Source organism: Pan paniscus, chromosome 21 (assembly GCF_029289425.2).
Source record: "Pan paniscus chromosome 21, NHGRI_mPanPan1-v2.0_pri, whole genome shotgun sequence".
In the NCBI taxonomy this organism is placed as follows: Eukaryota; Metazoa; Chordata; class Mammalia; order Primates; family Hominidae; genus Pan; species Pan paniscus.
In genome coordinates this window covers 57,822,831-57,967,009 of record NC_073270.2, presented here as the reverse complement: position 1 = coordinate 57,967,009, position 144,179 = coordinate 57,822,831, and the positions used below count along the sequence as shown (strand labels likewise).

At 44.0% G+C, this 144,179-nt stretch overlaps 1 protein-coding gene and 1 pseudogene across 10 annotated transcripts; both read left to right on the top strand.

Annotated features, from left to right (window-relative positions):
• Positions 1-25,340: 25,340 nt before the first annotated feature.
• On the top strand, positions 25,341-130,930 carry ZFP64 (ZFP64 zinc finger protein). 10 transcript variants are annotated; one of them, XM_063601233.1, is made up of 9 exons: positions 25,341-26,153; positions 30,677-30,910; positions 51,924-52,085; positions 53,201-53,263; positions 57,613-57,864; positions 116,347-116,496; positions 117,503-117,565; positions 126,290-126,541; positions 129,675-130,930. In XM_063601233.1, exons 1-9 carry the CDS (start codon positions 26,108-26,110, stop codon positions 130,382-130,384), a joined length of 1,932 nt encoding a protein of 643 aa, XP_063457303.1. In that variant the 5' UTR covers positions 25,341-26,107; the 3' UTR covers positions 130,385-130,930. The 10 variants fall into 10 exon arrangements, with proteins under 10 accessions (XP_063457303.1, XP_003815323.1, XP_063457306.1 ...); XM_003815275.4 differs by having other exon boundaries at positions 30,671-30,910; XM_063601236.1 differs by lacking the exon at positions 51,924-52,085 and having other exon boundaries at positions 30,671-30,910.
• LOC134729709 (endoplasmic reticulum resident protein 29-like) lies at positions 105,565-107,693 on the top strand (annotated as a pseudogene).
• Positions 130,931-144,179: the final 13,249 nt, after the last annotated feature.

Genomic DNA, 144,179 nt, shown 5'->3' with positions numbered 1-144,179 from the left:
AATAATTAGTCATGTACAAAGGAGCTTCTATAAGATTATCAATGGATTTCTCAGCAGAAACACTGCAGGCCAAGACAGAGTAGGGTAGTATTTCCAAAGTGCTGAAAGGAAAAAAACTGTCAATCAAGAATACTATATCCAGGGCCAGGAGTGGTGGTTCATGCCTGTAATCCCAGCACTTTGGGAGGCTGAGTTGGGCAGATCACTTGAGGTCAGGAGTTTGAGATCAGCCTGATGGTGAAACCCCATCTCTACCAAAAATACAAAAATTAGCCAGGTGTGGTGGCACACGCCTGTAATCCCAGCTACTCAGGAAGCTGAGGTAGGAGAATCACTTGATCATGCAAGGCGGAGGCTGCCGTGAGCCAAGATCGTGCCAATGCACTCTAGCCTGAGCAAGAGAGCCAGACTCCATCTCAAAAAAAAAAAGAATACTGTATCCAGGTAAACTGTTATTCAAAGGTGAGGGAGAAATTAAGATATTCCCAGATAAATAAAAGCTGACAGAGTTCATCACCAGTAACCTACCTTATAAGAATTGCTAAAGGGAATTTTTCAAGCTGAAATGAAAGAATGGCTAGACAGCAACACAAAAGCACATGAAAATATAAAACTCACTGGTAAAGGTAAATATATAGACAATTACAGAATCATGTAATCCTGTAATGGTGGTATGTGAGTCAGTTTTAATTGTGGTATAGAATTTAGAAGATAAAACCATTAAAAAACTATAACTATAAAACTACGCTAATGGATACAAATTATAAAAAGATTTATTTGTGAAATTGAGAATATAAATTGAGGGGGGCATAAAGTAGAGTTTGTATATGCAATTAAAGTTAAGGCTGGGAGCAGTGGCTCATGCCTGTAATCCCAGCACTTTGGGAGGCCAAGGTGGGTGGATCACTTGAGGTCAGGAGTTCAAGACCAGCCTGACCAACATGGTGAAACCCTGTCTTTACTAAAAATACAAAAATTAGCCAGCTGTGGTTGTGGGTGCCCATAGTCCCAGCTACTTGGGAGGCCGAGGCAGGAGAATGGCTTGAACCCAGGAGGCAGAGGTTGCAGCCAGCTGAGATTGCACCACTGCACTCCAGCCTGGGTGACAGAGCAAGATTCCATCTCGGAAAAAAAAAAAAAAACACTATCACATGGGGGAAAAAAATTTAGTGGATCGACACAACACAAATTTATGATCTTACAGCCCTGGAGGTCAGAGGTCCAAAATCAGTCTCACTGGGCTGGTGTTAGCAGGGCTGGTTCATTCTAGAGGTGTTAGAACCAGTTCAGAGGAGAATCCAGGAACAGACACCTCCACAGATCAGGAATAGCGAAACAAGTGTGTGTGTGTGTGTGTGTGTGTATTTCTAACTGTTGCTGTAACAAATAATCACAAATTTAATAGCTTAAAGCACTAAGTAGCTCGTTACCTTACAGTTCCAGAGGTCAGAAGTCCTAAAACCAAGGTGTTCACTGGGCGGCGTTCCTTCTGGAGGCTCTGGGGGGAATCGTTCTGGAGGCTCTGGGGGGTATCGTTCTGGAGGCTCTGGGGGGAATCGTTCTGGAGGCTCTGGGGGGGAATTGTTCTGGAGGCTCTGGGGGAATCGGTTTCATTGGCTTTTCCAGGTTCTAGGGGCTGCCTGCATTCCTTGGTTCATGGCCCCCTTCCTCAGCAGTGCGGCATCCTCAAGTTTCTCTCTCCCCAGCCCCTCTGCTTCTGCCTTGTCCTCGTATCTCCTTCTTCAATTAGGACACTCCTGCCTCCCTTTTTTATTTATAAGGGCCTTTGTGATTACATTGGACCCATCTAGATGGTCCAGGATACTCTCCCCATTTCAAGAACCTCCTTTTTATCACATCTGCAAAGTTCCTTTTGCCCTGTAAGGTAACATATTCACAGGTTCCCAGAATTAGGAGGTGGACCTCTTGGCCAGAGGGGATTATTCCAACGAAGTGAGATGGGAAATAGGAAACCAAGTCACCTCAACCACAGTGCCAGAGAGGAAGGTGTGTATATATCTCCACTAACATATTTCCTTCCTTCCCTGACCTGCGGATCTCACCTCCTCCATAGAGCTCAGCTATGGGGCGGCGGGGGGAGGGGTTCAATTATACACTTTTCTAAGTTTAAAGCCTTTTAAGGCCAGGCGCAGTGGCTCATACCTGTAATCCCAACACTTTGGGGGGCTGAGGCGGATCACCTGAGGTCAGGAGTTCAAGACCAGCCTAGCCAACATGGTGAAACCCCGTCTCTACGAAAAATACAAAAGTTAACTGGGCATGGTGGTGCATGCCTGTAATCCCAGCTACTCAGGAGGCTGAGGCAGGGGAATCATTCGAACCCTGGAGGTGGAGGTTGCAGTGAGCTAAGATCATGCCACTGCACTCCAGCCTGGGCAACAGAGTGAGACTCAGTCTCATTAAAAAAAAAAAAAAAAGTCTTTTAAAATTGTAGTATCTTTAAATGTTTTTTATTTTATTTTTTAATTTAGAATACAGATAACATGATCTTTAGGTGTAAAGTTCATGCGGAGAAAATCTGCCTAGAACAAAGCCCACAGAAAGGAAAGCAGAGCTGGGAGAAAGCTAGACGCTGAATGCATTGATGATCTGTTCCTTTTTCCCCAATACCACTAAACATCAGAAACAGTCTTTTCTCAAGGTATAAACTCACTAGGTTAAAGGAAATGGGAGAAGAAGCAAAAGCAATGAAATGGTGAAATCTGGCATGGCAACAAATGTATGTTTCAAAGGAAAACTACCCACTGACCATAAGACACCCTCCACACAATCCCATTCTGATTTTATGGGAGCTTTTACAACTCTGTAAGCTGTAGATCTACTAGCAATGCAAAATAATTCTTGTCTGTAGACTTGCAAATGGATTCTGTCCAGTGAAGGGGCAATTCTCCGCCTATCTCCTGCTCCCACATCCATTCATGGAAAAATCAGTTTGCCTTCTATGGTAGATAGAATAATGCTCCCACCCGCTGCACATCATATCCACAGAAACCGTGAGTATGCTACCTAACATGGCAAAAAGGACCTTGCAAATGTAAAGAAGTTAATGATCTTGAGATGGAGAAATCATCCTGGGTTATCTGGGTAGGTCCACTGTAGTCAGAGGAGTCTCTAGAAGGGAGAAGCCGGTGTGTCAGAGTCAGAGTTGATGTGACAATGGAAGCAGTGGTCAGAGAGATTTGCAGATGCTATGCTGTTGGCTTTGAAGATGGAAGGGGCCACAAGCCAGGGAATGCAAGCGGCCTCCAGAAGCTGGAAAAGGCAAGGAAATGGATTCTTCTCTAGAGCCTCCAGAAGGAAAGCAGTCTTTGGTTTTAGGATTTTTTACCACCAGAACTGTAAGCTAATAAGCCATATGAAAGGAAAATAAATCTTGATCTTAGCCAAAAGGCTGAGAAGCAATGGAAAATAAATCTTGGGACTCCAAAATCACTAAGACAAGGGAAAAGTCAAGCTGGGAATTATGTCAGGCAAATCTGCCTCCCATTTTATTCCTAAATAGGATAGTTACAAAGATAAAAAGCTATATACCTCCCTCACAATTTGCCCGCAAGGAAATTCCTTGTGGACAAAGGACAGACAGAACTCAGTCATCCCTCTCAGGCTCACCAGAGACAAATGCATATATGATTGCTTCTTCTGCCTTATGTTTGTGTAAAAATGCAGATTTAATGAGCCAGACTAAATTGTGTATTTAGTGGAAGGCTGATCAAGGACTCAAAAGAATGCAACCTTTTGTCTCTTTCCTACTTATGACCTGGAAGCCCCCACCTCTAGTTGACCCACCTTACCGGACAGAACCAATGTAATCTTTCACATATTAATTGATATTTCATGTCTCGCTAAAATGTACAAAAGCAAGCTGTACCCCAACCCCCTTGGGTGCATGACGTCAGGACCTCCTGAAGCTGTGTCACAGGTGTGTCCTTAACCTTCAAAAAATAAACTTTCTAAATTGACTGAGACTTGTCTCAGATATTTGGGGTTCACAGCCACTTAGTATTTTAAGCCACTAAATTTGAAGCAATTTGTAACAGCAGCAGTAGGAAACTGATACTCCTCTATTTGCAAATTCATTTCAAATTTCTGATCAGTGAATTTGAAATTTCTGATCTGCTCTTTGCGTTCTCCTTTGAGCTGGTTGGAACACCTCACCAGCTTCCTCATTCATGAGTTCAATAAAATCTTTCCTGTGTGTTCATTTTTTTTCCTGAGAGTTACGATTTTACCTTTTTTAAAAAAACTAGCTTTTAACACTGGAAAGTAGATGAACAAGTGATAACTGGATTAGCAGACTCAGGAAAACTGAATCCCAAGCTGTCAGTGGGAAAAAGGCAAAACAAAAACCAAAAAAAAAAGAAAAAGAGAAAGAACCCAAGTGTCCTGCAGGGCCTTGAAACATTCAGGAATTAGTAGCACCAGATACCTCTGCAGGTTGGAGGCATAAGTGGGGCAAAAAATAGAAAGAGTGTTTGAAAATCAAAGAAAGAGTTAGATCCCAGGTTTCCTCTCCCATGACACGGGCATCTGACAGCCTCTGTCCTGTTCAGACGACTGCACTTTATTCTTTTGAGAGGATAAAAGAGAGAGTCTCTGGACAGGGAGCTTCAGGTACAGGGACTAAGCAGGGGGTACAGGGGGAAGCTTATATACGGATTGCTGAGACCTCTGCAACCTTCCTTCCCTAGCATGTCCCAAAAGCACTGACAGGAGGGATTGTATCCTCTAGGCAGGAGAGTGATCCAGTCTGCTCTGAGAAATGCACCCAGTGCAGAAAAAGGAAAACGAAATACACTGATATTTTGGAGCAGGTAGGACACACCCCAGCCAGGTCACCCTGCACTGATACTTAAGCTTGACAAGCCACCCACCCCTACCCTGTGTTCTCAGAATTATCAATCAGCTCTTCAGCACCTCCTTCTAAAATAAGATCAGACTCCTAGCACTTTGGGAGGCCGAGGTAGGCAGACCACCTGAGGTCAGGAGTTCGAGACCAGCCTGGCCAACACAGTGAAACCCGTCTCTACTAAAAATGCAAACATTAGTCAGGCATGGTGGGTGCCTGTAATCCCATCTACTCAGGAGGCTGAGGCAGGAACCTCCCTGAAACCCGGGAGGCAGACGTTGCAGTGAGCTGAGATGGCACCACTGCACTCCAGCCTGGGCAACAGTGAGACTACATCTCAAAAAATAATAACTAAATAAATAAGATAAGACAGCTAAGGAGCACAAGACCTTTGAGCAAACCTGAGAGCCAAAGGCCAAAACAACCAAACAGAAAAAAGACAGGCCACATGGGTGAAACCAAAACTGGGAGAAGGAAAAAGGTTCCTCCCTCAAAACATTAACATCCTCAGAGAGGTAAGAGAAAATACCACACTCACGAAATAAGAATAAGATGCCAATTTGTTTTCATTCAAATAATAGAAAAGGTTCTGAGAAATTAAAAATATGACAGCAGAAATGAAAAATTTAATAGAAAGCTTGAAAAATAAAGTTAAGGAAAGATTCCAGAAAGTTGAGCAGAAAGATCAAGACATGCAAAACGGGGAGAAAAATTTAAAAATGACAGTACTAGTGAAAGAGTTCCTATTCCAAACACCAGGAGTTCCAGACAGAGAACAAAAAAACCAGAAGAGCAGAAAAAATGTTAATAAATTGTCCCAGAACCCGCAGAGAACAGGATTTATTAGATGGTAGGCGTGAGTATCACATGCAATATGTGGAAATAGATCCAACCAATAAATACTATCATCAAGTTTTAGATTACTAAGCAGCAAGGAAAGTAGCTAAAAGCTGGTGAAAAAAATAAAGTTTCCATTGAGAGATGTAACAATCAGAATAGCATCAGAGTTATATCACCAGCAACATGAGAAACTCAAGGACAACAGGGTAATACCTTCGAATTTCTTTTTTTTTTTTTTTTTTTTTTTTGGAGACCAAGTTTCACTCAGTCGTCCAGGCTGGAGTGTAACGGTGCAATCTCGGCTCACTGCCACCTCCTCCTCCCAGGCTCAAGCGATCCACTCACCTCAGCCTCCTGAGTAGCTGGGATTAAAGGTGTGCCCCACCACACCGGCTAATTTTTTAATTTTTTTGTAGAAACGGGTTTCACTATGTTGCCCAAGCTGGTCTTGAATTCCTGGGCTCAAGAGATCCTCCCACCTCGGCCTCCCAAACTGCTGGGATTACAGGTACGAGCCACCGTGCCCGGCCCTACCTTCAAATTTCTAAGGGTCAATTACAGTCAGTTCTCATTACTTGTGAGTTCAATATATGCAAATTTGCTTACCTGAAAGATTCTCCCCCCGGCCTGAAAGCTTAAGGGAATGAATAACTCCTGCCTCCTCAGACCCAGTCCCCCGACGCAAGACGACTTGCGCCAGCACTGTGCGTCATCAAGACAGCAGAAGCGGAAGAGAGCTGGCCGGAAGACGCGTACCCGCTGAAGACCAAGAGAGAGGCCGTCTGGGTAAGCGTAGCAGTTACGTCAGACACGTACTGTTAACAGGAGACTATAAAACCCCTGCCCCGTGCTCGTTTCGGGCTGACGCCATTTTAGGCCTCAGCCTGCCGGCGCTCAGGCGCTTATTAAAACAGCGTGTTGGCCGGGCGCGGTGGCTCACGCCTGTAATCCCAGCACTTTGGGAGGCCGAGGCGGGCGGATCACGAGGTCAGGAGATCGAGACCATCCTGGCTAACACGGTGAAACCCCGTCTCTACTAAAAATACAAAAAATTAGCCGGGCGTGGTAGCGGGCGCCTGTAGTCCCAGCTACTCGGGAGGCTGAGGCAGGAGAATGGCGTGAACCCGGGAGGCGGAGCTTGCAGTGAGCCGAGATCGCGCCACTGCACTCCAGCCTGGGCGACAGAGCGAGACTCCGTCTCAAAAAAAAAAAAAAAAAAAAAAACAGCGTGTTGCGCCACGCCGCCTTGTGTTGTCTGTTGGCGTGCGCTCGGGGTTCGAACCAATACAAGTGCCTTGTATGACCCACTAAAATTAGTTTGCAATCTCAAAATCAATGCTCCCGGTGCTTTCATGGACATGCACAGAGCAACAAAAAATTTGACTTGCCCAATGCACACAGTCCCAGCTGAGGTTGAAGGTCTGCATTCTTGGACCACATCCCGTACTGCAAGCAAGGGTCCTCTTTACAGTCTATTTAATGCTGTGCTGCATCTTCTTTTGCATTTTCGTGCCTTTTGTTGGTGAGTTCACTGTTTGAAACACCCCCCAAGCTTAGAAAGGAAGTGTGGTCTAGTGTTCCTAAGTGCAAGAAGGCTGCAATGTGCCTCAGAGAGTATCAGTGGGTTAGATGAACTTCCTTCAGGCATGCATTACAGTGCTGTTGGCTGTGAGTTTAATGATAATGGATCACACTGTACATTAAATAAGGTGTCTTTAGAAACACACATAAAATAAAGTTATGTATTGATTGGCTGATGCAGATGTTGTACCTGGGGTTCACAAGAACCTAACCTTATACTTCCCCTAGGAGCAATGGTTCAGTATTCACAAATTCAGTGTTCATGATGACTTTATAGAATGTAAGAATCAACTGTACCTTTATAATGCATAATTCTTTGTTTTATTTTTAAACTTATAATGACTTTTCAGTGTACAGTGCTACAATTTTTAACATATATAGATTTGTTTAACTGCTATAAGAGTTATTAAGAAATTATTTTAGGCAGATAGAGAGGAAAAGGGGTCTTTGGGAAGTTTTCGTTTCTTTTAAAGCAGCTCCAAAAACGTTTCTGATAGCAGGAAAGCCCCATCTCTTAGAGCCAGGTTGGCAACCTTTGATATGCAAATGCAGGCCATTAGAAACCGGGTCCGCCCAAACATGGCAATTCCCATAGTTGTCCTCTTGCCCTTGCCCTACATGTGCCTGGCAACTTGGCCACCCCCACATATCCCAACATGTATAGAACATCATGACGACCTTCATTTGCATATTAAAAGACTAGGGTGGGAGGGCCAGTTTTTTCGTGGGCCACATAATGACATGCCTGGTCAAACCAATCCCCTGAGCCCTATGCAAATCAGACTCCATCTCCTCCAGCCTCCTCCTATAACTGGCTGGTATCTGCCACACTTGGTATCTCCTCTCTTGGCTTTGGAGCCCCCCTCCCTCTGTCTCTGTACAGGGGAGCTTCCTCCTTCTTTCTTCTCCCTTCTTTCTTGCCTGTTAAACTCTCCGTTCCTTAAAACCACTTCACGTGTGTCTGTGTCGTTTTATCCAATTCGCGTGAGACAAGAGCCCTGGTGTTCCTGCACTCATCAGAGCTGTATCATAACCACCCCAAGATCAGAATACAGAACATTTCCATCACCCCAAAAAACTCCTGTGGTCCATTTGTAGTGAGACCCTCCCTTCACCCTTAAACCCTGACAACTACTGATCTCTTCTCCATCACCACTGTTTTGTCTTTTAGAGAACCTCATATAAATGGAATCAAACAGTATGTAACCTTTTGAAACTGGCTCTTCTTATCAATGTAATGTCTTCGAGATTCATCCAAGTTTTTACACGTATCAATAGTTTGCTCCTTTTCACCGCTGAGTAATATTCTAACTAGCATAGAATTTTAAAAGCAAATTATCAATAAAGTATGAAAATATACATGTTAAATCTTAAAATGTACCTCACTTGTACATTGTCACAGAAGTCTAATACACCAAAAAAAAGGTAAAAAACTGAAAAAGTGAACACATAAAGTCTATAAAACCAGAGGATCTCTCATTAGGAAGAAATGTAAGAAATTCCAGGATAACCATGAAGAAAATATCCTAAGACAACCACTGCTCAGCTGCCCCAATCCAGATTGAAGAATCCTCTTCAGAAAGACCAAATTGATAGAGATTGTAATGTGTTTGAGTACATTTAGGGGAAATTTACACAACCAGTGGTGAATAATTCAGATGATTTAGTGCATAGAAAAGTAACCAAACAAACAGAAAAGAATTTTTTTTAACTCTAATGAAAACAAAAAGTTGTGCAGAAAAGGAAAAGTAATCAGAATGTACTATGGCTCAGCTGTGACTACTATTTACATAATGTAAACATTGAATATTTGTCTAAACATAATTACACCATAATTCCTTTGAGGCCTGGGAAATAGGGATGAGAAGATCTTTTTCATAACAAGCCTGGTAGAGTATTTAACTCTTTAAACTATGTGCCTTTATAATGTAGATAAAAGTTGAAACTAGGCCGGGCTCAGTGGCTCCCGCCTGTAATCCCAGCACTTTGGGAGGCCGAGGTGGGTGGATCACTCGAGGTCAGGAGTTCGAGACCAGCCTGGCCAACATGGTGAAACCCCGTCCCTATTAAAAATACAAAAATTAGCCAGCTGTGGTGGTGGGCGCTTGTAATCCCAGCTACTCGGGAGGCTAAGACAGGAGAATGGCTTGAACCTGGGAGACAGAGGTTGCAGTGAACCAAGATCGCGCCACTGGACTCCAGCCTGGGTGACAGAGCAAGACTATCTCAAAAAGAAAAAAGTTTTAATTTCACATGATGAAGCAAAAACAATTTTTTTTTCTAAATCATGGCTAAGAAAGAGAGAGAGCCATCCCTGATGATGTATTCCCAGAAGCCATCTCTGAAGCTAAAGTCATGTTCCCTCCTTTGTTTAAAGCCAGTTCAAATTTGGGTTTTTTCTATTAGCAACCAGATGCATCCTGACAAATACAATAGGTATGGACCTTCCATGCCAAAAAGCAGTACCGGTCTTCAATTAGGTCCTCCACTGAACAGTGCTGACAGTGCTTGATGCATGCAGTGTGGTCAAAAGGTGTTCCACCAGCCAGACATCTGCCTTAGTGGCCAGTTGCAAGGCTTGCTGCTGTGTACAGTGCCTAAGGGGCAATGGAACTGCTGGGGGGATTTGTGTTCCAAATGCCAAGGAACATGAGGTCCAAGCTAACACGGCATTGGTTGGAGGTCTGGCCAGAACTCCCGCTGAGTTCATTACCAGGTAGTTGTTCTGATTTCTGTCTTTATATAACCTAGTTACTCCTGTACTTTCTCATCTGTGCCCTTTTAGTGAATCCAAGCTAGCAGCAGGGAATTGATCTAACCAGGCTTGTGTGTTCTGCCAGTGGGCACTTTACACTATTGTGAAATAGATAGTATTCCATCTATAAAAATTTCACTGGACTTGCAAGCCATCTGCATTATCACAAGACATCCCAAATACCAACATTTTTCAAAGAAAGAAAAGAAGATGCTTGCTTGTAAAGCCTTTAAATAAAATGTTAGCATTGGGAGTTTCTGAAAAGATGTTTGAAAAATTAGTTTTGGCGAGGTGCAAAGACTCATGCCTGTAATCCTAGCACTTTGAGAGGCCAAGATGAGAGGATCACTTCAGTCCAGAAGTTTGAGTCCAGCCTGGGCAAGATACTACCTCTATTAAAAAAAAAAATTAAAAATTAGCCAGGCATGGTGGCATACATCTGTAATCCCAGCTACTTAGAAGGCCAAGGTGGGAGGATTGCTTGAGCCCAAGGATTCAAAGCTACAGTAAGCAATGGTGGCACTACTGTACTCTAGCCTGGGTAACACATCAAGAACCTGTCTCGGCCAGGCATGGTGGCTCACACCTGTAATCCTTACACTTTGGGAGGCTGAGACAGGTGGATCATCTGAGGTCAGGAGTTCGAGACCAGCCTGGCCAACATGATGAAACCCCATCTCTACTAAAAATACAAAAAATTAGCCGGATGTGGTGGTGGGTGCCTGTAATCCCAGCTACTCGGGAGGCTGAGGCAGGAGAATTGCTTGAACCCAGGAAGTGGAGGTTGCAGTGAGCCAAGATTGTACCACTGTACTCCAGCCTGGGCAACAAGAGTGAAACTCCATCTCAAAAAAAAAAAAAAAGAACCTGTCTCAAAAAAAAAAAAAAAAAAGTTTTATATTTTTATGTAGCTTCTTTGTACTAATAAAGCTTTTCGTAGATAGTGCCTATCAAATATGTGGCCAGGTCATCATTAAAAAGGCCTGAACAGAAATTGCATGTAGTTGCTTTAAGCATAAAATCTGACACAGGAAAGTTCTATCCATGAAAGCAAATTCAAGTTTCTCATGTAAAATAAATAAAAAAAAAAACAATGTTTTTGTAAAAATGCATTACTTCTTTCTAAAAATTCCTATTTTATTTTTTGTATTTTTTATGTTTTAAGAAAACAACATACAGAAGTATGATTAATTTCTGTGAACAATGTCCATATCAAAGTCCCAAATTTTCTGCCATTTACCCCAGTGTGCTATACAATTGTTATCATTTTAATTATGTGTCCCAGTGGGAATAAGTTTGGGGAGAACTGTCTTAAATTCTAAGGCCATTTATTACAATATTTAATGAAAAATCAGAAGGTAGGTGGTCCTAGAGTGAATTCAGTGGCTCAGCACTGTCAGCAAGAACCCAGTTTCTTTTCATCCTTCTACTCCACCGACCTCAGCATCCCAGCTTCCTCCCAAGTCCTGCAGAGGATGTCTACCACATGGCTGCTGCCGCCTTGTAAACCAGGTCTACCATGGCAATGACCAGACCAGAAAGGATGGAGGTGGGGAGGAGGGCAGGCAAGGGCTTTCTTCTCACATGCCTCTTTCTTTCCAGGAAGGAAAATCATTCTCAAAAGCCATCAGGAGATTTCCTCTATGTCTTATTGAGCAGAACTTGGCCCACTGGGAGCCCAATCACTGGCCAAAGGAAATGAGATTGTCATGTATAGTTTACACTGGGGCTGGGCACAGCCCCAGCCAAAAGCTAGTCCTGACCAATGTAACCAGTCTAAGAGCTCCAATAAACCCAGTCCTCTCCAGCTACTGGAAGGACTGATGGCATATGCATCTTGAGGCATACCCAAGAAAAGCTTCAGGTAAGATGCTTGCTGCCAAAGGTGTCTTAACTGAAACAGACCAACAAATCAACCAATACAATACACTGTGGTAAGTATAGACCAACAAATCAACCAATACGATACACTGTGGTGAGTGCTGGAGTGTAGCCACACTTAGGGATCTAGGGAGGGGATCCCAAATCAGTCTAGGCGATCCTCAAAGAGGTTCCATATAAGGCAGTTCTTCAGCTCAAATGGAAGCAGTAGACATGATCCCAGGAAATCAAATGGGAAACAGAATTTCAGATGAGAAATAGAACAAACTACATGGTACAGAAGCTGGGAGGAGCTTCAAAATAATTCAGTACAATAGGAGATAATGGCTATGTCTGGGTGACATGACCACATTTGTGACCCCTGTGATGGGAGATTGTGATTAATATTATGTGAAATAGTGGGAAACTATTTCCCACAAAGGAAATCATAGAACAAAAATCCTGTTATCAGAAGTAGGAAGGGGATGCCAGACTGACCAAATAAAAAAAACAAAAAAAAAAGTCCACTAGAGGCTGGATGTGGTGGCTCACACCTGTAATCCCAGCACTTTGGGAGGCCAAGGCAGATGGATCACTTGAGCTCAGGAGTTCAAGACCAGCCTGGCCAACATGGTAAAACCCAGTCTGTACTAAAAATACAAAAATTAGCCAGGCATGGTAGCGGATGCCTGTAATTCCAGCTACCTGGGAGGCTGAAGCATGAGAATCACTTGAACTCAGGAGGCAGAGGTTGCAGTGAGCCAAAATCACAACACTGCACTCCAGCCTGGGCAACAGAGCAAGACTCTGTCTCAAAAAAAAAAAAAAAAAAATAGAAAAAAAGAAAGAAAAGAAAAAAAAGTCCACTAGAGTTAGCTAAATAACAATTCTCTGAATTAAAACCTAGCTCCACCCATCTCTATATGTGCAAAAGTAGAAAACCCTTTCTGTGGCAGAGACAATTATCTATCAAAATTTGCCACACCTTTAGCGTAGTTTTGTAGCTGAGAAGCTGCTTCCCCTCCAGAGGCTACATTTCCCAGCCCTGCCCACTTGCTTCCATGATGGACCATGTGACTGGATTCTGCCAATGGCACTTAAGCAGGAAATAGATGTGCGGCAGACAAAGCCTGTAGGAAGTGAGTGGCCTTCTCCAAGCCAAGCCCCAAGGGATGACAGAGCCATAAGACAGAAGGGGTCCGGGCCTTTGATGGAGAACCTCCTACTGACGGTAACATCTCTCTCAGACTGTTGAGAATGAGAAATACGTTTCTATGACTTTGAGCCTTTCTACTTCGGGGACTATTGATTTTTAGTAGCCAGTGTGGCCCTTAGTAAAATCCTTCTTAGGACATCTTAATGAAAAACAAACACAATTGTATCAAATACTTATCTGAAAGTATTTGATATCTGATACTATTTGTATCAGATACGTTGTATCAGAAAGTATCAGATACGGCCAGGGGCAGTGGCTCATGCCTGTAATTCCAACGCTTTGGAAGGCCGAGGTGGGCGGATCAGGAGGTCAGGAGATCAAGACCAGCCTGGCCAACATGGTGAAACCCCATCTCTACTAAAAATACAAAAATTAACCGGGCATGGTGGTGGGCGCCTATAATCCCAGCTACTCGGGAGGCTGAGGCAGGAGAATGGCTTGAACCCATGAGGCAGAGGTTGCAGCGAGCCGAGATCGCACCATTGCACTCCAGCCTGGGCAACAAGAGCAAAAAACTCCATCTCAAAAAAAGAAAGTATCAGATACTTTCTGAATAGGCTAAGCGTTTGCATGAATAATGAGCATTTAAAACTAATCATCATTTCAAGATTTTTTCCAACCCTAAACCCTAAAAGAATCCAATGTTTTCATTGGAGCGTGCTGGGTGAAGGGTATATGAGAAAACTAAACTATATTTGCAACTTCTTGTGAGTCTTAAAACTGTTTCAAAATGAAAAGATATTTTTTAAAAGTACTCAAACATTTTTAAACAAAATTTTAAAAATTTCTATCAATAGCTTTGGACTCCTGTAAGAAGGAAAGGGCCTCTGTTTCCCCTCTGTAAAATGAGAATTAGATTAGTGGTTTTCAAACCACAGTATCAGAAGGTGTTTCAACGGTTCAGCAAAAGTCTGATTTGAATTTCATCTTTAACCTGTAATTAAAACCATTTGAAAGGTCCGGGCCTTTGAAGGAGAACCTCCTACTGACGGTAACACCTAGCTCAGACTGTTGAGAATGAGAAATACATTTCTATGACTTTGAGCCTTTCTATTTAGGGGACTATTGATTTTCGGTAGCCAGTGTGACCCTTACTAAAATCCTTCTTAGGACATTTTAATGTAAATCAAACACAATTGTATCAATACAATTGTAAACTCATACCCACAAGTGTTACATTCTAACTTCTAACACATGGGGGCTCCCAACAAGTTCACTTGAACTTTCAGATGTGCTCTTTGGCATTCAAACTTTGTAACAAAGTGTCCCCTTTGCCATCTCTGCATGGTATTTGCACCTCTTCTGAGTCAATAATTACAAATTGTTAGTAATTTGTTGGAGGTGGGTGTTAAGTATGTGATTTTGTTTATTTAAATTCAGATATGCAAATTAACCCTATGGAAAACCATATTTTACCCATCAGATTGATAAAAAACAAATCAGAGGCTTGATAGCACTTTGTGTGAGTGAGGCTGTAGGAAACAGGTGCTCTCATAAGTTCTTGGTAGGAGTTCTATGCAGTACAACCCCACTGAAAGTGTCAAAATGTTAAATGCACCTTTGACCTAGCAATTCTATTTTAGCAAGTTAGTCTACAGATAGACTCTTTCATGTACAGATACAAATATAGATATTCATTACAGTTGTGTTTATAGTAACAAAAAACTAGAAACAAAGTGTCCACAAATGAGTTGCTTAAATTTTAGTATATGTGTACATGTACTATATATACATATATATGTATATTTTACATGTATAATATACGTATATATGTATACGTATATACGTATATTTTCACATGTACAGTGAAAAACTGAATTTTTCCTAAAGCAATGAGGCAAATCTAGATGCAGTGATAAGCAATATTTTTCAAGATACATTGTTGTGCAAAAAAGCAGGGTATAGAATGCTATTTGCATTAGAGTATAATTTGTTTTTTTTTTTTTAAAAAAGTGCGGGCAATGAATATGTGTATGTCTTTTTGTATATATGTCAGAAAGTTCTGAAGAACAACCAAGAAACTGGTAACAATGTTGCTTTCTGAAAGAAATTAGGGGCCGGGCGCGGTGGCTCACGCCTGTAATCCCAGCACTTTGGGAGGAGGAGGAGGGCAGATCACGAGGTCAGGAGATCAAGACCATCCTGGCTAACACGGTGAAACTCCGTCTCTATTAAAAATACAAAAAAAAATTAGCCGGGCATGGTGGCGAGCGCCTGTAGCCCCAGCTACTTGGGAGGCTGAAGCAGGAGAATGGCGTGAACCCGGGAGGCAGAGCTTGCAGTGAGCTGAGATCACGCCACTGCACTCCAGCCTGGGCGACACAGCGAGACTCCGTCTCAGAAAAAAAAAAGAAAAGAAAAAGAAAGAAATTAGAGGGCTGGGGAAGGTTGAAGAGACATCCACTTTTCACTATATACACTTTCGTGCTGTTTGAGAATTTCTGTGTTGATGCATTAACTATATGAAAGAACAACAAAAAAATCAGGCCTGTGCATGCTTGCTTGTGTGAAATTATCCGAGCAAGTATATTATTAAAACACAGGTGTGCACACTCAGTTATGTGCCAGGCAAGACTCAAAACCAGCTCTCATCAAAATGATTGATTGTGTAACTACCACTTAATGCCCAGCAGGTTTAGTCTGGATCATATCTCATTACAGAGAGTTTAGCACTTAAGTTAAATTTCAAGGGTTTCTTCATTGTCATTTATGTTTACATAAAGGATTGCAGGCAGTTGCTAAATATTGTTAGTGAATCAATTTTTGGAAGAGAAATTTCCCTTAGTCCCCTTCCAATATTTGGGATCAGGATTCAGTGACAGTGACATCAGGAGGAGCTCGCTGGAGTCACCTGAGGCATCTCTCCGTGCTGTGCATGTCTGGACCAGAGGCCCCAAGATTCTGTCCCAGGCCCCCTAGATGGTGCCCAAGCATATGTGTCCTCAACAAGTTCCCTTAAATGTCTGAGGCACACTCCAGGTAAGAATCACCCATGGAGTGTCCAGAAAAGCAAGAATAAAAGTATAATCCTTGCAAACTTTAATACAGCTATGTCAGTCAGGGACCAACCAGAGAAAGAGAAGCAAATCTAACAATTTCAGTAAATGTAACACAGGGAATTTGATATCCAAGTGATGCAAGAGCTGAGAAACCAAATGGGAATGGTTAGGCAACCCAGAGATTAGCAACACCTGGAAGCCACTGCCTTTTCTCTCCAGGGAAGGTGGCAGGGAAAGAGACAAAGGGAGGAGGTGGTGTTTTCAGGGACCACAGTCACCTGGCAGAAGGTGAGGCCACAGTGGGCCCATCCTATAGGATCTAGGGCCATGGAGGAGACACAGCCACTGCCACCAAGATAGAGGGGGAAGAGGAGAAATACTCTGTCTTCTCCCTTCCACCCCTCAGCCAAACCCTATAGGAAGCTAGAAGCCCCCAGAACCCTGGATACAAGAAACAAGGGTCAGCGTCCCTGACAAATAGCGGAATCAAGGAAGAATCACAGAGCAACAGCCTCTGGACCAGCCTACCAGCCTTTGATAAATTTATCATTGAAACCTTAGCCACAATTTTCTGTAGTACTTTCTAAGTGGAGAGGTTGTCGACATAAGTAGTTTTGAAAATGCCAAGCCCCAGGATACCCATTGTTGTTAGCCCTTGTCTAGAAAAATAAAGGAGGTTTAAAAATACCAGTTATCATAAAGTCAAAATGGAATCTATAATTTGCTGTATTCTGTTATTATGTCACATTTTTCTCCGTGTGTTTACTAAAAAGGAAAAAAATGTTTTCCTGTAATAGTTAAATGTTTGCTTTAATAGTTATATTCTGAAGCCATCTTGACAAAAGGCACATTCATTCATTCATCAATATATCCGTCCAACCTTTTCTAAATACCATGCATTGTTATAGGTGCTGGTATACAAAGAAGAAAATAAAATTTCCTGCCTTGAGAACTGACATTTTACTAACTACGAATGATTACTATAGGAAACTATGTATGTTAAAATACTGTTGAAAAAATTTTTGGTCACTTGAAATTAAAAACTACAGACGATTCCTAATGTAAAATAGTACAGTTGATGATTGTTCAACTTTACAATGGGTGTGAAAGTGATACCCATTCAGTAGAAACCCATACTTTCCATTTTGATTTTTTATATTTTCCTGGGATAGCGATATTCAGTGTGATACTCTCTCATGCTGCTGGGCAGCACCAGTGAGCCATTCTGTTTTTCACTTTCAGTACAGTATCAAATAAATTACCTGAGGCATCCAACCCTTTGTTATAAAATAGGCTTTTTTATTTTATGTATGTATGGATGTATGTATGTATTTATTTTTGAGGTGGAGTCTCACTCTGTCGCTCAGGCTGGAGTGCAGTGGCACGATCTCAGCTCACTGCAACCTCTGCCTTCCGGGTTCAAGTGATTCTTGTGCCTCAGCCTCCGGAGTAGCTGGGACTACAGGTGTGTGCCACCACGCTCAGCTAATCTTTCATATTTTTAGTAGAGACGGGGTTTCACCATGCTGGCCAGGATGGTCTCAAACTCCTGACCTCAGGTGATCCACCTGCTTCAGCCTCCCAAAATACTGAGATTGTAGGCATGAGCCACCACGCTTGGCCAAAATAGGCTTTTTTAGATGATTTTGCCCAACCATAGGCGAATGTAAGTGTTCTGGGCATGTTTAATTTGGGCTAGACTAAGATAGGGCATTTGGTAGGTTAGGTCTATTAAATGAATTTTCAACTTACAACATTTCCAGCTTACAATGAGTTTATCAGGATGTAGCAAATCATACATATGCTGAACAGCATCTGTATATTGTTAGGAGAAGGATATATTTGCTTGAAAACTTACAGTAATTAATTCAGTTAATATGTCCTCATTATTCTTGTTATCAACATTACCAGACCCCCCCCTCCAAAAAAACCTGCGTGTTCTCTTAATACTTTAAGAAAGTATCTGAATATCTCTTGCCAGAAATAATTTAAGCAAGTGAATAATTCTAATAGATTGATTTTAAAATACTGTGAAAATCTGTTCTACAGTTTCTGTTACTTGCCATCAGTGATTCTTATTTATTTATTTATTTATTTATTTATTTATTTATTTACTTAAATTTAGAGACAGGGTCTTGCTCTGTCATCCAGGCTGGAGTGCAGTGGTGCCATCACAGCTCACTGCAGCCTCAATCTTCTGGGCTAAAGGAATCCTCCCATCTCAGCCTCTTGTGTAGCAGGGACTACAGGTGCATGCCACCACGCCCAGCTAATTTTGATATTTTTTGTAGAGACAGGGTCTTGCCATGTTGCACAGGCTCGTCTTGAACTCCTCGCCTGCTTCTCGAAGTGCTGGGATTACAGGCATGAACCACCATGCCTGACCAAAGATTCTTAACTAACGTACTTTTATTGGTCTTTTACCTGAAGAAAATTTATTTAGGCTTTATGAGACTCAGTTTCTGCATCTATGAAATAGTGATAATAGTGTCTACCTCTTGACTTGTTCTGACAGTCAAGAATAATAAATTACATCAGGCATCCAACACTTTGTTATAAAATAGGTATCCAACACTTTGTTATAAAATAGGCTTTTTTATTTTTTTATTTTATTTATTTGGACATAGTGGAGGTAATGTAAGTAACTTAGTGAAGTCTTTTAGTTAACAGAAACATTGAAACCATGGAGACGGAGAAGTTCTTTTTTTCTATCAGAAACATGTTACAAATTTTGGTTAAATTCAACATGGCTCACAGAGGCAACGAATGATGGAAACTGATTCTCAGCCTTGTTATCAAGAATAACAGGGAGGAGTGGGGACTGGGGTAAATCAGAGAGGCTGGGCTTCATCCACAGGAGCTTCTCCGGCCCAGCCAAGGGTTACCATTTGACAGGCCAGGCCCAGATTTGCCAGATCCTTCCATTTTTGCAAAAAGCTATAAATCCCAATTCTTATGAGAAATACATCAACTTTTAAGCACTGGTAACAAATTCAAATTTATTTTAGTTGCCAGATTTAGAACATGGAGTAGGATTACCAGTATGTCTGCACCCTGCAAGACATTTGCCATTTCTATATTATATTTTATCTATTAAATGAGAAGTGGTCAAAAACTTGAGAACAGAAGAAATCGTGAGCTTTCTAGTCAAACAAAGGCTGTTAACTTTTCAAGAACTGTGATTCTTACTGAGAAATAGATCTGGATAGAATCCACATTGAAATAAATAATCTGAAAAAAGGAAGAAAAAGCCCTTCCACATGGTGTTGAAACAAGTTATTCTGGCAGCTCTTCAGGATGGCTGGCATAGAGAAATAATGTGTTCGCACGGGCCAATTAAAAAAGCTACTATGGTGTATTACTTATGATATCTAAAAAATCATTAACAGCAGGGCTGTGGCTGACGCCTGTAATCTCAGTACTTTGGGAGGCCGAGGCGGGTAGATCACAAGGTCAGGAGTTCGAGACCAGCCTGGCCAACATGGTGAAACCCCATCTTTGCTAAAAGTATAAAAAATTAGCGGAGCGTGGTGGCACATGCCTGTAGTCCCAGCTACTTGGGAGGCTGAGGCAGGAGAATTGTTTGAACCTGGGAGGCGGAGGTTTCAGTCAGCTAAGATCATGCCGCTGCACTCTAGCCTGGGTGACAGAGTGCAAAAAAAAAAATCATTAACAAACATCCAGTAACATAGCAAATAAATTATGATGCAACCCTATAATGAAATATTATGTGACCATTAAAACTAATGGTAGGGAGCAGAGGTTTGCAAGCACCAAGTGCTGATTGAACAACCCAAAAAGACTGTCAAGCATACAGATACCCAGGCCTCATCCCAATCCTTCTGAAGGAGAGGGGTTAGTATATTTAATAATTTCTCAGGTGATTCTAATGCAACCCACCAAATCAAGATCAAAAGCCAATTGTGGAATAGTTTGCATAGCATTGTGTTAGAATAAGATTTGATTCAAGTGCATGTGAAAGAAACATTCCCCCACCCCAAATAACAATAGCTGAAAAAAGTGCATTTCTCATATATGATGTCTGGAAATAGGCAATCCAGTTGGAAGTTCCACAAAGAAGTTAGGGGCCTGGGCTCCTTCCAGCTCTCTATTCTGCCATACCTAGAGTATCGCCTCATTCTCATAGTCCAAAATGGCAGCTGGAGCTCCAGCCATCATATCCTCATCCCAAGCAAGGAAAAGAGGAAGAGCTAAAGAAGAAGGGACAAACAGCATATGCCAACTGCTATTTTAGGATATTTCCCAGAAGCTGCATCACATTTCATTTACGTTGTCAGAATTTAGTCATATAGCTATGCGTAGCTACAAAGGAAGCTGGGAAAAGTCTCTTTTCAGGAGGCCATGTGCTGAGCTATAAATTAGGAATTGTATTATTAAAAAAATTTGAGGCCAGGCATGGTGGCTCACGCCTGTAATCCCAGCACTTTAGGAGGCCGAGGCAGGCGGATCACGAGGTCAGGTGTTCGAGACCAGCCTGGCCAACATAACAAACCCTGTCTCTAATAGAAATACAAAACTTGGCCGAGCGTGGTGGCTCACGCCTGTAATCTCAGCACTTTGGGAGGCTGAGGCAGGCGGATCACTTGAGGTCAGGAGTTCAAGACCAGCCTAGGCAACATGGTGAAACCCCATCTCTACTAAAAACAAAAAATTAGCCAGGCTGGTGGCAGGCACCTGTAATCCTAGCTACACACAGCCTGGGTGACAGAGTGAGACTCCATCTCAAGAAAAAAAAGAAAGAAGTATAATATTAATGTTATGAGTACATATTGGTTTGAACCATAGAAAATTACCATTTTTAAGTAAAAAATAAATATATCAGCAATTCATATGGTTCATTCTATTACATTTCTACAGAAAAAAGCCTATAAAGGTATAGACATGCAGTACATAAAGATATAAGTATATATCTCTGGTTGGTGAGATCTCAGCCATGTATATTTCATGTGGAAGTGAAAAACATGTAAGCTGTAATTACATTTTTATAAAATATATGAATATGATTTATATGTGTGTGTATGCACACATACAACACACACACAAAAATTCATCAATCGAAATGTTATTTCTGCATAGTGAATTATAAGTGGGTTTTATTTTCTTATGTTTTCCTGTATTTTTTTTCAAATTCTAACCAACAATTTCTAATACTTTTGCAATAAGAAAAACAAGTATAGGGCAAGTGCAGTGGTTCACACCTGTAATTCCAGCACTTTGGGAGGCCAAGGTAGGCAGATCCCTTGAGGCCAGGAGTTTGAGACCAGCCTGGCCAACAGGATGAAACCCCGTCTCTACCAAAAATACAAAGAAATTAGCTGGGCGTGGTGGCACACACCTGTAATCCCAGCTACTCAGGAGGCTGAGGTGGGAGGATCGCTTGAACCTGGGAAGTGGAGGTTGCAGTGAGCCAAGATCGCACCACTGCACTCCAGCCTGGGTGACAGAGCGAGACTCTGTCTCTAAATAAATAAATAAATAAATAAATAAATAAATAGATAAATAAATAAGAGTGTGTTGATCTTGATGGAGCTTATGTTGAAAAATAACATTTTTTAAAAGTATAGAAAGAAAAATAAGAAATGAAAATAGGACATTTTCAGACCAGAAAAAGACTGTTGCAGTGGTCAAGATGTGTAATAGAGAAGGTTGGCTGGACATAGTAGCAAAAGGTTAAAATGGAGCTCTTGGAAACATGCATGAAATCATTTCACAATAAAAAATGAACTGAGGATGCCTGTGTGCCAGGCTCTGTTCTAGGCCCCAGAGGATACAAGGTAAATAAAATAGGCCAGGTCTATGCCCTCCTGGAGCTTACATGGTAGGGAGACAGATAATAACCAAAAATAAATAAAAGATAATAATAGCTAGGATTTATGCCGAGTTATATCAGTCAGGCACTATTCTAAGCACTTTACAGATATTGATTGGTTCCTCCTACAAAACAACTTAATGAACTAGGTGCTACTATTATCTCCAAGCTACAGAAAACGGGGACACAGAGCAGTTGAATTTCCTATTCAAGGTCAAGCAACTAATTCTAGTTCAGCAACTCCAGGATTTGCATGGCAGTGGAATAGCCTAACTCTACGGCCTACACACTTAACCACCAAACCAGTAAGGCCCAGACTTACATCATGATAAGAATTACCCGGGGCACTTTGGAGATATTTGCAGATTACCAGGTCTTACCCCAGAAAATTCTGATGCAGTAAGCATGGCTTGGAACCCAAGAACTCATTCTTTAGTGAGCCTTCCAGATGATGCTTCTCTTCAGGCAAATGTGAGATATATTGCTCTCAACAAAAGGAATCGTGACAATAAAAGTTAGAACGGTGACCTCTGCAAGATTGGATAGTAGGAATAGTATTATTTTATTTTATTTTATTTTATTTTTGAGACAGTCTCGCTCCGTCACCCAGGCTGGAGTGCAGTGTCTCCCTCTCAGCTCATTGCAACCTCCGCCTCCTAGGTTCAAACAATTTTCCTGCTTCAGCCTCTGGAGTATCTGGGATTACAGGTATGCGCCACCAAGCCTGGCTAATTTTTGTACTGAAGAAAATGGGGTTTCACTATATTGGCCAGGCTGGTCTCGAACTCCTGACCTCAGGTGATCTGCCCACCTCGGCCTCCCAAAGTGCTGGGATTACAGACATGAACCACCTTGCCCGGCCAGAATAGTATTATTGGCTGGGAAGCTGCATGAGGGAGCCGACCAGGGCTGGAAATGTGTGTCTTGGAAGGGGACTTCCCAGGTGTGCACATATGTAAACATTCATCAAGCAATAAAAAATAAATATTGCCATAAGCTGCGGTGCTCTGCTGGGTCACGTTAGCTAGACAGGTATCATGAAGGTGATGTCGTAGAGTCGCAGGGAGAGTGAATACTTTAGGTCAGACATAGGAAAGGTCTCTCTGGGAAGGCGACATTTCATTTGATGCTGGATGACCTAAAATAGCCAGTCCTGCAAAGACCAGGAAAGCAATCCAGGCAGAGGGAGGAGCAGATGCAGAGTCCCTGGGTTGGGCTTGTTTGAACAACAGCAAGGATCCTGGTGGAGCTGCCTGGGCAATGCAGGGTGAGAGTGGTGTGATCTGCAGTGGAACTGGCAGGCCACAGCCAGTTACATCTAGCTCATTCCTGCCCCAGGGCTTTTGCTCCCACCAGTTCCTCAGGCTGGAATTGCTCCCCCCTCATCCTCACATGGCTGCATCCTCCCCGGCTCCTTGTTCAGATACTACCTGCTCAGAAAGGCCTGCTATGACCAGTTCTACAGCCACTATTACAGCCCCATTTTATGGTCTTTGGAGCCCTTATCACTAGCAAAATACTGAGAACACATGGACACAGGAGGGGAACATCACACACCGGGGCCTGTCAGGGGGTGGGGGGCAACGGGAGGGAGAGCATTAGGACAAATACCTAATGCATGTGGGGCTTAAAACCTAGGTGATGGGTTGATAGGTGCAGCAAACCACCATGGCACATGTATACTTATGTAACAAACCTGCACGTTCTGCACATGTATCCCAGAACTTAAGGTTAAAAAAAAAAAAAGGAAGTTTTATAGATATATATATATTTATATATAAATATATATTTATATATATATTTTATATATAAATATATATTTATATATATATTTTATATATAAATATATATTTATATATATATTTTATATATAAATATATATTTATATATAAATATATAATTATATATAAAATATATATTTATATATATAATTATATATAAAATATATATATAAATATATATATTTTATATATAAATATATATATAATATATATTTATATATAATATATATTATATTATTTATATATAATATATTATTTATATATAATATATATTTATATATAATTATATATATTTATAAATATACATTTATATATAAATTCATATATTATATATAAATATACATTATATATAAATTTATATTATATATAATATATATTTATATATATTATATATTTATAAATATACATTTATATATAAATTTATATATTATATATAAATATATTTATCTATAATTATATATATTTATATATAAATTTATATATTATATATAAATATATATTTATATATAAATATTAACATTATATATTTAATATATATAAATATATATATATATATATACAGTACTGATTTGATTATTTCATGTTGACGGCCTCCCTGGTCTACCTCCAGTGGCTAGCCCAGTGCCTGGCACATCACAAACACTTGAGAATAAACAGCTGCTGCCCGCAGAAACCAAGCCTTAGAGGCAGCAGCAGGGGAAATCCCATTCGTTATACAAGCCATATTTACTAAGCCTACTATGTGTCAGGCACCAGCCAAGTCACTGGACTACATCAGTGAAGCAAAGAGATTTTTTTAATCCCCATTTTTACAGGGACTTACTGAAAATAAGGGGGAGGAGAACACAGATAATATACAACTAAATTATATCTAAGCAGATATACTCGAGATACATAATATGTTCCATGTAACACCTTTTAAGGACAAAGCAGGCCAGGCATGGTGGCTTACACCTGTAACCCCAGCACTTTGGGAGGCTGATGAAGGAGGATCGCTTGAGGCCAGGAATTCGAGACCAGCCTGGGCAACATCTCTACAAAAATAAAAATTAAAAAGTGAGCCAGGGTGGTGGCCCACGCCGGTAGGGGGGATTGCTTGAGCCCAGGAGTTGGAGGCTGCAATGAGCTAGGATCCGACCACTGTTCCAGCCTGAGAGACAGAGCAAGACCCCCTCTCTAAAAAAAGAAAGGGAGAAAGAAAGAGAGAGAGGCAGAGAGAGAGAGAAAGAAAGAAAAGAAAAGAAAAGAAAAGAAAAAAAGAAAAAAACAGGAAGGAGACAGGGAGTGGTTGGGGGAGGAGGAGGGGGCTGCAATATTAGAATGATTAGATTAGGCCAAGCATGGCCTCCCTGAGTGTGAATTTGAATGCTGACCTTCAGAAGCAGGGCAGACTCTATGTGCAAATCCCTCGAGGCTGGGAGAGGTCTGAGGCTTGGGAGGGTCGGCAGAGAGACAATAGGTCTGACGCAGGAGCCCGGGGGAGACAGTAGTAGTAAGACATGAGGGACAGAGCAGGGACAGAGCAGAGAGGTCACTGTCCTCAGAGTGTGGACGCCGGCCAACACTAGGGGCATCACCTGGGAACTTAGAAATGCTCGTTCTCAGGCCTCGCCCTAGACCTACTGAAGCAGAAACGCTAGCGTGGGCCCAACAGCGTGTGTTCTAACAAGCCTTTCAGGCGACTGCGATGCACGATAAAGTTGGCAGCTCCTGGAGCAGGGGTCCCTTCGCGCTACGACCCCACCTCTTCGCGGTCCTCTCAGCCTCCCTAGCGGGGCAGGGGACCCGCCCAGCGCTTTGCTGATTTGCCCAGCGCTCACGCCCAACCTGGGTTTCTCCGGAGCCCGCCGCGCCCCGCGCACCCACCCCGCAACGGCAGCCGCACGTGGGTCTCCCCGCAAACCACCCAGGCGTCCCGGGAGCAGCGCTGCTGCACCGCCGCGCTGGGGGCCCAACGCCTGGGGCTGCAGGTGCAAAAGGCGCCCCGAGCCGGGGAGGCCAATCGCGTCCGCGGAGAACGCAGAGTGCGGGCAGGGGCGCATCCCTCGCCACCTGCGGTCGCCCAGCACGCCGGGACGCGCGTGGCCATCCAGCTCCCCGGGGGCGTTGGGGGGCTCCGCGGGCCTGGGCCTCGGGATTCGCCCGCCGCTTCCCCGGGGAGCCGCTGCTGCAAAGCCAGGTTGGGGCGCCGGGCCCGGCCAGCGCCCTCTAGGCAGCGGAAGTGCAGCTTGCTTTACATCCGTCCTCCCCGCCTCGCAGAGTTGGGAGAAGGCAGGGTGGGGGGTGTGGAAAAATAAAAGGAAAAGTCCTTGCACCATGTAGATCAGGGTCCCCCACTTTGGCATCCCGGCTGGCCGGGGACCTCCCAGTCTGCGGCGATGAACGCGAGCAGCGAGGGCGAGAGCTTCGCGGGCTCGGTGCAAAGTAAGTGCTTTTCCGGGCGCAGTGCGCGCTCCGGGGCCCAGTGCGCGCTCCGGGGCCCGGGCCCAAGTACGTCTGCGACGCAGCCAGCAGGCCCGGGGCCCCGAAATCGGGGTGACGGCTCGGAGCCGCGTCTCGGGGACCGCGGCGGGCGTGCGGTGCAGGGGGCGCCGGAGTGGGCTTGGGGTGGGGGCGCATCCGACCTGGCGCAAGACCGGGGGCGTTCTCCAGCCTTGCGAGACCCCTTGGAAGGGAAGGGTGGGGGAGGGCACGCCGTTCAGACAATCGCCACCCCCTAAGGGCATTCCCGCCCCATCAGGCGGAGTTTGGGGCGGGCAGGAGAAAGGGAGGAATCTGGGGTAAACGGGGCAACACTGATGGGAAAACTTCTGCCTCAGTGGCTCAAAATTAGAGCCTGGAGATTGGGGGAATCACCAGGTCTCACGAGGTCCTGCCGGCTCATTGCAAAGCCTTTTCCTCATTAAGGGTGGAGATCTGAATGGAAAACGGGGCCGTGGTCGCTTTATTTGGGTTTGGGGTTCAGTTTTTATTTAACCGAGGAGGACATCATCGTTTTTCAAGTCCCTGGTTTGTCCCGGTGCATTGTTTCCCAAAGTGTGGTCCAGAGACTGAGTGCAACCAGCCACCTGGGAGCGAGAGCGTGTATTTTAAAACAGCTTTCTGGGCCCCACCCATTCAATCTCGGGGGTGGGGCTGGGGATCCGCTGTCCTTCGTAGCTGCCTGGGCAACTCTGAAGCACATGAAGTTTGAGAACCCGTCTACCAGGGGTTTGCAGAAAATCTGGCACATAGTAAGCTCCCAGCTTGTTAGCTGCTACTGTTAACAGTTTGGGAGACACTGGGTCCCAAACTTGGCGGGGTATTCCTTGCATTACTGTGAAAAGCACAGATTTTCCTAAACACCATCCTCCCCACCCCACCCTGTTATGACTCAGTATCTCCTAGGTGGGGCTCAGATATGTCCATGTTTAAATAGTGTACCTCAGTAAGAACCCCAGCAGGTAACATGCTGGAGGACTGGCGGGGAGGGGGGACTGTGCTGGTACGAGCACCATCCCATTTAATTCTCATAACAAGCCCGTGTTTTTTCTTGGAGAAATTAAAAACAAACAAAAACCATGGATTAGAAACCTCTCTTCTCCCATTTTTCAGATGAGAAAACCCACGCTTAAAGTCACTGTTGTTAAGCGATAGTGTCAAGATTCTAACGAAGGTCTATGTCGTTACTTTTGCACTTTCCACATACCAGTGACATTATTTGTTATGAAAATCCTTTCATTCTGGGTGTCAGTCCTGTTCCATCAGTAAGGAATCGTCAGCAATGCAAGCTACTTCATGTCTCACTTCCTTGTTTCCTTGTTAGTTCCATGGGTATCTCAGTATCTGCCAGAGAAGAAAAGGTTTCCTTCCTTCCATGCATTGATTGCAAAGTGCTTAAGTGTGTCCCTGCAAGATGGCTTATCACAGTGCTCAGCCCAGTCTCCTTAGCAAGTCAACCAAACTGTATTTCTGAACAGAGATTTCTTGTCTTAGCTAGACCTGGGGGAAATTGGACATAATGTAAATATCTTAGAAATTTTCAGAAAATTATGAGGCATAATTTTATCTAACCATATATGCACAAAGGTAGTCTTGTATCATTTAACTTGGGAAAAATTGGAAATTATGTAAATACCTTGTTGTTGCTGAGAAGATTATGACGCATGGACACCATGGAATAATGTATTGCCATTAAATAATCATATATATATGAAGAGATTTTAATGATATAGCACAATGTTTATGCAATGTTTAGGAAAAAGGGCCAGGCACAGTGGCTCACGCCTGTAATCCTAGCACTTTGGGAGGCTGAGGCGGGCGGATCACATGAGGTCGGGAGTTCAAGACCAGCCCGACCAACATGAAGAAACCCCATTTCTACTAAAAATTCAAAATTAGCCTGGCGTGGTGGTGGCGCTTGTAATCCCAGATACTCTGGAGGCTGAGGCAGGAGAATCGCTTGAACCTAGGAGGCGGAGGTTGCAGTGAGCTGAGATCGTGCCCTTGCACTCCAGCCTGGGCAACAAGAGCAAAACTCCATCTCAAAAAAAAAGAAAAAAAATTAGGAAAAGGATTAGTTTTACAATACTATGATCTGAATATTTATAATATTATGATCTTATGCAACTTTTTTTTTTTTTTGAGATGAAGTCTCGCTCTGTCACCAGGCTGGAAGTTCAGTGGCATTATCTTGGCTCACTGCAACCTCCACGTCCCAGGTTCAAGCAATTCTCCTGCCTCAGCCTTCTGAGTAGCTGGGATTACTGGCACGTGCCACCACACCCAGCTAATTTTTGTATTTTTAGTAGAGACGGGGTTTCACCATGTTCGCCAGGATAGTCTTGATCTCTTGACCTTGTGATCCACCCATCTCGGCTTCCCAAAGTGCTGGGATTACAGGCGTGAGCCATCTTATGCAACTTTTAAGTGTAAAGAAAATGAATGGAAAAAAATATTTTATAATATTCATGGTAGGCAGAGATGGAAATATTGAGTGATTTTCCCCTTCTTTATAAGTTTCTTCTAAATTTTCTTATAAACACGAGTTATCTTTTTTTTTTTTAATGTGAGACGGAGTCTTGCTCTGTCACCCAGGCTGGAGTGCAGTGGCACAATCTCAGCTCACTGCAACCTGCGCCTTCCGGGTTCAAGCAATTCTCTTGCCTCAGCCTCTCTAGTAGCTGGGATTACAGGTGTGTGCCACCACGCCCGGCTAATTTTTTTTGTATATTTTTAGTAGAGATGGGGTTTCACCATGTTAGCCAGGATGGTCTCGCTCTCCTGACCTCATGATCCACCCGCTATGTCTTTATTGAACAAATATTTATATAGTAGCTTCTAATACAGTGCCAAATACTACGCTAAGTGCTTTGCAGGTATTAATATAGTATTAATTCTTGATATGATTAGTATCAAGAGATAATGTCGGCCGGGTGCGGTGGCTCACTCCTGTAATCCCAGCACTTTGGGAGGCTGAGGCGGGCAGATCACGAGGTCAGGAGATCGAGACCATCCTGGCTAACAGGTGAAACCTCATCTCTACTAAAAATACAAAAAATTAGTCGAGCGTAGTGGCGGGTGCCTGTAGTCCCAGCTACTTGGGAGGCTGGGGCAGGAAAATGGCGTGAACCCGGGAGGCAGAGCTTGCAATGAGCCGAGATCGCACCACTGCACTCCAACCTGGGTGACAGAGCAAGACTCTGTCTCAAAAAAAAAAAAAGAAAAGAAAAGAAAAGAAAAAGAAATAATGTCCCTGCCAGTTAGGAATGAATTTTGGCTACAAGTAGCAGAAACCCAAATTATACTGGCCTAATGAAATCTGGAATTGATTGATTGCAGTGTTGAATCAGGGGAATCAGTGAAGTAAAGGGCAGAGCCCATAGGGATCTTGGCATTTTTCTCATAGTTACAAGATGGCTGCAGAAGCCCCACCATCACATTTGCATCCAAAGCCAGAAGAAAAGGGGCACATTGCTAGCCACATCTGCTCCCTTTTCATCACAAATGCCAAACTTTTCCCAGAAACTCCTCCAGCTGTGTGCTGGAGAAGTTCACAAGTATGTAGGGGACCAAGATTATTTAGACTATTGGTTCTCATAGTATGTGTTTTGGGTGAGTATGTTTGGAAATGTGCAGGAGGATCAGTTTTCACAATCACCTTTTAGTTGGGATAGGAGGTGGCTGCTGGTTCTGCAAAGTGCAGGACATCCCTTCTATCTTTGATAAAAGAACTTTCTTGCAAACAATGCCACTAGTGCCCCATGGGTAACAATGCAGCGTGAACCATCACATGGATGGTTGCTATACATTATTTCCAATTTTCCCCAAGTTAAATAATACAAGACTACCTTTGTGCATATATGGTTGGATAAAATTATGCATCATAATTTTCTGAAAAAAAAAAATTTTTTTTTTGAGACAGAGTTTCACTCTTGTCCCCCAGGCTGGAGTGCAATGGTGTGATCTCAGCTCACTGCAACCTCCGCCTGCTGGGTTCAAGTGATTCTCTTGCCTCCTGAGTAGCTAGGATTATAGGCACACACCACCATGCTCAGCTAATTTTTGTATTTTTAGTGGAGATGGGATTTCACCATGTTAGCCAGGCTGGTCTCGAACTCCTGACCTCAGGTGATCTGCCCGCCTCAGCCTCCCAAAGTGCCAGGATTACAGTCATGAACCACCGCGCCTGGCCAATTTTCTGAAGATTTCTAAGATATTTACATTATGTCCAATTTTCCCCAAGTTTAACTAAGGCAAGAAATCTCTGTGTGGAAATATGATACCTCGCTGCTAGGACACAATTAGGATACTGTTTGCAGGAAGAGGAAGGTGGAGTGGATACTGGGCCACTACCCAGCCATGTCTGCCACCATGCCTTTTCTTCCTACCATGAATCTGGTTTGGATTAGAATTCAAAGCTGTTTGGAATTAATCCGTTACTTTCCCTTTGTCCCATGGAGTTCCAGGTGGCACAACGGTGCTGGTGGAGCTGACTCCCGACATCCATATCTGCGGCATCTGCAAGCAGCAGTTTAACAACCTGGATGCCTTTGTAGCTCACAAGCAAAGTGGCTGCCAGCTGACAGGCACGTCCGCAGCAGCCCCCAGCACGGTCCAGTTTGTATCGGAGGAAACAGTGCCTGCCACCCAGACTCAGACCACCACCAGAACCATCACCTCGGAGACCCAGACAATCACAGGTACAGGTGGAGCATGGGGGAGTCGGCCAGAGTTGGCCTGGCTGTGTCTCAAACACGTCCATGGAACTTGTTAAAAATATAGATTCCCAGAGCCCACCCCCTAGGGTTGCTGATTCATTATTTTTAACAAGCTCCACCGGGAAGCCAGCTGCCCAGCCAGGTTTGGAAGCTGCTAGGTTAAAACATTAACTGTTAGCAGTTATAAATGTTGTCACGTTACAAAAAAAACAGACAAAAAAGAGATTTCTGAAACAAAAATCTATATACTATAGGAAAAAAAAAGGCTAGCGGAAAATACGTTGCAATTAAAAAAAAAAAGTGGTTGTTTTGGGTGGTGGAAGTATGGGTACAATCCTTGAGTTTGCATTACTTGTGTAAAGGGCCAAAAAGCATGTTGTTGTTTAAAAAAAAAAAAAATCTATAAACTGGCATTGGTATCTCCTCCCCCTTGTGCTGCTGATCAGGAAAACATCCCTGTTCTCTGTTGTGTACACTCATTCCACCAAAAATAAACTACAGATGGGTCAAAAATTTAAATGTGCATAAGAAAACCATAAAAGTTCTGGAGGAAATGTACCCACAAACACCTACACACACAGTTATACCCCTGTCTTAAGGGGCAGGAAGGTAACTTTAAAATTATGAAGTAGCCCATCTATGGGATAGTACTGGATCCTGTAGGGAAACAGAAAATGTATTCCTTAGCTAAAGGCATTTGATTCTAAAAAATGTATTAATATGCCTACCAAAGGAGGCAGGTTTTGGACCACCCCCTCCAAGAAAAAGAATCATATGTGTGATTGCAAATGAAGTTATACTTTTTCCGAAGTAAAATGCAAAGTCTAAAGACAATCAACTTGGGGAAAAATTTGTGGCATATATGATTAAGGCCTAAATCCCTCTTATACAAAGAACTGCTAAAACCAGTAAAAGGAGATAAAAAGTGCAAAGTGGAGCCTGGACACGGTGGCTCATGCCTCTAATCCCAGCACTTTGGGAGGCTGAGGCGGGTGGATCACCTGAGGTCAGGAGTTCTACACCAGCCTGGTCAACATGGTAAAACCCTGTCTCTACTAAAAATACAAAAATTAGCCGGGCGTGGTGGCAGGCGCCTGTAATCCCAGCTACTCGGGGGGCCAAGGCAGGAGAATCGCTTGAACCCAGGAGGCAGAGGTTGCATTGAGCCGAGATCGTGCCATCGCACTCCAGCCTGGGGGACAAGGGCAAGACTTCGTCTCAAAAAAAAAAAAAAAAAAAAAGTGCAAAGTGGAAAGGTCAGTGGATGATTTACAGGGGACAATTGGACATAAAGGGAGGTTTGGTCACCTTAGTAATTACAAAAATGTAAATCAAAACAAGGCTTGAGGAAGGACACTGATTTCATTTTCTGGGGATATAAATTCTTATAACCAGGACAATTTTGTGATAGTTTTCAAATCTTATATTTAAAATTTCTTAGTTTTAAAATATACATAAAGACATTTATCCAATAAGTCTACAGCTAGGTATTCATTCTATAAAACTTCATGAACAGGCCAGGCACGGTGGCTCACGCCTGTAATCCCAGCACTTTCGGAGGCCGAGGCGGGTGGATCACCTGAGGTGAGGAGTTCATGACCAGCCTTGCCAATATGGCAAAACACCTTCTCTATGAAAAATATGAAAACTAGCCCGGCGTGGTGTCACGTGCCTGTAATCCCAGCTACTCGGAAGGCTAAGGCAGGAGAATTGCTTGGACCTGGGAGGCAGAGGTTGCAGTGAGCTGAGATCGTGCCACTGCACTCCAGCCTGGGCAACAGAGTGAGACTCTGTCTCAAAAAAATAAAAATAAAAAACTTCATAAACAAATGTACAAGGATATTCATTTACAGCATGTACTATAGAGAAAGTGGAGCCTTTGTATGTATACGTCAAGAGAGAGTTAGGCATGGCCAGGTGCAGTGGCTCACACCTGTAATCCCAGCCCTTTGTGAGGGCAAGGCTGGAGGATCACTTGAGGCCAGGAGTTCAAGACCAGCCTCGTCAACATAGCAAGACCCCACCTCTACATTAAATTTTAAAAATTAGCCAGGCATGATAGCACACACTTGTAGTCCTAGCTGCTCAGGAGGCTAAGTCAGGAGGCTCGCCTGAGCCCAGGAGTTTGAGGCTGCAGTGAGCTATGATTGTACCACTGCACTCCAGCCTGGGTGACAAGTGAGACCCTGTTTCTTAAATAAAATAAAAATAAAAATAAAGAGGGATTTAAACAAATAAATATCAAAGATTCCAACAATGGAATATGACTTAGTTTTGGAAAGGAGGAAAGTTGGATCTGTGTGTAGTCACAGAAAGATTCTCAAGGTAAGTATAAAAAAAAATACATATGCCTACATATTATATGGTCTTATATTCCAGGGAAGTTTCTAGAACAGGGATGGGGCAGGTAATGTAAATGAGAGAAGTTGTCTTTGGGGGAGGTGTTAGAGAGTGGTGGGGACTGTGGTGAAGTAGAGAAATCACACATGCCTCATCCAAAAGTGCAGCTGTTCTTTGAATCCAGCCAGTTAGATATTTCAGTTTTTCCGAGAAGCTGAAAATGTGAAATTTTCCAAATATAAAACTTTGTTGCCAAACAATACATCTCTGAGCCTGACTGAGTCCATAAGTTTCTTCTAGCTTATTCTCTGAGAATGTTTACCCAATAGTCTGGAGCTGAAGAGTGAGGAGCATCAGACATCAGGGCCAGGCGCAGTGGCTCACACCTGTAGTCCCAGCACTTTGGGAGACCGAGGTGGATCATTTGAGGTCAGGATTTCAAGACCAGCCTGGCCAACATGGTGAAACTCATCTCTAGAAAAATACAAAAATTGGCCAGGCATGGTGTCACACGCCTATAGTCCATGCTACTTTGGAGGCCAAGGCACGAGAATCTCTTAAACCCAGGAGGCGGAGGCTGCAGTGAGAGTGCCACTGCACTCCCCTACTGGGCAACAGAGTGAGTGAGATTCCATTTCAAAAAAAAAAAAGGAAACCAACTTTCCCCTTATGAGGTATCTACTAGGGTGATGTTTGAATTTTTTTGGCAATAAGCAAAGTTTTGTGGGTTTTTTTCTTAATGCATCCAAAATAATGTTTCTACTGAGTTTTTTAAACAGTAGACATTTTGAAATACAATAACACTGATCCCCTCACAAACCTTAACAAAAGTATGTTGAGATCTTCCCACTGTCTCCTGAGTTTATCTTCATTCCCATCTTAAAGGAAGTCACCAAGAAAAGGTGAAAACCAGAAAACCCTTAAAGGTTGGCCTGGTAGGACCTAATTATTTTGCACCAGGACCAAGCAAAGTTGCCTTTGGGGAAGGGACATGGCCAAGGTCCCATCAGAACTTCAGGACAGTCCTGGGACATGTGTTTTGCCCCTTATCCTAGTTGTCTTCTTCGTGAGGGCGGTGTTTGCTTTCTTGTCCTCAAAAACCAAAATCCCAGTACCTCTCACGGTGGATGGGAGCCATATAAAAAGGGATGCCCTGCGTGTGGGAGGCTTCCAGGCCCTTACTTGGGGCCATTGCTTCTTTCTGGGCTCTGAGCCTTCGCGGATGCTTTTTCCTTTGCCTGAAATACCTTTCCCACCTTGGCCTGGCTGATGCCAACTCAACCTCAAGGCCTTAAGTTTCATGACAATCTTCACAAAAAAGGGTCTGCATTCTTTTTGGGGACACTCCCCTTCTCTCCCCTCTATATTGCAGCAGCCATGATGAACTCCTTTCTGTTTCTGGAAGGAGCCACATTTCCTCCAGGCTCAGACCTTGCCTGCATTGTTCCTTCTGCCTGGAACTGCCTTAATTCTTACGTCAGAGCTGGGCTTAAGGGCATTTTCTCAAAGACCCCTTCCCTGCACCTCTCACTCTTTTCCCAGATCAGGTCATGCCCCATATTTAAATGATTAATAGAGGAATGACTTTAAGGTGTATCTCCATCACTGACCTGTAAGCCCCTCTCCTATTCACCACTGGATCCCAGCACCGAGGCACTTATTATTTCTTGGGTGTGAACAACTGCTCAAATCTCATATACATCAGTAAAGCTGACCTCACAACCAAATAGCAGCTCCCTTTTTTGTCCTCCTAGTTTTTTTGTTTGTTTCTTTGTTTTGTTTTTTGAGACAGAGTCTTGCTCTGTTGCTCAGGCTGGAGTTCAGTAGTGTAGTCATGGCTCACTGCAGCCTTGATCTTCTGTGCTCAAGCAATCCTCCCACCTCAGCCTCCCAAGTAGCTGGGACTACAGGCCTGCGCCACCACATCCAGCCAATTTTTAAATTATTTATAGAGATAGGGTTTTGCTATGTTGCATAGGCTGGTCTTGAACTCCTGGGCTGAAATGATCCTCCCATCTCGGGCTCCCAAAGTGCTGGGATTACAGGCATGAGCCACTGCACCCAGCACTTCTATTTCTTTGTTCAAAGAAGTTCGCCCTCCTCTTAGCATTTACACGGCCCTGCGACCATTGGATCTTGCCATGCCAGAGTTTTGTTGACTGTCCTGAATGCTCAGGCCAGTCCTGGAGTCCTGTTTGTGCCTGGCACACAGAGCCCTCCCCTGCACAGTGCTGAAGGGAGCCACAAGCTCAGAGATAGACTGTTGGACTCGCATCCCAATCCACCACCTAACAGCCCTAGGCTGTGAGCAAATCATTTACTCTCCCTCTCACTTAACAGTCCCCATCTGTAAAAAGAGGTTATAATACCTAATCATCATTGGGTTTCTGTAAAAAGAGGTTATAATACCTAATCATCATTGCGTTATTGTGAGAATTCTGCGATAATCCACATAAAGGGCCTGAGACGGAGAAATTGGGTTCAATGAGTGATCGCTTTTATTAATGTAGAGACTAATAAACAGGTGGCGAAAGGATGGTGAGATCTGCAGCTTGCGTTGTCTCCGTCTGACTCAGCTGCTCCTCCTGATGGTTCCTGCCTGTGTGCCAACTAAACAAGCAGAATTCTGCTTTCTTTTCTTTTTTACACTTATTAGATTGGTTTTCTGGGTGCAATTCCTCCTACTGTGCTTCAGGTTTCCATTGACTGGCAGTTCCCAGACCTGCCTATGGACCAAGATCCCCTGGGAGCTTGTTAAGGATACCGGTGCCCGGGCTCCACCTCCTGAATCTGAATGTCTGGAGCCGAGGCTCAGGTATCTGTATTTTTAACAAGCTCCTGGGGGATTCCGGATCTCAGCCAGGTTGGAGAATTATTCACTGCTCAAGACCACAGTCCAACCCCTCAAATGGTGGATTTCTGCAGATATCCTCATCTGGACATTTTCCAGACTTGTTTGTCCTTGATTAAGCCAAACCGTTTCTCGCTCTTCTCCTGTGTCTCCTCTGCCTGATAATACTTGGGTTTAAAGTAAAATTTATTATCTGCCTGTTAGCTTTGAAAGCTGCCCGTTTTCTGGCATATGACTTAAGGACTTTCATATGGGAGCTGTAAAATTACATGTGGATGCTCGTGGAAATATATCCCATGTGCATTTTCTAAGTTCATGGCTTCAAATCACCGGGCTTTGGAGTCAGGTCCCTGAGTTTGAATCTTGGCTGCATAAGGCCTCAGGAACCCCATGACCATGGCAAATTACATTACATTCATTTCAAAGTGAGGATAAAAATAAACAGAGAGGGGGCTGGGTGTGGTGGCTCGTGCCTGTAATCCCAACACTTTGGGAGGCTGAAGTGGGCGGATCACAAGGTCAGGAGTTCGAGACCAGCCTGGCCAATGTGGTGAAACCCCCATCTCTACTAAAAATACAAAAATTAGCCGATCATGGTGGCAGGTGCCTGTAATCCCAGGTACTCGGGAGGCTGAGGCAGGAGAATCGCTTGAACCTGGGAGGTGGAGGTTGCAGTGAGCGGAGACTGCAGTGAGTGGAGATCGCGCCATTGCATTCCAGCCTGGGCGACAGAGCGAGAGTCCATCTCAAAAATAAATAAAAATAAAAAAATAAACAGGGGACAGGGTTTGGTAATGAAGAGTCTGGGGTCCTGAGACAGACTGCTTGGGTTCATATCCTGGCTGTACCACTTGCTGACCATGTGACCTTGGGCAGGTTACTTACACTGTGTTTCCATTTCCACAATAGTAAAATGAAAGTGATGATAGAACTCATCTCTGATGGTTCCAGCCAGGCTTCAGTGGGCTTCAGTGGGCTCCTACATGGAAGCCATTTTGAGCTGTCACTGTTAGCTCTCATTACATAATCAGGGGGCTTTGAAAGTAAACAAAACAGCCCATGGATTGTTAGCACAGAGCTCATGGCAAGCCCTCAGTCAATATTCATTGAATTGATCACTTGACCAAGATTGATTTTTTTTTTTTTTTTTTTTTGCCATTTCTGGTTAATTCCTACTCTTTAAGTCCCAGGTTAAAAGTCACCTCCACCTAGAAGCCAGCTCTGATTTCCCCTTCTCCCTACTCCCACAATTAGGTTTCTGTTTTCTCCGCTAGCATGTATCACAATTGTAACTAATTAGTCTTTAATTAGAGAAGTGAATTCCAATGCGATTCCAAGGGCAGTGAACTAGAGAAGTGAATTAAATTAAGAAGTCAATTAGAGAAGTGAATTCCAATGCGATTCCAAGGGTGGCGTTTGCAGCAGCACATATTACGATAGAGAGGGAGAGGGCCGGTGGCCAACTAGCAGAGAAAGAGGAAAGCAGCCCCTGACAGCCAGCAGCCATGATTAGCTGGGTCTTGGTGTTGCTAGGAACTGGGCTGGCCCACAGGTAGGCCATGCTGTTCTACTGTTGAACATACACAGTTGTTCACAGTTTCATAAAACACCAACATCAGACAAGGCCACTCTGACCGTGGTGGGCACGACAAAAACAATACCACATCTGTCATCATGTGTGAGCCCAGACAAAATGGGAACACTGTCCAAGCCACAAAATACCAAACATCCTCCTCCCCTCTGTTAATCTGAGTGACATTACTTCTTTGCCTATTAAAGTTTGAGTCTTGCTCTGTCTAGCCTTCTTTCCCTCTTGATAATATTTTTTAAAATAACAAATCATAGAATTAGCCCCACTTGCTGGTGCCTCTGATGGAGGTTTTCTTGAACCTCCTCCAAAAGCATCTAACATGAGCCCAAACCTAAAATAAAATAAGTTCTTTCTAGCACCCTCTGAGGTTTTCCTTATTGCAATGAGTAATAAACTTATTCAGTGACAGGGGTGTCCCTATTGGTCTTTGGCCAGAGGACAATGACATGGGGAAGGCCCTGCCCGCCTGATTGATTTTGAAAGCCTTAAAAAAGAATCTGAAGTTTCAGTTTGGCCTGTGAGCCCCAAATTAGTGGCTCGATTTCTAGTTTACTAGACTGTAAATCTCCCTGCATGCAGAGACCTAATCAGTCTTATTTTCCCACCACCCAACACACCAGGTCTGGCACATCATAGGCACTCAATAAAACAGCTATTGAACGAGGGCAGGAAAGGGTGGCTGTGAGGATTAAATGTGTTTATGTGCCTGAAGCACATGGTGTGTATGGCATGTGCCCCATCATGAGGGCTTAGTGACGGTGGCTGTGTTTGTCCGTTTTCATGCTCCTGATGAAGACATACCAGAGACTGAACAGTTTACAAAAGAAAGAGGTTTATTGGACTCACAGTTCCACATGGCTGGGGAGGCCTCACAGTCATGGCAGAAGGTGAAAGGCACATCTTGAATAGCAGCAGACAAGAGATAAGAGCTTGTGCGGGGACACCCCCCTTTTTAAAACCATCAGCTCTCATAAGACTCATTCTCTATCACAAGGAACAGTGCAGGAAAGACCCACCCCCATAATTCAGTCACCTCCCACCAGGTTCCTCCCATGATACATGGGAATTGTGGGAGTTACAATTCAAGATGAGATTTGGGTGGGGACACAGCCAAACCATATCAGTCACTTTAGGGCTGTTGTGTGGCAAATGATGGAACTCAGATAATGGAGATGCTGGCCCTTGGAGAATTCCAAGCCCCTCGGGGAGGGGAGGAGGATTTAGTTGTAAGACATTCAAGCCCAGCTGTTTGTGACAAGTGTAGTCTTAAAGGTGTGAAGAATTCACAGAGTCTGTTGGTTCCAACTGGGAAAGTCAAGGGGGAGAACTGTGAATGAAAGCAAATGTATAACCGGCTTTGAAAGACCCATTGGCTTTTGGGAGAAAGACGGTGGGAAAGGGGGCATTTCCTAATGGTGGTTTGGAGGGGGTGGGGGAAGCTCAGGGCAAGATTTGAAAACAGTGGCTAGAGATGGCACAGGGGAACATGGTGGGAGTCATGCTTCAGCTCTGTCCTTTATTCTGAAGGAGCTGGGGATGCATTGAAAGTTCTTGAACACATGAGTGATTTAGTAAGACAAACTATGTGGTGATTGCCAGAAGGATCTGGAAACAATAATAGCAAATTCTTATACAGTGCTTATTCTATGCCATGCACTTTTCTAAGTACTCTATATAAAGTAGTTTTTTGTAACCAAAAGTTAGGTAATAATAATTGTTATCCCCATTTGACCAGTAATGAAACACACAGTCAGTACAGTACCTAATAAATATTTGCTGAATAAATTAGTGAATAAAGTCAACAGCAACAGCAGCTTTACATGCCTGGTTTCTGATCCTCACAGCAGCCCTAGGAGATAGGAATGGAAATTGTCCCCATTCTCCAGGTAAAGAAACTGAGGACCAAGGAGGTAAGACACAGCCTAAGCTCTGGAGCAAACCCTTTCTGGTCTATAGCCATCTACTTTGGGATGACTCGTAGGTTACATGGGATTAGCCCTGCCCCAAAATGATCCCTGCACCTGGGTGCCTGAATCCCTTTGCTGTTGGGTTTTTTTTTTTTTTTTTCCTTGAGATGGAGTCTCCCTCTGTCACCCAGACTGGAGTGTAGTGGCATGATCTCAGCTCACTGCAACCTCTGTCTCCTGGGTCCAAGCGATTCTCCTGCCTCAGCCTCCTGAGTAGCTGGGACTACAGGCACAGAGGGGTTAAATAACTTGTCCAGATGACAGAAAGTGGCAGAACTGGGTCTCAAACCCAGGCTGTCTGGTTGCAAAACCTGTGCTCTTAATCAGTACTGCCACTTAGTAAATTCCTCATTGCAATGTTTCTCAAACTTGCTTGTGCATAAGAACCATCTGAAGCTTCCGTGAAAAATGCAGATATCCAGACCCTTCCTGGGGATAATATATTAGGGGGTCTGAGCAAGGTCCGGGGAATCTGAACCAGCCAGGGAGTGGTTGGGTCAGGTCAGATGCTTTCGGTTGCTCTTTTTTTTCTTTTTTCTTTTTTTATTTTTATTTTTTTTGAGACAGAGGCTTGCTCTGGCGCCCAGGCTGGAGTGCAGTGGTGCAATCTCGGCTCACTGCAACCTCTGCCTCCTAGGTTCAAGTGATTCTCCTGCCTCAGCCTCCTCAGTAGCTGGGATTACAGGCACCCACTGCCACACCCAGCTAATTTTTGTATTTTTTAGTAGTGATGGGTTTCACCATGTTGGTCAGGCTGGTCTCCAACTCCTGACCTCGTGATCTGCCTGCCTCAGCCTCCCAAAGTGTTGGGATTACAGGCGTGAGCAACCACGCCCGGCCTCTGTTGCTCTTAACAACAGCAAACTAAAAGTGTGCACAACAGTTAAGACACGTATTATCTCTCATAGCCAGAACAGGCAAGGTCAATTCGGCAGCTCAAAGGTGCGGAGTTCTTTGCGTCTTCCTCCTGTTCTCGGTGGTGGGCTTTTATCCTTTGCCCTCGCGTCCTCTGCATGGCTGCATGGTGGCGGCTAATGCCTTGGGCATCAAATCTCTCAGGCACACCCACAAGCAGGGAAAGGAGCAAATTAAATGTATCAGGGAGGAAATGCTCCTTGATGAACTCCCAAAACTCCAGATCCTGCTGGCCAAAACTGGGACACATGGCTTTGCCCAGTTGCACTGTAGTGGAGGCAGCTAGGCTGCCAAGGGACAAGGAGAAGGGGCCTACCAGTGGAACCCAATCCCAAGTCCCCTCCGCAGGGCCACGTTCCTACCACTGCCCCGTTAAAGGGACTAGAGTGGCAGTTCTCAAATGCTGCTGTGCAAAAAATTACCTGGAAAATGTGTTTAAAATACAGCTATAAAGATATCTAAACTTTACCCCAAATCTCTGCATCAGAATCTGTGATGCATGATCAAGTTTGAGAACCATTCAACCAGAAGGGGTTGAAGGGATGGAAACCCACTGGCACTAGAGTCTAGTTCACAACAGGTGCTCAACAGATCTGAGGAATGAATGAACGGCCCACTGTGGGAGGGAGGGTAGGGTGGGATGTGGGAGGAAGCTCTGTTCCATTCATGGTTTATTTTTCCTGTTTGGTGAAGTCCCAGTATAGGGCAAGTTAATTTTCTGTTATATAGGACTGTTCGTTTGCTTAGAACGGACCCCCTACTTTGGCTATAATTCAAGCCAGAGGGGAGACTTTGTTTAGAAGGATATAGGCATAAGGGAGAATTACAGGCAGGCACGCAGCTGGATCTCAAAAAGAGATTGAACCAGAAGCTAGAAATATTTTAGGGTTTTCCAGACTGTACAGCTCAAAGGGCTTGTTGGAAATGCTGGGAAGGCAGAGTCTCGGCCCCACCCAGAACTGCTGATCAGAATCCACATTTTAGAGAGACTGTGGTTGGATAAGCACTGCTGCCCCGTGACCATTCCCAAAGTTTATGTCTTCTTTGTTCAGAAGGAAAGTCCACACCAAACCTGAGCGTCTTAGTCTCTGTTTGGGTTTTTTTAAGAGATTGGGCGGGTGGGGGGAAGGTCTCACTACGTCGCCCAGGTTGGACTCGGACTCCTGGGCTCCAGAGATGCTCCCACCTCAGTCTGGGTCATAGTTGGGACTTTAACGGCAGCCGCCAATACGCCTGGCTGCAGGATTCAATTTCAGAGCAAGAGAGTCGATTGGCCCAGTTGCTGTCAGGTGTCTTCCACTGCACCAATCAGCGAAGGCAGAGCTGGGGCGTGGTCAGGGCTTCCAACAGGGCAGCGCCACTCACCCCTGGGGAGGGACATTTGGGCCGGTCTAACGCCCACTGTGGACGGTAAAGGCCGTTTGGGAACAGCGTAAGTGAAAGGGGTGGATTTTCTCTTTTCTCTCAGAAAATGAATTATTTTGGGGGCGGGGGCGGCAGCGGGGGGGCGGGGGGAAGGGGACGGAGTCTCACTCTGTCACCCAGGCTGGAGTGTAGTGCGATCTCGGCTCACTGCAACCTCTGCCTCCTGGGTTCAAGTGATTCTCCTGCCTCAGCCTCCCACGTGCCTGGGATTCCAGGCGCCCACCACCACGTCCGGCTAATTTTTGTATTGTAGCAGAGACAGGGTTTCACCATGTTGGCCAGGCTGGTCTCAAACTCCTGGCCTCAAGGGATCCGACCTCCTCGGGCTCCCAAAGTGCTGGGATTACAGGCGTGAGCCGCCATGCCCGGCCTCAGACAGTGAATTCTGAGTTTACAGTTGGGATACTTGCCTGGAGATCAAGAACCCTAAATGAGAATCCTAAGCATGAACGACACTGCAAAAAACAACATACACAAAAAAATCAAGAGACCTGAATATATGATAATATCCTGCTGGGCACGGTGGCGCTTGCCTGGACTCCCAGCACTTTGGGAGGCCGAGGAGGGAGGATCGCTTGAGTCTGGGAGTTCAAGACCAGGCTGGCCAACATGGTGAAACCCCGTCTCTACAAAAAATACAAAAATTAGCTGGGCTTGGTGGCGCATACCTGTTATCCCAGCTACTCAGGAAGCTGAGGCAGGAGAATCACTTGAACCCGGGAGGCAGATATTGCAGTGACCCGAGACGGTGCCACTGCCCTCCAGCTTGGGAGATAGAGCCAGACCCTGTCTCAAAAACAAAACAAAACAAAACAAAACAAAAGACAGTATCCTTAATCTGCAAAAAGCATTTACAAATCAAGAAAAAAAATTAAAATTCCAATAGAGAAAAATGAGCTAATAGAATAAACAGGAAGTTCACCAAATAAGGCATGTCATTGGAAAAATAAATGTTGAAAGGGAGTTTAATCTCACTAATTACATGTAAAGGAAATGCAAATTAAACTCAAGTGATCTCACTTTGTCCTCTCAAGTCGTCTCTGTGACAGCCAAGGTTAAGGGGAAAATGCAAATGATTTCAGTTTTCTGAAAGGATGTTATAATTATATAATCACCAAGTAATAAAACATCCGTACCATTTTAACCCAAGTCTTCAATTTCAAGGAATGTACCCAAAGAAATGAGGGATAAATTTAAACTTCTGGACAGGTTTTACTCATAAAAGTCAATTCCTAGATATCTCCTCCATGTCCAAGAAAGGGAAATGGTTAAACTATTCAGCAACCAAAATGATGAAATATTATGTGGCCATTAGAGGTTGTGTTTTCGATGAATGACAACATGATAAGATGTTTTAACATGGCAAAAGTGTTTCATTAAAAATATATATTAAATGATTTAAGCCATGATCCTAGTTTTATACTTTTAAAATATACTTTTTTTTTTTTTTTTTGAGATGGAGCCTCACTCCGTTGCCCAGGCTGGAGCGCAATGACGCGATCTTGGCCCACTGCAATCTCCGCCTCGCGGGTTCAAGCAATTCTGCCTCAGCCTCCCGAGTAGCTGGGATTACAGGTACCCACCACCACGCCCAGCTAATTTTTGTATTTTTAGTAGGGACAAAGTTTTGCCATGTTGGCCAGGCTGGTCTCGAACTCCCGACCTCAGGTGATCCACCTGCCTCGGCCACCAAAAGTGTTGGGATTACAGGTGTAAGCCACCGCTCCCGGCCCTAAAATATATTTTCTATATATAAAAGAGGTTAGCCCTTTAGCTGATCATTAATTAAACAAATGTTCTTTGAGCTCCTCCCCTTCACCTGGTTCTGTGGTGGGTGCAGGGGGAACAGTAATGGAAAGAAACAAGGGTCTGTCCTCACTTAACTCCTCCAACCAAATAGAAGAGAGAATAGTCATTTAATAATTTCTCAAATAAGTATTTAATCACAGTAGCGATAGGAGCTTTGTATAAAAAGTAAGGATGTAGGCTGGGCACCGGTGGCTCACATCTGTAATCCCAGCACTTTTGGAGATCAAGGCAGGCAGATTACTTGAGGTCGGGAGTTCAAGATGAGCCTGACCAACATGGTGAAACCCCCATCTCTGCTAAAAATACAAAAATTAGCCGGGCGTGGTGGCGCACACCTTTAGTCCCAGCCACTCAGGAGGCTGAGGCAGGAGAATCACTTGAACCTGGGTAGCGGAGGTTGCTGTGAGCCAAGACTGCACCACTGCACTTCAGCCTGGCAACAGAGCCAGACTCCGTCTCAAAAAAAAAGAAAAAAAAAAAGCAAGGATGTATATTGCCATGTTTTGACAGCATTGGGAAGTTTTTTGTTTTGTTTTTCTAGAGACAGTCTTGCTCTGTCACCCAGGCTGAAGTGCAGTGGTGCAATCATAGCGCACTGCAGCCTGGAACTCCTGAGCTTAAGCCATCCTTCCACCTCAGCCCCACAATTAGCTGGGACTACAGGCACACAGCATCACACCCAGCTATTTTTTGTATGTTTTTGTGGAGACGGCGTCTCCCTGTGTTGCTCAGGCTGGTCTCAAACTCCTGGTCTCAAGTGATCATCCTGCCTCAGCCTCCCAAATTGCTGGGATTACAGGCATGAGCCACTACACTTAGCCTAGTTTTTTCTTCTCTCAACTTTTCTGTGTAGAGAAGAAAATCCTAATATTCATGTTAACTTTTATTTTGCAAAAATAAACATTGTCATTTAAAAAGAGAAAAGGATTTGTTAAATGGAATTTTTAAGTTGAAGAAGGGAAGGGGGAAGCAAATTAGATAGGGAGATATCAAAGCTGTCTTGAGATGTCTGAAAGGCAATTTGGTAGAAAAGGAGCTCTGGTTGGTTCATGTGAGCCCTAAGACTCCACAGAGACAAACTTCAGAGAAATAGATGTGGATTATCTATTTCATGAAATTCATATAACAGTCATACATTTTAAACAACATCATGATCAAATAACTGAATATGCCCCTGCTACAAACCAGAACTAAATACAATAAGCAATTCTCAGATGCACACCTGAACACGCAGGAAAGAAGGGAAATCCCCTAGAGCCAGAAAACAAACCTGAAAGCCGCAGCAGGTGTGTGAGGCTGTGAGCTTCTTGGGGTATCGGGGACAGGGTCTGATCTCACTAAACAGGAGGCTTTATTTTAATGGCCACACCAGGGTAGGGGCTGAAGCCCTGAGCTCTTGCAAAAAGTTAGACATAAGACCCCCACATAAAGAGGTGGCCCGTGCTGCATTCTCAGTGAAAAGAGGGACTAGAGAATATTCTTGGGGCGTGGGCAAGTCACGCCTCTACTGGAAGCACTTCCCCCCAAGGTTATGAGTCATCCCGCCTCAGCCGATGTGGGCGTTTCACCTTCTTCTAGGGTGCTCTGAGATTCCCCGAGGCCCATGCCACTCATTATGCCAAACCTGAATACAGATAAATAATAACCTATTATGCATAGTTACCATAATGTCCACTGAGAACTCTCAAGAACTTGCAGTGTGCCCAACTTGCAGTATGCCTTATCCTTCCCTTGAATCTTTACTAGAACAACAAGATCTAAGCTCTGAGATCACTGCAATATCCCCATTTTACCGACAAAAGAACTGAAGAGCAGAGAAGTGACTTGGTCAAGGCCCTATAGCTAGTCAGAGGAGACAGAGGTTGGTCCAGGGTCAATCTGACTGTACACACACACACACACAAACACACACACACACACCCCTGGCAATGAGTGGTGACTGCAGCATCAAATCACATGCACACACCCAAGTTGGTCCAAGGTCCACTACACACACACACATACACTCACCTGGGGATGAGTGGCTACTCTGGCATCAAATTGCATACAAACACCCAGTTGGTCGGGCGCGGTGCTTCACGCCTGTAATCCCAACACTTTGGGGGGCCGAGGCGGGCAGATCACCTGAGGTCAGGAGTGTGAGACCAGCCTGGCCAACATGGTGAAATTCCATCTCTACTAAAAATACAAAAACTAGCTGGGCACTGTGGCAGGCACCTGTAGTCCCAGCTACTCAGGAGGTTGAGGCGGGAGAATCGCTTGAACCCAGGAGGCAGAGATTGCAATGAGCTGAGATCACGCCATTGCACTCCAGCCTGGGTGACAGAGTGAGACTCCATCTCAAAAAAAAAAAAAGAAATTGGGGAGGCTGAGGCAGGCAGATCACCTTAGGTCAGAAGTTTGAGACCAGCCTGGCCAACATGGTGAAACTCTGTCTCTACTAAAAATACAAAAATTAGCCAGGTGTGGTGGTGTGTGCCTGTAATCCCAGCCACTAGGGAGGCTGAAGCAGGAGAATCACTTAAACCCGGGAGGCGGAGGTTGCAGTGAGCCAAGATGGCGCCGTTGCACTCCAGCCTGGGCAACAGAGCAAGACTCCATCTAAAAAAAAAATGAAATAAAACACCCAAATTGGTCCAAGGTCAGTCTGACCATGCATGCTCACACATACGCACACACAGACACATACACATACACATACACATATACATACTCATATGCATACACAGACACAGACACATACACATACGCACACACACCCCCTGGGGATGAGTGGCGACTCCGGCATCAAATCACATGCAAACAACCAAAGGGAATGAGGGAGGCCTCTGGTTGCCAGCAGTCCCTCAGTGATTACCATAAGCCTTTCCCTGGGGTGTCTCTGCAGGTCCTGCTGTTCACAGCAGATTCTAGAAAGGCCACGTGTGTGGGAAGGGATACCCTTGATAAATCCAGCTAGAAGGCACCAGCAAGCCGACCATCTGGATGAGAGTCTTCAGCACCCAATGCCTCTTTGTTGCTATTGAATTCTGGACACCTGCAACAGAATACTATTAATATAATAATTATATGCTTCCATGTTTTATATTCAAATGTTACCTTCTCACTGAGGCCTTCCTGGACCTACTTAAAATTGCATGCCCACCAGCATTTCCTGGTTCCCTTCCCTGCTTTATTTTTCTCTGTAATATTTACACCACTTGATTTGCACACTATATATTTAAATACTTATGGCATGCACCACTCCTAACTAGAGTGTCAGCTCCATGAGGGCAGGGATTTTTGTCTCTGAGTCACTGCTCTGTTTCTAGTGCTTAGAACAGTTCCTGGCACACAGTCAGTACAGTACCTAATAAATATTTGCTGAATAAATTAGTGAATAAAGTCAACAGCAACAGCAGCTTTACATGCCTGGTTTCTGATCCTCACAGCAGCCCTAGGAGATAGGAATGGAAATTGTCCCCATTCTCCAGGTAAAGAAACTGAGGACCAAGGAGGTAAGACACAGCCTAAGCTCTGGAGCAAACCCTTTCTGGTCTATAGCCATCTACTTTGGGATGACTCGTAGGTTACATGGGATTAGCCCTGCCCCAAAATGATCCCTGCACCTGGGTGCCTGAATCCCTTTGCTGTTGGGTTTTTTTTTTTTTTTTTCCTTGAGATGGAGTCTCCCTCTGTCACCCAGACTGGAGTGTAGTGGCATGATCTCAGCTCACTGCAACCTCTGTCTCCTGGGTCCAAGCGATTCTCCTGCCTCAGCCTCCTGAGTAGCTGGGACTACAGGTGCGCACCACCACGCCTGGCTAATTTTTGTGTTTTTAGTAGAGACAGGGTCTCACCATGTTGGCCAGGCTGGTCTCAAACTCTTGACCTCAAATGATCCGCCCGCCTCAGGCTCCCAAAGTGCTGGGATTACAGGCATGAGCCACCACGCCCGGCCCTTTGCTGTGTTTAACCTGCCCACTCATGATGCTTCCTGCTGCCTCTCCAAGACACCAAAGCACAGGCAACAAAAGTGAAAACAGACAAATGGGACTATATTAATTTTTTTTTTTGAGACGGAATTTTGCTCTTGTTGCCCAGGCTGGAGTGCAATGGCATGATCTGGGCTCACCATAACCTCTGCCTCCCAGGTTCAAGCGATTCTCCTGCCTCAGCCTCCCAAGTAGCTGGGATTACAGGCATATGCCACTATGCCCAGCTAATTTTGTATTTTTAGTCGATATGGGGTTTCTTCATGTTAGTCAGGCTGGTCTCGAACTCCCGACCTCGGGTGATCCGCCTGCCTCGGGCTCCCAAAGTGCTGGTGTTACAGGTGTGAGCCACTGCACCCAGCTGGGACTACATTAAATTTTAAAACTTGTGTGCATCAAAGGAAACAGCAGAAATGAAAATACAGCCTATGGAATGAGAAAATATTTGCAAATTATACATCTGAGAAGGGGTTGATATCCAAAATACTCCTGTGTTTCCCTCTGCTGTGACTTACCCAGGCTTACGGTAGAGGACAGTTAAGAGATGGAGCCCAGCCAATCTCTGGAGAGAGCAGAAAGTGGCAGGAGGGTGAAGGGCCTACCACCTACCTTTCAAGAGAGTGCTGAGAAGCCCGCGAGCTGACTTGTAGGGAGGACCTGGCCACCCATACTCACCCCACTGTGAACACCTTCCAGCACAGGGGGTCACTTGTGCAGGAAGTTGTAGAGCAGAAGGTTGGGAGGCCATGGAGTATGACCATGGCCCAGCACCCTGGTTTTAGCACCAAAATTCTTGAGAAACTCCACTACAAGGCAAACAGGGATGGTTGATCATCCTAGCTCATGAGCATTTCAGTTGAGAGTTTGATGCACAAGTGCCAGAGTCTGGTTCTATTGAACTGTAATATATCCCCGTTGACATTTATTGAGATTCAACCATGGCCACATCCTGTGCTACTGAATTCTCTTGTTAAACTTTGCAACACCCTTATGAAGTGGGCATGGTGATTGTCCCCATTTATAGTGAGAAAACAAGTTCAATGAAGTTACATAACTGGCCTGAGGTCACATCCATAGTGAATGATCAAACCTGAACTTATATCAGTCTGAAGACACATTTTAACATATCTGAAACAACGATGCATTTTAGAATCAGTGAGATTTCTGTCAACCAGCAGGCAGTCCAAAAACATTACCTTGCTGTGCATGTGAACAAACTTGATTTCAGTGGGTCACATTTTTCTTACCTCAGCTGCATTGTGTGCAATTTTGGAACTATATGTATTGAGTTTAATTGCTGTTTAAAATGTCTTCCAAGATATTGCATGATGAAGCAAGTTGAAGATGAAAAGTAATTGCTTACCCAGAAATGCCTGAAAACAGTAACGGGGTAAATTTGATATTAATGAAGCAAATCTTCAATGTTGGAGGAGTGACTGCAGTTGCACGTTCTTGCAAAGCAACAACCGAGAGAGGTGGAATTCCTCATATAGACAGAGCTGGGTTAAGTTCTGCGGCCAAGATAGATGGAAAAGGATGGTCTCTGCTAGTGGTTCTTAAACTTGAGCATGTATCAGGATCACCTGGAGGGCTTGTTAGAGCACAGATTGTTGGGTGTACCCCCAGAATGTCTGATTCAGTAGGTCTGAGATGGGGCCCAAAAAATTTGCTTTGGTAACAAGTTCCCAGGCAGCTCCAATGCTGCTGTCTGGGGACCATGCTTTGAGAACCAAGCAGAGCGAGAGAAACCAGGAGAAATAGCCAGATCCCACAGAGCAAATGAAAACATTTCAACAAGAGACAGGTGCAGCTGATTCATGCATCAGAGATACTTGGCATGATAACAGGAAACATCAGTTTGTCTGAATCTTTCAGCTGACTTTAAACCAAAGCCCTTGACTTCCCTACACATATTTCCATTGAGAAAAATGGAAACTGTGGCTTTACTCAAATACCAAATGCTGACAGCACCAAGGTATCATTTGACGTGTATCAGAGTGATATGATCACTACTGAAGGTGCCAAAGAGATGGAGATCAGGAACTTGGGTTTCCTGCCAAATGTCCAAAGAAGTCAGGAAAAGCCCATTCGATAAATATAAAATAAAATACCTAAAAAAAGAAAGAGTTGTCATAATGTGTTTAATTGGCAGCATTTTAATCATATATGAAATTATGATGCATTTTACAATCTAAAACATCTTAGATTCAAAGAAATATAGTGTTTAAGAGAAAACAAACTAGCACCTGGAGCCTGTGGCATGGATATTAGTGCTTTGGACAAAGCTAAAATAAACAGTGATGTTAGGCCTGTGTTGACTTAAATAATCTGTAAATAAAATGTCAAAAATGTCAAAGGTGGTGTCTGAGTGACTGAAGTTTGGGAAACAGAATATTACAGCGGCTCTCAAAATCATCATTAGGGCCTCTTAGCCTGACAGGTTCATCCAATGAACAAGCCTCCATTGGTCATATTTACTTGTTATTTGAAACCCAATCTTCATATGACAAATTACATTCTAAGAAAGAACCAGAAAAAGAAAGAGGAGGAGAGGAAGGAAAGAAGGGAGGGAGGGAAGGGGAAGAGGAGAAGGAGGGAGGGGAAGGGAAGAGGGAGGGAGGGAGGAAGGGAGGGAGAGAAGAAGGGAGGAAGGAAGGAAGGGAGGGAGGAAGGGAGGGAGGAAACATGCCTAAGTCCCAGACTATAAATGTAGTTAACAAAGTAGTCACTTAATTTTTTACAACAAAAAAATTTGAGACTGCCTATCTTATCTTTTACAATTTTATTTATTATTTACTTATTTTTATTTATTTATTTTTTTTTGAGACAGAGTTTTGCTCTTGTCGCCCAGGCTGGAGTATAACAGCAGGATCTCGGCTCACTGCAACCCCCGCCCCCCAGGTTCAAGCAATTCTCTTGCCTCAGCCTCCAGAGTAGCTGAGATTTCAGGTGCCCACCACCATGCCCAGCTAATTTTTGTATTTTTAGTAGAGATGGGGTTTCGCCATGTTGGCCAGGCTAGTCTCGAACTCCTGACCACAGGTGATCCACTTGCCTCAGCCTCCCAAACTGCTAGGATTACAGCTGTGAGCCACAGTGCCCAGCCTACAATTATATTTTATATTTAGTCTGTGTTTTGCTATTTTTTTTTCTTTTTGCTTCAGAACCTCAGTAAGAGTACAAGGAATTTTTTGAGGGGGGAAATACTTATGCTGAGAAGAATGTTAATTAGACTACTTTTGCCCCAAATCCCTTCTATCGTTCCTTTTTGGTGTTTTATTAGGATTTTGTCATATAGCTTATGAAAGCACCTAATGCATTTGGCTGCAGTTAACAGAAATCTTACCTGGCATAAATTATAGGGACATAAATTATAGGGACATTTCTTGTTTATTTAAGAAGTCTAGGGCAGGCACGGTAGTTAACAATGTGGGAGGCAGAGACAGGTAGATCACTTGAGCTCAGGAGTTTGAGACCAGCCCGCGCAGCATGGCGAGACCCCAGTCTTTACAAAAAATACAAAAATTAGCCGGTCATGGTGGTGCATGCCTATAGTCCCAGCTGATTGTGAGGCTAAGGTGGGAGGATTGCTGCAGCCTGGAAGGTCAAGGCTGCAGTGAGCTGTGATCATGCCACTGCACTCCAGCCTGGGTGACAAAATGAAACCCTATCTCAGGAAAAAAAAAAAAAGAAAAAAGTATAGATTTGGGTGGCTTCAGAGCTCTGACTCAGCATCTGATTTTCATGTTTACCCTTATGGTTACAGAATGGCTGCCACAGATCCAGGCATCACATCATCACTCCAGCATATACAAAGACAGGAAGTAGGGCAGCCAGGGCAGCAAGATGAGCTTTTCTCAACTGCTTCTTTTACCATCTGCCCTGCCCACCCTGCCCCCACATGCTATTTTAAATCAGGGAGGAAAGTCTTTTGCAGAAGTCTCCCAGCGGATGCTCTCTAGTGTCTCATTAGCTAGAACTGGGTCACATGATCACTCTGAAGCCGCAAGGGAGGCTGGGAAAGCAAACTAGTACATGCATTCTCTCTACAAAGGAAAGTAGGCAGACACCATAGCTAGAGGGCATTTATATTAAGAAAATTAATAATCACCATATCTTTTAGTTTCAGCTCCAGAATTTGTTTTTGAACATGGCTATCAAACTTACCTGCCCACGGAAAGTAATGAAAACCAGACAGCCACTGTCATCTCTCTCCCTGCCAAGTCACGCACCAAAAAGCCCACAACACCACCTGCTCAGAAAAGGCTTAACTGTTGCTATCCAGGTAAAGGCAGCATTATGTCCTACTTGTGTAGAGGGTGTGATATTTAACCAGGCTCCAGGGCTCCTCCTCATGAGTTCCTGACAACTGCTCATGGATGTGCTCCAAACTACCTGGCATAAAAATCAGAGCCCCCTGGCATTTACATCAGCACATACAACCTATCTCCCACTCTCTGTGGTCATTCTGCATCTGGGTTCTAAGACTTTTCTAGCCATAGGCCTTTGAAGTGGAACTCGTGAAAATTTCAGGTTGCTATAATTTTTTTTCCTATGCTATAGCTTAGGAAGATATCCAGTAAGAATTTTCTTTCCTTACTTTGGTTTTAATTTATTCGGAAATAATTTCAGATGTACAGGAAAGTTGCAAAAATTGTACCAAAAAAATCCCTGTATGCCCTTCATCTAGATTCCCCAAATGTTAACCATTTTATTATATTTGCTTTGTCATTCTTTGTATATATACAAATATATATACAAGTGTAGTTTTCCCCAAACCATTTGAAAGTTGCTGACAATGTGATGCCCCTTTATTCCTAAATACTTCAGTGTGTATTTCCTAAAAACCAGACTATTCTTTTAAATAACCACAGGACAATCATCAAGATCAGAAAATTAACATTTATAGGAACTATTATCTAACCTACTGACCTTAGTCAGATTTCATCATCAAGTGTCCCACTGATGTCCTTTCTACCAATATCAAAAGAAGGACATTTTTCCCCTCTGATCCAGGCTCCAACCAGTGATCACTAATTGCATTTAGATTTTATGTCTTTCATTTCCTCTAATCTAGAACAGTTAAGCATTTCTCTTTCATAAGCTTGACATTTTTGAAAAGTATAGGCCAGTGATTTTTGTCAAAAGGGCCTCAGTTTGGGTTTATTTGATGTTTCCTTATGATCAGATTCAGGTTATGCAGTTTTGGCAGGAACCACAAAATGACGGTGTGTTTTTACCGGTCATCACATATGAAGGCACATGAGATCTCTTTTTCCCATTACCGTGGTGTTAACTCTTGTCACTTGGTTAAGGATGTTTCTGCCAGTTTTCTCCATGCTAAAAGTTACTAAGTTTTCCTTTGTAATTAATCTTTCCTTTTTTTTTTTTTTTTTTTAGGTTGCCAATTCAAGACTGCTTATGGCATGAAGGACATGGAGCGACATTTAAAAATTCACACGGGTAAGTAGCATTTCTTTAGCGCATATGCCCTCAACACCTGCTCTGTGCTAGGAGCTGGGGATCCACATAGGTCAGACGAATGATACCACTCCAAACGTCACTGGCTGTTACGGGAATACAAGTCCAGATTTTAAAAAATAAGGTGCCATTTGTACACATGACTTTGGCAGAAAAATCTTTAACATAATAAAATCCAGCTCTGGAGAGGATGTGAGCAAACCTAGCTAAGTGGGAATGTGAACTGTTACAGCCATTTTGAAAATGATTCTGCCAAAATTAGTTAAAATTTGAACGCACATATTCTCATTTTGAGGAGATGACCCTACGAGTGCATGTGTGTGTGTGTAATGATTAGTAAAGAGAGGAATAAGGGGAGAGAAAAGAAACTGTCTCTTTTTTTGTCTTTTTCTTTTATATTTTGAGACAGGGTCTCACTCTGTCGCCCAGGCTGGAGTGCGGTGGCACTCGACCTGCCCACCTCAGCCTCCGGAATACCTGGGACTACAGGCAGACGCCACCACACCTGGCTAATGTTGTATATTTTTTGTAGAGAGTGGGGTCTCACCATGTTGCCCAGGCTGGTCTCGAATGCCTGGACTCAAGCGATCCACCCACCTTGGCCTCCCAAAGTGCTAGGATTACAGGTGTGAGCCACTGCACCTGGCCAAAACTTTCATTTTATGTATCTTTACGTTATATCACTGAATACAGTGAGTGTGTGTTATTTTTGTAATTTAGAAAGGAGAATTTAATAAATACTTGTTTTAAAAGAAGAGAAAAAGATCAATGCATGGGAAAAGAAAAAAGTGATGATTTCTGGTGATTTTATTTTTCTTTAATATATTATTTTTATGTTTCCTAGATTTTCTGCATGGAAAAGGAATTGCCTTTAGACTTTTTTTTTAACAAAGTGTTATATGCTCGTATTCAAATGGCACAGATTTAAATTTTAAAAGTATAAATGTGTATAAGATGCACATCTTTGGCTTTGGCTTCACTAATTGCCCAAAGCCTGCTATTTAGCCTCAGCCTTTGGAAGATGAGTAACCAACAGTCTTACATTCCTTGGCCATGACCAATAAGTGCCTTATTGCACTGGGGTCACCATCATATCTAATCAGCCTCACAGTGTTATGCTATCTGGATTTGTTCTAATTATCCAAATATTAAGTTTCAAGTATTGATTGGCAAGCGTTCTAGTGTAATAAGCAATTAAACTCTCCATGTGGGTTTCATATTTTGAAGTTTCATCCATCAAGCCATAGCATATTTATTATTGAAAGAATAAAGTACTATAATTTTTGTTTTGTTTTGGTTTTGGTTTTTTTGAGATGGAGTTTCGCTCTTGTTGCCCAGGCTGGAGTGCAATGGTGCAATCTTGGCTCACCGCAACCTCCGCCTCCCAGGTTCAAGCGATTCTCCTGCCTCAGCCTCCTGAGTAGCTGGGATTACAGGCATGCACCAACACACCCGGCTAATTTTTGTATTTTTAGTAGAGATGAGGTTTCTCCATGTTGGTCAGGCTGGTATCGAACTCCTGACATTGGGTGATCCACCCCCCTTGGCCTCCCAAAGTGCTGGGATTACAAGCGTGGGCTACCGCATCCGGCTGAGTACTATAATTATTAATGATGATAGAGAAAGCGTTGTAAAAGTACAAGTGAGGGCCACAGCTTTGTCTATTTCCACAAATCCGCAGAAAATATCTTCTACACAGTTAGCCCACCTTGTGTTTGGAGGATAGTTTCTGTGGTCTCTGTCTACATTTTCAAGTTTAAATGTATCCTCACCTTAGTTACCTTCAGAGAGTGGAGGTATGCTTAATTACCCCTGGAGTTGGGGTTTGGGGGAACAATAGCAACAGGGCTCTTTACCAGCAGAGCTGGCCAAAAACCAGTGAGCTCTGCCAACATCCAGCATTTGCCCAGTGTTGCAAATACACAGTGTAGTGACCGCAGGAACTACTGAGCCACTGACAATGCTGGTAAATTATTGTTCCTGGATTTTTAAATTTGATGACTAAAATTTTTGTTTGTTTGTGTTTTTGTTTTTGTTTTGTTTTTTTGAGACGGAGTCTCGCTCTGTCACCCAGGCTGGAGTACAGTGGCGCGAACTTGGTTCACTGGAAGCTCTGCCTCCCGGTTTCATATCATTCTCCTGCCTCATTCTCCCCAGTAGCTGGGACTACAGGCGCCTGCCACCACGCCCGGCTAGTTTTTCTGTATTTTTGGTAGAGACAGGATTTCACTGTGTTAGCCAGGATGGTCTCGATCTCCTGACCTCGTGATCCGCCCGCCTCGGCCTCCCAAAGTGCTGGGATTACAGACGTGAGCTACTGCGCCCAGCCTACTAAAATGTTTAATAATAAAAATGCTAATTTTTTTTTTTTTTCCTTTTGAGATGGAGTCTCACTCTGTCACCCAGGCTGTAGCGCAGTGGCACAATCTCAGCACACTGCAACCTCCGCCTTCCGAGTTCAAGTGATTCTCCTGCCTCAGCCTCCCGAGTAGCAGGGATTACAGGTGCCCACCACGATGCCCAGCTAATTTTTGTATTTTTAGTTCAGACAGGGTTTCACCATGTTGGCCAGGCTGGTCTCGAACTCCTGACCTCAAGTGATCTGCCTGCCTCGGCCTCCCAAAGTGCTGGAATTACAGGCGACAGCCACTGTGCCCAGCCAAAATGCTGATCTTTAATAAACTTTTAGATGTATTCTTAAATCCCAAATATTTATTTATGATGACAGTGATCGGCTTCGGCTATTTTAGCACTTGGCTAGTTAAGATTTGGTCAAAATACATATTTGATATATAAAGTAAAAAAAAGAAAATCCTGACTCACAGCCACCTCCTTCCATGACCAAAAGTCAGCTCTCCTAATAGACCTCTATGTCTCATTCTGAAATATTTGCATGCCTAGACCAGGTCTAAAAACACACACATTTAATTTTTCCATGTCTTACTAAGTTAATATGATACACGCTATCAGTGCAACTTGCTTCTTTTCATTTACTATTGCACATCATTTCACATCAGTATGTCATATCGACTTAGTCTTTTTCATGGCCAAGTAAGGAATGGGTTCAGTAATTTATGCACATCCATACAGTGAAATATTTCAGCCTTAACAAACGTGTTGTGGGGATGTAATGATATGAAACAGTTGATCGAAATTACTGTAAGTGCAAGAAAGCAGTCAATAGGGAGGCAGTGCAGTATTTGGCAAAAAAAAAAAAAGCAATCACAAGACGGTCCTGGGTTCTAATTCCAGCTGTTGCAAGGATTAACTAAAGTAATTCAAAGGCACAGTGCCGTTCAAAAAGTATTTAAATTGACGTTAGCCAGGAGTTTTTATGTACCAAAAACATACACACACACAGATTGGAAAAATATACATCAAAAAGTTAGCAGTAGTTCACAGATGTCAAGTTGACATATGCATTAGTGAGGTTCAGATTAAGCTGCTGTAAGAATGAAACTGAAACACCAGCTCAAACAAGATAGGGGTTTGTGTCTGTCCCGTGTAACTGTCCAGAGGTGAGCAGGCAGGCTAGGACAGGTGGGTAGCTCTGTCCTAGGGACCATCCAGGCACTTAAGTTCCTCCCACCTCATTCTATTACATGACTCCACCATCTGCAGGTATGCCACCCTCACCTGCTCACTCACCTGCCCTCACCCGCTCACTCACCTGCCCTCACTCGCTCACTCACCTGCCCTCACCCTCTCACTCACCTGCGCTCACCGACTCACTCACCTGCCCTCACCTGCTGCCTTACCCCCATGCCTTGGCTAGAAGCAGGAAAAGAGAAAATGTAAAAGGCAAGCCGTTTCCTCTTGTGAAAGAGATACACTTTACTTTCTCTGCCATCGCTTTGATAGGAACTTAGTCACAGATCACAGCTAGCTGCAGGCGAGGCTGAGAAGTGTAATCTTTCCCTGGTGAGCCATGAACTCTACTGAAACTTAGGTATTCTAAATTTTACGGTGCATCTCTGTTGTGAAAAGGAAAAAGGAGAGAGTGAATACAAGAGAAAATTAACAAAACTGTTACTATTTTACGTACCTATACTTTAAAATTTTAATTGCCTTCTATTTTTAACTTATAAAAAATTTATAAGAAATTCATATTCATCATTTAAAAAATTCAAGTAATACCAATAAGGAACATGGAAGAAACTTCCCCTCTCCCAAGATGTTAGCTCTTTGCCAATCATCCCTCCAGTGTTTTAGGGTTTTCGGAATATTCTTCGGTGGTTGTATATGACTTTTTTTGTAAGGCAGTGGGAAATAAGCCTTTTCCTTTTTTAATCTTGTTTCCTGCTGCCATCTGTGTGTGTATATGTTTGAAGGAGACAAACCCCATAAGTGTGAAGTCTGTGGCAAGTGCTTTAGCCGGAAAGACAAGCTGAAAACTCACATGCGGTGCCACACGGGCGTGAAGCCCTACAAGTGTAAGACATGTGACTACGCCGCTGCCGACAGCAGCAGCCTCAACAAGCACCTGAGGATCCACTCGGACGAGCGGCCCTTCAAATGCCAGATCTGCCCCTACGCCAGCCGCAACTCCAGCCAGCTCACTGTCCACCTGCGATCCCACACGGGTGAGTCCTGCCTGTTATTTGCTCTCTACGCTCCTCACTTTCTATGGCATAAATCATAAGCACCTTAAAGCATTCAGCCACGATGTAAGAAATCGAGTTGGAACCTTTGCTCATCCCGTTGTTTGCAGTTTTGTTTTTTGTTGTTGTTGTTTTGTCTCGCTCTGTTGCCCTGGCTGGAGTGCAGTGGCGCTATCTCAGCTCACTGCAACCTCCACCTCCCAGGCTCAAGCAATTCTTGTGCCTCAGCCTCCCAAGAAGCATGTTGCACCACGTCCAGCTAATTTTTTGTATTTTTAGTAGAGATGGGGTTTTGCCATATTGGTCAGGCTGGTCTTGAACTATTGACCTCAAGTGGTCTGTCCACCTCAGCCTCCCAAAGTGCTGGGATTACAGGTATGTTGTACCACACCCAGCTAACTTTTTCTATTTTTAGTAGAGGTGGGGTTTTGCCATATTGGTCAGGCTGGTCTTGAACTCCTGACCTCAAGTGGTCTGCCCACCTCAGCCTCCCAAACTGCTGGGATTACAGGCATGAGCCACCGTGCCTGGCCCATTTGCAGTTTTGTTTTTCAGCTGCCTTGAAGAGCCTTTCTCAGTAAAATAGGGGAAAATCATGAAGTTTATAACTTTATACATATGTATATCTCTTTCTATAACTTTGTAACTTATTCAGTTGTAAAGTATGTAATTGAGGAGCTGCATGAAATGAAATACACGTATAAGCCATGTATCTTTGATAAATTCTGCATTATGGTTAGGCATTCCAATCATTTTTGAAGCATACTCTAGTTCAGCATGGAACAGCTTGACCAAAAAACATACAGCAAAATTAGCAGAGTAGGTAACTCAACAAATTACATACTTTTTTCTTTCGGTGTATCAGTTAGATAATGATTCAGTCATGCTGCAGTAACAACCATGAAATCTCAGTGTTGTATAATAAACATTTGTTGCTAACATACTTTAGGTCAGCAGGAAGTTGACTGGACAACTCTGTTGATCTTGGCTTGGCTTAACCACATGTGTGGGGAAGGCTGGGTGCCTTTCAGATTTGCCTGGGGATCTGCTGGCCATGGGCTGGCTGGCTGTCCACTGGCCTTGGCTGAGGCAATCTGGTTCTGTTCTGTGCATCTCTCATCTTCCTCCTGGGACCATGGACTAACCCAGGCTTGTCCTTCCCATGAGGATGGCAGAGGTGCAAGCAAGCAAGCCCCAGTGTAAGCCCATTTCAAGTCTTTGCTTCTATAAGTTGTCAAGCATCACATTGGCTAAAGCAAGTCACATGTTTCATCCTGGTGTCAAGGGCGGGACTGAGCTCACCTACAGTGAGAGGTCATCACAGTGTTACATGGCAAAGGTCAGGGATGCAGGGAAGGTGAAGAATTGGGACTTTTTCTTTCTTTCTTTCTTTTTTGAGATGGAGTCTCACTCTGTTGCCCAGGCTGGAGTGCAGTGGCGTGATCTCAGCTCACTGCAACCTCTGCCTCCTGGGTTCAAGTGATTCTCCTGCCTCAGCCTCCTGAGTAGCTTGGATTACAGGCTCACACTGCCATGCCTGGCTAATTTTTTGTATTTTAGTAGAGATGGGATTTCACCATGTTGCCCAGCCTGGTCTCGAACTCCTGAGCTCAGGCAATCCACCTGCCTCAACCTCCCAAAGTGCTAGGATTACAGGTGTTAGCCACTGCGCTGGGCTGAATTGGGACCATTTTTGCAAACAACCACAGTCCGCCTTTATCCCCACCGTCATTCACGTCTCTCTGACAGGCAAAATGCATTAACAAGTCTCATCCAATCATAGGATCAGCCTTAAAGACCACAATTGCGTGATCTCCCTTGGGTCTGGATATGGTTTCTCTTCATTTAGAGACGGTTGAAATAAAAGACAAGTTGTCTGTCATGATACACCCAATATACAGTGTAAAACAAAAAGCCAAAATAATTACCATAATTCTACCATTTGAAAGTAGTGTAAGACACATGCACACATATGTTTATTGCAGCAGTATTCACAATAGCAAAGACTTGGAACCAACCCAAATGCCCATCAATGATAGACTGGATAAAGAAAATGTGGCACATATACACCATGGAATACTATGCAGCCATAAAAAAGGTTGAGTTCATGTCATTGCAGGGACATGGATGAAGCTGGAAACCATCATTCTTAGCAAACTAACACAGGAACAGAAAACCAAACACTACATGTTCTCACTCATAAGTGGGAGTTGAACAATGAGAACACATGGACACAGGGAGGGGAACATCACACACTGGGGCCTGTCAAGGGGTGGGAGGCTAGGGGAGGGATAGCATTAGGAGAAATACCTAATGTAGATGACGGGTTGATGGGTCAGCAAACCACCATGGCACGTGTGTACCTGTGTAACAAACCTGCACGTTCTGCACATGTATCCCAGAACTTAAAGTATAATTTTAAAAAAGAAAGAAAGTAGTATAGAAGAACGGGAGGCATTTGACAGTCCCTGGTCCATAGCATTTCTGAAATTCTTCTGGGCACAGGTTCCCCCTACTCAGGGGTTAGGGAATGTTTCTAGATTAGGCCTTGGCTCAGCTCTTTGGTTTTAACCCTGCCCATTGGAACATCCTTTCCATCACTTTCCTAAGCTACTTCTGAAAAAGAATGCAAAATGTACCTTTGAGAAACTTTCTCAGCTTGCTTCCTGTCTACCAAAAGCTGGAGGTCTTTTACCTTTTGTTTTAGTAAGGCTGGTGACAGTTTTGCTGGTAGAGCTGTCTTTAAAAACTGTGTGAGTTTCCTATGCATCCATATGCCAAAAGCCATACCCACAGTTCTTTTGGAATCTTGCCTCTTTTTCTAAACTCAATTATAGGCACTTTTGGCATTTAACCTTCTGTGGGTTTTAGGAGTCCTTTGTCCAGCTGAGAGAACATACTTGGCACCAACTTAATTCTCACCATTCTTAATTCTCTTTTGGAGATTTTAATAAAGAGTCTTACATTCAGACCCCTTATTTCACATTTGGTCTTCACTCTGCGACTAGTTTCTTAGATATGGTCTTTGTCCCAGGCTTTTGTCTTACTTGGGAAAGCTGGCTGGAGAAGCTGGCTGGAGATGAGAAACTATATCCAGTAATCTTTGACTTTCTATATTCCCTCTAAATTCTGCTTACAAAATGTCCAGTTCTTTTTTTGAGTTTGTCTCTTTCTTGTAGTCTTTTATCATATGCAGCTTATAAAACACTTTCACTGTTCTGCCTAGAATTTATCTCTTTATTCAAGTCCAAAACTCATGATGTACATTTTCTGTCTTCTAAGCTACCACGAGTGACAGTCTTATCAAACGTTTGCCATTAAGTAGTGTGCATTGCCATTTTTCCAGCCTCCACATGCAACCGAATCTCAAAACCAATACTCTGTATTATGGTTTTCTGTTACAGCGTCACCCTTTTTCTAGATACCAATATCTGTATCCATTGTCTGTTGTCACAGTGATGCAGCGTAATAGCCCACGAAACCTCAATAGATGCAATATGCTTTTTCTGGTTCCCATGCGGGGATCAGCTGGGCAAACCAGCTGACCTTGGCTGGGCTCTCTTATTAGTCTGAGGATCTGCTGGTTATGGGCTGGCTGTCCACTGGCCTTGGCTGAGGAAATCAGCTCTGCTCCACATGTCTCTTGGCCTTCTGAAACCAGCAGGTTAGGCCAGGATTGACCGCATGGTCATAACCGAGGTGTAAGCAAGCAAGCAAGCCCCAGTGCACAAGCCCATTTCAAGCCATTCCTTGTTTCAAGTTACTAAACATACCATTGGCCAAACCCAACGACATGGTTGAGGCTTTTGTCATGGATCACGGGAGAACATGCCTAACTACATACATGGCAGAGGCCGTGCTAAAGGAGGGGTGGGAGGTGGGAAGATTTGGGAACATTTTTATAATCTACAGCAAGTTCAGACATTGGCATAATCGACGCCCAACTGATTTGCTTCAGAAATTTCCCCCAGCCTAAGTTAGAGAAGCTGAAAAATTCATTTATGAAAATGGTTCATTTTGATTGATAAGGATGAAGTTACTATTTATAGCAGCATCTTTAAAATTGGTCTAGAAAAGGTGTGTTTTTCAAAAATTTCAGTGTGTGCCATTTATGCATGGTCTTCGTGGAATGTTCATTTTCCCTTTTATAAATCTGTGGCACTGGTAAAACTGTAAATTAATAGGATTTTGTTTTTACCCTTTCGGCGATTGGATAGACTACATCAACACTTGTTTTAGTAGCAACCCAAACTCAAGGAGGACCTGTCAGCTTAAATATATGTCGCTCATTCATCCAACATTCTTTAAACCTCGCTATGTGCCAGACACAGTGGGAATCAGGTAGTAGGCAAGAATGAACATAGTCATTAGCTTTGAAGACCTTAGTGTCCAGTGGGACTATTTGACCAGTATACTTCATTAAAGAAATGTTTATGGTTAAAGTAAAAAAAAAAAAGACAAAGGAATTTAAAACCTTTGCTTTCATGCCAAAAAACGTTGTTAAGCTCTGCAACTTAGCTGCGAGATTTGGTTTTCTGGATTTTCTGGGTCTCACCTCTGCAGATTGCTTTAAAAAAGTGAAAAAAGACTGTCACTATAATTTTGACAGGGATATAACTGGAAAACCTAGTAAAACATTCTGGAGCAAGGATTCTGACTTTGAGTCTACAGACGTCTGCCCCTGAGAAATCCATGAGTAGATTTGGGAGGGAGGTCCTTGAATGGGGGTGGGGAAAACAAAGACGTCTTCATTTTCACTAGCCTGTATTAAAATTTGACATGTCCTTCAATTATGAAAACAGGCAACCAATCTGATAACAGTGCATGTAAAGTTGTCGCCAGCGGAAATCAAAAATCTCTTGATAATGATTGCTGCAGATGGAGCAAATATCTTTTACACTCTTCTTTATTTAGAAATGACTGTAGTTACCAAAGCTGCCGCTAGGTCTGATTCTTGAATGCATTAATGAAACACACGCATTAGCATATCACAATTTTTTCTCTTTAATAACTATTTTAATATAATTAGTTTCTTTTATGTTCCTATTGGTTTTTATTTTAGTTTATTTGGTACATTTAAAACATTATCTAAGAAGGGTTCCATGGACTTCACTAAACTGCCAAAAAGGGGTAATGGCATAAAAAAGGTTAAGAACAACATTCTCAGGCAGCAAACGGCCCTTTTTCTGAAAAGGGCCAGATAGTAAATATTTTAGGTTTTGTGGGCCATGCAGTATCTATCACAAATACTCACCCCTACCATTATGGCAGGCAAGTAACCATATGTAAACAAATATGCATGGTTGTGTTTCAGTAAAACTTTACTTATAGAAACAGGCTGTGGGCAGGATCTAGCCCATAGGCTGTAGCTTACTCTTCCTTGTTCTAGAGTTTAGTATGCATGATCTTGGTGGTATTCAGTCATACAAAGCATTTTTTTCACGTTTAGGTTTAGGCCTCTCAGTGTTCTAGAAGCTTGTTCAATTGCCTCCTGCCATCTTTGTTTGCATTCATTAAGCAGCTCATGGTGAAGTAGCAGATCCTATTTCAAAAAGCTGGAACACCATCCCAGTCTTGTGGGTTTATGACCTAAGAAAGCAAACATCAGTTATATGCACAGATAATTACCAGGCATCTAAAGATACCAGTTGTGGAGTCAGCCTGGATTGGAATCCAAGCCCTTCTTTGTACTACGGGGTGACCAAGAACAAGTTATGTAGTCTGTCTGGGTCTCAGCCTTCTCCTCTGTGTAACTGTGTTAAAAAACAATATTAATAATAGCACCCACCACAGGGCAATCTTCCCAGCATCAAGCGAGACCATGCTTGTGGAGTGCTCAGCATAGCGCCTGCCATCCCGGAAGCCATCGAAGAATATTAGCTGCTATTTTGCTTACTTAAACAATGTTGAGATGAGGGGTCGCCAATTTGCTTGAATTGTCATTGCCTCAGATAATTTGGACTTGGCATTCATTGAGGAAGTAAATTTGGAATATGGTATCCAATCAGATGTTTGCAATTTCACTTGCCTTGCTCATCTTTCAGCGAATATGAATTTTTTTAAAAAAAAAATCAAGCAGCTGGATTTTGTAACTTCACAAGTAAAGAACGCAGCTGGCAATATGGGATAAATAAATTTTGTGCAAGAAACACATCTTTATTAATAAAGATCTGCATGAAATATAAGCTGGGTGTTTCAGTCATTGTAAAACCATACTCCAATGAGTGCAGCACGGAGCTGACCCATTCGAAAATATATTGTTGAATCTGTTACAACATGTAACTCAATCAAAATCAACGGGTTGTGCAAAAGTCTTCAACTGTGAACCATTAACTAGCAGAGTGGGCACATTAACTGTATGAAAGATAGTTTGAGTGTTTTAAAGAATATAACAGGTATACTTGTAAATCTTATTTTATCTGGGACAATTAAATTGCTCTTTTCGATCTCCCATTTTTCTTCTGGGTTTGATACCGGTGGTGGTGGTTTGGGTTCCGGGGAAAGATAAAGACGCCCTGCCCCTCTTCCCCCACTCCCAGGGGCTGCTAGAAGCTGCAGTTAGGAGGTCTGCACCCACCCACCTTGTATAAGCGATTTTCTGGTGTGTGCTTCGGGGGGATCCGCTGTGGTTGTTGCCTGCCTGTTCTTATCGAAACTCACCTTGTGTTGACAGGGGACGCCCCCTTCCAGTGCTGGCTCTGTAGCGCCAAGTTCAAAATCAGCTCGGACTTGAAAAGGCACATGCGGGTGCACTCGGGGGAGAAGCCTTTCAAGTGCGAGTTCTGCAATGTCCGCTGCACCATGAAGGGGAACCTCAAGTCGCACATCCGTATCAAGCACAGCGGGAATAACTTCAAGTGTCCGCATTGCGACTTCCTGGGTGACAGCAAAGCCACCCTCCGGAAGCACAGCCGCGTGCACCAGTCGGAGCATCCTGAGAAGTGCTCGGAATGCAGCTACTCCTGCTCCAGCAAGGCCGCCCTGCGCATCCACGAGCGTATCCACTGCACCGACCGCCCTTTCAAGTGTAACTACTGCAGCTTCGACACCAAGCAGCCCAGCAACCTGAGCAAGCACATGAAGAAGTTCCATGGGGACATGGTTAAGACTGAGGCTCTAGAGAGGAAGGACACCGGCAGGCAGAGCAGCCGGCAGGTGGCCAAGCTGGATGCCAAGAAGACTTTCCACTGCGATATATGCGATGCCTCCTTCATGCGGGAGGACTCGCTCCGCAGCCACAAGAGACAGCACAGTGAGTACAATGAGAGTAAGAACTCGGACGTGACCGTCCTCCAGTTTCAGATCGACCCCAGCAAGCAGCCCGCCACGCCCCTCACTGTGGGACACCTCCAGGTGCCCCTCCAGCCCAGCCAAGTGCCCCAGTTCAGCGAGGGAAGAGTCAAAATCATCGTTGGGCATCAGGTGCCCCAGGCGAACACCATCGTCCAGGCTGCCGCCGCTGCAGTGAACATCGTCCCGCCTGCCTTGGTGGCCCAGAACCCAGAGGAACTCCCAGGGAACAGCCGGCTGCAGATCCTGCGCCAGGTCAGTCTGATCGCCCCCCCTCAGTCCTCGCGGTGTCCGAGCGAGGCGGGCGCAATGACCCAGCCGGCTGTCCTGCTGACCACCCACGACCAGACGGACGGAGCCACTCTGCACCAGACTCTCATCCCCACGGCCCCAGGTGGCCCCCAGGAAGGCTCTGGCAATCAAACTTTCATTACCAGTTCGGGTATTACTTGCACTGACTTTGAAGGCCTAAACGCCTTGATTCAGGAGGGGACAGCAGAAGTGACAGTGGTGAGCGATGGAGGCCAGAACATCGCAGTGGCCACCACAGCGCCACCGGTCTTCTCCTCCTCTTCCCAGCAAGAACTACCCAAGCAGACCTACTCCATCATTCAAGGGGCAGCCCATCCAGCTTTGCTCTGTCCCGCCGACTCCATTCCAGATTAGTGCTTAAAAAACAAAAGGAGTGGGGGAAAGGAATTGAGAAAAAGAAATCTTAAGTAGAATTCTCTAAAAGGTTTGCTCTTAATGTTTTCTTTGTTTGGTTTTGTTTTTGAGACGGAGTCTCGCTCTGTTTCCCAGGCTGGAGTGCAGTGGCGCGATCTTGGCTCACTGCAACGTCCGCCTCCCAGGTTCAAGCGATTCTCGTGCCTCAGCCTCCCGAGTAGCTGGGACCACAGGTGTACGACATCATGACTGGCTAATTTTTGTATATTTAGTAGAGACGGGGTTTCATCATGTTGAACTCCTGACCTCAAGTGATCTGCCCACCTCAGCCTCCCAAAGTGCTGGGATTACAGGTGTGAGCCACCATGCCTGGCCGTGGTTTGCTCTTAATGTTTTTAAGGATGGTTGTGAATCCCCCTGGCCCCATAATAAATTGTAATTTTATACTGCTTACTATAATTTTTTTAACACTGTAACAACTTTGAGACCACCTCTGAATCGTCGCATTATAACTGTTGTAGAATCTTAAATGTTACCAAGATGATTCCAATGAGGGGTTGGAATTAAATCCATTAAGTAGTGAATACATGTGTTTGTTTCCAACTTGATTTTCCAACTCTCATAAAGGTTTCTGTCCATCTTATTACATGTGTGTAGTAAATGGTACTTCCCAGCCTCTCTTTTGCCCCATTCTGGAATACTCCCCAGAGTTTGGGGTTGTTCATGTTTTATACATGTAAGTCTGTTGGCATGAAGGACCATTTTCTACATAATATGACATGGATACTTGACCCAAAAAAAAATGTTTAGTGCTAATGAGCAGAAAATGAATGGTTTCGTAATAAATTGATATCTGATTAAAATATTACTGAATGTTAATGATTCTTTAGAGCCAAGGTGGGATTTGGGAATGATGGGGCGTGAGTCATTAATCAAAAACAAACTGAAGCAGCAAAGGTTTTTAGTCCTTTCATAAATGTCACACAATCATCTTACCTCCTTCACAGTCACATTAAATAGATGTGGTACCTAAAGTGATAAAGTGATCCATCCCACTGTTGTTTTCATTTTGAAACTTCAGACTGACAATCCTGGCATTTCTGTTTAGACACAAAAATGATCAAAGTTCCTACTAACAAGACAGAATTTTCTAGAATACCATTTTTGAGATGTTAATATCTGTGCAGAATCCAGATGAGTGGACTGAGAGAGTACCTAGATTTTTTCCAAAGCATAGGTCGTATTGAGAAGAGGAAAATTCAGATTGTGTTGTTTTACATTGAAATGCTGTTTGATCAGTAGGTGGTGCCAGAGAGCAAGCTAGAATCATCCATATTTGTACCTTAAGCCATTCTGTAAGGTTGTAATAGCACTCATTTCTGCTGTCAGCAAGGATTGGTGAGGAGGGGAGGTTACTCTTGGGACAGAAGCATATTTAGAATATTATGAGAATACTTAGATACATTTCTACCACTTTTATTCTTCTTTCTTTGATCTGTAATAGTTGGACACAATTTTGATGACTTGCTATATTTGCCATAATTTCTTTATTTTCCTATCATCAATGATAATAGTGAGTTATTAACTATGGTTTTTGGTAAGAAACAGAAAAGGCTTGCAGTGTACAATGTTAGTGATTTAAATAATTTTGTCACTTTAAACTTATTGCTTACAGCCCTTTAGAAAAACTGTTCTGCTTTTGAATTTCAGCTGGGAAACTTCCATTGTCATGGTCCTATTTCCTATGTCTTTCTCTTTTCCCACTTTTTTCAACCATAAAGGATTTTTTCCTGATTATAATGTGTATTCAAGATAGAAAATATGAAAAACAGAATATTACTAGGAAAAAAATAGAAGTTACTAATAATCTTACTGTCCAGATATAAACTATACAGATTGTAACCATTTTGATGGACTTCCTATCAGTCTTTTTTTTTTTTTTTTTGAGATGGAGTCTCACTGTGTTGCCCAGGCTGGAGTGCAGTGGCGCAATCTCAGCTCACTACAAGCTCCGCCTCCCGGGTTCACACCATTCTCCTGCCTCAGCCTCCTGAGTAGCTGGGACTCTAGGCACCCGCAACCAAGTCCGGCTAATTTTTTGTATTTTTAGTAGAGACAGGGTTTCACCGTAGCCAGGATGGTCTCGATCTCCTGACCTTGTGATCCACCCACCTCGGTCTCCCAAAGTGCTGCGATTACAGGCGTGAGCCACCGTGCCTGGCCCCTATCAATCTTTTTTTATGCTTACGTATATATGTTTTCTACTCCAGTTATAAAGTTGTAGTTTAATTAAGCATAATATTTTTTATATTCTATATTTCCTTTTGTATCCTTAGATCTCTACCTACCAGCTGCCTTCCATATATATATACATACACATACATACATACATACACATGCATGCATAGAGATGTACACACATGCATATTTGATTTGTTGGTTGTTTTGTCTTTTTACAAACAAAACAGTAAAACTTACTCTTTGGAATAAATTATACACAGAATTGTACAAACACCAAGCCAACAACTTCCAGCCCCTCCGTATTCTCACCCCACCCAAGGTAAGTAATGTTAGGTGCTCTGTGTTCTTACCAATATACGTAGACTCAAAAGATAACATAGAAAAGGTTTTTCCTAGTTCTATAGTAATTGTATCATACTCTGTACATTTCTCTGCAACTTGCTTTGATTATTCCATTTATTGACAGTCCTGTGGGTCAACAAAACTAGACCTAGTTTTTTTAAATAAGTCTTAGAGATATGCCAGGCTTTAGTCCGTCATCTTGCTATTATGATTATTCAGGTTGTTTGGGGAATATTTTTGCCATTACGACTGCCCCAGTAAACTCTCATATTCAGCTCTTTTTTTTTTTTTTTTCTGTAAGTAGATTCAAAAGTGTAAGTTTCACGGAGTTTCCATAGTTTGTACTTGCATAAATACGGATTAATTTTCACAATGATAGTCTCATCCCTGACGTGAGCTCAACTACCTTTGGAAGTTTTATCACTCTGCTGCGTGAAAATGGTTATCTGGCCTTTGTGCACTCCCCTAGCTGGTGCTGTGGTCTGTGTTTTCTGAGACGTCTCTGTATAGGGCTGGTTGACCATGTGTGCTTCTCTCTTCTATGAACTTAGAACTCTTACTCCCTCCTTTTGGTCGTTGGGAAGTTGGGGACATTAACCCGACATCAGTCACACATTGCTGAGTTTCTTCCCCTCCTGTCGTTGTCTTTTGACTTTACCTGTGGGGCTGTCACCATCTTTTGACTTTACCTGTGGGGCTGTCACCATATAAAAATGACTGTCTTTTTCTGTAGTTAGATTCTTCTGTCGCTTCATTTGTGGCACGTGTGTTTTCTAAGAACGTCCATCCTTCCCCTGAGATTAAACTGGTTTTCCCTTTAGTGTTTTTACTGCTTGCTTATTTGTTTTTCAATGGCTCCTTGCTGCAGCCAGAATTCTTTTTTTTTTTTTTTTTTCTTGTTTTGAGACAGAGTCTGGCTGTCGCCCAGCCTGGAGTGCAGTGGCGCGATCTCAGCTCACTACCCGCTCTGCCTCCCAGGCTCAGGTGATTCTCCTGCCTCAGCCTCCCACGTAGCTGGGATCACAGGCGTGTGCCACCACACCTGGCTAATTTTTGTATTTTTAGTAGAGACGAGATTTCGCCATGTTGGCCATGCTCGTCTTGAACTCCTGGCCTCCAGTGATCTGCCCACCTCGGCCTTTCAGAGTGCTGGGATTACAGCTCATGCCAAGAACTCATATTTATATGTTATGATGAACAGGTTTGACTGTCCACTTATGCCAGGACCATTTGTTAAATATTATTTTCCTGAAAACTGAAATCCTAATTTAAGCCATCGTGTAGATAAAGTTCACAAATATACTTCTAGAACTTCTTTATTCTGGAAGATTAGAGATCTGAGATTCCCAAAGAAGATCTGGCTTGCCAACATGACATATTTGATTATACTAGCATTAAGGTAAGCTTAATCTTTTAGACTTACAAAGCTTCCTTCCCCCAGCTATTATTTTCCAAAATGTTCTTAGCAATTCTTAGATATTTATTCTTCCAAAGGAACTGTTATTTTATCCAGTACCTAAACCACCCCCACCAAAAAAGAAAACCTTTTGGAGATTTTTATTGAAATTGCATCAGTATTTTATATGAACTTATCAAAAGCACGACTATGAAAATATTAAGTCTTCCACCCAATTTTGGCTCACTGCAGTCTCCACCTCCTGGGTTCAAGAGATTCTCCCACTTTAGCCTCTTGAGTAGCTGGGATTACAGGTGCCTGCCACCATGCCTGGCTAATTTTTTTGTGTGTATCTTTAGTAGAGATGGGGTTTCGCCATGTGGACCAGGCTGGTCTTGCACTCCTGGCCTCAAGTGATCCGCCTGCCTCGGCCTCCCAAAGTGCTGGGATTACAGGTGTGAGCCACTGTGCCTGGTCCTGTGTTTTCTTATTATTCCATAATTTTATCATAATTGTGAATAGGAATTTTTGCATTTGTTGCAAACATCAAGAAAAGCCAAAATAGGGTATATTTGTCTATATTAAAGAAAAATTCTCAGAAATGAATGGTATTTATTAGAAATTCTTGGTCTCTGATAAATATGATTTATAATTATCTGATATAGTCTTTTATTTTCAGATTGTTTTAGCTCTTCCCTTAGAATATTTTTACTACTTATTTTGTTTTCTTGTCCTGTTGCTTTAGCCAGAACCTCCAAACAATGCTGATACAGCTGGCATCCTTGCTGTGTCCCTAATTCTAACTTTAGAATTTTCCAATGTAATATACACCACTCCTTTGGATAATGGTTTTTATAGTACTTAGGTCATTTTCTTCCACTCCAGTTTTCACTTAGAGTGAAATCGCTTGAATCCCGGAGGTGGAGACTGCAGTGAGCCAAAATTGCGCCACTGCACTCCAGCCTGGGTGACAGAGTGCGACTCCATCTCAAAAAAAAAGAAACACAGACCTTATATAATAAAAATAGAATACATAATTTGACTGAATAATGTTTACAATGGAGTTAAATAAAGGTTTTCGAGTAGAAGACTTAATATTTTCATAGTCATTCTTTTGATAAGTTCATAAAAAATACTGATGCAATTTCACTTATCAGGGTAGATTGCTGAATTTTATCAAATATCTTCTTAAAATTGTTAGCCATAAGTATTTGGGTTTTGCACTTAAATATGTTGACACAGTGAATTTGTGTAGCATATAGCCTGGTATGTTAAGTCACCTTGCATTCCTGGAAGAAATCCTCTTGGTCATGTTGAATTATTCTTCCAAAACACTGCTGGATTTCGTTTTCTAATATCTTACCTGGAAGTTTTGCAACTCTAGTTCGTGTGCTGCATAACGGCATTTTGGTCAACAACAGACTGCATGTTACAATGGTGATCTCATAAGAATAATGGAGCTGAAACATTTCTTTTTTTTATTATACTTTAAGTTTTAGGGTACATGTGCACAATGTGCAGGTTAGTTACATATGTATACATGTGCCATGCTGGTGCGCTGCACCCACTAACTTGTCATCTAGCATTAGGTATATCTCCCGATGCTATCCCTCCCCACTCCCCCCACCCCACAACAGTCCCCAGAGTGTAATATTCCCCTTCCTGTGTCCATGTGATCTCATTGTTCAATTCCCACCTATGAGTGAGAATATGCGGTGTTTGGTTTTTTGTCCTTGCGATAGTTTACTGAGAATGATGATTTCCGATTTCATCCGTGTCCCTACAAAGGACATGAACTCATCATTTTTTATGGCTGCATAGTATTCCATGGTGTATATGTGCCACATTTTCTTAATCCAGTCTGTCATTGTTGGACATTTGGATTGGTTCCAAGTCTTTGCTATTGTGAATAGTGCCGCAATAAACATACATGTGCATGTGTCTTTATAGCAGCATGATTTATAGTCCTTTGGGTATATACCCAGTAATGGGGTGGCTGGGTCAAATGGTATTTCTAGTTCTAGATCCCTGAGGAACTGAAACATTTCTATTGCCTACTGATATCTTGATGATCCTGACCCTGCATAGGCTGAGGCTAATGCGCATGTTTGTGTCTTAGTTTGTTTTTTTTTTTAAGTTGAAAAAGTAAAAGAAAAAAATAAAATAGAAAAGGCTTATAGAATAAGGATATAAAGAAAGAATATTTTTGTACAGTTGTACAATGCTTGTGTTTTAAGCTGAGTGTTATTCCAAAAGATTTTGATAAGTCAAAATCTTTATAATTAATACATGTATAAAGTAAAACAGTTACAATAAGCTATACTTAATTTACTACTGAAGAAAGACTTTTTAAATAAATTTAGAGTAGTCTAAGTGTACAGTGTTTATAAGGTCTGCAGTAGTACACAGTCATGACCTAGGCCTTCACATTCACTCACCACTCACCCACTGACTCACCCAGAGCAACTTCCAGTCCTGCAAGCTCCATTCATGATAAGTGTCCTAAACAGGTGCACCATATTTTTATCTTTTATACCATATTTTTACTGTACTTTTGTTTTGTTTTGTTTTTGAGAAAGGGTATTACTCTGTCACCCAGGCTGGAGTGCAGTGGCACAATCACAGCTCACTGCAGCCTCAACCTCCCCAGGCTCAGGTGATCCTCCCACCTCAACCTCCCAAGTAGCTGGGACCACAGGCATGTACCACCATGTATTTTTTGTAGAGATGGGGTGTTGCCATGCTGCCCAGGCTGGTCTCAAACTCCTGGGCTCAAGTGATCCACCCACCTAAGCCTCCCAAAGTGCTGGGATTACAGGCATGAGCCACCATGCCTGGGCTACAGTACCCTTTCTATGTTTAGTTATATTTAGATAGACAAGTACTTACCATTGTGTTACCATTACCTATAGTACTCAGCACATTCACATGCTGTATGGATTTCTAGCCTAAGAGCCATAGGCTACGCCCTATTTCTCAGAATGGATCCCTGTTGATAAGTGGCAACGACTGTATACACATACATGCAGCTGGTCTCTAGTTTTCTTTTTTAGTGCTATCTCTGATTTTTGCTTGTTTCTTATGCAACTCTAAAAATAAATTGGAGCTTGTGCAACTCTAAAAATAAGCTGGAGCTCTTTTCTTCTTTTTCGGTGACCTGAAATAGTTTGACTATCTCAGAAATTATCTGTTCTGTTATCTTGGCTGATACTCTTTTTCATTGTAACATTCTTAACAAATTTCCCAATTATTTTCTGTAATTACTGATCTGTTCAGGTTGTATACCTTATCTGGATCAATTTTAGTAGTTTATATTTAGCAAAAGAAAAAACATCATTTACTCTGCTCTAAATTTTCAATTATGTGGCCCTATGATTCCATTTAACTTTCTTTTTAAAATATTTTAATATCTTTAGCATTTGGGGGTCCACCACCTTTCTTGTTACTACTGGTTTTGGGGTTTCTTTTTTTATTGTTGTATTTTTAGTCTTCTACTTAGTATGCTAAGGGTTTACTTATTTAGTCATTTGTATTAAAGTAAAAGTAGCACTTTTGCTTTTATTTATTTCTCTACCCCTCCTCCATTTCATTCATTTCAGCTTTCAGCATTTTTTTTTTTTTTTTTTTTTTTTTTGAGACGGAGTCTCGCTCTGTCACCAGGCTGGAGTGCAGTGGCGCGATCTTGGCTCACTGCAACCTCCACCTCTCGAATTCAAGCGATTCTCCTGCCTCAGCCTCCCAAATAACTGGGACTACAGGTGCACGCTACCACACCCAGCTAATTTTTTTGTATATTTTGTAGAGATGGGGTTTCACCATGTTGACCAGGATGGTCTTGATCTCTTGACCTCGTGATCCGCCCGCCTTGGCCTCCCAAAGTGCTGGGATTGTAGGTGTGAGCCACCATGCCTGGCCTCAGCTTTTATTTTAATACTTCTTTCCCCTGCTTTTCTTTCATTTTATTTTGTTATTCTAATTTCATGTATTAAGTTCACTTAGTCTTTAGTAATAAAAATATTTAAAGCTATATATTTTCCATTATGCCTTCACCTGTGTTAAAAGATAATTTTTTAAGTTAAAATCATGACTGTCCTACAAATATAAGATTAACACATGTCAAGTATTTAATTCATTAATTAAAGGGGGAATCAGCAAACTATCACAACAGGCTCAAAGAGGATTAACAAATGCATGATTACATAGGCAATCAGGAATGCTGAAATAAATTCACCAACAGATCCAAAACTGGTCAGTATCTCCAGAGTAGTAATTAGCTGTGTTCCATCAAATGAAATCTGTTTGCAGTCCTGTGGATGAGTTATTTGCAATACTATCTATTTCTGTAACTTGCAAAGTTATAAAATGGCCAGGCATGGTGGTTCACGCCTATAATCTCAGCACTTTGGGAGGCCAAGGCAAAAGGATCACATGAGCCCAAGGATTCCAGACCAGCTTGAGCAGCATAGGGGAGACCCTGTCTCTACAAATACTATTAATAATAAAAAAAAAAATTGGCCGGGTGTGGTGGTGTGCACCTGTAGCCCCAGCTACTCTAGAGGCTGAGATTAGAAGATCACTTGAGCTGGGGAGGTTGAGGCTGCAGTGAGCTGTGATCATGTGCCACCGCACTCTAGCCTTGGTGACAGAGTGAGACTGTGTCTAAAAAAAAAAAACTGAGTTGTAAAATAGCTCAAAAACAACAATAAAGAGCACTAACCTCTATAGAAGCAGATAATCCAGAACTGGGAACTGACAGGATATCCTGTAATCTTTATTGCCTACAAAATCATTCAAAACTTGTCCTTATATCCATCCCTATAAAGTTTTATATGACATGCCCTTCTTTCCATAAACTTCTAGACTTTGTTATTTCAGTTTTAGGGATGGTTAGTTGGTTGCTTTAAAGGGGATAGGGCCAGAATCCAGGGGTTATATAAAGGTATGTTTCCTATTTTTCAAGTACAGGCATGTTTCGGAGATATTGTGAGTTTGGTTCCAGACCACCACAATAAAGCAAATATCACAATAAAGTGAGTCACACGTATTTTTAAATTTCCCAGTGCATATAAAAGTTATGTTTATACCATACTATAGTCTATTAAGGGCACAATAGCATTATGACTTTAAAAAGTACATACTTTAATTTAAAAATACTATGTTGCTAAAAAAATGCTGACAATCATATGAGCCTTCAGCAAGTTGCAGTCATTTTGCTGATAAAGGGTCTTCCTCAATGCTGATGGCTGCTGACTGATCAGGGTTGTGGTTGCTGAAGGTTGGGGTAGCTGTAGTAATTTCTTAAAATAAGACAACAACAAAGTTTGCCACATCAGTGGACTCTTCCTCTTTTTTGCTTTTTTTTTTTTTTTTTTTGAGATGGAGTCTCACTCTGTCGCCCAGGGTGGAGTGCAATGGCGTGATCTCAGCTCACTACAACCTCCGCCTCCTGGGTTCAAGCAATTCTTCTGCCTCAGCCTCCTGAGTAGCTGGGATTACAGGTGCACCTCACCACACCCAGCTAATTTTTATATTTTTAGTAGAGACAGGGTTTCACCATGTTGGTCAGGCTGGTCTCAAACTCCTAACCTTGTGATCAGCCCGCCTCGGCCTCCCAAACTGCTGGGATTACAGGCATGCGCCACCGCACTTGGCCTCTTTTTTGCCTTTTTTGGTATAAATTTAAGGGATACAAGTGCATGCAGTTTTGTTACATGGATATATTGCATAGAGGTGAAATCTGGGCTTTTAATGTAACTATCACCCAAATAATGTACATTTTACCCATTAAGCAATTTGTGTGTGTGTGTGTGTGTGTGTGTGTGTCTGTGTGTGTGTGAAGTCTCACTCTGTCGCCTAGGCTGGAGTGCAGTGGCGTAATCTCGGCTCACTGCAACCTCCGCCGCCCGAGTTCAAGCAATTCTCCTGCTTCAGTCTTCCATGTGGCCGGGATCACAGGCACATGCCACCATGCCCAGCTAATTTTTGTATTTTTAGTAGAGATGGGGGTTTCACCATGTTGGCCAGACTGGTCTCGAACTCCTGACCTCAGGTCATCCGCCCACCTTGGCCTCCCAAAGTGCTGGGATCACAGGTGTGAGCCACTGCGCCAGGCCCATTAAGCAATTTCTTATCCCTTACCTCCCTCCCATCCTTCTGAGTCTGTAATGTCTACTATTCCACACTGTATGCCCATGTATAAATATTATTGAGCTCCCACTTATAAGTGAGACCATGCAGTGTTTGACTCTCTGTTTCTGAGTTATTTCATGTAAAATAATAGCCTCCAGTTTCATCTGTGTTGCTGCAAAAGACATAATTAAATCTTTTCATGAAAGATTTCTCTGCAGCATCCAATGCTGTTGGACATCATTCTACTCACAGTAAGACTGCTTTCAAAATTGGACTCAATCCTCTCAAACCCTGACACTGCCTAATCAACTAAGGCTATGTAATATTTTAAGTTGTTTGTTGTCATTTTCACAATGCTCAGAACATCTTTACCAGGAGTCGATTCTATCTCAAGGAACCACTTCCTTTGCTCAGCCATAAGAAGAAACTCCTCATCTATTCAAGTTCTCTCATAAGATTGCAGCAATTCAGCCACATCTTCAGGTTCCACTTCTAATTCTAGTTCTCTTGCAATCTCTACCATCTCTGCAGTTACTTCCTCCACTGAGGTCTTGAACCCCCTCAAGTTCATTTATGATGGTTGGAATCAACTTCTTACAAACTCCTGCTAAGGTTGATATTTTGACCTCCCCCCAAGAATCATGAATGACCTTCATGGCATTTAGAATGGTGAATCCCTCATCTTGATGTTCTGGTGAAAAAAAATAAATGAATATTGAATCCTTTTTAGAAGGTTTCCAATTTACTTTGCCCAGATGCATCAGAGGAATCACTATCACCGCTATAGTCTTACAAAATGTATTACTTCAATAATAAGACTTCAAGGTCAAAATTACCCCCTCATCCATGGGCTACAGAATGGAGGTTATGTTAGCAGGCATGAAAACAACATTCGTCTCCTTGTACATCTCCATCAGAGCTCTTGGGTGACCAGATGTATTGTCAATAAGCAGTAATATTGTGGAAGGAACCTATTTTCTGAGCAGTAGGTCTCAACATGGGGCTTTAAATATTCAGTAAACCATGCCGTAAACAGAGGTGCTGTCATCCAGCCTTCATGGTTCCATTTCTAGAGCCTAGACAGTAGATTTAGCATCATTCTTAAGGGCCTTAGGATTTTTGGAATGGTAAATGAGCACTGGCTTCAACTTCAAGTTACCAGCTACATTAGCCCCTAACAAGAAAGTCAGCCTATCCTTTGAAGCTTTGAAGCCAGACATTGACTTCTCCCCTCTAGCTATGAACATCCTAGATGGTATCTTCTTCCAGTAGGAGACGGTTTTATCTACTATTTTTATAAACAAAAATCTATTGTTTAGTGTAGCCTCCTTCATCAACGATCTTAGCTGGATCTTCTGGGTAACTTGCTGCAGCTTCTACATCAGCACCTGCTGCTTCACTTTGCACTTTTACGATGTGGAGATGGCTTCTTTCTTTAAACCTCCTGAACCAACTTCTGCTAGCTTCCAATTTTCTTCTGCAGCTTCCTCACTTCTCTCAGTCTCCATAGAATTGAAGGAGTTAGGTCCTTGCTCTGGATTAGGCTTTGGCTGAAGACAATGTCGTGGCTGGTTTGATCTATTCAGACCACTCAAACGTTCTTCACATCAGCAATAAGGCTGTTTCACTTTCTTATCATTCATTTGTTCACTGGAATAGCACTTTTAATTTCTTTGCAGAACTTTTCGTTTGCATTCACAACTTGGCTAACTGGTACAAAAGGCCCAGCTTTCAGCCTGTCTTGGCTTTCAACATGCCTTCCTCACCGAGCTTAACCTTGTCTAGCTTTTGATTTAAAGTGAGAGACGTGGGACTCTTTCTTTCACTTGAACACTTAGAGGCCATTGTAGGGTTATTAATTGGCCTAATTTCAACATTGTTGGGTCTCAGGGAATAGGGAGCCTCAAATAGAGGGAGAGAGATGGGGAACGGCTGTTCTGTGGAGCAGTCAGAACACACACTACATTTATCAGTTAATTTCGTCGTCTTATATGGACATGGTTCATGGCAGCCTGGAGCAATTACAACAGTAATACCAAAGATCACCAATCACAGATCACCGTAACAGATATAATAATAATAAAAAGCTTGAAATGTGAGAATTACCAGAATATGACACAGAGACCCCAAGTGAGCCCCCACTGTTGGAAAAATGGTGCCCGTAAGACTTGTTTGATGCGGGGTTGCCACAAACTTCAATTTGTAAAAAAAAAAAAAAAAAAAAACAACTCAGCGCCCGCAAAGCACAATAAAGCTAAGGACAATCAAACAAGGTGTGCCTGTATTACAATTTGTGAAACTATATTTTGGCTTTTGGTTTCTGATGTTACTGGGTCTTGGTCTGAAAATGTGACCCGTAAAATAAATGTTTTTCTCTCTCATTACGCCATTTTCTTTATTTTGTTTTGTTTTTTCAACTTTTATTTTAGGTTTAGGGGGTACATGTGCAGGTTTTTTACCTGGGTAAATTGCATGTCACTGGGGTTTGGGGTATGAATGGTTTGGTCACCCAGCTAGTGACCATAGTACCCAATAAGTTTTTCAACCCTCACCCTCCTCCCACCCTCCACCTTCAAGTAGAACCCAGTGTCTGTTGTTCCCATCTTTGTGTCCATGGGTACTCAATGTTTAGCTCCCACTTATAAGTGAGAACATGTGGTGTTCGGTTTTCTGTTCCTGCATTAATTCACTTAGGATAATGACCTCCAGCTGCATCTATGTTGCTGCAAAGTCCATGATTTCATGTTGTTATGGTTGTGAAGTATTCCATGCTGTACGTACCACATTTCCTTTATCCAGCCCACCATTGATGGGCATCTAGGTTGATTCCATGTTGCTATTGTGAATAGTGCTGCGATGAACGTATGCGTGCATGTGTCTTTGGTAGAATGATTTGTATTAATGGGATTGCTGAGTCGAGTGGTAGTTCTAAGTTCTTTGAGAAATCTCCAAACTGCTTTCCACAGTGGCCGAACTAAGTTACATTCCCACAAGCAGTGTACAAATGTTTCCTTTTCTCCTCAACCTTGTGAATATCTTTAGTTTTCTGACTTTTTCATGGTAGCCACTCTGACTAGTGTGAGATGCTATCTCACTGTGGTTTTGATTTATATTTCTCTCATGATTAGGATGTTGAGCATTTTTTCATATGCTTGTTGGCTGCTTGTATGTCTTCTTATAATTTAATAGTTTTCTGTATGGCCATTTACATGACCAATTTTTGTACGTATTTGGTGACTATTAGAGAAGAATACACAGTCTCTGTAGAGTTTAAATTTTTATGAATTATTCAATTCTTCTAATCCTTTCTTAGTTTGTATCTATTTGGTAAACTCTGAAAGAAATATTTAAAAAATCTCTCTCGAGGATTGCATTTTTAAAACCAAGCTTTCCTTATATTACCAGGGTGCTTTTTTTAAATTATATTTTGCCATATGTTATTTGATGCATATAAAGTTTGTAGCTGTTCTACGTTCTTTGTCATTTTTTCCTTTTATTCTCATGTACCTGTTCCTTCTATGTAATAATAGCTTTTGGCCTTAAATCATGCTTTATCTCATAATAACATTCTAAGTCTTATTTTATATTTTTTTTCATTTGCCTGGTTCATATCTGCCCATTCTGTTATTCAGTATCTTTCTTTGTCAGCCTCTCCTTGTCTTTGATAGGACAATTCAAATCATTTGTATTTATTACAGTAATATATATGTGCTATTATTCACTTCCATCTTATTTAATATTTGCTATTTATTAAAGTTTGTGGTTTTCTCCTTTTTCCTTTTTAACTTTATTTCCTGTCTCTAGAAAGTTATATATTCATCTCCATCCTGCTGACAGTTACATTCCAATTTTTTGTGTATTGTTTTTTTGAGATAGGGTCTCTGTCTCCCAGGCTAGAGTGCAGTGGAGTGATCTTGGCTCACTGCAGCCTTTACCTCCCCAACCCAAGTGATCCTCCCGCCTCAGCCTCCCAAGTAGTTGGGACTCCAGATGTGTGCCTCCATGCCTGGCTAATTTATTTATTTATTTACTTATTTATTTATTTATTTTTGTAAAGATGGGGTTTTTTCCGTGTTTCCCAGGCTGGTCTCGAACTCCTGGGCTCAAGCAATCTGCTCGCTTTTGCCTCCCAGAGTACTGGGATTAGAGGCATGAGCCAGTGCACCGGGCCTGCTTTCCAATATTTAACAATGATTGTTAAATATATATTTGCCTACTGCTGTGTAAAAAGTAAACATTAACCGCGCCTCAATCTTCCATTAAGAAATTCTTCCCTGATGAGAGGAAGCTTTTGGACTTCATCTTCTACAGCCCCCATCCTCAAATTCTGAGTTTTGCTGAGATGACTTATAAGTTTATTTCTAGGCCTTTGTTAAGTTTTGCCCTGTGGTATGTCTCTTACATTCAAATTCCCAATTGACCATCTCCATTGAGATTTAACCAAAAATTACTGCATTCATTGTTCACCATAGTTTCTTACACCCTTCAGCTTCCCTATGTTGCGCCTTTACTCTGATTTCATTTTCATTTGGTTGGAGTACTTCCTGGAGCATATTCCTCAGAAGGGCACATAGGTGGGACTTCTTTTGTCCTGGCAGACGAATTGTACCCTTGGACATAAGATCTTTTTTTCTTCAGTAGTCGTTAAACTCTGTTCTGGTGGAGATGAAAAGTTGGATCCCAATCTGATCCACTTCTTAGATGCCCTAGGTCCTGTAGCCCAGCAAAGTTGAGACAAAATGATGGTGTTACCAGGAAAAAAAGCAAGGCAGTGGCTCATTCTAGCCAGTCAGGTGGAGAGAACCCATCTCTGAAACTTCTCAGATAGAGAGCAGGGCTTCAAAATAGGAAATATTATTAATCTTAAAAATTATTATTTATTTCATCATACTTCTCAGCAACAAAATTATGGCTATATAAATTGAAATTCACATCTTTTATTTTCTATGATCACAGGGCTCCAAGCTTTAGACATTTCTTCAATATCAAATTACCATTAGGGCCAGGCACGGTGGCTCACACCTGTAATCCCAGCATTTTGGGAGGCCAAGGTGGGTGGATCACCTGAGGTCAGGAGTTTGAGACCAGCCTGGCCAACATGGCAAAACCCCATCTCTGCTAAAAATACAAAAATTAGCTGGGTGTGGTGGTGGATGCCTGTAGTCCCGGCTATTCAGGAGGCTGAGGCAGGAGAATCACTTGCCTGGGAGGCAGAGGTTGCAGTGAGCCGAGATCACGCCACTATACTCCAGCCTGGGAGACAGAGTGAGACTCCATCTCAAAAAAACAAGATAATTAGGAACTTTTGACCAAAGCAACATATATATGTTATATAATTTGAAAAACAGTTATTAAATATAAGCAATGTACTGGTGTTTTTCTATTTTAATGAGGTAGATAGGCCTGGTTTTTAGTTAGCTTATATATTCTTTATGAATATGAATTTTTAAAAAACCGTTTTTCAGCAGTTGCTAGAATGAGATACAGTTTATTTTCAGTTATGTGTCACATTCTTTTTTATTTATGTAAACTCTGAGTTTTATTCACATAAATAAGAATATAGAAATACAAGTTGAATTGTTATAGCAGTATTTCTCAGTTATTTTAATTTTTTCTGAATTCTATGCCAGAAAATCACATATTGATCAGTTGTCATTAATTGGGTCAATTTTATTAAAAACAAAGAACTGAAAACAACCTGGGGTTTCTTTCCCAATTATGGAATCACTTGCCTTCTCAACATTGATGCTGTGATATCTCAGATTTTATGGCTCCATGCATTGGTTCAGTATGGTTTATTAATAATGGGTCACTTTCTCTGTGCGTTCTTAGGTGATCAGTTTTAGGAAAAGGTATGCCTAGAAGTTAAGGATCTGAGAATTGATATCCTTAATCATGCCTGTTTTTTTGTTGTTGTTGTTGTTGTTGTTTGCTTTTTCGGTTTTTTCTTTTTTTTTTTTTTTGAGAGAGTCTCCCTCCATCGCCCAGGCTGGCGTGCAGTGGTGTGATTTCGGCTCACTGCAACCTCCACCTCCCTGATTCAAGCAATTCTCCTGCCTCAGTCTCCTGAGTAGCTGGGACTACAGGTACACACCACTATGCCCAGCTAATTTTTGTATTTTTAGTCAAGGCAGGGTTTCACCATGTTGGCCAGGCTGGTCCCGAACTCCTGACCTCAAATGACCCACCCACCTCGGCCTCCCAAAGTGCTGGCATTACAGGCGTGAGCCACCGAACCCAGTCAATCATGCCTGTATATACTGAAAATCTTGGCAGGGCGCAGTGGCTCATGCCTGTAATTCCAGCACTCTGGGAGGCTGAGGCAGGAGGATCACTTAAGCCCAGGAGTTTGAGACCAGCCTGGGCAACATGTCAAAACCCTGCCTCTACAAAAAATACCAAAAAATTAGCTGGGCTTGATGACACATGCCTGTAGTACTGGCTTCTTGGGAGGCTGAGGTGGGAGGATCACTTGAGCCCAGGACATCAATGCTGCAATGAGCCGTAAGCCATGATCACACCACTGCACTCCAGACTGAGCAACAGAGCGAGACCCTGTCTCAAAGAAAAGAAAAGCATCTTTGTGTATTTCCATAGTACAAAACTCCCAATTTGAAGACCTTTTGCCATAGAGCAGGAATCAGCAGTGTTTTTTCTGTAAAGCTCCAGATAGTAAATGTTTTCAGCTTTGTGGGCCATATCTTCTCTGTTCCAACTATTCAGCCCCACTGGGGTAACAGGGAAATAGCCACAGTCAATATTCAGGGCAGTGGGCGTGGCTGTGCTTCGATAAAATTCCATTCATAGGCATTGAGATTTCAGTTTCATAAAATTTTCACCTCACAAAATTTAATTTTCTTTTGATTTTTGTTAACCAGTTAAAAATGTGAAAACCAGACCAGTCACAGTGGCTCACACCTGTAATCCCAGCACTATGGGAGGCCGAAGCAGACAGATCACTTGAGGTCAGCAGTTCGAGACCAGCCTGGGCAACATGGTGAAACCCTGTCTCTAGCAAACATACAAAAAAGTAGCCAGGTGCGGTGGCGTGCACCTTTGCTCCCAGTTACTTGGGAGGCTGAGGTGGGAGGATCGCTTGAGCCCAGGAGGCAGAGGTTGCAGTGAGCTGAGATTGTGCCACTGCCCTCCAACCTGGGCGACAGAGTGAGACCCCATTTCAAAAAAATATAAAAATAACAATAAAAATGTGAAAACCATTCCTAGCTCACAGACCATACAAAAAAAAGTGGTCCATAAGTTCAAATTAGATTGAATTTCTGTTTTATGACTTCTTTTTATGTTGGAATGGAGAATTCTGTTTAAAAATTAGACCATCTGTAGGATTTTTTACTGTTGTTATTGTTGTTGTTGTTATCGGCATGTGATTAAACAAACATATGAAACCCCTTCCTGGAATGTTCCAAGTCACTGTGTTTCCTATGGTGGGAATGGCCTATAAACTCTTGAAAAGCCATAAGGCAGTTTGTGAACCTTGATGCCACCCTTCCTGAAAGCATCGCAAAGAAGCAGCTTTGGGCTGAAAAGTTGTCAATCCCCCAGCAGCTCTGGCTTAAGTCACAATGACACTTGATTAAATAAACAGGGTGCTTGCCACCAAACTGAGATATCTTAATAACCCCCTGCTTATATAAATCAGTGACTCTGCTGTAAAACACCTGCAAATTTGAGTTCATGTTTTCAGTGGCTTACTGTGGAAGGCTTGGCTTCCAGAAACAGAACAGGCAAGCTTCTCTCCTGAGTAGATGAGAAATTTAGCGGAGAGGCAGCCTGGATAAAATCTGACTTTAAATCAGGAGTAGATCTAGCTTTTATGGGGCCTGAAGTGTATTTTTTTAAAAAAATGTAAAATTACAAATACAGGGACTTAAAAAGGGCCTTGGGGAGCGGAGGGATCCTCAATTTCAGCATTCTCACAGTAAATCTGCCTTAGCATTTAGTTCTCAGTGGGGTGAGTGTGTGATTTCCTGCAATAGGGAAAAGTCCTCCTTCTTTTTTTTTTTTTTTTTTTTTTTTTTGAGACAGGATCTCGCTCTGTTGCCCAGGCTGGAATGCAATGGCATGATCATGGCTCACTGCAACCTCCACCTCCCGGGCTCAGGTGATCCTCCCACCTCAGCCTCCTGAGTAGCTGGGTTCACAGGCATGCACCACCATGCCCAGCTAATTTTTGTATTTTTTGTAGAGACAGGGTCTTACAATGTTGCCCAGGCTGGTCTCAAACTCCTAGACTCAAGTGATCTACCCACCTCGGCCTGCCAGAGTGCTGGAATTACAGGCATGAGTCACCAGCCCAGACAAAAAGCCCTTCTTGAAGAAGGCAGAAACCACTACCCAAGGCACAGTGGACCAAAGGGGAATCCCTGAAGTGGGCCCATCAGGAAGCCAGGTCGTATGTTCTTTGGTTAATTCCTAGGTATTTAATTTTGTGTGTGGCTATTGTAAATGATATTACTTTTTAAATTTTCTTTTTCAGATTGTTCACTGTTGGCGTATAGAAATGCTACTGATTTTTGTATGTTGATTTTGTATCCTACAACTTTACTGAAATTGTTTATCAGTTCTAATAGTATTTTTCTCTGTGGAGTCCTTAGGTTTTTCCAAATATAAGATCATATCATCTGCAAACAAGGATAATTTGACTTCTTCCTTTCCAATTTGGATGCCCTTTATATCTTTCTCTTGTCCAATTGCTCTAGCTAGGACTTCCAGTGCTATGTTGAATAACAGTGGTGAAAGTGGGCATCTTTGTCATGTTCCAGGTCTTAGAGGAAAATCTTTCAGTTTTTCCCTATTAATTATGATACTAGCTGTGGGTCTGTCGTATATGGCTATTATTATGTTGAGGTATGTTCCTTTGACACCCAGTTTTTTGAGGGTTTTTATCATGAAGGGATGCTGAATTTTATCAAATGCTCTTTCAGCATCATTTCAAATGATCAAATGATTTTTATCCTTCATTCTGTTTATATGATGTATTACATTGAGTGATTTGTATATATTGAGTCATCCTTGCATTCCAGAGATAAATCCCACTTGGTCATGATGATCTTTCTAATGTATTGTTGAATTTGGTTTGCTAGTATTTTGTTGAGGATTTTTGCATCAATATTCTTCAGAGATATTGACATGTAGTTTTCTTTTTTTGATGTGTTTTTGTCTGGTTTTGGTATCAGGGTAACACTGCCCTTGTAGAATGAGTCTGGAAATATTCCCTCCTGCTCTCTTTTTTGGAAAAGTTTAAGTAGGATTGGTATTAGTTCTTCTTTCAATGTTTAGCAGAATTCAGCAGTGAAGCCATCGAGTCCCAGGCGTTTCTTTACTGGGAAACGTTTTATTGTGGTTTTGATCTCGTTACTTGTTAATGATCTGTTCAGGTTTTGGATTTCTTCATGATTCAATCTTGGTAGGCTGTTTGTGTCTAGGAATTTGTCCATTTCATCTAGATTTTCCAATTTATTGGCATGCAGTTGCTCATAGTAGCCACTAATGATCCTTTGAATTTCTGCAGAATCAGCTGTAATACCTCCTTTTTTCATTTCCGATTTTATTTATTTGTATCTTCTCTTTTTTTTCTTAGTCTGGGTAAAGGTTTGTAAATTTTGTTTAACTTTTAAAAAAACAGCTTTTTTTCATTGACCTTTTGTATTATGTTTTCATTTCAATTTCATCTATTTCTGCTCTGATCTTTCTTATTTCTTCTACTAATTTTGGGTTTGGTTTGTTTTTGCTTATTAGATTGTTTATTTGAAGTTTTTTCTCCTTTTTATGTAAACTCTTATAAACTTTCCTTTTAATGCTGCTTTTGCTGTATTCCACAGATTTGGGTATGTTGTATTTCCATTATCATTTGTCTCAGAAATTTTAAATTTTCTTCTTAATTTCTTCATTGACCCTTTGGTCATTCAGGAGCATGTTGTTTAATTTCCAGGTATTTGTATAGTTTCCAAAATTCCTCTTGTTATTAATTTCTAGTTTTCTCCCATTGTGGTCAGAGAAGATGATTGATATTACATCAGTTTTTTTTCAACATTTTAAGACTTGTTTTGTGACCTAACATATGGTCTATACTTGAGAATGATCCATGTGCTGAGGAAAAGAATGTGTATTCTGCAGCCACTGGATGAAATGTTCTGTAAATATCTACTAGATCCATTTAGTCTATAGTGCAGATTAAGGCCGATGTTTCTTTGTTGATTTTCTGTCGGGAAGATCTGGCAAATGCTGAAAGTGGGGTGTTGAAGTCTCCAGCTATTATTGTATTGGGGCCTAACTCTCTCTTTAGCTGTAATAATGTTTCTTTTATATATCTGGGTGCTCCAGAGTTGGATGCATATATATTTAAAACTGCGATATCTTTTTGCTGAATTGACCCCTTTATAAACATTATATATAGTGACCTGCTTTGACTCTTCTTATAGTTTTTGTCTTGAAATGTATTTTGTCTGATTTAAGTATAGCTACCCCTGATCTTTTTTGGTTTCCATTGGCATAGAATATCTTTCTCATCCCTTTATTTTTAGCCTATGTGTGTTTAGGTGAAGTGTGTTTCTTGTAGGCAGCAGATCAGTGGGTCTTGTTTTTTAATCTATTCAACCACTCCATGTCTTTTGATTGGAGACTTTAGTTCATTTACATTCAATGTTATATTATTGTTAAGTAAGGACTTGCTCCTGCCATTTTATTTGTTTTCTGCTTGTTTTGTGGCCTGCTTTTCTTTCTTCCTTCTTTTCTTGCTTTCTTTCTTTTCTTTCTTCTCTCTCTTTTCCTTTTTCTTTTTCTTCCTTCCTCTCGTCCTTCCTTCTTTTCCTTTCTTCTTTTTCTTCTTTCCTTTCCTTCCCTCCTCCCTTTCTTTTCTTTCCTTCCCTCCTTTCCTTCCTTCCTGTTTTCCTTTCTTCCTGTCTTCCTCCCTTCCTTTAATGAAGATGAGAATCTGTATTTTATTTTATTATTATTATTATTATTTTTGAGACAGAGTCTTGCTCTGTCGCCCAGGCTGGAGTGCAGTGGCCCAATCTTGGCTCACTGCAAGCTCTGCCTCCTGGGTTCACGCCATACTCCTGCTTCAGCCTCCCGAGTAGCTGGGACTACAGGCTCCCGCCACAATGCCTGGCTAATTTTTTGTATTTTTAGTAGAGATGGTGTTTCACCAGGATGGTCTCAATCTCCTGAGCTCGTGATCTACCTGCCTCAGCCTCCCAAAGTGCTGAGATTACAGGCATGAGCCACCACACTGGGCCGAGAATCTGTATTTTAAATTTGGCACCCTGGAGAGTGTTCTGATCTGAGTAATGTGGAAAATACTAAGATAAACAACTAGAGGCTAGAGACTGCAAGAGCCTGCCTGGTGTCACATGGCCATCAGCCCTAAGAAGTTTGATAAATGTTTCCTGAACACCTACTATAGGCTAGATGTTGTTCTGGAAACATGTGAAGTTTCCATGAGCAAAAAGGAAATGATCATGCCCTTATGGAATTGCCTTCTCATAAGAGAAAACAGATAATTAATAAGCAGAATGGATGGGGTGCAGTGGCTCATACCTGTAATCCCAGCACTTTGGGAGGCCGAGGCAGGAGCATCGCTTGAGGCTAGGAGTTCAAGACCAGAGTGGACAACATAAGGAGACCCCCCTCTCTACAAAAAATAAAAAGATTAGTCGGGTATGGTGGAACATTCCTGTAGTCTCAGCTACTTTGGAGGCTGAGGTGGGAGGATCACTTGAGCCTGGGCACTTGAGGCTGCAGTGAGCCGTGATTGTGCCACTGCACTCCAGCCTAGGTGATAGAGCAAGATCCTGCCAAAAACAAACAAACAAACAAAACACAATTGTAGGCACCATATACAGTGTCTTAGAAGCTGGTAAGTGCCATGGCAGGGTGGAGGGACTGAGTATGATGAGGGAGAGGAGCCTGCGGGTCAGAGTAGTTCTCCCTAAGAAGTTGAGATTGGAACAAAGACTGGAATGAGGGAGTGAGGGAGCCATGTGGATCTCGAGAGGAACAGAGTTCCAGGCAAAGGGAATGCAAAAACCTTAAAGCAGGAACGTGGCCAGGGAAGAGTGAGCAAGGGAAAGAGGAGCAGGCAGCAGGAGTTTTTTGTGTGTCTGACATGTTTTATAATAATAATAAAGAATAATGACGATTGCACTCATTCAGCAAAGATGAATTGCCCCAGGGCATACCATGGTGGTGACACAGGGCAGGCAGGATCCCTGCCCCCTGGGAGATTACAGTCTAGTTAGGCAGACAGGCGAGTTGTCACAACACATATGTGCTTTAATGGGATACAGAGGCACCATGAGGAACAGAAGCAGGCACCATGAGGAACAGAAGCAGGCACCATGAGGAGCATCTGGGAACAGGCCTTCCCAGATTTAGGTCCAAGAGGCTGGGCCAGGGCCGGGGTGACCAGCACCTGAATTGAGTCAAAATGCTACATAGGAGTTACACAATTGAAGGCAAAGAACGGAGGAGTGAGGGAAATGAGCATTCTAAGATGCACTGGACGTTAGGGCAGTCTGGAAAGAGAGACGGTATTTGTAATTGGAACATTTTTGCTAGAAGGAAAAAGGCAAATAAAAAAGGCTGGAGCGGCTGGGTACGGTGGCTCACACCTGTAATCCTAGCATTTTGGGAGGCCCAGGCGGGCGGATTGCCTGAGCTCAGGAGTTAAGAGACCAGCCTGGGCAACATAGCAAAACCCCATCTCTACTAAAAATACAAAAAAATTCCACCCTGGCTAACACGGTGAAACCCCATCTCTACTAAAAATACAAAAAAAAAAAAAAAAAAAAGAAAAAGAAAGAAAGAAAGAAAGAAAGAAAATTCACCGGGCGTGGTGGTGGGCACCTGTAGTCCCAACTACTTGGCAGGCTGAGGCAGGAGAATGGCGTGAACCCGGGAGGCGGAGCTTGCAGTGAGCCGAGATCGCGCCACTGCACTCCAGCCTGGGCAACAGAGCGAGACTCCATCTCAAGAAAAAAAAAAAGAAAAATTAGCCAGGAGTGGTGGTGCGCGCCTGTAATCCCAACTACTCGGGAGGCTGAGGCAGGAAAATGGCTTGAACCCGGGAGGCGGAGGTAGCAGTGAGCCCAGATCGTGCCACTGCACTCCAGCCTGGGTGACAGAATGAGACTCCGTCTCAGAAAAAAAAAAAGAAAAGTTAAAAAAAGGTCGGAGCTCCTTGTGGAGTGTTAGCTTCTGGAAATTTTGTTCATTTCTGGAAAAGAAATGCCACAGTTATACCATGTATATAAGACGATCGTGTAGTTTATCATCCAAGCTGGGGCACTTTTGAAAGTGGTAAAGACTGTGGGAGACCAGGTGGAAATCAGCCCTTGTTACTGACGGAAGACCAAGCTCAGAAGCTGTAAAATGGTGACTAATGCTGCCCTCCAGTGGTGGAGTGCAGCAACTCAACACAAGGCAGTATAGAATTTCACCTCCCTCGGGTCAGTTTTCCAAGAATAACAAGTAAGGTGCCACAAAGCAGATCAGTTTGCTTTTTCCACCTAGCAGTTTAGGTATACATTTATTAATACTGTAAATGTGTCCATCTTTATCAATCTGTTCTCATCCCAGCTGTATGATTTTATTCCTGTTTTCATGTTAGTCGCTATGGTAGGCTAGATAATGGTCTCAAATTCTGTCCTTTCTCCAGCTACAGAATATTTACCCACCTTGTCCATTGACATTATGGTGGGTGGAGCACCACCACAATGGGGCAAAGCCATTTGACTTGCTTTGGCCAATGGAATATCAGTGGACCTGATGGGAACAGGGGTATTATTATTATTATTTATAGAGAGAGTCTTGCTATGTTGCCCAGGCTGGTCTCAAACTCCTGGCCTCAAACAATCCTCCTGCCATGGCCTCCCAAAGTGCTGTGATTAGAGGCGTGAGCCACCACATCTAGTCCAGGAACAGGGGCTTTCAATGTGGCTGTAGAATTTGACACAACCTCTTGCTCTGGAGTGATCTGCCTTAGAACAGATCCTGTGTAACTGATGGCCTAAACAGAAATGAACAGACACATGGAACACACCTCAATCCAAACCACAGCCCAGAGCCAAGCTCCACAGAGCCACAGTGAACCCACAGACCCGGGAAAAAAATAAATAAACATTTGTGTGGAAAACCACTGAGATTTTGAGGTTGTTGTAGAGCAAAAACTGTCTTACACAGTAGTAGACTACCAGTGAATATCCTCAACTTATTATTTCCTACTGAGTTGCTGTAGACAGTGTTCAATATCTGGATAAGTGAAAATCACGTTTTCACTACAATACTGCTTTAAAGTCACTCTCAACACAAGTATGGTGAGAAAAAGGATTTGTCTTTGTAAAATTTCTTCCCATCCTGTCTTCTTGTCTTGCTTCCTGTATTAATCCATTTTCATACTGCTGTAAAGAATTGTGTGAGACTGAGTAATTTATAATGGAAAAAGGTTTAATCAACTCACAGTTCAGCATGGCTGGGGAGGCCTCAGGAAAGTTACAGTCATGGCAGAAGGCAAAGGGGAAGCAAGGCACCTTCTTCCCAAGGAGGCAGGAAAGAGAAGTGCTGAGTGAAAGGGGAAGAGCCCCTGATAAAACCGTCAGCTCTTGTGAGAACTCACTATCATGAGAACAGCAGCCACCCCCATGATCCAATTACCTTTACGTGGTCTCTCCCTTGACACGTGGGGATTATGGGAATCATAATTCAAGATGAGATTTGGGTGGGAACACAAAGCCTAACCATATCACTTCCTTTAAAAAAAAAAAAAAAGTCTTCCCTTTAAAAGAAAAAATTTCTAACCGTATCACTTCCTTTAAAAAAAAATTCTGGGCCAGGCGCAGTGGCTCACAACTGTAATCCCAGCACTTTGGGAGGCCGAGGCCGGCGGATCATGAGGTCAGGAGATTGAGACCAGCCTGGCCAACATGGTGAAACCCCGTCTCTACTAAAAATACAAAAATTAGCTGGGTGTGGTGGCGCACGCCTGTAGTCCCAGCTACTCAGAAGGCTGAGGCAGGAGAATTGCTTGAACCTGGGAAGTGGAGGTTGCAGTGAGCTGAGATCACACCACTGCACTCCAGCCTAGTGACAGAGCAAGACTGTCTTAAAAAAAAAAAAAATTCTGACAAAGCCTAACCATATCACTTCCTTTAAAAAAAAAAAAAAAATTCTTTCCACTGACGGAAAACCTGCCCATAAGAGTCCCCACCCAATTTGCCCACCACCTGTTTGCCTCCATATGGGTGTCTTTCATTAAAGGCACCATTTTCCCTATTGGCTCTAAGACTCGGCACCTCACAGGAGACGGTGCATAAAAGGCATAAGATGTTGGAGATGCCTAAGCTTTTATGAGACTTTACATAAAATCCTAAAGAGAATTCTATTCATTTTGTGCCAAATCTAAGTTACCATGTATCTCCAGAAGGAGAGTCAGACTTCAGATTAATTTGAAAGATTGATATGTTGAATGCTCAATGAGAATTTAAATTTTTCTCAGTATTAAAATTTCTTGCACCCAACCAACAGTCATCTTTATAGGGCATCTTTCAACCTAGTCTGGTGTAGAAAGCATAGACGCACCCAGATTACCTTTAAGCAGGCAGGTGCTGTCATTCAAAGACCTTTTAAGCCTGAGTTGTAGTTTTAAACAGGCCCATGGAGAACTAGAATGATTGACAGTAGAGGGTAATGGTTAAGCAAAGGGTTCTGAAGTCAGAAAGAACTGGGTTGAAATTCCAGCTCCACATCTTCCCAGGTGTCTGACCCAGATGCGTGAAATAACTTCCTGAATTTCAGTTTCTTCTTCTCTATAATGGGGATAGTAAAAGTACCTACCTTATAATGTTGTAGGGAAGAATTAAATAAAACAATACATGTTGTGGGCCGGGCACGCTGGTTCATGCCTGAAATCCCAGCACTTTGGGAGGCCGAGGCAGGCGCATCACCTGAGGTTAAGAGTTCGAGACCAGCCTGGCCAACATGGTAAAACGCCATCTCTACTAAAAATACAAAAATTAGACAGGTGTGGCAGGTGTCTGTAATCCCAGCTACTCAGGACGCTAACACAGGAGAATCACTTGAACCCAGGGCGCGGAGGTTGCAGTGAGCCAAGATGGCACTACTGCACTCCAGCCTGGGTGACACAGTGAGAATCTGTCTCAAAAAAAACACAAAAAACCATGTTAAGTTGTTAAGTACCTCGCACACAGTAGGCAGTCAATTAGTGTAGCCATATTCAGTGGCAGCTCTAATAATTTGCTTTCCCAATGTATCTTGTGTTAAGCCATCAGTGGCTGATAGTTATCATTAGGGCTGCTCAGGTCCAACCTCTCCCTGTGCAGAGCCACCAGTTATTATGTTCATCTCAGTGGAAGATAGTGACCCACCGCACATGGTACAAGCTGGCAGGCACCAGCTACTCCTCCCATGCCCTAGCAGCTGGACAACCACGTAACGTAGGCTTGGCCAGGCAGCTGCTGCCACCCAAGACCAAGGAAGCACACAAAACTATGGGAAGAGATTAATATTTGTTCACAGTAGCAGCATTTCAGCAGAGCTTTAACTAGTGTATGATGGCTGCTGCAGGGTTTCTGGGCAGTGGGGTGCAGCTTAGGGTTTCCCAGTGCATCAGTTCCAGTATGCCACCTGCAGCATCATAGGCAGTCTTGGAAGAGTGCCTTGGTCATGGTTATGGCTGTCAGGCCTGCCTCACGTTCTGCCCATCACCTGAGCCTGGCTCTCCACTCCTCCCATCAATGATCTCAGCTCCTTCACATGCTGCTATAAATTCCCACCCTGGTTTCATTGATCAGTGTCAGTTTCTGGTGTGTGTAATCAACAAACTGTAGTTAGTACATTCCCAGAGAGAGAAGCTCTGGTTGCATCTGTTGTCACCAAAAGTGAGGAGTCCAGTTGGGCAGAATTTGTGGCCATACCAACGTAGAATTCATTGCTGTGAGCTCAGCCCTTGCCCTTGTAAAGGACACCAGCTTAGATGGTTTCACATGAGCAATGCAAACAAAGCTTGGTGCTTTTATGCTGAAAGATGCCCCAGCACACCACAAATGCCTTCGTTCCCTCTGACGGCTGCATGTGCTTCAGGACTGGCCTTTGATTTCATCATAGTGGTGGGACTTTGTTAAGCAAAAATGTTTAGGCCGGGCGTGGTGGCTCATACCTGTAATCCCAGCACTTTGGGAGGCAAAGGCAGGAGGATCGCCTGAGCCCAGAAGTTCAAGACCAGCCTGGGCAACATGGAAAAACCCTGTCTCTAAAAAAAAAAAAAAAAAAAAAAAAAAATACAAAAATTAGCCAGATGTACCTGTAGTTCCAGCTACTTGGGAGGCTGAGGCAGGAGCAACCGAGCCTGGGAGGTCAAGGCTGCAGTGAGCAGTGATTGCACCACTGTACTCCAGCCTGGGTGATGGAGCAAGACCCTGTTTCAAAAAAAAACAATAATAAAGCAAAAAATGTTTACTTTTTTACAATATTTTTGTAAAAAGTGTCAAACATACAGCAAAGCTGAATTTTTTAGTGAACACTCAATACCACAAAATTTTATCATTCACATGTTACTATTTTTCTTTATCATATGTCTGTCTATTACAGTAAATTTTTCATTGAAAAGTAATACATGCACAGGGTAAAAAAAAATTCAAAGATTTCAATGTGATATGCAGTGAAAAATTATTCTCCTTTTCGCACTTAATTTCCAACTTCGCTCCCCAGAAGCAATCACTTGTAGTGGTTTCTTTTGTGTGTTTTCAGAAAACTTCCATCCAGACACATGCTTATTTTTTTGTTTCAGTTTTTTTCTCCATCCTTTTTAATGGGCTCTTACTCTACATAGTGGCCAATAGTCTGACTTTTTTTTTTTTTTTTTTTTTTTTTTTACATTTAACAATGTATCTTTCAATCAGAATTCATTTAAGAAAAGTTTACTAGCCCAGCACTTTGGGAGGCCAGGCGGGCGGATCGCAAGGTCAGGAGATCCAGACCATCCTGGCTAACACAGTGAAACCCCATCTCTACTAAAAATACAAAAAAATTAGTCAGGCGTTGTGGCGGGTGCCTGTAGTCCCAGCTACTCGGGAGGCTGAGGCAGGAGAATGGCATGAACCCAGGAGGTGGAGCTTGCAGTGAGCTGAGATAAGGCCACTGCACTTGAGCCTGGGTGACAGAGCGAGACTCTGCCCCCTCCCCCCCCAAAAAAGAAAAGTTTACTAAGCACTTCTTACTTCTACTTCTCTGTAACAGACATGCCACCCTCTAGGGGCTGGAGATTCAGAAGTCACTCATGTCAACTCATGGGAAACCCATTCATTCTTAAAGCGACTTTGAAACCAGGACTCCAATGTTTATGAGGCCCAGGTAGTAACAAAACAGTATGAAGGTATCTGTGATCAAATAATATATGCTATATTTACACTATACTGGAGTCTATTAAGTGAGTAATAGCATTATGTCTTAAAAAACAGTGTACATGCCTTAATTTTAAAATATTTTATTGCTAAAGAATGCTAGTGATCATCTTAGCCTTCAGTGGGTCATAATCCTTTTGCTGGTGGAGGGTCTTGCCTGGAGGTCGATGGCTGCTGACTGATCAGAGTGGTTGCTGAATGTTGGGGTGGCTGTGCCAATTTCTTAAAATAAGACAACAATGAAGTTTTTCTGCATCAATGAACACTTCCTGTCACAAAAGATTTCTCCGTAGCATGCAATGCTGTTTGATAGCATTTTAACTGCAATAGAACTTCTTTCAAAATTGGAGTCAGTCTGCTGGGCGCAGTAGCTCATGCCTGTAATCCAGCAGTTTGGGAGGCTGAGGTGGATCACCTGAGGTCAGGAGTTCAAGACTGGGTAACATGGCGAACATGTTCGCCTGGCTAACATGGCGAAACCCCATCCCTACTACAATTACAAAAATTAGTCGGGCATGGTGGCGCATGCCTGTAATCCTAGCTACTCGGGAGGCTGAGGCAGGAGAATCACCTGAACCCAGGAGGTGGAGGTTGCAGTGAGCCAAGATCGCACCACCACTGCACTCCAACCTGGGTGACAGAGTGAGACTCTGTCTGAAAAAAAAAAGAGTCAATCCCCTCAAACCCTGCTGCTACTTTATCAACTAAGTTTACGCAATATTCTAAACCCTTTGTCGTCATTTCAACAACATTCACAGCATCTTCACCATGAGTAGATTTCATCTCAAGAAGCCACTTTTTTTACTCAGCTGTAAGTAGCAACTCCTCATCTGTTCAGGTTTTGTCATGAGATTGCAGCAGTTCAGGCTCCACTTCTGATTCCAGTTCTCTTGCTATCTCTACCACATCTGCAGCTACTTCTGACATTTAAATCTTGAACCCCTCAAAGTCATCGATGACATTTGGAATCAAGTTCTTACAAACTCCTGTTCATGTTGATGGTCTCCTCCCATGAATCATGAATGTTCTTTATGGCATCTGGAATGGTGAATCCTCTCCAGAAGGTTTTTAATATACTTTGCCCAAATTCATCAAAGGAATCACTGTCTATGGCAGCTACAGTCTTATAAAATGTATTTCTTTGTTTGTTTTTTTTTGAGACGGAGTCTCACTGTCTCCCAGGCTGGAGTGCAGTGGCGCCATCTCGGCTCACTGCAAGCTCCACCTCCCGGGTTCACGCCATTCTCCTGCCTCAGCCTCCAGAGTAGCTGGGACTACAGGCGCCGGCCACCACACCCGGCTAATTTTTTGTATTTTTAGTAGAGACGGGGTTTCACTGTGTTAGCCAGAATGGTCTCGATCTCCTGACCTCGTGATCCAACCGCCTCGGCCTCCCAAAGTGCTAGGATTACAGGCGTGAGTAAAATGTATTTCTTAAATAATAAGACTTGAAAATTAAAATTACTCCTTGGTCCATGTACTGTAGAATGGAGGTTGTGTCAGCAGGCATGAAAACAACATTCATCTCCTTGTACATCTACATCAGAGCTCTTGGGTGACTAGGTGCATTGTCAATGAGCAGTAATCTTTTGAAAGAAATTTTGTTTTCTGAGCAGTAGGTTTCAACAGTGGGCTTTAAATATTCAGTAAACCATGCTGTAAACAGAGGTGCTGTCATCCAGCCTTCATGGTTCCATTTCTAGAGCACAGGTGGAGTAGATGTAGCATCATTCTTAAGGGCCTTAGGATTTTTGGAATGGTAAATGAGCACTGGCTTCAACTTCAAGTCACCAGCTACATTAGCCCCTAACAAGAAAATCAGCCTGTCCTTTGAAACTTTGAAGCCAGACATTGACTTCTCCTCTCTAGCTATGAATGTCCTAAATGGCATCTTCCTCCAGTAGGGGCTGTTTCATCTGCATTGGAAATCTGTTGCTCAGTGTAGCCTCCTTCATCAGTGATCTTAGCTGCATCTTCTGGAGAACTTGCTGCAGCTTCTCCATCAGCACCTGCTGCTTCACCTTGCACTTTTATGTTATGAAGACAGTGTCTTTCCTTAAACCTCAAGAGCCAACCTCTTACCTTCCAACTTTTCTCTTTTCCTCTGCAGCTTCCTCACCTCTCTCAGCCTTCATAGACTTAAGTAGAGGTAGGGCCCTGCTCTGAATTAGGCTTTGGCATAGAAGCATGTTGTAGCTGGTTTGACCCTCCGTCCAGATGACTAAAAGTTTCACCATATCAAAAATCAGGCTGGTTCACTTTTTTATCACTCATGTGTTCACTGGAGTAGCACTTTTAACTTCCCCCAAGAACTTTTCCTTTGCATCCTTGACTTGGCTGTTGGACTCAAAAGGCCCAGCTTTCAGCCTGCCTTGGCTTTTGACATGCCTTTCTCACTAAGCTTAATCATTGCCAGCTTGTGGTTTAAAGTGAGAGATGCACCACCCTCCCTTTCACATGAACACTTATAGGTCACTGTGGGGTTATTAATTGGCCTAATTTCAATGTTGTGTCTCAGGGAATAGAAAGGCTCGAAGAAAGGGAGAGAGAAGGGACTGGCTGGTCAGTGGAGCAGTCAGAACACACACAACACTTGTCAATTAAGTTCCCGTCTTACATGGGCACAGTTCATGGCACCCTAAAACAGTTACGAGGGTAGCATCAAATATCACTGATCATGGACTGGGTGAGGTGGCTAATGCCTGCAATCCCAGCACTTTAGGAGGCCAAGGCGGGCAGATCACCTGATGTCAGGAGTTTGAGGCCAGCCTGGCCAACATGGCGAAACCCCATCTGTACTAAAAATACAAGAATTATCTGGGCATGGTGGCACATGCCTGTAATCCCAGCTACTAGGGAGGCTGAGGCTGGAGAATCTCTTGAACCTGGAAGATGGAGGTTGCAGTGAGCCGAGATCACGCCACTGCACTCCAGCCTGGGTGACAGAGCAAGACTCCGTCTCAAAAAAAAAAAAAAAAAAAAAGATCACTGATCACATTAACAGATATAATAAATGATAAAGTTTGAAATATTGCAAGAATTATCTCAACATGACACAGAAACACAAAGTGAACACATGCCATTGGAAAAATGAAGCTGATACACTTGCTGGATGCAGGGTTGACACAAACCTTCAACTTGTAAAAAAAAGAAAAAAACACACAGTGTCTGTGACATGCGATAAAGTGGCGTATACGCACATGGTGAGCCATCTATCGGTGCCCTCTTTCCATCCTCATAGTCATTACCACGACGAGGATCATCATTCTCCTTCATTGGCTCTCAGGCACCTTCCCAAACCAGGCCTGAGATTTGCCTCTGGATGTGCCTGAGGTTTAACAGGGGAAAGAGGGTGTCCCAGACACCCTCTAACTGCTATAACAAAGTGCCGTAGACTGGGTAGCTTACACACAACAAAAATTTATTTCTTGCAGTTCTAGAGGCTGGAAAGTCCAAGATCAAGGCACTGACAGATTCGGTGTCTGGCAAGGACCCCACTTTCTCATAAATGGCACCTTCTAGCTGTGTCCACACATGGTGGAAGGGGAAGGCAGCTCTCTGATGCCTCTTTTATAAGGGCACTAATTCCTTCCAGGAGAGTTCCAGCTCCGTGACCCAAACACCTGCCCAAAGCCGTGTTCTTAATACCATCATGTGGGGGTTAGGATTTCAACATATGAATTGTGGGGAGGCACAAACATTCACAGGGGAAAGGAAAAATAGGAAATTATTTAATCATATTCTTTTTGCCATATGAAACCCTTCACACCTGCTCCCCACCCAACTCCTTCACCTTATCTCCTGTACTCCCTGCACCTCTAGTCAGACTAAGGTTTCTCAAAAGTGCCGTCTCTTTGCCTCCTGGTCTTTGTAGTGAGTGGGGAGGGGTTGTTTTTTGTTTGGTTGATTTTTTTGTTTGTTTTGAGACAAAGTCTTTCTCTGTCACTGCAACCTCCGCCCCCCAGGTTCAAGCAAGTCTCCGCTTCAGCCTCCAGAGTAGCTGGGACTACAGGTGCACGCCACCATGCCCGACTAATTTTTGTGTGTGTATATGTGTGTGTTTGTGTGTGTATGTATGTGTGTGTGTGTTGTGTGTGTGTGTGTATATATATATATATATATATTTTTTTTTTTTAGATGAAGTCTCACTCTGTTTCCCAGGCTAGAGTGAAGTGACAGTCTTGGCTGACTGCAACCTCCGCCTCCTGGGTTCAAGCGATTCTCCTGCCTCAGCCTGCTGAGTAGTTGAGTAGCTGGGATTACAGCTGTGCACCACCATGCCTGGCTAATTTTTGTATTTTTAGTAGAGTTGGGGTTTCAACATGTTGGCCTGCTGATCTTGAACTCCTGACCTCAGGTGATCCACCCACCTCAGCCTCCCAAAGTGCTGGGATTACAGGCGTGAACCACCGAACCCAGCTTCCCTCCTGGTCTTTGTACAAGCTGTCCCCCTACCTGAAACCCACTTCAACTCACTTCTTTTTTACTTTTATTTATTTTACTTTATTTTTGAGACAGGGTCTTGCTCTGTCACCCAGGCTGGAATGCAATGGCATGATCATAGTTCATTGCAGCCTCGAGCTCCCAGGCTCAAGCAATCCTCCTGCCCTCGACCTTTTTTGATAGCTGCCACCACAGGCACACACCACCACACCCAGCTAATTACTGTATTTTTTGTAGAGACGGGGTTTCACTATGTTGCCCCAGCCAGCCTCTAACTCCTGGCCGGAAGCAGTCCATTCACTTTGGCCTCCCAATGTGTTGGCATTACAGGCGCGAGCCACTGCACCCAACCTACTTCACTTCTTTACCTGCCCAAGATCTCATCCTACATAGCCAGGGCTACAAATCCACCTGTCTGAGGAAGCTTTACCTGCCCACTCTGTGAGAACCTTTATCACATATTTATCATACTGTACTATAGCTGTTTACTTATTTATCCTCCTGATTGCTCTGCAACTTCTTTAAAGACTTGCTTTCATATTCCCAAAGGTTAGCAAAGCCTTGCCCCCAGTGGCAACCCAATTAATGTTTGTTAAACAAATGAATAGCTTCAGGACATGCCCTAGTAGAAAATGTCAGGCAGGCCGACTGTGGCATAAGATAAGGAGACACTAGTGGAACCTGAAAACAGCAATTGGTGTGATTTCACTCCTGCCACAAAGGATGGGGAATTCATTCTTCTCAGGAGTAGGCAAGACACTGACCACTCCAGGCCTGCCACACCCTGCCCTGGAGTCTGGAAGCTTAGAATTCTTATTCTTGAAGAACATCTGCTACAGCTCAGGAGCTTTCAAACCAGTAGGGGCCAGCAGGTGAATTAGAGGCTGTTTGTTTTCTTTATAAATAAAGACTTGGATCCATGTTGTTGCCCAAACAGAATCCTCCTCCACCAACATTTCATTTCCAGTTTTAAGCCGTGAAGGGGTGGGTGGGGTGTGGGAGCAGAGGGGAAAGAGGAGGAAGAAGCTAAGATTTGTAGAGGGGTTATTTCCCTTTTCAACTGAGTTTGTGCACTAGTAACTTAACTAGTTTCTTTTTCATTTAAAAAATAATATAGTCCAGGCATGGTGCCTCACGCCTGTAATCCCAGCATTTTGGGAGGTCTGGGCAGGAGGATTGCTTGAGCCCTGGAGTTCAAGACCAGCCTGGGCAATGTAGTGAGACCTTGTCTCTCCCAAACAAACAAAAAAAAAAATGCTGGGTGCTGTGGTGTGCACTTGTAGTTCCAGCTACGCAGGAAGCTGAGGCAGGAGGATGGCTTAAGGCTGGGGGGTTGAGACTGCAGTGAGCTGTGATCGCACCACTGTACTCCAGCCTGAGTGACAGAGCAAGCAGAGGGAGACTCCATCTCAAAAAGAATAATAATCATAAAATGTAATTTATGATGATGGTATAGCTTGGCATTTCTAGGCAAGTTGAATGCAAACCTATTCTATGGCCCAGCTGGTCCACACCCGTGCTGCACTTCTCAAACTTACTGTTCATAGAAGAAGTCACATGGGAATCTTCTTTTTTGTGTTTTGTTTTGTTTTGTTTTGAGACAGAGTTTCGCTCTGTCGCCCAGGCTAGAGTGCAATGGCGCGATCTCAGCTCACCACAACCTCCACCTCCTGGGTTCAAGTGATTCTCCTGCCTCAGCCTCCCGAGTAGCTGGGATTACAGGTGCCCACCACCATGCCTAGCTGATTTTTTAGTTTTTAGTAGAGAGGAGGTTTCACCATGTTGGGCAGGCAGATCGCAAAGTCCTGACCTCAGGTGATCTTCCTGCCTTGGCCTCCCAAAGTGCTGGGACTACAGGTGTGAGCCACCATGCCCAGCTCACCTGGGGATCTTTTCAAAATGCAGATTCTGATGCCAGTGTGTCTCAAAGGTAACATGCATATGGATCACCTGGGGACCTTATTAAAAGCCCATTCTGATTTCAGCAGATCATTTTAAACTATAGAAGAATCACCTGAGGATCTTGTTAAATACAGGTTCTAGACATACAGAAACTTTCACATGTGAATCAGGAAAGCAGTGCAAGCAAGAATGCTAACAGCTACAACATTCATAATTTGTGTGTGTGTGTGTGTGTGTGCGTGTGTGTGTGAGACGGAGTCTTGCTCTGTCACCAGGCTGGAGTGCAATGGCACGATCTCGGCTCACTGCAACCTCTCGGCCTCCCAGGTTCAAGAGATTCTTCTGCCTCAGCCTCCTGAGTAGCTGGGACTACCGGCCTGCACCACCATGCCCAGCTAATTTTTGTATCTTTAGTAGAGGCAGGGTTTCACCATGTTGGCCAGGAAGGTCTCGATCTCTTGACCTCAGGTGATCTGCCCGCCTCAGCCTCCCAAAGTGCTGGGATTACAGGCGTGAGCCACTGCACCCAGCCTCGTGTTAAAATGTATATAGAGATGATGTTATACAAATTATGTTGTACATATTATGTATAATGCAAATTATGCTATTGGGCATATGTGTATATATGTGTATGTATACATATGCCTAACAGCATAATTTGTACACTTTGTCTTTTGGATGTTTCACTTAATATATCATAAAAAATATTCCATATGAATGCACATAGAAATGCATTATTTTTTATAGTTTAATAGAATTCTATTGTATGAAAGTATGATATCATTATTTATTTTAGTTAATTCTTAACTATAAAGTAGTATATGACTACATTCCTTATTTTCTTTAAAAAAAAAAAAAAAAGAAAGAAATATGGCCAGGCGCGGTGGCTCATGCCTGTAATCCCAACACTTTGGGAGGCCGAGGCATGCGGATCACCTGAGGTCAGGAGTTCGAGACCAGCCTGGCCAACATGGGGAAACCCTGTCTCTATTAAAAATACAAAAATAAGCCGTGCATGGTGATGCATGCCTGTAATCCCAGCTACTCGGGAGGCTGAGGCAGGAGAATCGCTGGAACCTGGGAGGCGGAAGTTACAGTAAGCCAAGATCGCACCACTGCACTCCAGCCTGGGTGACAGAGCGAGACTCCATCTCAAAAAAAAAAAAGAAATATTGACGTGGTGCTGTGGCTCATGCCTATAATCCCAGCACTTTGGGAGGATGAGGCGGGCAGATCACCTGAGGTCGGGAGTTCGAGACCAGACTGACCAACATGGAGAAACCCTGTCTCTACTAAAAGTACAATATTAGCCAGGCATGGTGGCGCATGCCTGTAATCCCAGCTACCTGGGAGGCTGAAGCAGGAGAATCGCTTAAATCCGGGAGATGGAGGCTGCCGTGAGCCAAGATCGCACCAATGCATTCCAGCCTGGGCAGCAAGAGCAAAACTCCATCTAAAAAAGAGAAAGAAAGAAATATTACTATGCATAATGTTCACACACACACAGAGAGAGAGAGAGAAATTTAGGTTCTCCAATCTTCCTTCCTCCAAACTTCTACCCTTTTCTTGCTTAAGATGTAGCCAGTACAGGCTGGGTGCCGTGTCTCACACCTGTAATCCCAGCACTTTGGGAGGCCAAGGTCAGCGCATCACTTGAGCCCAGAAATTCAAGACCGGCCTGGCCAACATGGTGAAACCCCGTCTCTACTAAAAATACAAAAATTACCCAGGTGTGATAGCATGTGCCTGTAGTCCCAGCTACTCGGGAGGCTGAAGCTTGAGGATCACTGGAGCCTGGGAAGTCAAGGTTTCAGTGGGCCATGATCATGCCACGGCACTCCAGCCTGGGTGACAGAGTGAGACCCTGTCTCCAAAAAAAAAAAAAAAAAAAAAAAAGCTGTAGCGAGCATGTATTCTTCCAGTACTTTTTTCACTGGATTTATGTGAATATATATTTCACCATTGAAAATATGTATATATTTGAATATGTGTTTAGATCTATATATCTATGTGGTCCTTGCTTTTTTTTCTTTAATGCAATATATCTTAGAGCTCTAAGCATGCTAGTATTCATAAATCCAGCCTGGTATTTCTTTTTTTTTTTTTTTTTTTTTTGAGACTCACTCTGTTACCCAGGCTGGAGTGCAGTGGCGTGATCTTGGCTCACTGCAAGCTCTGCCTCCCGGGTTCATGCCATTCTCCTGCCTCAGCCTCCCAGTAGCTGGGACTACAGGCGCCCACCACCATACCCGGCTAATTTTTTTTTTTTTTTTTGTATTTTTAGTAGAGACAGTGTTTCACAGTGTTAGCCAGGATGGTCTTGATCTCCTGACCTCATGATCCGCCTGCCTCGGCCTCCCAAAGTGCTGGGATTACAGGCATGAGCCACCGTGCCCGGCCTGGCCTGGTATTTCATGATCTGGCTAAACCTCAGTTTAATGTAGCCACTTGCCTATTGTTGGACATTGAGGATGTTTCTTCATTTTTTTTTGCTACAACAATGACTTGCAACAAACATTCTTGGACATTCTCCCTTGTGCGCCTGTGCAAATGTTTCTCTGGAGGAGAAAAGATGGAAAGCAGAATTGATAGATTGGCAGGACATATTTAAAAACGTATTGCCAAATTGCCCTCAAAAGTGGCTATAAACATTCATGCTCTCACTAGCAATGCATTAGAAAACCAATTTCCCTGTACTCTTCCTAACAGTAGATGTTCTGAGTGTTTTAAATTTTTATTGATCTGATAGGTGAAAAGAACAGTGGGAACGGGCTTTACTAGCCATTCCCTTATAATTAGTAAGATGGAACATCCCTTCCATGTTTGTTGCCCTGAATCTGCATTTAACAAGGTCCCCGGGTGATTCCTCTGTACATCAAAGTTTGAGAAGCACTGAAATCAGAATCTGACTTTTAACAAGGTCCCCAGGTGATCTGTATACATGTTACATTTTGAGACACACTGGCATCAGAATCTGCATTTTAACAAGATCCCCAGGTGACTTCTCTGCACAGTGAGTTTCACAAATACAGCATAGGCATGGAATAGCTGGCTCACGCTCAGCATGTGTGTGTGTTTAATCTTTTCTATGGGGACAGGTGAAAATCAGTGTTTCCATTTACTTGAACTAACATTTCTGTAATCATAAGTGACCTTGAACATTTTTTTTCAAATTTTTACATATCATGTTTTTCTTATCTGGGAGCTACCTAGTCCCTGAATCTCCTTAGTTTGCTTCAAACATACCAAAGTTGGTCGCTTAAAAGAGTCTTTGCTGTTGCTCCTCCCTCCCCCGGGAACGCTGTCTCCCTGGTTCTTTCCATGGCTGGCTATTACATTTGTGTTTTAGCTCAAAGGTCACTTCTAGCCAAAATCAGGTACCCACCACTACCACCCAGTCACTCCCGATCACGCTACCACAGTATGTTCATCACAGCACCTATTGCCCTCTAAAGTGACCTTGTACATTCTCTGGTTACTTCTCTGAATCCCTTCTGGATCTTGCCTGTCTTTATCACTCTATCTCCAGCCTAGAACAGAGCCAGGCAATAAAGTGGGCTCAAAGAATTGTTATCAGATGAACTAATGGTGGCTCATGCCTATAATCCCAGCACTTTGGGAGGCCGAGGGAGGTGGATCACCTGAGTTCAGGAGTTCGAGACCAGCCTGGCCAACATGGTAAAACCCTGTCTCTCCTAAAAATGAAAGAAAAAAAAAAAAAAGCCAGGTATGGTGGCGGGTGCCTTGTAATCTCAGCTACTTGGGAGGCTGGGGCAGGAAAATCGATTGAACGCAGGAGACAAAGGATGCAGTGAGCCGAGATCGTGCCACTGCACCCTAGCCAGGGCACCAGAGCGAGACTTGGTCTCAAAAAAAAAAAAAAAAAAAAAGAATTCCTGGCAAGGGTACAAGGGTAATGATCAATAAATAAGATTTGTTCCTGTCTAGTTTTCTTTCTTTTTTTTTTTTTGAGGCGGAGTCTTGCTCTGTCACCCAGGCTGGAGGGCAGTGGCGCATTCGCGGCTCACTGCAAGCTCCGCCTCCCGGGTTCACGTCATTCTCCTGCCTCAGCCTCCCGAGTAGCTGGGACTACAGGCGCCCGCCACCACGCCTGGCTAATTTTTTGTATTTTTAGTAGAGATGGGGTTTCACCGTGTTAACCAGGATGGTCTGGATCTCTTGACCTCGTGATCTGCCTGCCTCAGCCTCCCAAAGTGCTGGGATTACAGGCGTGAGCCACCGCGCCCTGCCTCCTGTCTAGTTTTATACCTCTTTGGGGAATCATTTGTGCCTGGATAAACATTTATTTGTTCATTCTGGTATTCATAGTAGAGAATGGTAGTATTAATGATACAAGTTTAATGAGGATGCTTAGGAAGGAGAACCCAGCCAGGCACGGTGGCTCATGCCTGTAATCCCAGTACTTTGGGAGGCCGAGGTGGGAGGATCACTTGAGCCCAGGAGTTCAAGACCAGCCTGGGCAACATGGTGAAACACATTCTCTATAAAAAAATACAAAAATTAGCCTGGGTATGGTGGCATGTGCCTGTAGTCCCAGCCACTCGGGAGGCTAAGATGGGAGGATCGCTTGAGACCTGAAAGTTGAGACTGCGTGAGCCAAGATCACGCCACTGCACTCCAGCCTGGGTAACAGAGAAAGACTCTGTCCCAACAAAGAAAAAAAAAAAAAAAAAGGGAAGGAGAACACAACCAGGGTGCCCACATCCCCAGAGGCCCAGGACAATCAGAAACAACATTGTGTTGATACTTTGTTTTTGTCTCTTTCTCTTTAAAAAGAAGAGTAAGCTTTCCCCATTTAATATATGGATTGAAACTATGAAAGCATGGGAATTCTGCAACTCAGAAGAGTTGAGTAAGGTCACACATGCTTGTTTGCTTCAAATATATTTCCATGTAAAACAGTAACTCTGCCTAGTTAAGTGGAATAACCAATTACAGATGAGTGCTACTTTCGTAGATAACTATAACTCTTACTCCATTATCATAAATAACTGTTAATATTTAGAGTAGTATCTATGTACTAGATGTTGTTCTGTACCTGTTTACATATATAAATTCACTAATCCTCAAGCCACCCTTGGCATTGCCATTTTATTAATGAGAAAAATGGGACACAGAACACCTTTCTTGAGATCACACAGGTGGGATGTGAACAGAGCCAGGAGCTGGGATTCTTGGTTTTTTGTTTTGTTTTGTTTTGTTTTTTTTGGAGATGGAGTCTCGCTCTGTTGCCCAGGCTGGAGTGCAGTGGCACGATTTTGGCTCACTGAAACCTCTGCCTCCTGGGTTCAAGCAATTCTCGTGCCTCAGCCTTCTGAGTAGCTGAATTACAGGTGCCCACCACCACTCCCAGCTAATTTTTTGTATTTTTAGTGGAGATGGGGTTTCACCACGTTGTCCAGGCTGGTCTCAAACTTCTGACCTCAGGTGATCCACCCGCCTTGGCCTCCCAAAGTGCTGGGATTACAGGTGTAAGCCACTGCGCCCAGCCAGAGCCAGGATTCTAACTCAGGTTGGCTCCAAACTGTGCTTTTAGTTACTACATTATCCTGCCTCTGGCATCTTTATAATGTTTGTAAAGAGAGGTAGAGTAACCAGGAGAATCTGTTGTATAATTCAGAAGTATGCTGTTTATCTCTTGGCAAAATACTTAAGAATTACAGATATTCTCTATTTTTCTTCTACAAAGCGACAACGTTTGAAAATTTATTAACTTTCTGTGTGAACAAAGGGGATTATCTAACAACTATTAAAAAAAAAAATCGGAGGCTGGGCAAGGTGGCTCACGCCTGTAATCCCAGCACTTTGGGAGGCTGAAGCAGGCAGATCACCTGAGGTTGGGAGTTCAAGACCAGCCTGACCAACATGGAGAAACCCGTCTCTACTAAAAATACAAAATTAGCCGGGCGTGGTGGTGCATACTTATAATCCCAGCTACTCGGGAGGCTGAGGCAGGAGAATCACTTGAACGCGGGAGGTGGAGGTTGCGATGAGCCGAGATCGCGCCATTGCACTCCAGCCTGGGCAACAAGAGCAAAACTCAGAGCGAAACTCCGTCTCAAAAAAAAAAAAAAATTGACCACTGACTTGGGGCGTTCTCCACTACGGCTTCCCCACCGCCCCGTCGCGGAACCCGGGGATGTGGCTGCCGCCGTGCCCCGCTCCGCGTCTCTCTCCCTGCTGCTTCCCCTTCTCCTGGGCTTCCTGCTCCTCTCCGCTCCGCATGGCGGCAGCGGCCTGCACACCAAGGGCGCCCTTCCCCTGGATACGGTCACTTTCTACAAGGTCATTCCCAAAAGCAGGTTCGTCTTGGTGAAGTTCAACACCCAGTACCGCTACGGTGAGAAGCAGGATGAGTTCAGGCGTCTTGCTGAAAACTCGGCTTCCAGCGATGATCTCTTGGTGGCAGAGGTGGGGATCTCAGATTATGGTGACAAGCTGAACATGGAGCTGAGTGAGAAATACAAGCTGCTCAAAGAGAGCTACCCAGTCTTCTACCTCTCCCGGGAGGGGGACTTTGAGAACCCAGTCCCATGTACTGGGGCAGTTAAGGTTGGAGCCATCCAGCGCTGGCTGAAGGGGCAAGGGGTCTAGCTAGCTGTGCCAGGTGGCCTGGTGGCCAGCTGCATAGGACACCCTGGCCAGGAGTTCATCAGGGCCTCTGGCGTGGAGGCCCGCTGGGCCCTCTGGAAGCAGCGGCAGGACCACCTCTCAAGTGTGAAGGAGACTGAGGAGAACTGGGCCGAGCAATACCTGAAGATCACAGGGAAGATCTTAGACCAGGCACAGGACTTCCCAGCATAGAGATGACATGGATCTCCAGGCTGATTGAGAACAAGTTGAATGACGGGAAGAAGGAGGAGCTCCAGAAGAGCTTAAACATCCTAACTGCCTTCCAGAAGAAGGGGGCTGAGAAAGAGGAGTTGTAAAAAGGCTCTCTATGGTTTTCCAGGGTTTGGTAGGGGTGGGGAGGGGAGAGTTAACCTGCTGGCTGTGAGTCCTTTGTGAAATATAAGGGGTTGGTGGGAAAAGTGGTACTAACCTACAATTCTGAGCTCTGAGTATGCCTGGACGTTGATGCCGATGTAGCCATGCTTGGGATGTCTCTAGCTGGCGTGGGGATAGCTGGAGCACTTCTCAGGTGGCTGGTGAAATGACCCCTCAGAAGGAATTGGTGCTATAGAGAAGACTGAGGAGTGTACGGCCCAGGTCCTTGACAGGTGTAATTTGGATTCAATTAAAGTTTCAGTGTTTTGGTTAAGTGGAAAAAAAAAAATCAGGACAAAGGCAATATATGAAGAATGAAGAAGTAACTAGTTTTCAACAGAAACATCCCATGCAGAAAGTACTTTTAAATGCATGTTTGGCCATGATTCCCTTGTTATGTGATATTGTTGCTGAAAACAATCAAAAGTTGTCACCTATAAGAACCTCAGTCTACGTGTTTAAAATTAGCAACAAATTTTTTTCTTTTTTTTTTTCTTTTTTTTTTTTTGAGGTAGAATTTCGCTGTGTCACCCAGGCTGGAGTACAGTGGCACGATCTCAGCTCACTGCAACCTCCGCCTCCTGGGTTCAAGCAGTTCTACAGCCTCAGCCTCCCATGTAGCTAGGATTACAGGCATGTGCCACCACACCCAGCTAATTTTTATTTATTTTTAGTAGAGATGGGGTTTCAACATGTTGGCGAAGCTGGTCTCGAACTCCTGACCTCAGGTGATCCACCTGCCTTGGCCTCCCAAATTCTGGGGTTACAGGCATGAGCCACCGCACTCAGCCAGCAACAGATTTTTGTAGCCTGTTTAAACATCTTCTGGCCAGGCACGGTGGCTCACACCTGTAATCCCAGCACTTTGGGAGGCCGAGGCGGGCAGATCACGAGGTCAGGAGATCAAGACCATCCTCGCTAATATGGTGAAACCCCGTCTCTACTAAAAATACAAAAATTAGTCAGGCATGGTGGTGGGTGCCTGTAGTCCTAGTTACTCGGGAGGCTGAGGCAGGAGAATTGCATGAACCCGGGAGGCGGAGCTTGCAGTGAGCCAAGATCGTGAGCCAAGATCGTGCCACTGCACTCCAGCCTGGGCGACAAAGTGAGACTCATCTCAAAGAAAAAAAAAAATCTTCTAAAAAAAAGAGCTTCCCTGGGTTTGAAATCCATTTGTTCCAGGTACAATATAGTAATGTGTCTTCTTCACTTTAATTTGCAGAAGCTCCTGATTATGAGGGAAGATTAAAATTTTCTAGCTGGATTTCAACAGAATAGTCAACCTGTGTAATAGGCAAATGGGATTGAAAGAGGAGAATCATGACTGATTACGCATGGCCAATGATACTTTGCTTTCATTTATATCTGTAGACCCTGTAAGTTTGTGTGTGTGTGTGTGTGTGTGTGTGTGTGTGTGTGTGTGTGTATTTATTTATTTATTTTTTCAGATTTTCAATTTTGAGCCTTGAAATAAAGCCATTAAAACCAAACATGATGGCCGGGCGCAGTGGCTCACACCTGTAATCCCAGCACTTTGGAAGGCTGAGGCAGGTGGATTGCTTGAGGCCAGGGTTCGAGACCAGCCTGGCCAACATGGTGAAAACCCATCTCTACTAAAACTAAAAAAAAATTGTCGGGCATGGTGGTGGCTGTCTGTAATCCCAGCTACTCAGGAAGCTAAGAAAGGAGAATTGCTTGAACCCAGGAGGTGGAGGTTGCAGTGAGCTGAGATCGTGCCATTGCACTCCAGCCTGGGCAACAAGAGTGAAACTTCGTCTCAAAAGAAAAAAAAAAAAAAAAAGGTAATAAACTTAATTTAGGACTAGAACTCTGATTGGATGTTTTGCAAAAGAGTAAAAACAATTTTTTTCAAAAATAAGACTAATCAGTTGTCATTATATTTGTGGAACACATTTATCATTTTCACTTTGTTTTTGGCTGCAATTATACCTACATGGAAAATGCAAGAAAAGACTATACCGAGATCCCATTTTATATCAATATAGTTGGCAAAAATCAAGACATTTTATAATCCTGAGTGTGAGAAAGAATGGGCTTCACATTTTGGGTTTTGTTTGTTTGTTTTCAAGACAGGTTCTTACTCTGTTGCCCAGGCTGGAGTGCAGTGGCACAACCATGGCTCACTGCCTCAGCCTCCAAGGGTCAGCTTCCTCCTGCCTCAGTTTCCAGAGTAGCTGGGAGCATAGGTGTGTGTCACCCGCCCAGCTAATTTTTGTATATTTTTTGTAGAAACAGAGTTTTGCCATGTCGCCCAGGCTGGTCTCAAACTCCTGAGCTCAAGTGATCCACCAACCTCAGCTTCCCAAAGTACCAGAACTACAGGCATGAGCCACTGAGACTGACCTACGTTATTTCTTATACCTTGCTAGGGAAGTGTAAGTTAATACAATCATTTTGACATTATCTCTTATACCACCCCCAGGTACACATTCACTCACGAGAAACTCTGACACTTTTTAGAAAGATCATAGCAGCACTGTTCACAATGGCAGAGACCTGGCAAAGGCCCAAGTGCCCATCAACAGGAGAGTAGGTGAAGAAACTGGCATTTTCACACAGTGGAATATTTACAGAGCAGTCGAAATCAATAAACAATGACAGCAATTTGGATGATCTTAGCAAAATAATATTAAGTGAAAAAAGTTATTCTTGGAAGATTACATACCCTTTTTATATTCTTTAAATATTAAAATTGTTTTTTTAAGGAATACATGTAGGTACAATAAAACTTGCTAAAGAGAAAAAGCAAATGAATGAGATCTGTAGGAGTCAGGCTGATGATTCTTAAGTTGTAGGGCAGAGGAGGGGAGGGGACATCAGGAGGCCACATAAAGAGAGATGTAGGTTGTGGTTAAGGTCCTACTTTGGGGCAGTAGGTTCCCTAGTACTTATTATATCATAATAAACAGAGGTGCAAGCAAGCAGCCTAAAAAATGTAGGCAAGTGTAGGCTAACAATAGGCCAGTAATAATGCCTCATGTACCAATAATTGATTGTGTACACCTGAGGTTAAATAACAAAGCAAATGCAAACACATGTACACACCTCAAGCAGTATAAGAGGGTATCAGATGTCTCCCATCCCCCCATGCACCCCTCTTTCAACTTCCCCAGAGGCAACCACTGTTTATCCTCAAAAGGAGACATGATAAACATGTGTGTGTATATATACATATATATCTTTTTGTTTGTTTGCGTGAGATGGAGTCTCACTCTGTCGCCCAGGCTGGAGTGCAGTGGCGCGATCTCGGCTCCACCTCCCGGGTTCAAGTGATTCTCCTGCCTCAGCTTCCCCAGGAGCTGGGATTACAGGCGTCCGCCACCATGCCCGGCTAATTTTTTGTATTTTTAGTAGAGACAAGGTTCCATCATGTTGGCCAGGCTGGTCTAGAACTCCTAACCTCATGTGATCCGCCCACCTCGGCCTCCCAAAGTGCTGGGATTACAGGAGTGAGCTACCGCACCCGGCCACGTGTATATATTTTCAAATGTCTTTACAGATCCGTGTAACTACACATACATCCCAAAGAAGACTTGAAGCGTTGTGTTTTTTAAAAAGTTTAAGTCTCGGAAATTTAACCTGACGTGACTTCACCGGGCATTACACAAATATTCCCAAGTCGATTCACAACCTGAAAATCAAGGGGAAGTTTGAGGAAAACAGGTCAGCTTTTGAGAAATGGAAACAATTAAGCAAAAATGCCGTTCTCGCAGGCCCTGCCGTGGGGTTCGCCAACGGTAACCTCACAGAAGGCTCGTTACAGATGCTGCTAACCCCACAGGACCACCCCGTAAAACTCATACGCGGCGCTGTTAAAAATACAGATTCTCAGGCCCCGCCCCAAAAACTCGGAGATGAGCCTGGCTGGGTCTTTTTGAAACAAGGGCCCCCACGTGATTCTCAGGTTCGGGCAAGCTTGGGGCACAACCCAGTCTTAAGTAACTCCCCAATTTGAAGAAAGTAAACACCTGGGGGATGTAGGTGGCTTTCTTGCTTCCCATTGGATGTCAATTACGCGGCGCAAGGAGGGGTCTCCCTCGGGTCTCATCGAGGTCCCAGCCAGTCTGAGCATGAACGCTAATTAGCTCAACCCCCCGAGGACCACGCCTCCGTCACCTGCTGGGCGGGGCCGGCGCCAGGTTGGCCCCAAAAGCACTCCTGTGTGGTCCAAGAGCCGGTGCGCCCGAGTCACGGGGCGGGAGCGGGCGCGTGCTATATAAAAACACACATTCCTGGCCTCGGCCACCTGAATCCAGAACTTTCGGAATGTGCATTTCTCCCTGCAGTTGGAGACACTCCTCATTTAAAATTTAAATTTGGGTATGCAGCAGGGTTGAGAACCAGGAGTGGAGGTCGTGCTTCTCAGCGTGGATGCACATCAGAATGACCTGTGTGTGTGATGGGGATGGTGAGGGAGGGAGACGGCTTTTTAAAAAAAATATCCCAGTGCCCCGGTCCCAGCCCAGACCAATTAAGTCCGAATCTAAAAGCGCAGCCTGTGCAGCGCGGCAGCCACAGCGCCACCTGGGAGCTCGTTAGAAATACAGGAGCTCAGGCCCCACCCCAGACCCACTGAGTCAGAATCTGCATTTTAACGAGATCCCCAGTGACTCGTGCGCACATTAAAGTTGGAGGAGAGCTGCGCTTCTGAAATTTTAATGGGCAAACGAATCACCTGGGGATCTCGTTAAAATGCAGACACGGTTTCTCAAACTTTAATGTGCATGCGAATCACCTGGGGATCTTGTTAAAATGCAGATTCTGATTCAGTGGGTCTGGGGTAGAGCCCGAGAGTCTGCATTTCTAACGAGCTCCCAGGTGGCGCGGGCTGCCCGGGCGCGGACCGCAAGTCCGCGGGACTCCTGGGGTCTTGGCTCCAGGCCAATCAGCCGTCAGGACTCTTGATAAATCGCCCTGCTCGGCTGATGAGCAGAATTGCCGGGACATGCGCGTTCCGGCCGAAGGGGGGTAATTTCCGAACTCCGGGAATTCGTTGTGTGAAGTAGGCCACTCCTAGGGACGCGCGGGGAGCCCGGTCCTCGCGCCATGTCGCGGCGCAAGCAGGCCAAGCCCCAGCACCTCAACTCCGAGGAGCCGCGGCCTGCGCGCCGGGAGTGTGCGGAGGTGGCCCCGCAGGTGGCGGGGGAGCCGGGTGAGTAGCGCCGCTGGAGCCCCGCCCGGGGGCTGGGGGCTGGTGCTCAGAGGTTCTCCGGACCCGCGCGGGTACGAGGACCGGGCAGGGGACCTGAAAGGGCGGGCGAAGCGTCCGGCGCAGAGTCCTGGGACTCGGACCTGGGCGTCCCCGCCCCCCGCCTTTGTAAATTACACTCTCCTGGAGTCCACCGTCCCCTTCCCAGCCTGGATTCCTCTAGCCACTCCTCTCAAGAGCTAGTCAACGAGTTTGCTTCCCAAACACGCTGGAAGGATGCTCAGAGGACCCCTCAGAGGCTGTTTTCGGGGTGCGCGGGCACCCGAGTCCCCGGCCTCCTTGGCACTGGGCTTCGGCTGCGCGCCTGGAAGGTGGCTTCTTGCCTTGGGGTTACGTTTCAAATGCGTTGTCCAGGGAAGGCCTCACCGAGGAGCGGACGTTCGAGCGAAGACCCGAAGGATGGGAGGGAGCGAGCTGTGCAGGTACCCGGGGGAAGAGCATTCCAGGCCGAGGGAACAGAAGCGCAGGGACCCAGGGCGTCAGCGCTGCTGTAGCCCGAGAGGTCACGGGAGGCCCGAGAGGTGATGGAGGCAGACGGTGGGGGGCGGGGGACGGCCGTGAGCCTTGGTAAGAGTTCTGCATTTTATCTGAGCGAAGTGGGAGCCGTGGTGGGGATAGAGCAGTGGTGCTGTCGCACTTAACAGGCGGCCCCCACACCCGATCCTCGGCTGCCACGTGGACACAGGATGTAGCAAGGAGATCGTCGGCTACCTTAAGCCCCCTGGGCAGCATTTCTCGTCCCGGGATCCTCCGCTTCAGAAGAGCCTGCGGGAGGGGACCTTTTCTCGCTCGCCAAATTCTTCCTGCAAGTTAGGGATCCCCCCATCCCCCGCCTCCACTGGAATCTCAGGGGTGGGGTTGGGGAATCTGCATTTCTAAGGCGCTTCCCTTTTTGCTTATCTTGTGCTTAGATTAAGAGATTGCAGGTTCCTACTTTCTCTTCGGCTGCCAGCTCCCCGTGGTTAGCCGATACCTTTCCTTTAAGGGGCTGAGGAAAGGAGTTGTAACTGGACTTCCTCTTCTCCCCCGCTCTTTCCTGGCGCGGAAAGGAGGATGGGTCCCCTCTCCGGGGCGGCTCACCCCTCCAGAGGCGCGGGCTCTCCAGCTTCCGCATCAACTTCCACCACAGTCGGTCTGGTGGGTTTTGACCACAACTTCCCGAGGAGGTGGTGGAGGGGAGTAGTTTAATGAAGCCTCCACTAAACGAATAGCTTATATGTTAAAATAAAGCTTGCTCGGGTGGAGCTACCATAACCAGAATAGTATAACCACCCTCGTGCCCGAGGCCTGGGATGGAGATAGGCAGGTGAGACTTACAGGATCCCGTCCCCTGGGTCGAGGGGCGGGGCTCTTGCTGATCTCTGCGCCTTAGGGAAGTTGGGGAGGTACTGGGGATGCTGAGTCTTTTGGGGGAGGTGTTTATAGAAGAGAATTGCTGAGTAACCCCAGGCTGGAGTTGAAAGTCTGTGCACTGAGCTACTTTGGATTCCTGCAGCCAGCGCTGCGAGGCGCCTTCTGGAGCCGCACCCAGTGTTTCGGGCATGGGGAGGGTGTCGTGCGTCCTGGAGTACTGAGGTGCCTTCTGTGGGAGCAGGACGCAAACTCTGCCGGCCCAGCAGTGTGCCTCAGCCTCAGCCACCACTTCGGAGAAAAAACCGTCTTCCAACTGACATTTTATCCTAGGTACCTTTGGTCTGCGACACTGGCAAGGGGGTACATTTTTTTACGAAGGTTGGGCCACTCTTAATTTGCAAGTGTCTTTGCAACTCAAGTAGCTTTTGGAGGAAAATAAAATGGAAAGTAATTAGTGGACTTCCTGTCACCACCAGTAAAATGACGGAGGGGCCGGAGGAACCTTAGTGAGGGAACATCATCCGTTTCCCCAGGAGTTAAAACCCTCGCCATGCTAACCTGGTTTCTAATAGTCAAATGCGGCCCACCCCCACTTCCAGAGGCAGAGGGTCTCCCCCAGCTGCACCTTTCCCAGGAGAGTGGGCTTCAGGCCTCCTTTGGTTTCCTGGGTGTCTAAACGTAAAAGAAATCGGAGGCCCCTCACACCTCCCCATCAGAGGCTCTGTCTGGGTCATCCTTTAACCCACCTCTCTCTGACTTTTCTAGTTTGCGTTGAAAACATGCATCTTTCTCCCCCTGAGAATCTGGTAGAATCTTACGTGTGTATATCAGTGAATAACACTAATAGCATTTATACAGTATTGACTAATACATGAGGTTCTCTTACATATACTAAAGAACTTCATCTAAGCTAATGAGACGGCCATAATACCTATTTCACAGATGTGGAAACTGAGGAACGGGGAAGTTGAGTAGCTTATCCAGTGGGACACAGCTAATGGTAAAACTGGAATTGAAACTTATCAGCTGGTTTCCCAGTCTGTTCCCCAAACCACTGTGTTATACAGTGCCTCACTTAGATTTGTTTTCAGTCTTGCTTGACTTCTGTGGAATTAAAACCCTCAAGAGTTTAATGGTTTTCTCTTCTAGTATGTGAGTTGCTATGTAATGAGGCTTTGTTTGTGTCTGTCCCTGAGGGACATAGGATGGGTTGCAGATCTGGCAAGTGTGGGTTCCAATGAGCTGAAAACTTCCAGTCCTGCAACCTTGAGCATCTGAGCCAGTTTCTTGCTCACAGAGCAAGAGACTCAAAAGTATGGTTCCCAGACCAGCATCGGCATCAACTGGGAACTTGTTAGAAGTGAAAAATCGCAGGCTCCACCCCATACCTACTCAATCAGGAACTCCAAATGGGAGCCCCTGCCACCTGTGTTTTAAGTAGCCTTCTAGGCAATTCTGATACACGCTGACGTCTGAGAACCACTGGCTGTGAGCTGTGCTTCTCAAATTGTAATATGCTGTGCTCAGGAATCACCTGGGGATCTGGCTAAAGTACAGATTGGTTCTGTAAGTCTGGAGTAGGGCCTGAGACTCTGCTGCTTTTTTTTTTTTTTTTTTGGAGATGGAGTTACTCTCACCAGGCTGGAGTGCAGTGGCACAATCTGGGCTCACTGCAACCTCTGCCCCACAGGTTCAAGCGATTCTCCTGCCTCAGTCTCCTGAGTAGCTGGGACTACAGGCACATGCCACCATGCCTGGCTGATTCTTGTATTTTTAGTAGAGACAGGGTTTCACCATATTGGCCAGGCTGGTCTCGAACTCCTGAACTCGTGCTCCACCAACCTCAGCCTCCCAAAGTGCTGGGATTACAGGCATGAGCCACCCCGCCTGGTCACATGGCTTTCTTTTTTTTTTAATTTTTTCTGGAAAGGTGAAGGGAGGTGAAATAAGCCCAAACCTACTGTATTCTAAGACTTAGCATGGTGGTTATAAATGAGAAACTAAGCAAAACTATGCCTCAATTTCAGCTTCAGAACTTGATGATGATGTTCCAAAAGCAAACTGCCTCTCCACTGAAAGCACTGACACTCCGAAGGCCCCTGTCATCACTCTTCCCTCAGAGGCAAGGGAACAAATGGCCACCCTTGGAGAGAGGACGTTCAACTGTTGCTACCCAGGTAAGAATAAAACCCGGCGTGCTGAGCCGCTTCTGAGCCAAGCACTGATCTGCAAGCCCTACGTGAATCTCTGAGCTGCCTGCTCATGTTACTCTTGTTTGCTGACAACACGCCAGTATCTACATCAGCACACAACAGCCTTCCCTGGGGGGCCTAAGAGTCCTGTAGCATCCAGAGCTCAGCGTGGGACTCACCAGAACATTGGATTCATAGTAGCTTCCACCCTGAGGTTATACATATATGGACCCTTTTTTTTTTTTTTTTTTTTTTTGGAGACAGTTTCACTCTTGTTGCCCAGGCTGGAGTGCAATGGTGTGATCTCGGCTCACTGCAACCTCCGCCTCTCGGGTTCTAGCAATTCTCCTGCCTCAGCCTCCCAAGACAAGGTCTTGCTCTGTTAAGGCTGGAGTATAGTGGTGTGATCATAACTCACTGCAGCCTTCAACTCACTGGGTGCATGTGATCTTCCCTCATCCGCCCCCTGAGTAGTTGGGACTACAGGCATGCACCACCATGTCTGGCTAATTTTTTTTTTAAATAGGGGGCTGGGGTCTCTATGTTACCCAGGCTGGTCTCAAACTTCTGGCCTCCAGTGATCCTCCCACCTTGGTCTCCCAAGCTCGGGGATGGCAGGCGTGGGCCACCACACTCAACTGAGGTTCTTCTAAGAATTGTATTCTTCAGGCCAGGCGTGGTGGCTCACACCTATAATCCCAGCACTTTGGGAAGCCGGGGCGGGCAGATCACCTGAGTTCAGGAGTTTGAGACCAGACCAGCCTGGCCAACATGGTGAAACCCGATCTCTATCAAAAATACAAAAATTAGCCAGGCGTGGTGGCAGGCGCCTGTAATCCCAGCTACTCAGGAGGCTGAAACAGGGTCATCTCTTGAACCCGGGAGGCGGAGGTTGCAGTGAGCCGAGATGGAGCCACTGTACTCCAGCCTGGGTGACAGAGCAAAACTCTGTCTCCAAAAAAAAAAAAAAAAATCTATTTTTCTTTTCTAGGTTGCCACTTCAAAACTGTCCATGGCATGAAAGACTTGGACCGCCATCTCAGAATCCACACGGGTAGGTATCCATTCTGTTCAACAGCTCAGTAAGAAAGATGGGACGTGAATGTGAATTAAGCGCTAGGGACGCAGTAATGAACAGGACAGTCTCTGCCTCATCTGCCTCATGAAACTCAGTCTAGTGGGTGGGCTTGGGAGAAGGAGCAAAAGGGCTGTGACATGAAGATGAAGTGATTGCCAGGATGAGCTACACAGAGCCTGTGGCTATAGTAATCTTAGAGCAATAAGGTGGCTTCTTAAAGGTGCTTTTTTTTTAGGGCAGCCAGCTGCTGAGAAGAGAAATAAGACGTGCTGAAGCAAAGGAGTGCCATAATCTATGCCAGGATTACAAACTGCAGCCCATGGGCAACTCAGCCTGTTGGCATGCTCCTTCATTTACCTATTGCTTGCAGCTTTCTGGCCTTACAAGAGGTAGTTGTTACAGGGACTGTAGGGTGCACAAAGCCTAAAATACTATCTTTTTGTTTTGTTTTTTTCTCTGAGACAGAGTCCTGCTCTGTCACCCAGGCTAGAATGCAGTGGTGCAATCTCAGTTCATTGCGACCCCTGCCTCCCAGGTTCAAGTGATTCTCCTGCCCCAGCCTCCTGAATAGCTAGGATTACAGGCGCCTGCCACCTTGCCCAGCTAATTTTTCTATTTTTAGTAGAGACGGGGTTTTGCCATGTTGGCCAGGCTGGTCTCGAACTCCTGACCTCAGGTGATCCACCTGCCTTGGCCCCCTAAAGTGCTGGAATTACAGGCATGAGCCACCATGCCCATCCTGCCTAAAATACTACTTAGCCCTTTACAAAACACTTTGCCAACCCTTAATCTGTGGTACAAATCCTATACTTGCATGTTTGAGCGAGAATATTGGTTTGTTCTTTCAGAAACCAGTCTCGGTGGCTTAAACGTAATCCAGTTTATTTCTTGAGTACATCTTCAGAGGCATAGAGTCCACAGCTGGTCCAATGGCTCTGCCATCCTGAACACGTGGCTTAGCCTCTGGGTCTGAGGCAGCTGCTGTAGTTCTCTGCATCGCTTAGCCAGCAGGCAATGGAAGCAGGCCAGGGAGCCCGTGGCATGCCTCCCTTGGGCTGTGACCCAGAAGCAGCGGCCCTTGTGACCTAGGGGAACATGAGCGGGACTTAGTCATGGCCACACCGAGTATCAAGGGGGCCTGAGGGATGGTTTTAAGAGGGGCAACACATGGCCAGATGAGCCTCTGGAGCCCCTTCACTGAGAGGACAGAGATTTCTGGACAAAGATGGTGGTCTCTGTCCAGAAAGATGGGCACTGTGCTATAATAGAGGGCCACTTTTGCCTGGGGACAGTGGATCATGACAAGCATGTTAGCAAGGAAATGTTTGATCTTCACCTTGGAAGACAGGCTACCAGGATGACGATGTCAGTGAAAGCATGCAGATTCAGGAGCCCTTTGAGGAAAGACGAGGCAGCTCAGTTTGAGGAATCTCAGAGTGGGTGACTTTATCCTGAAAATAACTTGAGTGCTTGTTCTCAACTGGGGCTAGGCTACTGCCATTCAGTGGGTGGAGGCCAAAAATCTTAAAATTCACAACATAACCTTCACAAGAATTAAAGGCCTGGAACATCCACAGTGCTGGGTTCGACCCCAAGAGATGTACAGGGGCTGGATTAATGTTTTCTTGAGGTACCGCAGAGCATGCTGGGGATCCAGGACATATAAGGCCTTGTTCTCGAGTCAGGTAAGCAGACGTGCCTCCCTAGTGTAAGCAAACTTAGGCCACTTCTCTGGGCCCCAGGTGACTGCTTTAGTTCTCTGAATTTAACTAATGGAAAGTAGGAGAAAAGGCATGGAGGCCTCACGGTATTCCTCCCTTGGGGCATGACCCAGAAGTAGCATCCTTTGTCACTTCTGGGACTCAAGTAATGGTGGTTTAAAGCCAAAGTATTTCTGCACCATGATGTTCCAGGTGTAAGTGATCAGGCTGGTGTGGCACTGGCCCGGTGGTTTCAGGGACCCAGGCTGTTGCTTTGCGTTGTCATCCCAAGGGTACAGCTCTCATTAGCCTGCTCCACAATGGCCTCCTGCCACCTTAAAGGCACACCACTCGAGCTCATCTGTTTGGCCAGAACTGAATCCCATGGCCACCCCCAGCTGTGGAAATGGCTGGGAAAAGGAAGTTTCTCCTGTGCGGTTGTGTGCCCAGCTGCAAAGAAGGTTCTGTTACCAAGAGGAGAGGGGAAAGGTCAGGGTGTGTCTCTGACCCAGTTGTAAGTGGGAGGCAGGGATTCTAACCTGTGGTTCTTTTGGATTGCTTAAGTAAATTAACATATGCAAATAAGTTTTCTCTTTCTGACTTTGTATTTGACCTTGTGTGTCTTGGCTTTGGTGCTTCAGTTCAAATTGAAGAGTAGCAGTCAACTCAAACCATCTGTCTTATTCCCCGTCATGGGCATGCTTTGGGCATGCTTCAAGGTCACCATCATTGTAGGGTTAGAACCCCTGGGATTTTGGTTGAGATCACTTATCACATTCAAGTTAAAACCAAGCTCAGAAGGCTAGGAATACTGAGGTGTGTGTTTAACTGGGAATAGTGGTTGTATTTCAAATGTATTGCATTTTCCTTTTATTTATTTATTTATTTTGAGACAGGGTCTTCTCTTGCTCTGTCACCCAGGCTGGAATGCAGTAGTGCAATCAGGTTCAAGTGATCCTCATGCCTCTGCTTCTCGAATAGCTGGGTCTGCAGGCATGCCCCATTTCGCCCAGCTAATTTTATTTTATTTTGTAGTGACGAGGTCTCACTATTGTCAAGGCTAGTCTCAAACTCCTGGCCTCAAGTGATCTTCCTGCCTCGGCCTTCCAAAGTGCTGGGATTACAGGCGTGAGCCACCCTTCCCCCCTAGCCCTATATTGCTAGTTTAAGATGGTCCTGTGGCATTTATTTAGCTTCGTAAAGGAGACTGATTTATGTTTGTATTTTTATCCCACTTTGTATTTCTTCATTTGGCATTGGTATCAGGTAGCTGTTATAAAGTGAACTGAAGCAAAATCTTTCTCTACACTCTGAAACAGTTGACTACAGAAACGACTTTCCTTGAAAGTTTGGTAGAACGTGCACACAATCCCCTCTCTGCTCCAATCCTTAGGAGCATAGAAGGAGGATGGATTAGGCTGAGATAGCACTGTCAACCTCAGTGACAACTGATGACTGCTCCATATATGCCACTGTCCCCCACAGTCACCCCAGCTGCATTCCTTGTGGTCTTCTCTCCAGGACCCAGTTGGTAGATCTGCCTCTGTCCGGAACAGCCAGATGAAGGCGTTCTTGACCTTTGTTGTGCTATGCACTCTTGGCAATTTGGATGGACTCTTCTCAAAAAGATGTCTTTAAATCTAATAAGATATATCACATTAAAAAAAAATCATATTGTGATATAATCATCAATGTTAAATGTGCAATTTTCATACTTTAAGCCCTTGCTACCCAAACTGGTACAAAGACCAGAAGTGTCCACATCAGCTGGGAGCTTGGTAGATCAAAATGCAGGAACCCAGGCTGCACCGTAGACCTACTGAATCAGAATCTGCATCTTAATGAGATGCTCCCAAGCCCGGGTGGTTAATATGCACAGTAGTCCCAGAGAAGCCCTGCATTTAATGTCAGGAGCTAGTGGCTAGCATATTAACTACCCTAATTGCAAAAGTGAGCATAAGTGATAACTTGGAGAACTACAGTGAGTGTAATGTGGTACGACCACATTTCATGTCCATTGACGAGGGTCTCCAGCACTGTTATTAGTGTGGTTTATTGCCTACATCCATAATTGAAGGCAATGCTAAACAGTAGTTACAGGTAGGGAAGATAAAAATGTAATCATTTCCCATATAAGATCTTAGACCCCTGAAATTTTATACACAGACCCCAGATAAAAATCTCCTGATGGCTGGGCGCAGTGGCTCACGCCTGTAATCCCAGCACTTTCAGAGGCTGAGGCAGGCAGATCACCTGAGGTCAGGAGTTCAAGACCAGCCTGGCCAACATGGTGAAACCCATCTCTACTAAAAATAAAAATATGAGCCAGGCATGGTGGTGGCTGCCTGTAATCCCAGCTACTTAGGAGGCTGAGGCAGGAGAATTGCTTGAACCTGGGAGGCACAGGTTGCAGTGAACCAAAATCGTGCCACTGCACTCCAGCCTTGGGGACAGAGTGAGGCTCTGTCTATTAAAAAAAAAAATTTTTTTTTAATCTCCTGATTTGGAACAGTGTATCTTGAGCAAGAGAAACAAGTGTGAGGAACCACACAGTGGCCCTTGACAACAATTCTTGTCACTTTGTGTCATATTTCATTAGCCGGAGTACGTCATGTCCAAACCAGAGGCTATTGGGACAGGGAAGCATAATTCTCCCCATAAGTTACAGCAAATACTTGCGAACAATAAACAATTTACCTTAGAGAGTAGATCTTTAGCATAATTTGTCATTGTTATCGATCTGTTTTGTTTCAGTTTTTCTGTTCTGTTTTGTTTTGTTTTGTTTTTGAGAGACAGTCTTCCTCTTACCCAGGCTGGAGTACAGTGGTGCACTCTTGGCTTACTGCAACTTATGTCTCCCTGGTTCAAGTGATTCTCGTGCCTCAGCCTCCTGAGTAGCTGGGATTATAGCTGTGCACCACCATGCCTGGCTAATTTTTGTATTTTTACAGTGGAGATGCTGTTTCACCTTGGCCAGTCAGGTCTCAAACTCCTGACCTCAAGTCAAGGCAGATCCGCCTGCCTTGGCCTCCCAAAGTGTTGGGATTGCAGGTGTGAGCCACTGCGCCCGGCCTGTTTTCGATCGTTTAATCCAGACTTAGCAATTTTACATCTTCCTGGACCATCACCCATCTTATTGAGTCTTCTAAATTTATTGGGGTATAAAGTTCTACTTAATAGTCACGATTGACTTTGTGTATCTGTAGTCCCCTTCTGCTTTTCCAAAGTCTATTGGAATGGTTTTCAACAGGTACGATTTCACCCCCCAAGGGAACACTGTCTGGAGACATCTTCGATTGTTAGAACTGGAGAAGGAAGGGTTCTCCTGGCATCTGGTGGGTGGAGGCCAGGGATGCCGCTAAACATCTTACAATGCAGAGGAAAGCACCAAACAGCAGAGAATTTCCAGTAGTGTTGAGATGAAGAACCCTGATCTGTTGGTATCCTCTCTTTTTGAGCTAAGCCTTCCTTCTTAAGCACCATTTTTACTTTTATTGATCAAGTGCTATACGTAGCCTCAATTCTTTCTTTTGGTTTGTTGAATTGCATACTGTGTACTTGATTTCAGCATTTTGTTAGAAGTGAACTTAAATCTACAAACTACTTTAAAGCCATTATAGACTATAGGTTTTTTGTTTGGTTTTGTTTTGAGATGGAGTTTCGCTCTTGTTGCCCAGGCTGGAATGCAATGGTGCAATCTTGGCTCACCGCAACCTCCACCTCCTGGGTTCAAGCGATTCTCCTGCCTCAGCTTCCCGAGTAGCTGGGATTACAGGCATGTGCCACCACGTCTAGCTAATTTTTTTGTATTTTTAGTAGAGACGAGGTTTCTCCATGTTGGTCAGGTTGGTCTCGAACTCCCAAGCTCAGGTGATCTGCCTGCCTCGGCTTCCCAAAGTGCTGGGATTACAGACGTGAGCCACCGCGCCCAGCCACGGCCATAGGTTTTGAAATAGGAAACTTATCTGTTTCTGGAGTTTGTAATCTAATTTTGACAAAAACTGTCCTAAAAGACATTCTAAAACTTCCAAGATGACATTTTTGAAAAACCATTTGTGAAGCCATGTTACTTTACACTCATAAAAGTTTGACTTTTATCTACATACTGAACTCTCTCATCCATATGAAATTTTTAATGGATTTCACCATGATTTCTATTTTGCCTGATGCTAAAATTGATATTCCTACTTTTTTTAAGCATTTTTCTAGAATTTCTATTCTGTTCCTATCACTTTGATTTAGGTATCTTCAGAGCATTTAGTGACTTTTTTTCTTAATTTAACTTAAATATATTTTTAACTTTTATGAAAGTAGAGATGAGCTCTCCCTGTGTTGCCCAGGCTGGTCTCAACCTTCCGGCCTCAAGCAATCCTCCTGCCTTGGCCTCCCAATGTGCTGGGATTACTGGCGTGAGCCACAGCACCTGACCTATAACTTAAATCTTTAAGAGGGAAATGTAATACGTTTTTGTTTATAATATTTACTTTGACATCTAGTTATCTGATATTTGATGTGATTTTTATTTTGTGCTGTTTGGTTTTTTCGTTTCATAGAGACGAGTTCTTGTTCTGCCACCTAGGCTAGAGTGCAGTGGTATGATCAGAGCTCACCTTCTGGGCTCATGTGATCCTCCCACCTGAGCCTCCCAAGTAGCTGGGACTACGAGGGTATACCACCACACGTAGCAAATCCTGTTTTTGTTTTTGTTTTTTTTTTGGTAGAGTCAGGGTCTCACTGTGTTGCCCAGGCTGGTCTAGAACTTCTGGACTTAAGTGATCCTCTCAAAAGTGATGGGATTACAGATGTGAGCCATTGTGCCCAACCAAGTCTGTCTCCAAAAAAAAAAAAAAGTCTTGCTCTGTCACCCAGGTTGGAGTGCAGTGGCACAATCTCGGCTCACTGCAACCTCCTCCTCCTGGGTTCAAGCCATTCTCCTGCCTCAGCCTCCCCAGTAGTTGGGATTACAGGTGTGCATCACCAAGCCCAGCTAATTTTTGTATTTTTAGTAGAGACAGGATTTCACCATGTTGGCCAGGCTGGTCTCGAACTCCTGACTTCATGATCTGCCCACCTTGACCCCCCAAAGTGCTGGGATTACAGGTGTGAGCCACCATGCCCAGTCGCCCCAACCAAGTCTTTTGATGGTTGTTTTTCTCTTGTCTGAAAGCTATACTTTTTCCATTGTACTATTTTCTCATATTCCCATCTTACCTTCACCATCACCCTTATTTTTCATTCTGGTGTACAGTGTTTAAGTGTGATACCAAGTCATATATCAACTATCTTCTCCTCTCACTGAATGCTAATTCAAGTATAAGATTCTATTAAAACAGTTTCTCTAGAAAGTTGAAGATCCTGTTCCTGTCTTGCTAGCATCCACTGTTCTGAGGAGCTTTATGCTGATGTGAGCATTTTGCTGGTGGTTTTCTTTCTGGAAGCTTCCAGATCTCACCCTTCTTAGGGTTCTGAAATTGGACCACCCTGCTTCTAAATAAGATGCATGGCTGTCTTTAGTGTTGGGAAATAATTCTTCTCAGTTCTATCCTGGACCATCTAGAATGAGCTTTCGTGTCTTACCTTTTGGCGTCTTTTCCCCCTTGTCCTTTTGGGAGATTATTTAGCTGTATCTTCCATTTCTAAGATTTTTCTTAATAGGTGGCTTTTTCTTTTTGTTTTGTTTTTATAAGAGCAGTTTTAGGTTCACGGCAAAAGTGAACCTAAAGACAAGAAGATACAGATATTTCCCACATGCTCCCTGCTCCTGCGCATGCACAGCCTTCCCCATTACCAACATGACATTTGAATAGTGCATTTTTACCATAGATGAACCTGCACTGACACAACATTCTCAACCAAAGACCATAGTTTACAGTAAGGTTCATTTTTTTTTTTTTTTTTTTTGAGACAGTGTCTTGCTCTGTCACCCAGGCTAGAGTGCAGTGGCACGATCTGTGCTCACAACCTCAACCTCCTGGGCTCAGGTGATCTTCCCACCTCTGCCTCCCAAGTAGCTGGAACTACAGGCATGCACCACCACATCCAGCTAATATTTTGTATTTTTTGTGTAGAGACAGGGTTTTGCCATGTTGCCCAGTCTGGTCTCAAACTCCTGGGCTCAAGCGATCCACCCACCTCAGCCCCCCAAAGCACTGGAATTACAGGTGTGAGCCACCGCACCTGGCCAAGGTTCACTCTTGATGTTGTACATTCTGTGGGTGTGGACAAATGTATGATGACCTACATCCACCAATAGCTGTCATTCGACACCCTTTTTGCTGGTCAACTTATTAGAACTTTTATTTTGATTTCCATAGTTTTCATTTCTCTAATTTCATTTCCTCCCTTTGCTTTAGTAACTAAGTTCTTGACTTGGGCATGTCTTTCTGGTTCTGGCTTTCCCCAAGCATTTGTTTATTGGGTAAACTAATTTTATTTGGATATGATCAGCCTGGAAGGGTTGGGCTAGGGGGTAGTGATGAAACATGGCTGGATGGAAGTGTTCTGGGTATGTGGTCTTCTGCTGTCCCTGGCATCTCTAACTACCAGGCCCTTGTATTCTTTTTCTGACCTCAGCACCCTTTGACCAACAGCCTAGGGGGAGATGCCGTGCTGCTTGCTGTTTGGAAGAAGTGAGAGGAAGGGGTCCACCTGACCATTCTCCATGTGGTTCATGAAGCTGTCCAAGATCCCTACAGCTGCCACTTCTTATCCTGAGTACTTCTATAACCACTGCCATTTTTCCCAAACGGGGTTTGGCCTGTAATTTTCTCCATCAATCAGATTTTTATGTCATCTTTCCCTTAGGATTTCTGAACTATCAATGAATGATACACATTCTTGTTTCCCAATATGCTGATGTAGACTTCAGTATCTTTCTCTCTCAGTATTTGGACAGGAGGAGGCGGCGGCACACCCATATGCCCAGGCTATCATCTTGGTCAAATCTTTGTAGCCATCTTGACCAAAAAACCCTTAACTTTGACTCCTTATGTGTTTGAAGGAGACAAACCGCACAAGTGTGAGTTCTGTGACAAGTGCTTCAGCCGGAAGGACAACCTGACCATGCACATGCGGTGCCACACCAGTGTGAAGCCACACAAGTGTCACCTGTGTGACTACGCTGCCGTGGACAGCAGTAGCCTCAAGAAGCACCTGCGGATCCACTCTGATGAGCGGCCGTACAAATGCCAGCTCTGCCCCTATGCCAGCCGCAACTCCAGCCAGCTCACCGTCCACCTGCGATCTCACACGGGTGAGTCCCTGACCAGGAAACCTCAATCCCTTACTTTTTCTCTAATTTCTTAACCTTCATTTACTTAACAACACAAGCAACTTAAATGACTTGGTATGGTAGAAGTACAAGAATTTGGAACTTCTGTGCTAATTGTGAGATTTGTCATTTTTCTGTTGCCGGAACAACAGCTTTTGGTAAAATATGACTGACAGCTGGGTTTTATATCTTGACTATATAGAATCCAGCTGGGAGTAGATACCCACTATAACTGCCAAGAAGCCAAGGATGTATCTCAAGTCAGACCTATAAACTAGATGTTTCAGTAAATGTATACACTGATTGCATGGCTAAATTTGGAATGTAGCAGGATCCATTAAGTATAATTAAAAATCACAAACTTTTAATCTTAGGAACTTCCTTTCTTTATGGGACCCTACTGAAATAATGATAGGACCAACTCATCGTGGCATGGAAAAATGGGGTTTGAGATATTCATAAAGATGCTCATAAGTTGAAAATTTTCAATGAATTCCTGGAAAATGGTGAGCAGACAGGAACATAGTGATGTTTAAAACTGAGTATAGAAAGCTGTGTCCCAGCAGACAAATGGGAGGCAGCTGTACAGTTGGAAGCCAATGTTCCCAGCCAATATCCAAGTGCCCTGAGGGCTCTGGGCTTGGAACAAGCATGTAGACAGCCAGGGCCACAAAGCTTGGGGGACTAGCCAAGGCCTGGCAAAACTGCCTAACCAACCCAGTAGCAGGTGAAACCTCTGGCATCCATGTCTAATCATTAAACCAGTCTACTTTCCCAAATATAGTCAACCAAGGATCATGAGTCATTTATAGGAAACGAATGGAATAAAATGAACCAAGTCAATAACTAATCCTGGAAGTAAGAGTACTTGGGTAATTTTCACATTCTAATTGGTGTCTATCCACTGGCAGAAATGTTGCATCCAAATAGAGACCTATGAAGAGATAATGAGTACAAAGAAGTATGAAATAAAACTAGGATTGCTGGCTATAAAATTAATTTCCCAGAGATTATGGGAAAAAAATTGGGTGAGTGAACTGAGAATAAGAGCCAGTCCTGAAGTCTGGTTTCTGACCAGGTCTAGGAAGAAAAGAAAATGGAAGTGAGAAGAAAATAGAGTGAAAATAGAAAATCAAATGAGAAATGAAGTCCACAATTCTAAGGGGCCAGGAGAGTAAAAGTGCTCACAGGATTCCAATCAGGATGGAAGGGAGTGGACAGGGGACATCTATATCTAGAAATATGTCTGGGTAGTATTGGCTTCTAGGAGACAATGGAACAGGGCCCTCAAGAGTTGGGAAATGATTTTGAACTTAGAATTCTATACCCAGCCAAACTATCTCAAGTATGAGAGCAAAATAGAACAATGTGCAAGGACTCAAGACTTTACTCCCAGCCACCATGCTAGTGGGAGTTACTAGAAGATAAACTCTAGCAAAGGAAGGGAGGAAACATCTGGCATGATATATTTGATATGTGAATACCTGAATATGGCTAACTGGGATTGCAGCAAAGAGAATATCAGGCTGATACTTGTATAGAAAGTCAAGAGAAACTAAATCAGAAGTTTTAAAAATCCATTTTAAAAATTCCTTGTGAAAGGGCCGGGTGCGGTGGCTCAAGCCTGTAATCCAAGCACTTTGGGAGGCTGAGGCAGGCAGATCACGAGGTCAGGAGATCAAAGCCATCCTGGCTAACATGGTGAAACCCCGTCTCTACTAAAAATACAAAAAAATTAGCTGGGCGTGGTGGCGGGCACCTGTAGTCCCAGCTACTCGGGAGGCTGAGGCAGGAGAATGGCATGAACCTGGGAGGTGGAGCTTGCAGTGAGCTGAGATTGCATCACTGCACTCCAGCCTGGGCGACAGAGTGAGACTCTGTATCAAAAAAAAAAAAAAAAAAAAAAATTCCTTGTGAAAGTTACAAAATTATGAGAGTGGATGACTTCTGAAACTGAGATTCCTTTTTTCAAGAAACACAGTCTAATCAAGAAGCAAGTTAAAATGTGCCCCCAAATGAGCAACACATAAGAAAAGAAAACAAAATTATATTGATGGGTGGTTACGCCATCCACTGGCCCGAGTGTGACAGCAGACTTATAAGGAAGTGATTGTAATCCTGGTGCAGTGTTTGGCTCCGATGAATATCACATTCCCAGTCACCATTTAAATTATTTATAGTTGGCTTCTGAACTTGAAATCTGAAAATGATTAAAGTATGAGAATTCACCAGACAGAATGGAAATTTTTTTTTACTTAAAGGTGAAAAGAAAGCTACTTCTAACAAGTGAGGAGTTAAGTGTGGAGAAGGGGAGTGAATCCTCAAAAAACCTCAGAAGCTGATGGACTAAAATGTGAGGCTACTACTCAGCTTAAAAGTGTAAAAGTCACAACCACCAGAATGCAGGGGAGAGGTTAGGGAAAGGATGGGTGTGTAGAATAAGATGCTTATCTTTGTGTATATTCAACTGACGTTTAAAGCAGCAACCTCCAAAAACAACTAGAAACCCTTAGCAATGTCTCCAGGGAATGGGACTCTAAAGACCATGGCTCTTTATTATTTGTCCCCTGCTGCCATAATTATGCATTAATATTATAAATAAAATTTAGCCTGTAGTTAGTAAGAAACTTTAACTTGAAATACAAGCTCAATAACTGATGTCATATAGATTAAACACTATAGTAAGCATCTTCACAGGTCTTAGCTTGATTTGAAGCAGTTGTTTGTAATTTAAATCTCACCTCTTCTTCCACATTCAATTCTGGGATGTCAAGTTAAATGGGAGTTTAGATTTGAAACTGAAGGGGTCATCAAGAGTATGGACTTGAGTGCCATAGTGCCTGGGTTCCAAATCCCTGCTGTTTGACCTGAGTCAAGTAACTTGACCTCTCTGAGCCTCAGTTGTCCCATCTGTAAAGTGGGGGTAATAGTACCGACTCATAGGATTGTTGTGAGGATTGCATTAATATGCACAACAAGTGTTGTCATTAGGAGGTTGGGTTTAGAGTTCACAAAACCCAACCATCTCATGGCGGCCAAGTGTGCTGAGGCAGGTTGGGGTGGGAGGGTCTGTTTTGCCTGCCTGTTCTAATGGAAACACACCTTCCATTGCTAGGGGATACCCCCTTCCAGTGCTGGCTCTGTAGCGCCAAGTTCAAAATCAGCTCGGACTTGAAAAGGCACATGATCGTGCACTCGGGGGAGAAGCCTTTCAAGTGCGAGTTCTGCGACGTCCGCTGCACCATGAAGGCGAATCTCAAATCGCACATCCGCATCAAGCACACCTTCAAATGTCTGCACTGTGCCTTCCAGGGCCGGGACCGGGCTGACCTCCTGGAGCACAGCCGGCTGCACCAGGCCGACCACCCGGAGAAGTGTCCAGAGTGCAGCTACTCCTGCTCCAGCGCGGCCGCCCTGCGCGTGCACAGCAGAGTCCACTGTAAGGACCGTCCCTTCAAGTGTGACTTCTGCAGCTTCGACACGAAGCGGCCCAGCAGCCTGGCCAAGCACGTCGACAAGGTGCACAGGGACGAGGCCAAGACGGAGAACCGGGCCCCTCTGGGCAAGGAAGGGCTCAGAGAGGGCAGCTCCCAGCACGTGGCCAAGATCGTGACGCAGAGGGCCTTCCGCTGTGAGACCTGCGGCGCCTCCTTCGTCAGGGATGACTCTCTGAGATGCCACAAGAAGCAGCACAGTGATCAGAGTGAGAACAAGAACTCAGACTTGGTCACCTTCCCACCGGAAAGCGGTGCCTCGGGACAGCTCAGCACCCTGGTCTCCGTGGGGCAGCTCGAGGCTCCCCTAGAGCCCAGCCAAGACCTCTAGCTCAGCCGAAGAGGGTGGTCAGCTGTCGGAACTTCTGACCAGTGCTGTTGCCCAGCCCTTCAGAGGTGAGGCCACTGAGAGACAGGCTTTGGGCACCACTTCTGGGGCTGGCCGCTCCAACTTCACAGGCCTCCAGAGGAGATGGCTGGGCGACAGTGACGAAAGCAAAGCAAAGCAGGGCTGTGGAGACACTCCTCGCATTTGTCTCTTCCCTCCAAGGATTATCTAAGCAAGTCGACTTGTTGGTTCAAAGGCGGGGTCTGCCAAGCCCTGCTCTATCCAATGGGGATAGCTTCTACGTAACGGATTCCAATTTTAAAACTGATCCATCTCTGATGGAATTATTAAACTTAGACGATATAGAAAACTAAAACTAATCTCTAGAGTGGAAAGGGTTAAAGTGAGGAAGGTGTACATGAAGGGTCTGGGGTTGCTGGAAAACTTCTATTTCATAACCTGGGTGATCGTTCTAAGAGTGTTTGCCTTATATGTTTGTGTGGTTTCTTTTACCTGTTGTCTTACAATAAAAAAGGCAGACTCATGGTAGCATGATGTAAGGAATACTCAATTTTGCAGCCCTCCACAGACAGTTACGGTAGAAGGTTCTCCATCCCCAGCCCGCGCCCCATTCAGTAACTTAATTATAAATGCACATTGGATTTCTCAATGAGTTCCTACTGTAGTAAAACGAAATGCAGTTTGATCTGGAGGTGGCGCCAAAGATCAAGCTAACTAGCCCAGCCTGTGCTTGTCTGTTGTGGAATTCAAAATTCTGTTTAATTCTATTTGGAGAGAAAAGTCTAGGGGCCCAGTGGGCCCTGAGCTTGGTGCTGGGTGCTGGGATATGTGATACGTGGGACAGCCTCACACCAGCATCTGTTTCATCACGGAAAGCATTTAGTGTTTGCTGAACCCACAAACTACTGAAAATCCAACCTCTTCTCATAGATGGACTCTTAGGAGGTTATGAAATCTCAGTGGATATAATACTTACCCAAAGTTGCTTGGTTTCTACTTTTGGCATCTTTCCTTCAAATACTCTTTTTAAATATAAAATCTTCTGTGCCCTCATCAAGCTGAACATCTCTGGAATTGAAACAGATTAAGTAGATCCATTGTTCCTGGTAAACTAAGAAAAAAGGATGTAAGATTTTATAGGTTGTATAGAAGAGACTATTTCACTTGTGAAATAGAGGTACCTAGTTTATTTTGTGAATGGTGGTAGTTTGGGCAAATCTGACTCCGTTTAAGTTTTACATCAGGTAGGTGATGGTGTACTGCTGAATCTCTATTGTAAGAAGAAAAGATTAAAATGATGACAGAGACCCAGGATAGAATTAGTCTCTTTGGAGATGATCGTTTTGATCAGAAAAGTGTTTGGTTACTGAATGCTGGTGCTATTGTACAGTTGCTATTGTTACCTTTCTGCTATTTGTCGTGAGTCTGATCTGCGTTTCTGATCTAGAAGGTTGTTGACCTTTCAAGTGGGAACCCATAGATTGAAATCACATAAACGTTCCTTGTACTTCTTGTTATAGCTCTTTAGACAAAGAGGAAAGATATCAGCCTTTTTAGAAGGCATTTTTTTGTTGTTAACAGCTGTATGGACTTTAAGGATTTTATATCCAAGCTGGTATCACCCAGCAAACTTGGATTCCCAATAGAGCAGAGGTGAGTAAAAAGCTGTGAACCCAATATTTACTTCAGGCAGTGGGTGGGGCCATAAAGTTTTTTGCAACTACTCAGCTCTGTGGTTTTAGTGCAAAAGCAACCATAGATTGCAAGAAAAAACAAATGTGTCTGTGTTCCAATAAAACTTCACAAAAACAGGTGGCAGGCTAGATTTGGCCCATGGTCTTAGAATGTAGCAAGCCCTCCTGCAGAGTACTTTGCTCTGAACTGGCAAGTGTGACTTGTAAAACATACTAAAAGATACCAAATTTTCTGGCAGAGACACAAATGGGATTTGCACAAAGCTGAGAGTGTAGTTCAAGAGAATAAGGCTGAATGAATATTAAAAAAAATTTGGGTAACTTAAGAGAATTTTTGAGACTGGTAAGAATTCCAAGATTCAGAGAAAAGCAGGCTAAGAGGGAAGTCTAGGACCAGGAAACTTGTAGGAGTAGGGATAGTCTTACCTTACCATTTCTAGGAAATTAGAAGATGGCAGTGGATGGGGTTAAATCATTCGGAATTGGGGGCTGAACTGGCTAAACCTGCTAGAATGAGACTTAAAATGTACAGGTAATAACCAAATAAAACAGCCTTAATAGAAAGGAGCAGCTGACATGGCACAGACCAGAATGGCAATTCTTACACCAGCCTTGATTTGCAGAGCCCTCTGGATCTGGAAGAGGAAACTGAGAATGTTTGCAGTTTGACTTCACCTGAGCCCCAAGGATCCGCAAACTTTTTCAGTTAAGGGCCAGATAGTAAATGTTTTGAGCTTTGCTGGTCCTACTTGTTATCAGCTCTGTTGCCACTGCTGTTGTAGCACAGAGGTTCCAACTCGGCCACTGTAATGCAGCTACAGAGAATAGGGAAGGAAATAAGTTTAGCTGTGGGCCAATAAAACTTTATTTATAAAAAGGACATGATTTGGAAGGCCAGTCTGTTAACCCCTAAGTACAAGCAACAGGGTGATTGGCCTTGGATAAAAGGCAAGGGGGAAATGTTAACATGAAATTGAGCCAGCATCAGTAATGAGTGTCTATGGTCCCAGCTACTTGGGAGACTGAGCTAGGAAGAACTATTTGAGCCCAAGAGTTCAAGTCGAGCCTGGGTAGCAATGAGACTCCATCTTTAGAAAAATTTCGTGGGGCCACTTTAAGGAAGGTGTTGCTCCATGCTACAGACAGATGAGTTTCCGGTTAGGTATTGGGGAAAACTGGATCCTTTTGATCTTTACTCAGATCAGCTTGTAAAATCTCCACTGAAGAACAGAAATCAAGGCGATCTCCCGCCCCTCTGCTTAAGGTTTCTTGCTGCCTTCTAGACACTACAGAACACAAATAGCTTGTTTGTCTCCCTGTATTTAACCTCTTCTAAGAAAGCAGATGAGCCTCAATTCAAGTTGCCATCATGACTGAGCCAGGCACTGCACTAAGAACTTTACCTGTCTGCAGGTGTTTTTCTCCCAGGTGCTACCCAGAGCTGGGATAGGGTGAGGCACTTGCCTGGGACATGAGACTTAAGGGAGTGCCGAGAACTCAGTCGCCAAAAAATATTTTAATGCAGATTGGCAAACGGTGGCCCCACAGGTCATCTGCTTTGTTTTCGTAGTTCTGTGGAAAGTTGGCCTGGGATTAGGGCAAGTCAGGGCTGTGCAAGCAGAGTTGGATCCCGTGTTTAGAGTTCTGACATCCTGTTCATTGTAGGTTTCTTTTGCATTCATTTTGGTTTTTAAAAAGTTGCGTTATGGTATTTACCTTGATCAGCTGAGATTTGGGATACCACCTTAAATGTGTGCCTGAGGCCATGGTCTCTCCCACCCCACCTAGCCCCTGTCCCTCTTTAAATGCAGAAACTAAAGGATAAGGGGAAGAAACTTCCTAAAACAATATGACCCAGTAATAAATTGGGGTAGGGTGGTGACATCCTAGAAGCTGTCTCTTGTTTCCATGAGATGGAGTTTCACGCTTGTCGCCCAGGCTGGAGTCCAATGGCGCGATCTCAGCTCACTGCAACCTCTGCCTCCTGGGTTCAAGCAATTCTCCTGCCTCAGCCTCCGAAGTAGCTGGAATTACATACGCCTGCCATCATGACCTGCTAATTTTTTTGTATTTTTAGTAGAGACAGGGTTTCACTATGTTGGCCAGGCTGGTCTCGAACTCCTGACCTCGTGATCCACCTGCCTCGGCCTCCCAAAGTGCTGGGATTATAGGCGTGAGCCACCATGCCTGGCCAAAAGCTGCCTCTTTTAAATATTTAACAGACAAAGACTGTATATATTCAGTGTCTATCATGTGTTGATTGGAAATACCTAAGCATTGTGTAATGACTACCACAGATTAACACAGCTGCCACCACTCATGCTGTGCCTTACAACCCAAAATTTGTTCATGTCATGACAAAGATTGTGCCCTTTGATCAACATCTCCCCGTTTCCCCCAACTCCTGGCAACCATCCTTCTACTCTGAGAAGCCACCTTTTTTTTAGTTATAAGCGAATGCAGTTGAAGATGGGAAATCCCTGCCTCGTTCAGCTAGAGGGATGTCATCTGAATCTATTTTACTCTTCTGTAAAATGGGTCATGTCAGGCATTTGGCCTAATGATACAATCTACTGACTTAAGAGAAGTTGACTTCCCTCTGTCTCCCCCACCCCCTGAGCCCTGCTTGCTTTTTTTCTTTTGTAGGGGGAGGAGGAATAACCAAGATCTAGGTACTGTGGCCTTATGATCAGCAGGGATCATGATTTCTATCTTCCCATGCCCCCCGCCACACACATCTTCAACACATAGTCCCAGATGACACCTTAAGCTCCAACTAGGACAGAAGGTCATGTCCTTAACACTGCTGGGAAGTCGCACATAAGCTGCTGCTTGCCTCCCCACCTAGTCACACACCATAGCTCTACAAAGGACAAGGGGAAGCAGGTTCCTCTGGAGTGGGCTGTGCCGGTGAAAACCTGGAAGGGGAGATGCTGAACTCATGAGCATCCTCTGCTGTCTGCACAGTAAGGCAGGCTCATAGGGGTGGGAGGTATTAATAGCTTTTTCCATGGGGCACGTGATATGGGTCCTAAAGACCCTGAGGTGTTACATTCACAAGCATTTGTCTTATCTGGACTTTATGGGGACACCTGCTGCTTGTGGATGTTGGTCCATGACAGTCTTCCAAGGCATCCTAAGGCTCTACTCCAGTAGTTCTCCACCGTGCCTGCCTGCTGCGGTCCCCTGGGGGCCTCTTTGGTGTTTGAAATCTCTCGGAGGGAGGTACAAGGGCATCTCTACTTTCTAAAGTTCTGCAGGTGATTGTAGTGTGGAACCAGGGTGGGAAGAGCCATGTGAGTTGGAGACAGACCATCTTCATGGGCTGTGCTGTCACAAAGGGCCCCATAGTCAGGAGGCCCCCTGTTTGGTTGCATGTTCTGTCATCGACTTTAAATTCTTAATTTTTTTAATAGCAATTTTGAAAATATTTTGCGCCGGGCTTTGCAAATAACAGCCAGTTTTCTGAAGAAAAGGGCATACCTAAGCCTGTCTGCATCACTGGAAAGCTGTGGGAAGGGCCTTCGACCATTGAAATCAAGACTCCTGGATAGGGGGGACCAGGTCTCTGGATGGGAGGAACAAGCACTGGCACCCACTAACATTCACTAGTATCCCCTCCATTATTTTGATGGGTCCTCACAATGGAAGGCATTTGCCTTCATCTTTGCAAGGGAAAATTGATCTTCAGAGATGTTAACCTGCTCAGCATCATGCAGCTGATACAGGGGAGTCAAACCTGCTGTGCTGAACTCTGGCACCTGCAGTCTCTCTCCACTAGCTTCCTTTTTTTTTTTTTTTTTTTTTTTTGAGGCGGAGTCTTGCTCTGTCACCCAGGCTGGAGTGCAGCAGTACTCACTGCAGCCTCTGCCCCCCAGGTTCAAGCAATTATCCCACCTCAGCCTCCCGAGTAGCTGGGATTATAGGCACATGTCACCATGCCTGGCTAATTTTTGTATTTTCAGTAGAGACGGTTTCACCATGTTGCCCAGGCTGGTCTTGAACTCCTGACCTCAAGTGATCCTCCCACTTCGGCCTCCCAAAGTGCTGGGATTAGAGGTGTGAGCCACCACGCCCAGCCTTCCGCTAGCTTCCTTAACCTCTCACCTTAGTCTAGGGTGTCTCTCACTGGCAGAGGTGGGCAGCTCAGGAACAGAATCATGAGTTCTAAGTGTTGAGATAGAACAAAGTCTTCTTTGCAAGAATAGTGAGGTCTATAGTAGGGTGGGAAAAAATTTCAAATGTGAGCATCATTAGGTTGGAAAAACGTCCCTGGGCTGCCTGTGTGCTAGGGCAAGTATTGCAGGAATGACCAATGTTGCATTCCCCCAACATAGGCAGGTTACGAAATTATAAATGTTGCTTAAATGCTTATCTTTGGTAACCAAACATGGATTTATGTGAGTTTAAGTGGCCACCTGAGCTTGAGAAGCTGCTGTCAGGAGACATTCACAATTGTATCTCGTTTGCTCCCCACATGCTGCTTCAGATGCTGCTTTTTTTTTTTTTTTGTAGAGATGGGTTCTTGCTTTGTTGCCCAGGCTGGTCTCAACTCCTGGCCTCAAGCTATCCTCCCCCCTTGGCCTCCCTAAGTGCTTTTTACAGCTGTGAGCCACTGCACCTGGCCCACTTGTATTTTAATAGAGATAAAAGTGAAGGCATGAGAGACAGAAGCCTGTCTGAGGTCAAGCAACTTGTCAGGATTAGAACCTGCGTCTTAGGTCTCTGAGGTGGATCCCCTTTCAATACCCCTTGCTTAGGAGGACCTGCTTTAAGACACAGTGCATTCTGAGTCATGGACCCCTTTGGCAATTCGATGAAATCTGTGAATCTGCTCAGTGATGTTTAAAAGAATAAAATACATAGGTTTGCAAAAGGAAACTGCCATTAAAATAATAGTTATCAAAATATTTTTAAATTGTTAAGTGTGTTTTTATTAACACTAAATACAAGATCTATCAGCAGATCTAGTAACTACTTTTATTTTGAAGTAGCAATCTACAATGGCCATGATGTTATACGAAAATATCCAATTTATTTTGTTGACTAAAGCACAGGTTGTCTAATGCTACTGTGATTTGGTGCCTACATCCAAAATTGGCAGAAATACTGGATTTCGTTCAGAGGCTAGTGAAACTAAAGATTCATTTTCTGGCCAGGTGCAGTGGCTCGTGCCTGTAACCTAAGTACTTTGGGAGGCCAAGGTGGGCAGATCACGGAAGGCCAGGAGTTTGAGACCATCCTAGGCAACAGAGTGAGACCCTGTCTCTACACAAAATTTTTAAAAATAAAAGATTTTCACACCTAAGTTCCTGGACTTGCAAAATTCCATACACTGTCCCCCTCACCTCACATTAGATCTCTGATGTTAAGGCTGGGCACGGTGACTCACACCTATAACCCCAGTACTTTAGGAGTCCGAGGAGGTCAGATCATTTGAGGCCAGGAGTTCGAGACCAGCCTGGCCAACATGGTGAAACCCTGTCTCTCCTAGACATACAAAAATTAGCCAGGCATAGTGGCATGTGCCTATAATCCCTGCTACTCAGGAGGCTGAGGCACGAGAATTGCTTGAACCAAGGACTTGGAGGTTGCAGTGAGCTGAGATCACACCACTGCACTCCAGCCTGGGTGACAGAGCAAGGCTCTGTCTCAAAAAAAAAAAAAAAAGTCTGATATTAAAGGAGTTTCTGGGGTCCAGTTTTCTTAGTAAAATTTTGACTTGGCCGGGCGCGGTGGCTGATGCCTGTAATCCCAGCACTTTGGGAGGCGGAGGCAGGCGGATCACGAGGTCAGGAGATCGAGACCATCCTGGCTAACATGATGAAACCCTGTCTCTACTAAAAATACAAAAAATTAGCCTGGCGTAGTGGCGGGCACCTGTAGTCCCAGGTACTCGGGAGGCTGAGGCAGGAGAATGGCGTGAACCCGGGAGGCGGAGCTTGCAGTGAGCCGAGATCGTGCCACTGCACTCCAGCCTGGGTGAGAGAGCGAGACTCTGTCTCCGGAAAAAAAAAAAAAAAAATGACTTGCGATTGCTTCCGTCTTAACCAGAACAAGTAGAACCAGCATTTGAATACTTATTCCCCCCACATTAAAAAAAAAACAAAAACAACCTTTGGGCCGGGTACAGTGGCTCATGCCTATAATCCCAGCACTTTGGGAAGCCAAGGTGAGAGGATCCCTTGAGCTCAGGAGTTGGAGACCAGCCTGGGTAGCATAGTGGGACCTCATCTTTATAAAAAAATAAAAACCCTTGTATTTGAGAAGGATTCTCCAAACAGGGCTCTTTGTAATACCTCTCTATTAGTCTTTTCCCCCCATAAACTGCTCTTCAGATGGCTCAATCTTCATGTGTTAGTTTGAGGGACTTAGGCATACAGAAAACAGATGTACATTTGTCAATTCCAAAATTCTAAAGGCATTGCACTCACATGCCCTTTCTCATGCTGTGCAGTATGTATTTCTTGAAAGATCGCCAAAGACTGATTTCACCCTAATGCTAAGGGCAGGATTTTTATCCCATAGCTGAGAGGGGCAACACATGAATAACAGTTAATTCTAGTACCCAGCCCAGTGTCATCTGCACTTGTTAGCTTTAAGCATCCTTTTGATAAACTATCTCTTTAAGAGAAATTGATTCTCTGTGTATAGTTCTTTTAAAAGGCATAGACGTGGCCAGGAGCGGTGGCTCATGCCTGTAATCCCAGTGCTTTGGAAGGCCAAGATGTGAGGATTGCTTGAGGCCAGGAGTTTGAGACCAGCCTGGGCAACATAGGGAGACCCCGTCCATACAAAAAACATTAAAAATTAGCCAGGTACAATGGCATGCATCTGTAGTCCCAGCCACACGGGAGGCTGAGGCAGGAGGATCGCTTGAGCCCAGCAGATAGAGGCTGCTATGATCTATGGTCACGCCACTGTACTATAGCCTGGGTGACAGAATGAATGAATACATAGACAACCCTGGATTTTGAGAAAAAACAAATATTGACTGTACTTCAGTTATCCATTTGTTCCTGGTTGCAAGAAAACAGTTTTTATATCAATGTTTAAGAGAATTAATGGTGCAGATGTCACATAGAATTTTTATTCTTTGAAAGAATAATTTTTATTCCAGATACTCATTTCTTTACTAATCCTAGCCCAGTCTCTAGCCCAGAGCCATAACTGCACCACTGCACACCAGGTTGGGCAACAGAGAAAAACCCTTTTCCAAAAAGAAAAAAAATTCAAAAACTGCTTTTAGCTCATGGTGGTAGATTACGTAAAACAGGTGGATTACCACTGGAGAAACTGGGTGAAACATACAAGGGCTTTTTCTGTATTACTTCTTACAACTGCACATGAATCTACAATTATCTCAATAAAAATTTCAATTTAACTCGCAGGTTATTGGCTAGAGTTGACCCATAGGCCGTAATTTCCTAACTCCTGCTCTAGCTGGTCAGAGCAGCTTATGAGATATGGTATTGAATTTTAAACTATTGCTTTAAAAATTTTTTTATTAATATTTGTGATTATAGGATACACATGATATTTTGTTACATGCATAGAATGTGTCATGATCTAGTCAATGTATTTGGGGTGTCTATTGCCTCAAGTATTCATTTTTTTTTTTTGAGACAGCCTCACTGTTGCCCAGGCTGGAGTGCAGTGGTGCGATCTCAGCTCACTGCAACCTTCACCACCCAGTTCAAGCAATTCTCCTGCCTCAGCCTCCCAAGTAGCTGAGATTACAGGCGTCCGCCACCACGCCCAGCTAATTTTTGTATTTTTAGTAGAGATGGGGTTTTGCCGTGTTAGCCAGGCTGGTCTCAAACTCCAGACCTCAGGTGATCAACCTGCCTCGGCCTCCCAAAGTGCTGGAATTACAGGCGTGAGCCACCGCGCCTGGCCAAATATTTATCATTTCTATGTGCTGGGGACATTTTAAGTCCTCTCTTTTAGCTGCTTTGAAATATACAATACAGGTTGGGCACGGTGGCTCACGCCTGTAATCCCAGCACTTTGGAAGTCCAAGGCGGGTGAATCACGAGGTCAGGAGTTCGAGACCAGCCTGGCCAACGTGGTAAAACCCCATCTCTACTAAAAATACAAAAATTAGCCGGGCGTGGTGGCAGGTGCCTGTAATCCCAGCTACTCGGGAGGCTGAGGCAGGAGAATCGCTTGAACCCGGGAGGCGGAGGTTGCAGTGAGCCGAGATTGTGTCACTGCACTCCAGTCTGGGTGAAAGAGTGAAACTCCGTCTCAAAAAAAAAAAAAAAAAAAAAAGGCCATGAAATATACAATACATTGTAGTAACTATAGTCACCCTACTCTGCTATTAAACATTGGAACTTATTCCTTCTAACTGTATGTTTGTATCCATTGGCCAACCTCTGTTCACCACCCCCTACCCCAACACCCACACACCCTTCCCAGCCTCTGGTATCTATCAATCTACTCTCCATGATATCAACTTTTTTTAGTTCCCACATACAAGTGAGAATATTCATATTTGTCTTTCTGTGCCTGGCTTATTTCACTTAACATAATGACCTCCAGCTCCACCCATGTTGCTGCAAATGACAGGATTTTATTCTTTTTTATGGCCAAATAGTATTCCATCTATATATGTACCACATTTTCCTTATCCACTTGTCTGTTGATGGACACTTAGGTTGATTTTACCTTCATATTGTGAATAGTGCTGCAATAAACATGAGAATTAAACTGCTCTTATTTCTCAGATTGTTTTTGACATGAACACAATGTTTGAATGTGATTTTTTTTCTGATATATGCTGTTCCCAAATATTCCTTTATATTAAGCTCAAACACAAAAGCCTTTGCCATCTAGCTGTGGGTATATTTAGAGACTGTAGTGTTTCTCAAGAATATATATAAATGATATGAACTAAATTTACATATGTCAAATGTTCATTCCACTACAAAACTAAACACATCTTTTCTAAATAGGAAAGCCATTTATTTATTTTTTGATATGGCGTCTCTGTCGCCCAGGCTAGAGTACAGTGGCACAATCTTGGCTCACTGCAACCTTCACCTCCCAGGTTCAAGTGATTCTCCTGCCTCAGCCTCCCAAGTAGCTGGGACTACAGGCACACGCCACCACGCCCGGCTAATTTTTGTATTTTTAGTAGAGACAGGGTTTCACCACATTGGCCAGGCTGGTCTTGAACTCCTAACCTCAAGTGATCCCCCCGCCTTGGCCTCCCAAAGTGGTGGGATTACAGGTGTGAGCCACCAGGCCTCGCCAGGAAAGCCGTTTATAAAAACTCCTACATCCTTAAAACATCTTGTCTTTTAAAATAATGTGCATTTTTTTTTTTTTGTCAAGCAATACCTGGGGATGTATAGGAAAACATCTCTTTTCACTCTCCCTTATTTTACCTCCCAAAAAGCAGTCATCATTAATAATGTCTTGTGTATTTGTAAAAGTTTGTGGGGTTTTCTTGAGGTAGAGGCTCACTCCATCACCCAGACTGGAGTGCAGTGGTGCAGTCTTAGCTCACTGCAACCTCCACCTCCTGGGTTCAAGGAATTCTCGTGCCTCGGCCTCCAGAGTAGCTAGGATTACAGGCACATGCCATCATGCCTGGTTAATTTTTGTATTTTTGGTAGAGATGGGGTTTCACCATGTTGGCCAGGCCGGTCTTGAACTCCTGACCTCCAGTGAGCTGCCCACCTTGGCCTTCCAAAGTGCTGGGATTACAGACGTGAGCCACCGTGCCCAGCCAAAAGTTTTGATTTAAAATTTGTCATCGTGGCTGTTTTTGTGTTAGCTGCCAAATTAACAATTACAGTAGCTACCAGTGCCAGGTGTTGCTGTGAGTTTCACAAACACCTTGGCATCATCCAGCAACTTTCCAACGTAAGTGATGCTGACCCACATTACGGATGAGGCTCCCGAAGGGCAGAGTCATCAGACATCAGCAGGTAGTGCTCCCAGGGCATTTCTTTGCGATGCCTCCCTCTAACCACACTACCTCATTCCTACACACCAAGCAGCAATGACCCTTCTCATCGCCACCTTGTGAATGACATCTCTCTGCTCTCTTTTTTCTTCACTGCTTCCATCAACACGTGTGCCTCACCTGAGAAGGATGTGCATTACAAGGCTCCTGCAAGGGTCACTGCCCGTCACCTTGGAGACACATTCCCGCCTATCATAATGCATTGCCGGTGACCATCTCATTAAAGCTGCGTGGTTGGCTGGCATGGTGGCTCATGCCTATAATCTCAGCCCCTTGGGAGGCCAAGGCAGGAGGATCACTCGAGCCCAGGAGTTTGACACCAGCCTGGGCAACAGAGTGAGACCTCAGCTCTACAGAAAAATCAAAAATGAGCTGGGCATGGTGGTGTACACCTGTAGTCCCAGGTGCTTGGGAGGTTGAGGTGGGAGGATCACTTGAAGCCAGGAGTTGGAGGCTGCAGTGAGTTACTATAGGACCATTGCACCCTAGCCTGGGCAACACCGACCCTGTCTTCAAAAAACAAAAAAAAAAACGAACAACAGAGGTTTGAACTATGTGGGTCCAGTTATATGTGGATTTTCTTCCTCTTCTGCCACCCCTGAGACAGCAAGACCAACCCCTTCTCTTTCTCCTCGTCCTCAGCCTACTCAATGTGAAGATGACGAGAATGAAGACTTGCATGATGATCCACTCCCACTTAATTTTCTCAGTAACATTTCCTTTTCCTTAGCTTGCACTATTGTGGGAATACAGTATACAATACATACACAAAATATGTGCCATTGGTGCCCCTAATCCCTGCATTGTTCAAGGGTCAGTGCACTAAGGATGGACTGATGATCTGCTCTTTTCTTTAAAATTATTAAAGATTTAAGAATTGTTCTTGGGTAAGCCAAGACTAAAAGAGCGCCCATCCCTCTGACCTTTTTCCTCCTCCTCTTCCTCCTCTAGCAATAAAACTTACTTTTATTTATTTATTTTTTTTTTGAGGTGGAGTTTCACTCTTGTTGCCCAGGCTGGAGTACAATGGAGCGGTCTCGGCTCACTGCAACCTCCGCCTCCTGGGTTCAAGCGATTCTTCTGCCTCAGCCTCCCAAGTAGCTGGACTTAAAGGCACCCACCACCACGCCTAGCTAATTTTTGTATTTTTTGTAGAGACAGGGTTTCACCATTTTGGCCAAGCTGGTCTCGAACTCCTGACCTCAGGTAATCCACCCACCTCAGCCTCCCAAAGTGCTGGGATTACAGGCACGAGCCACAGTGCCTGGCCAAAACGTGCATTTTTATATCTAGTGGGCGTGGTTGACTATTAAAATAATTCCACATTTGTTTTGTTTGACTATTTGCTGCAAATCAATAGTCCTTCATCCGGAAAACAGAGACTATAGTGGAGTGAAGAAAACACATACCCTGACAGAGGTCACCCCAGCTGTGCAAAGCAACATCTGTTGCTTGTTGGCCAAGAATGCTGGATGGTGTATTAGTCAGCTATTGCTAAGATAACGCCCCATAACAAACCACCACCAAAAGCCCAGGGCCTTACAGCAAGTGCTTATTTTTCTGGCCCATGCTTGAACAGGGCAGCTCTGTTCTAGGCTTCTGGGTAACTGGGCATGGCTTCACATTTTAGATTGGATTCAGTTCTATTCCCTGGATCACTACATTCTCCCTGGGTCAACAATGACTGTGATTTTCTCATGGCAGATCATGGGAGTAAAAGAGGGCAAGCAAACTCACAAAACAGGGTAAAGCCCCTCTTTGCATCATGTCTACTAATGTTCCATCGCCTAGAGCAAGTCCAGCCATCAGAGGGTGGGGAAATATACTTTGTGTGCAATGGGAGACCTCTGCAAATTTATATCACAAAGAATCCTGTCCCAGGGAAGTAAAAACTGGCACCAATAGTGTTATCCAGGGATCAGCAAACTACAGTCCACGGGCTAAGTCTGTCCTGCCACCCATTTTTGTAAACAGTTTTATTTGAATCTCAGTCTACGTGGAGATCATTGTAGATTCACATGCAGTTGTGAGGAATAATAAATATCTCTTCTACATTTTGCCCAGATTTCCCCACTAGTAATCCACCATCTTTTTGGGGGTTTTT

Excerpts from the sequence above, each read along its gene's own strand:
- ZFP64 (XM_008968211.4), top strand. The coding sequence starts at position 26,108 with ATGAACGCGAGCAGCGAGGGCGAGAGCTTCGCGGGCTCGGTGCAAA. Across the intron at positions 30,911-51,923 it reads GGAGACCCAGACAATCACAG|TTTCAGCTCCAGAATTTGTT; the intron begins GTACAGGTGGAG and ends CATATCTTTTAG. Across the intron at positions 52,086-53,200 it reads GCTTAACTGTTGCTATCCAG|GTTGCCAATTCAAGACTGCT; the intron begins GTAAAGGCAGCA and ends TTTTTTTTTTAG.